This window comes from Corvus cornix, chromosome 13 (assembly GCF_000738735.6).
Source record: "Corvus cornix cornix isolate S_Up_H32 chromosome 13, ASM73873v5, whole genome shotgun sequence".
NCBI classification, from domain to species: Eukaryota; Metazoa; Chordata; class Aves; order Passeriformes; family Corvidae; genus Corvus; species Corvus cornix.
Genome location: NC_046343.1, coordinates 5,790,337 through 5,931,834, shown reverse-complemented (window position 1 = coordinate 5,931,834; position 141,498 = coordinate 5,790,337). Strand labels below are relative to the sequence as shown.

Here is a 141,498-nt window from a genome sequence, read left to right as displayed (position 1 = left end):
CGGGCAGGAAATATTGATCAGCAGTGGCACTGAGAGCTGGTCCTGCGCCAGAGCTGAGAGGGGTGATCTCTAGAAGTCCCTTCCTATGAAATCTGCCTGTGGAAAACAAAAATAGTGATACCCACCTGAGATTCATGGGCAACACATAACCTACACCAGCAAGGCGTTACCACCACATTACAAAGCCTCCCTCCCGGAACTGCGACCAGCCAGGCCAGCAAGACATTATTCCATTACATTTGGGAGCAAGATGAGAAATCTTGTATGGTTTCCCTGCAAGGGACAAAGCAAGTAGGGCTGGGTTTTTTCCTGACAGAGCCACAATGAATGCCAGAGGAGGAGGGAGCCAGCCTTTGCAGGCACTGGGCAATGTGAGGTGGGAGCAAGGGATGCTGATGGACCATGGCTGAGGCCATCTCCTCTCCATGCCAGGTGTCTGCAGGGCACAGCTGCTGCAGGACCAAAGCCAAGCCGGGCTGGTGCAGTGCAACTCAAAAATTATATAAGGAAAATGACACTTCCAGCTTTAGCAGAGACTTGAAGGGAAATCTCAAAGGGGTGCTTGCTATCAGCAATCAAAAAAAAGGGGGCAAGGATGTCGGATAGAAGCAGAGATGCAGGTGCTGGTAAAAGAAACTTCCACTTGGTATTCATCTTTCCCAAGCTGCTGGAGGACTCAGTCTGGGCTGGGCATCTCTGTCCTTCATCCCACAGGAGAGTCCTAGCAGCTCCAGGAGGAACAGTGCCTGTCCTCAGCAGCTTGTCATCAAAATAATAATTAAAAAAGGAGGCGGAAAGCAATCGAAGCTCAGGTGAGTGAGGTGAATTTCATATCAGGTAGGAATTTCCCATGGTTACAGTTTGCTGGCTCTAATGCCACTCTCATAAAAATGAACATTTTTTCCTTGGGAATATTTCAAGACTGACGAAAAAATATGAGTTTCCTATGGGAAAAAGGGTGTGAGAGCCAGAGACATTCGCCTAGTCCCATTTCTGCCTTCAGGGAGAAAACAAAATTAATGGGCGCTGGTTGAGCAGTCACATGTTGAGCTGAAAAACCCCGCTGAGCTCTCCTAAAGTTGTGCTGAATATCTCCTCACATGGAAAAAAAAAATCTGATACTGCATTTCACCCCAATTCAGGTACAAAAATGGCTTTGAAATCACATTCTCGAGCATGGGCTGGGGTTTCATTTCCCAGCTGGCAGCAGATGCCTTCTGTCAGCAAGACCTCTGCTCTCTGCAGCATGCCCTGCCCAGCCTGCCCCAGTGTCACCAGTTTAATTAGCTGCTGTTCCCAGTGCCTGTGGCTCAGCTTAACTTCATGTGAACAGACCCTGCTGTGCTCCACAAGCTGGACTCCTGCTGGCACCAGGGAGAAATCAGCGCCTTTGTCTCTGTTTTTTTCCCTAGACCTCATGTCTGGCAGAAATTAAAACTCGGAAACTGGGCCCAGTTGGATTCATATATGCCTTGGTCATTCAATCTTGTGTTTTATCTAAGGAGGAAAATAGAAAGAAAAGGGACCTGAGGGAAATGCATCCTCCACTGAGCCTTGATGTGCAGCTTTCCAGGCTGCTGGTGTCTGCCTGGGAGTGGGATTAATACCCACCACAGGGACTATTGGAGGGAAGAGCACCCTCACCAGATGCAGGAGGGGACAGAGAGGGACCAGGAGGGCCACATGGGGCAAAAACCATGAAGACTGGCTGGTAAAACTGGGCTTCAGGCTCAAAAAGAGCAGGTTGTAACAAGGAGATAATGGGAAAAGTGACATCAAGAAAGGGAGGTGCCCGTTCTTCATCCTCTGCTGGTTGGGACACAGCGGGATGGAATGAAGCAGCAGCAAGAACATTTGGGGCTGGACATCAGGGAAACCCTTCCAGGACAGCCATCAAACCTGAGGCAGGTTGGCTGGGGAGAAGGCAGACACTGTCACTGCGAGGAACAGCCCAGCTGCACTCTCTGTCTCTGGGCACAGCACAGGGAGCTGATCCTGGCTGGAGCACGGCTCTGGGCCAGACAAATTGTTGAGGTTTCAATGGCTCCATTCTCCACTGGGCCAGCCCAGGGCCAGCCCCTGCCTGACTCCCTGGGGGATACATTTACAGCCACCTTTTGTCATTTTGCCACTCGATTTCCCAAATAGCAGCAGCACCCACCCACGGCTTGGGCACCCAGCTGGGATCCCATGAAAGGAGCTGGATTTACTGAGCTGCAAGACAAACCTGTGCATCCCTGGGTGAGCCAAGGGAAGTGTGCACGGCAGGGGGACAAGGACAACTGCCTAAAATATTTTTTCATGGGCTCAGACAGCAGAGGGGATTGGGAAAATACTTTGGAAAGGTTTGCTGAAGTGGGATTTTTCTTGCTTGGCTCCACATGAACCGGATCAGGAATCCCAACTGGTGTCTCAGGGCACTAAAGTGATCTCTTTCCTTTTGGATAAATGATCAGAGACTTCTCCAAAAAGGTAGAAGAGAGGTAATATTCTTTTTCCCAAGAAGAAGTGTAGCACAAATGGGCGAGACTGCATCTACCAGACTGACCTGGATCTCCTTGCCTGCCACAGCCATGTCCTGCTCCTTTCCCAGGGCTCAGCCACCAGCCAAACCTGCCCCAGCCACAGCCAAGCCCCCTCCCCATGGCAGTGAGCAGCAATGACCCCAGGGACAGGGCTTCATCTCACTCTCAGGGTAGAGGAGGGGAAAGGGAGGCATGTGCAGGAGGGGGTAACCCTGCTGCTATGGAGTTCACCAGCTTTTTATGGTGTCTGATTTTTGTCATCTGCAAAGCTATCAGCCGAAAATGTCAAATTAGTGCTGTTAGTCCACTGTGCAGCTCTTATCTGCGTCTCTCAGGATGGAAGACACTTCAAGATGATTATTGTTCCCCACTGCTCCTGAAATGAAATTGGCCCTCCCAGAGTGCTAAAAGGGAACCGAGAAATTGTTTGCCTGAATTTGCATGAAAAGCCCTGGAGACGTAATGAAAGCGGGTGACAAGCCCAGTGTCACCTTCTGCCAGCTGAATGACAGAAGAGAAAATTTCCTTTGTGTTTCTGCTTCACTTTAGGGTCTTGATTCCCTCTCCTGCCCTTTCCCCTGGCCTGCCCCAAGCTGCTGAGCCCCGTGCCCCATGAGTGACCTGGGGCTGCCTGTTTGGAGCCTGGATGATATTTTGCCACCCAAGGAAGTGTGGTCTGTCCTGCACGGAGATATGGACCCTATTCCCAGCACAGCAACAGTATCTGTGTCCCCAGGGCACAGCTCTCCCACCTTCACCCCAGGCACAAAGTGGGGTCCCCCCCGTTCTGGAATATCCCATCCTGCTGTAGCTTTTCCCCAGTTCAGGAAGTCTTGCACACTGCAAACAGGTGCAGTGACACAACTTCAGCTCCCAGCCCTCACAACTTGATATTTTCCTTTTGATCCACCTGTTTGGCTGTGAGCAAGCAAAGTAACATGGTCCCTCGGGACAGACTGTGTGCTTCCAGGGCTCCTCCTGATTGCCATGGGACCATCAACCCAAACCTGCTGCACTCTGGATGGGGCAGGAGCATAATGATGGGGCTTTGCTGGTAAAAAACCCCACAGCATCAAGGAAGGCAGTGCTGGGGAGGGGTTTCTCACTGGGCTCAGGGCAGCATTTCGGCAGCCAGCTCCTGCAGTGCCCAGATGGGGCTCCAGAGCCAAGTCTGGCCCAAGCGAGCTCATACATTTGTGTGTGTGCTTGCCCAGGCTGGGCAGGGAGCTGGCTTGGGGAGAGCTGCAGCCAGCTTCCAGCAGGGAATTTGCTCACAAGTCCTAGTTTGTGAAATTGCTAATTCCCACCAGCCTCGTGGTGTCTGCTGCCTTGTTCCCCAGCGCTGGTTATTCCCTGCCTTGCGGCTTTCCTTTGTACCGGGAGCACCTTTGGAGATTTCATACTCCAGGAGGAGGCCTGGAAATAATGATGCGAACAGGCACAAAAGCTCAGAAACCCAAAGGAGAATACTGAGACCACAGAAAATGTGAATAAAATGTAGAAAGCCATGGTGTGTTCAGTTTGAGAGAGGAGAACAGATCTCTGCCTTGCTTTGTCAGGGCAGTGCTGAGCCATCTCCGCCCTGAGGATTGTGGAAGCTGCTTTCTGAGAGCCCAGCCTCATCAGCTCCTCTGTTCCCAAAACTTCATCCCACATGGTTTTTCCCTCTTCTGCCTCCAGCCAAAGGGCTGCTTGAGCACCAGTCCAAGCATCTGCATGGGTGGAAATGCCTGGAGGTTCAGGGAAGAACTGTGCTGCAGAGACCTTAATCCACTTTGTTTCTCTTTTAATCCATACACAAAGAAATGTCCTGGAGGCAGGACCAGCTTAGCTGGGACCTGTTCCTGAATTTTCTTCGCCTCCCATCAGCAGGGGAAGGCAGACACAAGCCCCTGCTTGGCAGATGGGTGGAAACAACTGTTTCAAAGATGTAGAGTCCAGCAGTGAACCCCGAAACTGGTCCCAGAGCAATGCCAGGAGCTGCTTCCAGCTGTCTGGGTGAGTCCCACAGAATCATGGCTGCCACCATGGGGACCAGGTGGGACATCAGCATATCCATTACTGTCCCACACCCTGACACGTCTGCCCCAGCCCCAGCAGAGCAGCACCATCCCCTTTCCCAGATGACACCTCCCAAGTGCAACTGGAGCAGACACAGAGTCCCACAGGGTGCTTCCTCCAGCTCTCTGCCTGCCTTTGACTCCCAGCAGCACTGGCAGCATCCCTCCCTGCCCTGGGTTATGGGCTGTGATGCACCTCACACAGGAGGGAACACAGCCAGAGTCACACGAGTGTCTTCATGCTGCTGCCTGGAGAAACCGTGCTGACACATTTTCCCTCTTCCCCATCTTCCCACCTCCAGCAGTGGGAGTTTTCTTGCGGCTTCGCCTCCCACAGCCAAGCGAAGGTGGGATATTGTGTAACAGGAGTCCTCGGGAAGGGAAACTGAGTCACAGCAGGGCGGGTTGGGGTCACTTGGAGGGGAACAAGGGAGGGCAGTGAGTGAGTCCAGCTCATCTGGGGCTCCGTGGCCAGAGGAGCCCACCTGGAATGGGGGCTCAGGCACAGCAGGAGCCTCCCTGCAGTAGAAGTCGTTGCCATGCCGGGGAATAAACCTGCCCAGGGCGAGACAGGAGGATCTGTAAACAGCCATCACAACCCTGGGAAGGCTTCTGTGCTCTGGCTGGCTGCGAGGGAAAAAAATCTGATGGAAAAATACACGGCTGGGAATTAGGAGGGATCTTTTAGAGCCAACAAAGGGACAAAAAGACTGGTTACAGAGTCAGAGAAGGAAGCTTGTGGGTCAGTGGTGAAATGAAAGCAGCGATCACAATGGGAAAATGTACATATGTATATATGGCCAAGGAGAACCTAAGAGTGGTTCTTATGTTGTGGAAGAAATGAGATGTTAAGAATTCAAAAAAACCAATGAAAGTACTGGGGGAAAAGCATACCCAGAAGGGCTAAGGGCAATAAGAATGGAGTTTTTTAAACTCTATTTGTACTATTACAGACAAATGCTTAATAGAGATGGCAAAATTGCTAATGATACAGAACAGGCAGAAACAGGCAGCAAATATTTCTGTTTGGTATTTGGAAATGAGCAGGCAGCTATATTTGTGTCACATCAAGCTGCTGAAGCGCTTTCTAGTTCATTAATTATGTGGCCTTATTAAATATCATCTGTCAGGAATAAACACTGGAGAAGTGGTAAGCCAGGGTGCCTCAGCTCCATGCCCTGCCTGAGCCAGATCCTGGAGTGAAGCCCAGAGCCAGGGATGCTGCAGGAGGTAAAGGGGAGTTGGCTCCTGGAGAGGAAACAGGGGATGACCCAAATCGGTGCTGCCTGCTCATCCTGGCTTTAATCCTACACAAAGTAAAAGACAAGCTGATGCAAGATTCAATTAATAAAGAATTAAAGGATAGAAATCTAATTAATGCCATTCCACATGGTTTATGGAAAACAATGTCTTGTCAAACAAAGCTGGCTCGTTCCGTGGGGGGGTGATGTTGGGTGAACGGAGGTGACTGCAACGCTGCACCAACCCACAACTCCTGGGGTCTGGCTCTCAACTGGAGGGTGCCTGGTCCCCAAAACTGAGCTTAGCAGACTGTCAGCAAAGGGTGTGCAGCTGGGGTGAAATGTGGGGTACGAGCAGCTCACAGCATTGCAGGTTCTCCTGCACAGGCTCACCCCAGCTCCTGGGGCTGTGGTGACACGCACAGGGACCCTGCTGCCCCCCGCTCAGCTCCTCATGGTTGGAGTTTCCCATGTTAACTGAGGCGGAAGAAGACCCTTGGTGGCTTCCTCTCCTGCAGGAGGTACTCTGGCTGTCCCACTTGATGTGTGAGGTGAAACGACCTCACCTCAACTCCTGCTCATTGGACAGTCAGCCACCAGATGGTTTCTCTCTTTTTATTTTTTTTCCCCCATTATTCCCCTGTTGCTTTCACCTTGATTACTTTTTCCCCCTTTGTTTTAATCAGGGATAAGATTTGGAGGCAAGCTACATATTGCAGTTGCCTGTCCCAAGGGAAGGGGAATGTGTTTATCAAGGCCAGGAGGATGCTTCCCTGCACTTGTGGGGTGCATAGGAGGATTTTGGGTGCTGGAGGGGTGCTCCCCTTCTCTGGATTTGGGACTGAAGTGAAAATGGATGCTGTCTGCAGGGATGAAGGCTCTGATAGAGGAGGCAGGGGAGGTCTGTCCATGAGGAGCAGTCAATCCCCCTGCTCTCCCTGCCTGCCAGCACACACACACCCAAATTAGACCCACAAACAAGGCAAAGGGAAGGGAACAGGCTTCTGTGTCCTGCCCAGTAGTGCCCTGCACATCTGGTAATTGGCCTTCACCCCCAGCACAGTGCGAGGGCACGTGGGGCTCTGACAGGCACTGGGCAAGCATCCCTCACGTGCCAGGGGCAGGGGGTTTCTCATTCATATTTCTCTCATTCTGCACATCACTCTGCTTTCACTCCTGAGGAGGAATTGTCCTTACAAGAAAAACAGAGATACTCTACTAAGGCTGGTCCCCAAGCACCTGCCACATCACCTTGAGGTGCAGCACCAGAGGGGGACTGCGAGAGCCGCGTGCAGGGCGGCGTAAGCTCGAGAAATCTCTTCATCAATGGGAAGGAAAGGGAGAGAACAGCTTCTGTGCCAGGCACGTGAGCAGAGGGAAGAAGGAAACACCGCGGACATCCCGGTATCCTGGTGCACTCTGGTGCCGTGAGCCGGGCTGGCCATGAGCCGCAGCGAGGCCGCTGTCCCCTCCCCGGGCACTGTGTCCCCGGTGGGGAGCACCGAGGTCCGTCTGCAGCAGCTCTATCTGCGCTCCGGGGCTCAGCCCGTTTCAGCCTCATTGCGATTCCGTGTCCTCGCGGCGTCTCCTGACACTGGATCATTTACAATGCCCAGGAGGCAAATACAATGACTCATTATTATAAGTTAATGAAGCATCCAAGCACTAAACCCACAGTCTGCCGGACGGATAAAGAGCTCAGGCTGAATCCGATTTACCACGCATCTCGCTGGCTCCTCTGGCAGCGATGGAGCTGCCGCCTGCTGCAGCCCCCGGCCCCTTCCCACTCTGGGTGCAGGCAGCAGGCAGGAGCCGGTAGGGAGCGGGGCCGGGAGCATCCATCCCGCTGCCAGAGCTGGTGAGTGGTGCTGGCTGCTCCCGCTGGGTCACGGCGCGGAGCAGAGACCACCAGTGAGGCACTGGAATCCCCCCTCCCGCAGCGGCAAATCCCTGACACAGCGCTGGCTTCAAAGCCACCAGCCTCGGGGGACAAGGGGCTGCGGGGGACAAGGGATCGTGCTCTGCGTTTCAAGCCTGCACCAAGGGGTCAAGGTGGGGTAAGGACAGGGGGAGGCATGAAGGACATGACACGTCGTTGGCTGGCAGCACGGATAACACAGAATTTCTCAGGCTGCATCTCCCTTCCCAGAAGAATAAATATTTGATAACAAATTACTTTGAAGATAATCCACTTAATCCTTTGCCATGTCTCCAGGTTTCAATATAATTAAAGTGTGATTAATGTTCTAAAGAAAAGCTAAAACCCCATGCCTCATCTTGCCCCCTCTCCCCAGGCTGAGCAGGGGATGGGCTCATCCCATGACAGGGACAATGGGGTCCTACCAAAATCTCTGCTGGTGGCCAAGTAAAGTCCTGAACTGGACCTAAACACATCCTGCATGGCTCAAACCACCAGGCTTGGAGCAAGGACAGGACAGCCAGATGTGCTTCTGGCATGGGGAAGGGCTGACACAGGCATGCAGTTCCCAGGAGCTGCTCACCCAGATGTGTCCCTGGACTGGGAAGGGGCTTTTGACCCCATATCAGCTTTCCTCAAACTCTCCACCAGCCTCTCACTTTCATTAGACCTTGTCCCCCACTCAGGGCAGCTGATGTCCCACTGGTGTCCTGGTTTAAGGCTGTGGTCCGCAGAGCTGGTAGGGTGCTCTCCTGCATCTCCCAAGGGCTGATGCAGCTCCAAACCAGGGCTTTCAGGTCCTCAGCCCCTTAAGCCCACCTCCATAGAGGCAAAAATGTATTAGAGTGGTATCTTGGCAGGGATACACACGTGACAGTGCAGAACTGTGTGGGCTGGGGAGCAGCACAGAGGGGAGATGTGTGGGCTGTGCCCTGCTGATGGAGTGGGATCACCTTTCCACTCCTCAAGCACTGAAACCAGGGTTGACTCAGTTGATTAAAAATAGAGAGTGAGGGGAGGTGTGAAAGCCATGGGAAAAAAAGGAAAACAGGAGAAAAATGAAGAAAAGCCAATCAACCCAAGACAATCTGCATTCCCCTCCCCGAAGGTCCAGGAGCTGGGAGGTGGGGGCCTGGCACTTGGGGTATTTCAGAGCTGAGATACCTCCAGGGAGCGACAGTGACATCTCCCTGGTGCTCCCAGGCGTGGCAGCACTGGTCCCCTTGGGGATGGTAGCAGCTCTGACTTGTCACACCTCACAGCACAGAGCGAGGGATCCGGGAGAGGGGTGTGGGGGTGCTGGCAGCAGGTGACACCACTGGTGTTGGAGGACAGAACCCCCTCTCTGCTCTTCACTTCCCAGCACAGCTGTCAGGGACTCAGACATTCAAAACCACCAGGAGGTGCATCCTTCATTCCCAGCAGTGTCCCTTGTCCCAGAGCTGTTCACAGTGAACCCAGGTTGGATTTTCTGGATTTTGCTGACTGGTGCTGAATGAAGCTCCCTACAGACCATCACCACAATGTCCCTGGGGCAGCACAAGCAGAGCTTGTCCCAGCCACATGTGTGTCCCCTACCATCAGAGCAGAGCAGAGGAGAGGAGAGAGGCAGCCCTGGCTGCTGACACTCATATATTCCACTTCCCTCGAGGCAAAGCAGCTTTCCCAGCCAGCACTGGGAGGATGGATGTTGCTGCATGCAGCTCTGCTCTTGGTCCTGCATGACTGGTGCCACCACCTTGTCATCCCCAGGGAATTCCCCAGTTCTGTGCCAGCTCCTTTCAAGGCTGGATGCCCTGAAGAGCTCCCAGCTCCAGCGCAGGCTGAGGGGAGACAGATGAACAGACACAGTGGTAGAGTTGAATTGGGGTTCTTGTAGGAGATGATCCTGCCTGGGGACATTGCAGCATATCATGGGCATGAAGCCTTGGTGCCAGGCCAGCTGAGCTGTCCATGCCACCCAGGGGAATGCCACACTTTGCCTGCATCTAACGAGGATATGGATCCTGGCTAAAATTAACACTGTGCTTTCACTGCACCAGTCCTGGCTGGGCTTTCCTTGTTATGTGCCCTAGGATAGTTCAGGTGTCTTCAGGTCAATCCTGTTAAGAGAAGCTCAGGACCATTCACCATGAAGTTAAACCCCCCTGAGCTCAGGGAGCGTGGGAGAGAGGCACAGAGCTGCACTTATCAGACAGTTCAGCCCAATCAATGCTGGCTCTAAGGATGCAGATAAAGCTGCAGTATTCAGAATGTGAGGTTTAGCTATTGATTGTCAATAGCTGGCCAGTGCTTTTAAGCATCAAACACAGCAAGCATCTCGCTGCAAGTCAGGATGCTGCCCTGGAGCTGCTTCTGCAGCCGGCACGCGGGCAGGGACACGAAAATCTGCTGAAGAGAAGGAGCCAGTTGTCGAAGCCTGCCAAACTGTCAATGGAAAAAGAGTTACACTGCTGAAGGATCAGTTATTCAACAGAGATGGCAGTTTCATTGCTGGGATGAATCAGAGCCGTGGCAGCCCTGGTGGGGGAACTCTGCCCAGCAGAAGCTGTGCAGCCGTTGGGGTCCGTGCTGCTGGAAGCTCTCAGCACGATGCTGAGCGCCAAGAGCAGGGTGGATTTCCAATAAAATACCACCAGTTTTTGCATCACGAGCTGCAGGGTTTACATTAAATGATCATGGTAATGATGAGGCATAAAACTCAGCACATTCCCAGTTTTTCTCTCGCAGGTGCTCAGCACAGTGCAGTCTGCAAGGCAAGAGACCTCTGCTCCATGTACTTTGCTTTTGCTGTACCCCGGGGTAGTCCTGAAGAAGGGAAGAAACAATTGCTTTCACAAGCCTTCCTCCCTGCCTCTGTCCTCCTTCTATTTTCCCCATTGAATTTGGACTCCCAAACAAAACTAGGCAAAGAAACTCCCCTGGTGGTCTCTGACTGAGCTCGCTGCAGCAAGGAGAGGTGTTTTAGGAGCATCCTGCTGGGCTTTGTCTCTCCCCTTACAGGACCCAGACAGCCATAGCACAAAAGACCAGTGGAAAAGGGGTTGAAATCAGCCTCAACCAGCATCTCCAAAAACCACTTGGCAGTGTCCCTGGCTGTCCCTCCCCAGGTCTCCCAAGCCCTGGGATGCCCCTGAGGGCTGTGCCCACACTGAGGCACGTGAGAGTTCACCTGGGGCAATGCCAGCAGGCAAGTTTTGTATTTATTTCCCTTGAAAATATGTCCTTAACGGGCAGTTAACATTATGCTTAAGTGACAACGAATTACACATTTCATTTAAGAGCAGGCACAAGGAACAGTGTAATTCCCTATAGACTAATGGTGCATTTCTCCTCACAGACAGTCAATTAAATATTTAATCAGCACAATAGCCAGTTAAGTATTGTATATGGCCATAAATACAACCCAATACATTTCCATGCCACATTAAGCTGAAGCTTGTAGACACTTGTCTCCCCAGCATCAGGCACGACAGCTCGGTCAATGCATCCTTCAAAAGCAGATTCTATTTATTTTCTGTCATATTAAGCAGGCATCATTTCTGTCCTGTCCCAGCCAAGTATATTAACTCCTCAGCAGCACCATGTGAATAATCTGCGTCACACTGTGGACTAGGGGAAGATTCCTGCCTTCCTGCTCAGCAGCCGTTTGTGAGGTGACTGCAAATTTATTTGAATAATTTCTCTTTGGGTCACATCCTGGAGCTACAGCAGTGGCTGGAGGGCCACTGCTCTCTGTGCTCCTCAGATGCTTTAGAGGAGATGAAAGATTCAGCAATTAAAAACACAAGCCAGGAAAAGAAAGGGAAAGAAGAGAATTCTGCTTCTCCTCATTTAATGGAGAGGGCTGAGGTTAGAAAAGCATTAAAAATTAGGTTTGCAGACAGAGCACTGCCAGAAGGAGGGAGGGAGGGAGGGAGGGATGGGGCTTATGGAACCCTCCAAGGACATAGCAGAGCACCAGGTGTGGGTTCTTGGTGGCAGCATAGCACAGGCTATGAGCACATGGGCAAGTGGAGCTGGCCCCAAAGAAGAGCAGTGCTGGATCTGGGCATGCAGGGCCATTCCAGCCCAGTGTCCAGAGAGAGAAACATTAATTCCACTTTCCATCATCTGGGAGATGTGCTCATTCCACCAGTGTCTTCTCTCAGGCTTGATTTCTGCTCTGCTTACTTTCAGTCCCCACTTCCCAAGCTCTCATCGGCTCAATTATAACTGCGAGAATCAATCTATTTAAGGTGCATTGTTGCAAAATGAATCGATAAACCTGAAGCAAGCACAAGGCCAAATCCTCGACAACCTGAATGGTTTTGTGTCAGCTGCAGCAGGGGCTGCCTCCCACATCCCCCCTGAGCCTCTCAGGTGAGTGCTGTTTGCAAGCACAGGGGTCATTCCTGGGACAGAAAGTTAAGCACATGGGCTATTGACAGATGATTTTTCTTTCTGGCTTCTGAGCAATTTCAGATACAAGCCAAAATCCTCTTTTTAGTTTTGGCAGCCACAGTGATTGGTGCTGGTAAAGGAATGAGATGAATATGAACCCTTGCTTGTGGAGATAAGCTGTGCTTGGAAAAGGGGTCTTTGCTTGATTTGGGGATTTCAAGCACATATCAAGGAGATGCTGTGATACAGCACCTCAATATGGCAGAGCTCCCAAAAATTGGGGACCATGTAACAGTAAATCCTGCAAAATGCCACTGTAAATGGCTTTTCAAGGGTTGTGAGCCACCCTTTGGAGAGCTGGAGACTGTGAAAAGGTGGTGTGCAAGGAAAGGTCAAACTACAGGAGGCACACCAGATTTTGGTTAATTTAACCTGTTTTAGATTAGTTTCTGGAGAAATCTGCTACATTACATAAAGATTTAGGGAAGTAAAGACTGTGTAACTCACTGGAGGCCAGCGTACCCCAGGCTGAGCGGGTTCACACCTTCCCAGCAAGCTGTGGTGGCCAGCCAGGACTGTGACAAGGGGCTCCATGACCTCACAGGGCTTCATTCTGACATGTTATTCCATCCTCAGCCAGGCTACCAGCGTGCTTTTGCTGACTGCATCATCTTGGCTGAAGCACAGTAAGGCTTTAAGCCACAGGAATGCCCTCAGTTCTGTGCCCCTTGCCTTAATTACAACCTGAATTTCAACAAAAGTCAGTTTGATCCTAGACACGGGGAGAAATGGAGCTGGGAACATGCCCACAGGTGCCCCCAGCCACCCCCACAGGCTTCCTACTAATAAATCCCCTTCCATTAGGAAACAACAGGCAAGCACCAAAGGTGGTTTACACTTTTCTCTCTCTGTTGCTCTTAGTTCAACCTCTGCAACAGCTGCCAGGAGCCATAAATCACCCAGCACAGTCCTGGAGCTGGGGATCACTGTCTTGTAAAACAAACATCTTCCAGATTTTGTAGCACCTGATGCTGGTTACAAACTGTTGGTTGTCAAATTCTTCCTCTTCCATTTATTTCCCAGCCCCTCATCTCTGCTGCTCCTTGTCTGCTATATATCTTCCGTTTATTGTTATTTCTTTCCCCCCTTTGTTTTAATAACTCTTTTACTGTGGATTCTTGTAAAAACAGCTGCTCCAGCCAGTAAAAGAAAAAAAAAGAAGAATATCTGGAAACAGATGCCCTGGCATTGCTTCAGCTGTAATCTGTTAGATTTATAATTCCTCTTCAGTTCAATATTGATTCAGAATAAAGCAACTCAAAACACACTGGCAGCTCACATCTTTTTGTAGTCTTCTCCAGTCTTTCTCTACCACAACATTTCTTTTGTCTTCATCCACACAACTAAAATATGTGGAGGAACAAACCAATTCAAGCTGATGAGATACACCCAAGTGCCTGTAGAGCAGAGGGTTTATGCCTGTGGCAGCTCAAAGGAATGATGTCAGCTGAATTTTTATTGTTTTAATTTCTTTCCTCTTGTCCAGCATTATCTACCTCCTCACAGCACCCCCCCTTAAGTCACTGCCCTGCATTTCAGGGACTTTGAGAGTCCCCAAAGCTCACAGGGAGGCAGTGGCAGCCTGGCAGCCCTGAGCCAGAGCACAGCACCTGCCAGAAGATGCAGCTGGGGCCATTCCCCTCGGGCTCTGGGTGCAGGAGCCCAGGGAATGGGCATTGAGGCTCCTTCTCAGCCTGTGTGCCACTGAACAGCTCCACAGGGATTAGTGAGTCCTCTGGCACCACATTGAAAAGGAAACACTGGAATTTCCCTTCCATAAAGTGCCTTGAGAGTCCCCACAGGACAGGAGAAAGCTGTTAGCACACATCTCAGGTCTGTGGGAAAACAAGCCCATTTAGGATGCATGTGTTAAACATAAAGCAGCAGATGTCCCTGCAGCCTGACTGTAAGTGGCTGGAGGGCCCCACCACCCATCCACCAGCACACAGATTTCTTTTGGCTGACCCCACAGCAATGAGACTCTACCTAAATGCTGAGTGGAAGGGTTGTCTGGAGCCTAAAAGAGGAATCTGCTCTTTTGAACATTTTTTCACAAACCATAGACAATGGCACCTGCCTCTTACATCTCAGGACTATTTGCTTTGAATGGTTGGGACTATTTATACCTGGCCAAGTCCAGGCCCCCTTGCTTGCTCCTGAGAAAGCTCTTGAGAGTCCCACAAGCTGTGTCTTCCCAGTGGAGCTCTGTAAATGTATTAATTTCTTCTCAGAGGTAGCCTGAGCTCTCTTTAGCTTGTAAAAACTCAGAGGGTCTCCAGTCTCACATCTCACCCAGATATGGTACCACCCACAATCTCCAAGCCCAGCAGAGCCCTTTGGGTTCCCCCTCAGGTTCTCCCCTGTGTTCTTTTCTCCTCTGGCTGCTTTTCCCTCTGAGGAAATGGGCCCAGCTCAGTCAAGTGTGTCTGTGCTTACTTAAAGCCAGGCACTAAGAGGCACAAATTTGGGAAGTAAGGTATCAGTCCTATGATAAGGTGGGAAATGCCACCTCTAGCAAAGCTAAACTGCTGCAGGGAATTTGATTTGGGGAAACAACTCCCCAGCCCTCCCAGCCCATAGCCAGGCTGTCTCAGCAGGGTACTAAGTTCACTGGTTGCCCCAGCTGTGGCACATGTCAGCCCGGAGCTGAGAAACCCTCCAGCGATCATTTGCATCCCTGTGCCTGGAATGACAGAAATGCTTCTAGAAATGTTCCCAGAGGCTCTGCATCAGCAGAAGAGCTGTGCTCCATGCTGCCTGTCTGCAGATTGGAGTGTTCTGTTCTCCCCAGCGTGGAACTTCGTGTCAGGGTGGGTGATTTCTCCAGCAAACAGGAGGGATGGGAAGGTGCCTGTTTTTAGCAAGCTCAAAATCCACCTTTACCATGTTGGCCCAGCCTGAAATACGTGCTGGCCAGGGAAAACACCACAGGCAGGAGCGGCTTTCTGTGCTGAGAGTACCTGTGGTCCCCAGCTAGATGTCAGGCACAGCCTGTTGTAACCAGACAGCCGATGTCCCCTGCACCCTGCCCAGTCTGCATCTCAGCAGAGCTCACAGATAGTTCTGGAAAGTCACCACGGAATGGCAACAGTGAAGTAACTGAGTGCTTCCAGCAAAACAGCTTGGAAGGCAGAGGTGGTTGTGGGTCTGGGGTGCACCAGGGTGTCAGTACATCTTGAGCAGGTCAGCAGAGTGACAGACACCAGGAATGCCTCCCTGCCTCTGTGCTCAGCTCTCAACAGCAGTGGGGGGGTTTGCAGCTTCAGTGTGTCACATTTTCTGTGCTGTCCCCTCCTTCCCATAGGAACAGCATCAGGACTGAGCCCTTATGTGAGGTCTTACATCTGTCAGCCGGAGAGCTGGGGACCAAGACCTGCCTGAGGTTTGTCACAGCGTCCTTGAAGTCTGCTTGTGCAAAACAACTGGGACTTAACAAATTGGCAATCTCCAAGGAGAAAAAAACCTGTTCTGTTGAAGCATTTCCAACCAGCTCTGTGGTCACTGTATTTTCCTTTCAAGAACTGATGTGCTGGCAGAGATGCACAACCCATGCGCAGTCCCTCAGGGTGGCCTCTCCCTGCCTTGCATCTCCAGCTCACTTCCAGCACAATTCCCCACTGCTGTCCATCACCACTGTTACTTACTCTGCCACTCAGCATTTCCAGGAACGTGCAAGTGCACAGCCTTTCCCATGCAGTCCCTGATGCCCATGGCAGGCACTGGTCCTGTCCAAGCCCAGGGAGGGGTGGGTTCCTGTGGGAAGCAGGATGGTGTGGGGAGGAGGGCTTGCTTGCCCTGACAGCCACTGTGCCAGGAGCTGGCAGAGCCATCGCCAACCAATCTGGGATTGTCCTAATTTGATTATTTGTTGGCTGCCTTCGGGGTGCCAGAGGAAAATGCACACAGCCAGGGCACGCCTGTGGGTTGGTGATGGAGATTCATTAGGCTTATTGCATACCCCATTACACAGTTATGAGACTCTCTGTGGCTCTGACACAGCTCTCTAGAAGATTTGCAGTCACAGTGCTCTTTCTTGGTCTGTCTGTATTTATTTTAGGGAGGAAACGGGGAGCTAGGCATGATGGTGGCTGGAGAAACAGTCCATGTGGAACTATTCCCAGAGGAGAGTCCACACTATTGCAGTCCCTGTGCAAGGAGCAGGGAAATGTGATTTTCCAGATGAGAGCATTTCTTCTCCAGCACTGGACACATTTACTGTGTTTTCCTTCCCTTCTCCCTTCTCAGACAGCCCAGCAGCAAAGCAAGATGTTGCTCTCTCAACTCTGGTTCACCCGGTTCCTCCCTTGCTTGCTCTCCTGGGCAAACCTATGTGTCAGCTTTAGGCGGAAATCCAAGAGTCCCAGAACTGACTTTCTTGCTCAGTTTCCAACAAATTAAGCAAGCAACACCAGAACTGCATAGGAGTGTTCTGGGGCACAGAAGAACTTAAACCCCTTCCCTTTGTCTCTGTCCTGGTAATAGGGGGACCTCTGATACCACCCCTCCGACCCTGACCATGACAGCGACCACACAGCTCAGGCCAAGGCACTTCTCTGCCTGCTATTTCCCCTCTGTAGCCTCCCTGTGATACGGACAGGGTTCAGCCTGAGGTCTTCCTGGGTGGATGAATTCTCCTGTCTCCTCTGAAACTTTTTGATGTTTCCCAGGAGGGCGAGTCTGGGGGAATCCCACGGGAAGTGCTTTGTCTTACAGTGCTGTGTACTGCAAGATGATGGTTATTAGCACACTCAAAGCAGCTGTCAGTTATCTTTCATCCTGCTGTATCCTCTGGGAACAAGGCAGAAAGCTCTGCACAGGGCTTTGCTCAGTAGGCTCAAGTCTTTAACACAGGGCTGCTGAATCAACAGTCCTCAGCAACAGTAACAGCAATGGGATGTGACAGCCACAGCCTGGGATGTCTCTGGTGCCTCATGTCAGCCCTGCAGACTCACCTTCTAAGCAACATGGATATGGGACATGCAGGATTTTGCTTCCCAGGCTTCCTCCAAAGGTAGCATCATCCCTCCTCTGTTCCTATTCCCACCCCAGCCCAACACTGGTCCTCTCATGTCATCATCCCTGCAGAAGGAGCCCAGGGAGCACTGAGAGCCTGTCACAGTGAGTTTTCCTGATGGTCCCAGGTTAATGACTGCCTCTCACGCACACAGCCACTTAAGGCTGCTGTTTGCTGCCCCAGGAGACTCATTACTGGCTGCCTCAGAGGGCAGGAGGAGAGGAAGGAGGAGGATGGGAGGGATGAACAGCAGACTACAGGGGGAGGAGAAGAAAGGACGTTTGGGATCTTCAGGATGAAGGCAGCACTGAACTTCACCTCTCCAAGTGCAAACATCTGGTCCAACCAAGTTACTGTAGCATCTTCTCTGTCAAAGAAGGGAAAAATTCCTCCAGAGGAGAGGCTGCCTGTTTGAAATGCCTGTTGGGCCTTCCAGGGAGACAACTGCCTCTTCATTGACCTCCAGATAGTCTCTGTGTACTTCTGTACAACAGAGTTAAAACATAATGGAATTTCGGTTGAATTACAAGATTCAGCTGATGGGAGCTGTACAATTCCTTCCACCATGTCTTTGTGTGTCTCAGAGGCCAGAAGCTTTATCAGGCTCTGAAGAAATAGAAAGAACAAGAGCAACCCTGGGGATGTGAAAAAGAAACCATGAGGTATCCAAACCTCTGATGTTAATACATGAATTCATCTCTAAAAGATAAAAAATTGGTAAAATACACTGAGCAGCTGAGCAGCTCCATCCCTGGCTGATGGCTACCTGCAGCCACAGGGCAGCCTGGAGGAGTGAGGCTCCTTGAAGATGTGGAGGGCAATGACTTTGAGACAGCTGAAGGTCTGACCTGACCCAGCAGACCTGATCCCATAGGCCTGAGCAGAGAGCTCCTGGTGCCACAGAGCTCTTGGCTCTCCCTGTTCATCGCCATGCATCAGCACCACAACTCCAGCAAGCACCAGCCCTCCCAGTCTCATCCTCTCATCCTATCCCACACCACGTCTGTCTTCCTTCTCTGCTTCTCAAACACAGCTTTTTCTGCCTCTCTTTTTAGAGACAGAATATAAAGGACAGAGGTCCTGATTTCCTTCTAGCTCTTGAACACAACAGCTCTTGGAGAGGGCCTATTTTAAGAGTGGAGAGCCTTCCCACTGCTGGAAAAGCAGCTCAGCAAGGGCAGGCTCAGTGCCGTGCCCTCCAGTCGGGCACTTGAGACACCTGCTAACAGCCACTCAGGCTGCCAAATGCTCCTCCAGCAGTGGCAGAAATCACTGCCTGCAAGCCAAGCTCTGGCAGCATCCATGGGGAAGAGCGGGGAAGGTGAAGCCCCCACTGCAGACCTTCTGCACTGACTCATGGCATGGGTGGCAGCAATGCCACCTTTTCCCTGGAGTGGGCAAAAGCACCTGCTGGGTGGTTCGGGCCCTCTCCAAGGCTGAACATGTCATGCTCTCAATCTAGAGGGCTGAAGAAGCAGAAGGCTCCCATGGGAAGAGCTGCCCAGGTTCCCCTCACTGATGGCAATCATATTTTGCCCAGTATGAAAAATCCTGAAGCTGAGTTCATGTCAGATGCAGAAGGCAGGGCAAGATCCCACAGAGGCCACTTGGCACATTTTGTTCTGTGCTTAGAATTGTAGAATCATTTAGGTTGGAGAAGACCTTTAGGATGATGGAGTCCAACTGTTAATCCACCACTAAAGCAGCCCCAGGCTTGGGCTCCAGGGTCACATCTCATCTTGGAAAGCCCCAGTGTGTCCACTCCAGCCTTGCCCAGCAGGTCATTCCCTGCTTTTTTGATTCTCCACTTGGGAAGGTGCTTCTTGACATCTGTTCTGAATTTGAATCTCCTCTATTTGGGTTTTATAGCCCTTGTTCCTCTCCCCTTGGAAATTCTGATGATATTATCCATATCGCTTAAGCTTTTAATCACTTCACCTAAATTTTCTTATAACCAGCTTTATTTTCCCCTTCCTATATTTTTTTTAGTGCTGGGTTAAGCATCTTTATCCTGATTTCCCCTTTCCACATGCTTATTTTTTAGGGATGTAAACAGAGTTTATCACACATAGCAAATAATCTGTTGAAAGAGAGTTTGAGCATATAAGTGTTCTGATCCACTGCAGATCCACCCTAAAGAAGACTTTGGACCCAAGTGATGTTCCTCTCATCCTAGAATGCATCCAGCAAGCTGGAAGAAGAGCAGATCTATCCTCCAGGTTCAGCTCAGTGATGCAGAAACGAATCCTGTTCACAAGAAAGCTGCAAACCTCCATTGAAATCTTTGTTGCTCTCACATATGCATTGGACAGTCTCTTTAAATTCCTCCTTGTCAAAACCATGCAAGCCCATGGCAAGCCCATTTTAAGAGCTGGTACCTGTTCCAAGCCACTACAGGGCTGCTATGGGGAACAGAAAAATGAGGCTCAAGGCTACAATGTTCAAAGCTGCCTTAATTATTAGAGCGTGAGCTTCCAAATCCCTTGAGAAGCACAGAGTGTGTTGGCCTCAAAATTCACAGCGTGCTCAGAGAAGCCAGGGAGCCAGGGAGTTTTGGGGACATCTTGACTGCAGTCTGTCTGCCTGGCTCCACCGGACTTGGAATGAGTCCGATTCATTGCAGCAGCTCTGAATTCAGAGCAGAGGGAGCAGACAAGGCTCACTGCTTATTCCAGCCAGAGAGACTGCAACAACATTTGTGGTTTTCATTTTTTCTTTAAAATAAGGTTACTTGGGTAGACAGCCAGGAATAGACCCTCTGTCTCCTCATCTCTAAACTGAGCCCCACTGATAGTTATGCACAAACTGTCAGGGCTGCTTTGGAAAAGCAGTTCTGGAACTAAAGCAGCCTGACGTGGCTTTGTACAATGCTTTGCCTGGAGAAGTGGTGTCCTCGATGACCACCAAAGTCCACAGGGGAGAGCTGGGACCATTCAGACCCTGCACAGTGCACCAAGAACTTTTTCTCTCAGCCACTAATGTTCCTGAACGTTGGGCAGCCTGGCCAAGAGGGGCATGGATTCATGTTACTCCTGAGGAAAAATATATTCCTGTGCAAAGGAAATCTCTGCATATGTTGGTGCATCTGTTTGCATCGTGGAATGCATGAGGTTCCCTCCTTGCTTCATGCTCTGCTCCAGTATTTATCCTCCCAGCAAGCCATCACTGCCTCATCTTCCAGGACTGTGCTTCAACTTAGACATCAGCAAATTCCCCTGCCAGTGGCAATCAGTGAAATTACCTGATTTAAGGCCAGAAGAGTCAAAAATGTTACACTTTGGAAAACTCTTTCCACAGCTTCATTGCTTTTGCACCTCTGCAAGCTGCAGATGGACCCAGTCACTTCTTCCATTTTGCACCAGGCTGGAGGAGCGACCACTGGCAATGGCACTGCTTTCTGAGCAGGACCCTGAGCATCCTCCACCAGCATCCAGCTTCAGCCACCCTCTCCTGCCCTGCACTGCTGGGCTCTGTTTGTCCAAAGTAAATGCAGGCAGATTTCCCTGTTGACCGTGGGGATTTTGCTTGCTCAGGTGGATCACCATTTTTATTTTATTTATTTTTCTGCTAAAAGTCTGTTCCATGCAGATAAAACCCCAGGTCAGTCATGCCACAGATAACTCCCAGCCAGGGCACAAGGATTCATGGGTGTTGGTGCTGTCTGTTCATTTCTTGGGAGGGATGGGAAGATGCTCCCCCGCAGCGACAAGGTTTGCAATTTCTTTTTAAAAGCCTGTAATCATCTCACTTCTATGAGCTATTCAGGCATTTACATTGTTTTGCAGCATCTTGAGTGCTGGCTGGAAGCAGCTCCAGGGTTTGGGGGAGTGCAGCAGGCTCGCTGTGGGGGGCTGTGCTGACAGGCACCCCCATACTGAGCAGAGGAGGGCTGTGCTTCTGCCCACAGGTGAGCAGGTTCCTGGGCATCGTCCTTTATCAGGAAAGAAAAAAGGGGAAAAAAACTCCAACAAATCAATTCTGTTCACATGAAATTTGAGCTGAACTTCAACTAATAAACACTGAAGGATAAAGAAATGCCACGGCAACAGAAGTCCTGTTGTGACAACAGCCACGGCTGAGGTTCATTCATTTTTTAGAGATTGTTTTTCCCTTTTTCCTCCTGGCTAAAAATGAGATTTTCAGAAAAGAGGAAGCATCATCAGCATACAAACACAAACCAAAAAAGGAGCTGACTTTCCCTGTGGGTGCAGCCATCTGACACAGGACAGTGTGGACACAGAGACCTGGATGGGAGCTCCCTAACTCCATCCCCCATAGTGGTAATGTGTATCTGCAGCATCTGGGAACCCAAGGAAAGAACCTAACAGGCTCTCGGGTGATATTTTTCCCAATTTCCCCCTTGCAGATATGCCATCTCTCTGGCAGTGTTTTCCCCCCCTAACCCATGCTGTGAGGCTGGCACAGCCACCAGGAGCATGGAAAGACAGCCCTTGTCTCACTTATGACCATTTAGCAGGAGAGGGGGATACCATAACCGTTCAGCTCACTTGCAGGGATCCAAAGGACTCCCTGCTTTCCATCAGCCACCCCTGCAGAAGTTCCAAGGTCGAAATGCAGCCCTTCACATGAGTCAGTCCCTGCCCTGAGGAGCTGCAGTTGGAGCTGACCAGAAGGCAGGAGAACACTGATTCCCTAAGTCTGTGCCATCTTGTCTCCGTGCTGTCATGCCATCTGTGGGCTTTATCCCAGGAACTCCTGTCACATCCACTCCCATTAGCATTTTTCAATGCTCTCCTGCCCTTTCCCAGCATCTGCTGACCAAGTCCCTCTGGTCAACCCTGCTCCTCATCCTTCATCAAGGCTTTTATTTTTCATGATGCCGTTACCCACTTTTGCTGTGCTCTGCCCTGCAGCAGCTCAGCACATGAACTGCAAACCAGGCAACCCAGCTCACCAGCAAAGAGAGTTTCCAGATGGGGATTGAGCTGCTATTAATTTATCCTATATTTATTTTGAAAAGATGCCGGGGGAAGGTACACCATTTCCCTTTCCAGTTAGAGGCTTAACAGCCACAGGCTTTCTCCTTTCTCAGAAATGTAAATCCATGTTTATTTTGCATGTACCCGATTAATCCCCAAGACACTGCATCCAAGAGGCCAAAATCAGAGCTCTGTCTCCACCAAAACACTTCAGGAGAAAGAGGAGAGGGAGACATGCTCTACCTTTACTAGAAGAAACATCTATTTATTTGGGATCGAGGCAGCTGCGTGGAGTATAAATTACTTTAATTGGTAAGCCCAACAGGACTCACTCCCTCTTGAAGCAGAAAGGAAAGACCTGGAACATCCAGAGTGATCGCTAAGGAGCAGCCAGACTTCAGCTCCTATGAGGCTCTTCAGAGGGTTTGATCATTCAGGATGCTCTCACATATACAAAATGCTAATCTACCTGCTGCACCAGCCATAATCTGGTCCCAGTTAAAACTTGTGCAACACTGCTGAAAACAATTTATGAAGCAAACATTTAATTTAGCGAGCAGGCTCACAATCCTAAATTTAAACATATGTCAAGCCAGCTAGTGGCTTTGTTTTAATTAACTCTCAAACTTTGTGGCTGTCATTTCTTTATATAAATGAGGATGTTCTGCCAAGGGCAGCCTGTAAGCCTGTGTGCATCCCTACGAAACCTCCTGCTATTTCACAGCCACTTTTCAAAGAGCTCTTGCAGAGGCAAGGGGTTGTGGATGTTATTATAAGGGTCCATATGGCAGTACACTGGCACTGCAGTATTAAATCAGAGGTATTGTAGCTTTCCAGCCTGGATTCTCACAGTACCAGGTAATGTATATGTAGCTTTATTGTTGTACAATTTTAGTGGCTATGCATTATTCAAGAGCAGCCTAAGTCTCAGCACTGCCGGAGGTGATTCAGTGATGATAAAGGGAATACGCTTTACTTTAAAGGCAGGAGTGAAGGGATTTCACGGGTCGGTATCTTCTCCACCCACGGAGAAACAATGGAAGCATTAACACTTCTGGTAAAGAAATCAGCTGGCGACAAATTCTCATCGATAATTAAAATGAAAGTACAAGCTGCCTTAACATGTAGTTAGACTTAGGAACTCTAACCTGCTCTCTAAATTAAATGCTTTCCTTGATAATTTGGCTCTCGCAGCAGGCACTGAAATCTGCTGGAAGATGCCATCTAGTGGGTTATGGAAGTTTATTTAAGTTTAAATCCACACTTGCTGGTGTGGGGCGAGGGTGGCAAGAGCTGCAAATGCTGGGGTGCATAATGGTTTCCGCAGACTTTTTGTTGTCGCTCTAGGAAATTAGATATTTCCCTGCGGGGGGGCTGCATTGGAAGAGAACTAATGTTTATTTTACCAGTGCCCAGCAGGGCACCGGATTGTCACAGCTTTGCTGTTGACACAGCCGAGCCTCACGGCTGTTGTGCTGGCAGAGCATCTTCCTGAGCGCCGGGGCTGCGCGCTCTTCACTGAGGAAACGGATCCGCTCCCCATTTTGGGGAAAGCTGCGCCGCCATTGTATTTTTTCCTAAAAAGACCCCTCAAACACTATCCTGTGCCTCTAAATTATGTAGTTTACAGTATAGTTGAAACCACTTAATTGGTATCGGACTAAACAGCATTGTTTTTTAATGCGAACCACGGACTGGGATGGATTTGGAGCGATCCTGAGCGTTGGCGCGGCCGCCGATGGCTCCTCCATCCACGGAGCGCTGCTGGCGACTGCCTCGTCCCCCGGTTGCCGTGTGTCCGTCAGGCGAGTTGCAGCCCTTTGGGGAACCACCTGGACCCTTTGAGGAGCACTCACAGCCCTCCAGGCTGCTCTGCTCCCCCCAACCCAAGGCCCAGGTCCCATCTGAGGGCCCCCTCCCTTTTAAGGCGTTTGAAGCCAATTAACCACTTTGACTCCCCCCCACCGACGGCCGGTTCGAATCCCGCTCCCGCGGCGCCCGCCCAGACACCCCGCCGTGCCGCGGCCTCCCCGGAGCGCTGTTCTCAGGGAGTCATTAGCGGAGGGTCATTAGCAGAGGGTCATTAGCCGGAGCGGGGGCGGGGCCGGGCTCGGGGCCTCCCCGGGCGGTGGGCGGGGCCGCCGAGGCCGCGCCCCCGAGGAGCGGAGCGGAAGTGCCGGAGTTGCCGCCCGGCGCCGCCGCCGCCGAGCGCGGGCGAAAGTTGCGCTCCGGGAGCGCGGCGGGGGCGGCCGGACCCTCACCCCCGGCTCCTCATCCCCATCCCACTCCTCATCCCGCTCCCGGCAGCCGCTCCGATGCGGCGGAAGCAGAAGCGGCTGCTGCAGGCGGTGGGGCTGGCGCTGGCCGCCCTCGTCTTCTTGCCCAACGTGGGGCTCTGGTCCCTGTACCGCGAGCGGCAGCTGGAGGGCGGCGGCGCGGCCGGCGGGGACGGGGCGGCCGCCGTGGGGGCAGCGGCCGGAGAGGCGCCGGTGAGTGGCGGGGCTGGGGGCGCTGAGCGGCCCCGGCTGTGCGGTGGGTTGGGGGCGGTGGGAGCCGCTGGGTGAGTGTCGGGGGCGCTCCCGTGGGAGCCGCTGTCGCACGGGGCGTGTGCGGGGCTGGGCGCGACCCCTCCCCATCACAGAGGGAGCTCGGCACGGGAGGGGGCGAGAAGCGGCGGTCGCCCCCATAAGAGGAGGGAGCAAGGGAGGGAAGCCTGGGAGGGCTCCTGTGGTCCCCAGGAAGGAGCTGTTTTATGTGTCCTGTGCCTGCGTTGGAGGGGGAGCGCGAGTACTTTCTTGGCAATTCACGGGTGCGGGGACGGGAGGGTCTGCTTGCCTTTTTTTGGCTGAGCTTGGTAAGGGTATAAAGCAAGGTCTTTGCTTCTTTCGCCAAGGAGTGAGGAAGGGGAGCTTGTCCCATCTGTGCACAGAAAAGAACGGCAATTCCGTTTCCCAAGGGCGTGCTTCCGTGCCATTTCCCTTTACCTGTCTTGGAAGGGTGTGGGAAGCAAGCATCACCTGTTACTCTGCGTCCCTGCAGAGCTGAGGGCGAGAGAGTACCAGGTGGAGCTGGAGGATTATGTCAGTGGAGTGATGCTCCTTTGGGAAAAGAGAAGCGGATAACTCTTACTGAGAGGCAGAGGATGCCCGCTGGATACGTGGCCTGAGGATGTTGCAACACATGACTGCGTTCCTTTCTTGTCCCACTGGTACAGTAGTAAATTTAACAGCCAAACCTGTCTGTATAGCGTGTGAGTCAGGAAGGCAGGATCACCCAAATCAGTCGTTTGGAAGCACAGTTTAGCTGCACTTACTTTTGGCTCTGTAATTGCTTTGTCCCCTTCTGGGTTTAGCTTTGTACCATTAAGAATGATGGGGACTTGAAAGCTTGAAATGTCATTGTGAAACTATCAGTTCAGCTGCCACTCTAAAAGGCTCTGCTTGTTCAAAACCACTTAAAACTCTTAATTGCCTAAATCTTTCCCTCCTTGGAGACTTCCTGCTGTAACTGCACCGTAAAGGTGGAGAAACCTGCTGTGACAATTTCTGCTCTGAGGGAGAGAAGGCTCTCAAAGAGCTATAGTCAAACTGGGACTGAGCTCTTCTTTCCCCCAAGAAATGCTTTTTCGAATTCAATCTTTTTAGTGTAAGTCTGGATATAACCATGCTCGTGTCCCATGCTTTTGGGGAAAGGGATCAGCTGTTGCCTGTCATAAAACATACATTTGTAGCACATCCTCAAATCTGCACAGAAGTCCTTTTGACGTGATCACACAGTGATCATTACATGCCTGGAGTTCCTGATGTTACTGCCTTATGGTTGTATTTCTGTGGGATGCAGGGAATCTGTTTTGCATGACTGGTAAAAATCAAGCCCTGCTCCATAGCTTCATGTGACGTGGCGTTAGGGCAAAATGAAGACCTTTGTAAAATCATGTATGCTCCAGAGGTAAAGAGGAGAAAGTTGGTAATTATTCTGAGGAAGCTTCAAAGTGACAAGTTGACTTTTATGGTTTTGGTCTTCAAAAACTGTCCTTGTACTGTGGGGTTTGGGTAGGTGTAAGCCAGGCAGTACCTCTCTGCTGGTTTCTGTGTCCTTGCAGTGTTCTCGGTGTCCAGATATCCCGAGCTGCCCGTGTTGTACACAATGCCTACTCCATTTTTCTTTATGTCTCTGTAAAGTACGGCAGCTGTCAGTGAATTGAGATCTGCTTTTGTTTTGATGGTGTGTGGAGCTGGGCAGGAAACGCCTGTGCAGCTCGCAGAAAAATTTGCAATAAAACCTCTCTGCACTTGTGTAAATCACAGTTGCTGGGTTTTAGGTTGAAGGCTTCATCTTCCAGTCTAATTAATGTGGAGTTATGGGCTGCAGGGGGTCTGTGAGGGAAGATATATTTGTGTCATGTGCTTATTTTTTGAAAGATTTGGCCCTGCAATGATAGCTCTAGTTACATTGAGCAAGGGAAAACATAGCCTAAAGGACAACAGGCTGTCTTGGTAAAAATAATTTCAGATGAAGTAGAATAAAAACAACTCAAATGTGATTTTGTTTTTCTGTTTAGTTGTGTGGGTTTGTTTTACTGTTGTCATAGAGGTATCTGCCAGCTGACTGCAGAGTTTTTTGGGCATCCTCACAATCAATGGTTCCAGCCTTCCTTCCTTGGTCCCAACAAGCATTCATGGGTTTTGTACTTAATAATCAACTTCCAGCTTGTAAATGAATATGCTGTTTGTCTGCTTGTTCCTGAAGCCATTTGAAAGAGCTGACTTCTTAATACAAAAACTCCAGATGATAAGAAAGAATATAATGAAAAAATACATTCAGAGCAGTCAGAAAAGATTTTCTTCTGTTTCTGGCTTTAATTTGCCTTTTTGTGCAGGCTAATCTTTGAATTGAGGACGTTTCCTATGTCCTACAGAATTGAGCTTTTCAATGAAATCTCTGTCCAGGCTCATTCTTTCTCTTTAAATGGTGTCTGCTGTTTCAGTCAGTAGTTTTATCCCTCAGAGAACAGCAAAAGGGGGAAAAAGGTTTTAAGACACAGCTGAATTAAAGCTATAAAGCAATTCCTAGAACACTGAGTTGTGATGCTAAAATTTTGACATTTGAAACCACCTAGGAGTTTTTGTTGTCTATCTGTGCTGCATATTACCTTCAGTAACATGGCAATATAGGTGATTTGGCTTTATTTAATCTTTCTAGTGCCTGAAACAAATGTGTCAGAAAATTAAGCAATCAGAAACCATGTAAATATATTCTAGGAAAGATTATTCTAAATGGTTTCTGCGGAAGTGCCTAGGCAGCTAATTGCTTCTGTATTTACATGTTCAGGGGAAACATTATGGTGGCTGAAAATAGTGTATTGCTTTAATAAGAAGGGTGAGGTCTCTGCTCTTTCCTTCTGCCTTTAGGTTTGTTCTTTTGCAGCTCTGTGGGTGCTTCTTGCTTCACAGAGGAGAGAGGGAGAGAAGTCATCAAGGTCTTGGCCTCAAGGTCGTGCAGCAGATCTCCTTAGAAAAGCTGAAGCTTTGAGTTAGTCCTCACTTAACTGCTCTGTGCTCAGAAGTGGCCTCTGTCACTGTGTACAGTGGCTCAGCAGACGAGATGGTCTGGGAAGTCCTTTTCTCGTGGGGTGTGTAACAGGTCTGGCTTTAAATGGGGATGGTGACATCGTGGTACTGAAGTGTTTCTGCTGACGGCTTAGAAGCTGCTTTGACTTCATGACTGTTCTGTTTGCTCACCACTACGTGAATCTCGGTGTGCTCACGGAATGCAGATTGACTTTTCTGTAGATTCATCTTTTTCTTTTTTTAACAACTATTCAGTAAGTAAAAACATACAATCTGTGGGTGTGGGGGTAGGAAGAAGCAAAAGGAATGCTATTCCTTTTGTCTCTTGGATCTCTGCTGTCTGCCTCAGAGGCTGCCGAGCATCCTCAGCCAAAATGTTTAATTGATGTGGATGTAGCTGTGCAGTGTGTAAACCGAGGATGGCTTAGGCTGGTGGTTTATGCTTGGGCTAAGTATTTATGCTTGGGCTAATGCAAGTATTTACGTGGCTTCCAGTGCTCTGCAGAGCTGCTGCTCTGCACCTCTGTGGTCAGGCTGGAGATCCGCACTCTGTGTGAAACCTGCTGTTCTGGGAATGTGTCATTTGAGCTCGGAGAGATACTAAGCTTGAAGGTTTTTCTTTGAATTGCTGGCTAAAAGCACTGTAGCAAATTAGCTGCCTTTTGTGGCAGTGCGTTTTTATCTGATATGATGAATGCTTTATGGAGTCGCCCTGTAGCTTGTTGTAGCAGTAATTTGTGCTCTATAAATTAACTCGGGAGCATGATGGAAGTGTATAAATCACATTGGTGATTGTGTGGTGCCCTCTGCTGCCGGCCGGCTGGAGTGATGTGGGGTACACCCTCCTGCTGCTTTCTTGGCAATGAGAGACCAACTGCAAACTTGGGATTAAAAAATGGCTTGGGAGGATGCTGCTGTTGGAAAGTTTGGGATGATAAACTTTAGCTTTGGTGCAATTGAGCCTAAGGCGTCCAGCCAGCATTGCTGAAAATGCAGCCCTGGTGATGATCTGAGTGGGGAGCGATGCTGCTCTGCCTTCCAGGCTGCTGCTGCTGGTGTCCTTCTCAGCTCAGGAAGGGGATGGGCTTTGCTGGTCTGACCTGGAGGAAGCTGGGACATTGTCAAGGTTTGTCAGTGTCATGATGTGGTTGGCAGAAGCTAGTAAGGAAGAGGGTGTTTGTTAGGTGACAGACTCGCTGCTGCCAGGGCTGGGGACGGAGGAGAAGGGCTTGGGAAAAGTTAGAGGAAAAGCTTTTCTGCTCTCTGCCAGCCGGAGGGAAGTAGGACAACCAGCTTGCTGTACTTCACAGGCAGATTCCTCTGGCAGGTAGACTGGCTGTGTCCTAGACCTTGCCGCTGCTGCTGTGTGGGGCCTGGCTCCTCACAGACCTCTTGGACACTGCTGTGTTGGCAGCTGTGTTTGCCAGGCACTCATCAGCTGATGTAAAGGGAAACTTTGAAAAGCTTATTTTTGTAAGTGTAGTGTAAAACAATTGGCATCTAAGTACTGACGTGCAAGTGCTACAGCTGAACAAGCCTGTTTTAATTTAAGAGTGACTGATTCCCAATGTGGGCTACTCTGAAGTTTATCACTTCAGTGCACTTGTGAAACAAGCAGGGTTTCCAGAGCTAGGTAAGCGTGTCCTGCACTCTTGATTGGCAAAGTGAGTTGAAGTGAAGGTGAAATGTCTAAACCATCTCACAGCTGTAAAGTGCAAAGTAAAATTTGAAAATATGTTCTTAAAGAAACTGGAGTTTTCAGTGGCCTTTACTCAAGGTCTCATTGTGGTTGTCTTCACTGTAATGGCAACACAGAGCTGAATGAACAAATAGGCTGTATTGTAGGTCTCCTGTGCTGTGTGAAAATAAAAGGTTTATTATATTTTCTGTTCTTCATCGTCGAGCAGGTCCTTCTGTTACTGGAAGAGTTGTTCTGTTTCACTGTTCAAATATGCTCCACATGCTGCAATGGTGACCTTTCTTCATGGAAGGAAGATTTCTATTGCAAAGCTTTTTGGCTCCTGGCATCTGGACTACACTTTAGGTTACTGGTGAAAACCATAATCATGTGGTGATCTCCAGAGCTGGTTTTTTCCTGTAAGAGTATGAATCAAACTGATTTAAGAGCAACCACAGTTACAAATTTCCTGGCAGATAACTGCCAGGTATTTGACTTTAAGAGGACTGAAAAGCTAACAGGAAGTTACTTATTACCAGTGAGGAGGGTTGGTAAAATTAGGCAGAAAAATGTTATCAACCAGACTTTGTTATATAGTGTCACTTTCCACTCCCTGTTTTAATACAGTACAGGCATCACTAGAGAAAGATAAAGAACTGCAGTTTACCTTGCTGTCACTCTGTATTTGCTTCCTTGTGGAGCCAGCTGTAACCTGGCGTACACTGTGTAGGAACAGACCCTGTCTAACTTTGAGGAAATTGTATCCAGGTGTTTTAAACAAATCTGCATGCTGCTCCTGTTTCTTTGCAGCCTTTTCCTGTGCCAGGTGACACAGGCAGGCAGCCTTCAGCTTCCTTCTGGGAAGTACAGAGCTGCTGGGGTGCATTCGGAGTTGGTAGGAGGGATTCTGCTGCGTGCTGCAAATATCAGTAGAAGAAAAATTGTGCTGCAGGAATTTGTTTTGATTCCCTATGAAAGCAGCCATTTCAACCTGTGAGCTTGTTTTCCTGTGGGTTTTAGTGGAGCTGTTGGTGGTAGGTTTTTATGGAGTGCACCTCAACCGGAGTGCAGTGTGCGGAGTGCCCTGGCACTTCAGCATGGAGTAAATGCTCGTGTAAACAAAGCTGCTGTGGTATTTGCCATCAGAGGACACTCTCTTTCTCTAGTGTCCATCATGCTTCATGCCTCCATCCTGTTAACTGTGGAGTAACCTGAGTTAACAGTGCTTTTATTCAACAGTAGCATGAATAATGCACAATTCTGTGTACACCCAGAGAGAGAGGTGGCTGCGGTGACTTTGTGCATATGAAATTTTTTAATAGTAATAGGTCCCCCAAGTCAAGTGACCTGAGTGTATTTGTAGATTTTTTTTTTTTTTCTGGATCACCTAATCTAGAAAGCTGGAAAGGCTGAATGGAGTAAGAACTGTCTGCTGTGATAGGATACACTGTGATGGCAAGCAGACATTAATGATTATTTTAATAGTCATTCATTTAAATATTATTTAAATGTTACTTCAATCAGACTGAGCTAGATTGGGAATAGTTACCTTCTGTTAATTTAGTTTGCTCTCTGTTCCTGTTCTGGAATCAAATCAGGAATAGCCTTTCTGCCTGACATTTGCATTTTGTCTTAACCTGATCTCCTGTCCCTGGACAGAAGGGTTTTGGTCAGTCCTAGTGCAGTTTGGCCACTTGCATATTCCTTCTAGATACAGTTTGGCCTGGGATTCTTCTGCTTCTTGAGAGTTGTATAAAAGACATTCTATCTTGCCTTCAGGGCCCAGATTGTTTGCAGAACCAAAAGCTGTCGGTGGGGATTTTTAGCAGTTCAGGGATAGTGTGAATCTGTTTATCATGTTTCACAGACTCCTGAACAAATTCTGGTGCCTGAGTCACTTTCAAGAGTGTAGCAGTGTGATGCTTAATTTCCAAATCCAGGGATAATAGCCCCCACTTTCTAATTTTAAAACTTCATGTTCTGCTTTCAGACTGCCTTTTGTCTTGGTGGTGGTGAAAAAACTTTCATATTCTCTGTTATCTCTTGAAGAGCCTGCTTGTGGTTTTCCCTTCAGATCATGACTTCTTACAGCTCAGGGATCCAGTAAGTGCTACTGGTCTTGCTTTATTCAACATGGAGCCTGGCCTCTCAGTGGCAATGGTATCTTTTCTATCAGTGTAACCAACACCCGTGGTGGTATTTCCTGCATTTCTGTTATCCTGGATGGGTGATGGATAGGCAACAAGGAATGGAGTGTTTATCTACACAGCTTTGTTAAGAATATAAGTAGTAGTGGATATCAAATTATGGCTGACTTGTCAGACTCTGCCTCTTTTGTTAGATTTACAGGGTCTGGCAAACGATTGGGGAAAGCTACAGATCAGTAAATCAATACAAGCACAAAGAGTTGCCAGGCAGCCCTCCTTTTCAAATGCCTGGGTAGAAGAGTAACTTCTACTGTGTCTGAGATCTGCTGGCAGCTCTGCACCCCCTAAAATACAAGAAATGGGTTGTTTGACATGTCTCCTTATTGTTCCTTGTGTAAACTTGATAAAGCTTTCACTTGCAGCTTCAAAGAAGGGAGGTCTACCAGTTTTTGGTCCTTAAACTTGCTTTTCTTTCTAAATAATGACCTCTCTTCTCTGCCCTTTTGCAGTTCCTCCATTTTCTCTAATCTTAGCTCTAGGTAATAAGGGAGCTCCCTAGAGCATAGATCTATAATTAAGGCTTTTTAACCACAGTTACAGTGGAGCGTCAGCAGTGCTCTGGTGTGGCCAATACCCAAGGGAGAAACTTGCTTCAGTAGGAAAGCTGTTGATGTTATTACAACCAAAGTCTCTCCTATCCCACTCACAGAGTTTCCTCTGATGTTGCTTCATGCCTTCCCGCTTTGCTAAGTTACCTTTCTAAGGCTGATGACCATTAATGGCACATCTTCTGTAGCTCACAAGAATAAAAAGGTTTTATTTAGTCCGCCTGTCATTTTGTGGAAACACAGGCTGCCAGCTACTGCAAATCATGTCCCTCACGAGTACATTCAGAGAACTTGAGGATTTAAAATGGAAACCCTGTTTTGAGCAAACTCGTGTAACTCATGTGGATATTTTGATTCTTGGCCAGAAATAGAAAGCAAAGGAAGGGAAGGAGGATGGAGTCTACGAAGGCTTGACTGTGTTGTGCTGCCCAGCTTGGTGGTGAAGTTCACTCTTAATGTCACCAAGTATGGTGACTGTGTCTTCCAGTCTCAACTTCATATTAATTTTTCAGCTTGAATACTTTTTTCCTTCACAATTAGCGCAAGTAGCAGAAAGCAACTTCTAAAAGCTGTCTTTCAAAACAGTGAATGCTGACATCCTTCCCTGTTAGGCTGAGAATTGCTTCTGCCCAGAGGTAACTAATTTCTGATCAAAGCATCTCCCCTCACCACTAATGTGTATTTCTCGTGTGTATGCCATGTGTAGCTGATCTAGCAGTGACCTGACACCTGTCCCTGATGTAGCTTTCAAAGAGAGAACTTGTCCTGTTCTTCGTGGTTGCAGATCACAAGGTGACTGCTGAAGTGAAACTTCCAAAAGTCATGTCAGACTATTTTTTAAAATACACAGAAAATGCAGCTGTTTACTGAAATAATGACCAGCAAAGGGGTTAAATTTCAAACAAAAAGAACTCACGTCTTTAACTTGGATGCCTGTAAATGAAGCCTGTCTTCTTGCTGTAGAGCTATTTGGTCATAAAAATAACGAATTCACGGAATAACAGTAGATCGGTCTGTCTCCTGCAAGAATTTTAATTTTTTGGATGCATGAAATGTTCTTGTTTGAATACTGTCCCTTTCAAAAAATCTGATTAGATTGCGTTTTGTCTTTGTTAGTCAAGGTCTTGTGATGTTTTGGGGCTTTACCAGATCTTATCTGGAAACACTTGTCAGCTGTCCCTCCTCCACGAAGAGCTGCCTTGCTTCAGCCCTCCTGAACAACTGTTTGTTTGGTTTTTTTTTTTTACAAGCTTAAGTTACTATGAAAAGTTCTGCTCTGCTTGATCCCTAAATCCTGAAATCCTTTGCTTGCAGCTATGTGTGCAAGCTAAGGTGACTTTTCAAAGGAAAGTCATTTTGTTCTCTGTCTGCTTATGATTATTCGGAAGATCTAGTATTTAAAACCCCTCGTAGCCAGTCCTGTTTTGTCAGTGGAAGATCACATAGGCTTGTTTTTCTGTAAGTTACCTTTATTGTGTTCAGATTCATTTGGGAGGTTACTTTTACCTAGTTGATCACACTAGCAAGGAAACAATTTTTCTCAATGATGGCAAAGAGGTAGTTTGTTTTTTTCTTTATTGAGCTTCCCTAACATTTCTCAGTCTTCACGTGAGGTCCAAAGAAGAAATGTTCACAGGGACTAGTAAGCATGAGCTGTTTCTTAATAAATAAATAAAACAGGTGAAGCAGAGTTTGAGTGTTCTTAACACTTAGACTAAAGTTTTCAAAGATGTCTTAGGGTATGATGTTCCTTTGAAAAACAGGAATCTTGGTGACTTTGATCTAGGGTATGATATAAAAATAACCACAACCAGGACTGGTATGCCATAAGATTTTTTTTTGTTTGTTTTCTGGGGCTTTTTATAACATTTTTAAAAGAGTAAGCAGCTCCTTCACTTCTGCTCAGAATGACTTTAATCTTAACTATGCTTGCTTGGAAGTGGCTCTCTTTAGAGACTGTACTTTCAACTCAGATAAAGAGACTGTACTTTCAACTCGTATAAATACAAGCAAAATATATTCCATCACTGAAGAAAATCAGAACCTAGATAAATACAGACATAATGATGTTGTAAAAGGCTTTCATTGGGCAAGTAAGTAATTTTCTGTAACATTACAGAAGGTCACTTAAATTTAGCCTGTCGGTCCACGTTAGCCACTATGTAATGGGCTTATTCAGGATCTCAAAAAGAAGTGAACCCTGTGATTATCTTCTGTCTTCTTATTTATCTCCCAGGTGGCCTGTTGCCAGTGTTTTGTGTGTGATAGCCAAGAAGGAATAACTCTTTGTTTTCCATTCCTGTGCGTGTTGATTTTGCTGATCCACCAAATACACTCTGGGCTGCCACTTCCCTTTGATTCTCAGGCTGTGCCTTACTGTGTCAGAAATATTTAAAACTCCTATGGATATCTTGCTGCTGCATGTTGCCTATTTTTTTTTTTTTTTTTTTTTTGTATGTGTGTGGCTGTTTTGGAAACTGATCCAAGGTACTAATTTAGCCTGGAAGAAAAAAAAATCTCCCTTTAGAAAACCAGCATCTGCTCACAGGTCTTATTTGCAGCAGTGAAGAAGTTATATTGGTACAGTTAATGTGTTTAGAGTGAGATTTCTCAAAATAACTTTGCTTGCTTGGTACTGAGGGCATGGATGTAAACTGCAAAAATTTCTGCAAAGTACTGGAAGACCTGGGATTTTGATGTAGAAACTGGCAGATGTATATCTGGCTATGTGAATGGAGATCAGAGAACTATCTAGGTTATCATTGTTGCTGTTGCAGCTGATTTTTGGAAATGTGATTCTTGACCAATTGTGCCCCAGGTTGTTTCTGATCTTCAGATGTGAATTGTGTGCTCTGCTAATGGGGATGTGGAAGATTGGAAAAGCCTTATCTGTGACGCGTGAAGGTCCTACTTGTGTTGTCCTTGATTTTGATTGCTTCAGAGAATCTGTGTATAAAAGATAACAAGTGTTCATTCATTGTACTGTCATATTTTCTGCAAATAGGAACTTGGGCCTCCTGATTACAGGAAGAGAGTCCTTGGCAAGGCAATTACAAACTAACAAGAAAGTGTCTTGAACCTCAGTCTGTGCCAACAGCCCTTTCTGTGCATCTTGGCCAAAGCTGTTACCAGCATAAACTAATACTGGTCACCATGGGTGAAAAGCCTAAGCTGTGGAAACAACTGATGGTTTGTGGCTTTTCAAGTGCTGATATTTTTATAATAAGAGGCTGCTCCTGATAGAAATGCATCTGAGAAGCTGTGAATTGACATATGTGAGCAGAGAGCACTGGCATTGCTGATAAATTAGCTGGGAATTGTCAGTTGTGTAAAAGAACTCAAATATTGACTTAACCTGAAAATGTGAAATTAAATAGAAAAGAACAGATTTTCTCTCTGGATACTTGAAAACAATAACAAGTCATGTGAAAACTCGTGTTAGAAATTATTTCTAGAGGGTATGAGTTTTCAAGCCTAATGCAGTGAAGTCTATTTTTACAGTCCTTGAAAACAAAACCTGACAGACCATATTTGCCAGCACTTATATTGCTTTGGTGACAGTGCTTCTTTTTAGAGCATGCCAGAGGAAATACTCTGTGCTGCAGCATATGTCAGTGATTAGTGGACCAGTGCTGCAGGATGAAGTGGAAGAAATATGGTTGTGTGAAGAAAAAGCTGAATGGACAGAACGTGAGAAATGTAGCGGTTTTTGGGTTGGGTTTAGGGTAGGAATGGAAAATAGTTATTTTTAGGGATATCTGTATGTAGCTGACATGCTGTCTTCCAAATCATTGGGGTTTAACTGCGAGGATGACTGGTGCCTTTCTCTGTGTGTTCCCCTTAATTTCTTCTTCATGTAGAAAACTGTTTTCCCTTTGAACCGATCGCTGTTTGTATTATGCAGGTGTTACCTAATGCAGGTGTTACCTAATGCAGGTATTTGTATGCTCAGGGTCAACTGAAGACCTCAGGAAGTGAGAGACTTTGGTACCCAACTCTTTTTATGAATTTGTGAATTTAAGGGCTGAGGCAGAGAATCTTCCTCAGAAACCAGCTAAGTCTCTCCAGACCTGACTTCCTGGGTCCAGAATTCTTACCAGTCAAGCCCAGGAGGTGTGTGCTCACATTTTTGTTCCGGGTAGCATTTGCCATTTCCTTCTCCCCCCAGAGCCATCCTTGGCATCAGCCACCTTGTGAAGGATGCTGAGGTCAGAGCACAGCTCTTGGCCCCAAGTTCTGCACAGGCCATGTGGGACTTGGGGTACTTGTGTTCAAAGTCCTGGAGTGGAGGGAAGAGGAGGAGGAGGATGGAGCCCTGCTACCCTCCTCAAGGATCACTGACAGCTTTTACTCGAGAGCTGCAGTGCAGCAGCTACAGCCCTCAGTTGACTTTGCCTCCCTGCTTTGACCATCCAAAATAACAGATACCTGTGCTGTCTGCAGGCACCAAAGCTGCAAACAGGTATGAGTGATTCATGTGCAGTACGGAGCACCATTGTACTTAAGCCATGTACAAGGACCTGGAGAAATCAGGTCAAAAACCTGTCATACCTGGTTGTTCTAAATGCGATCCTGAAAGTGCCCACAGACCTCAGTCAAGGACACAGACTCCTCTGTGGGAAGCACAAAGCTGGAAGTTGAGCTGCAAGATGCACAGCCTTGTGGTTTTTAAATTTCTTGTATATTTAGCCCTTGACATCACAGGTTAGTCATCAGTCAAGTGCTGTAAAAATGTTCTGCTGCCTCACCCCGTTTTTTGTATCTTGTCACTTACGTTGGAGTGCTCCAAAATTTTTGCTATTCAACATAAATGGGAGAGAAATTAAAATGCCCTGTTCCCTTTATCACAATTGATGCCTGTACTTGAACTTTGCCAGTATTGTTTATGAAAACTGCTTGTTTTCCCCTCTGAAATGTTTTTGTCAGAGCAGCTCAATACAACTTGGATTAGGGGAAGTCAGAAGAGAATCTCTGAAAACTAGAAAATGGATAGATTAGACTCCTACATAGAATTACCCAGCTGGTATCAAAATTAGACTGCTACTGCAAAGTAGACATTTGGCTATTAATAATTAAAGAAATAATGCAAGAAGCCAAGCAATATTCAGTTAAATGCAGGTTATAAAATAACTGTTCTGAGCTCACTACACCTGTGACTTACCTGACTTAGACTTTTTTTTTTGCAGAGTTTTCCCTCATATTAAAGAGTATTTAAAGCTATTTTAGGTCTGGTTTTTGCTACCCTGTAAAGTTCTTGCTTTTGAGTAACTTTTGAGATAATTGGAAAAACAGAATTAAATTATTTGGGCCCTTTAGGAAAAAGTGAAAGCTTCATGAGGTTTGATTTGTATTTCTATAGCACACAGGAGGCCTAGTCAGAAGTCTTCAAGGAGAAAGTAAAACACCCAAAGGCAGACTGCTTCCCATAAAGTAACCCAAACTGGAACTATATATTTATTTTTCTTTCCTAAAGTTGCTCTGTAGAAAATGTCTTAAAAAATAGATTGTTGGTGGTACTTGTACCAAAAAAGGGAGCTTCTCAGCAGTGCAATAATTAGATTTTGTACTGTGTCACCAGTACTGCACGGATTTCTGAAAGGGACATCTGGGTTTTCACTGGTGACTGAACCCAGTGTTTAAAGGTCTTGGTGTTTTCAGTCTGATGTGTGGTGTCTCTCAGTTCTTTAATTGCTTCATACTTGAATCTGCTGGCTCAGGCATGAGATTTATGGATCCAGTTTCCTCTTTGTTAGTTTGTCAGAGCTGTGAAAGGAACTGACTTTGAAACCTTGATCGTAGTTAATCTTTTTGTTTCCTTACAACTGTTAAAGATCTAAGCATTTTAGAGGAGCACCAGCTTACCTCATTTGTGTGTCAGAGCTTCACAGTGACAGGATGTCTCCTGCAAAATGTTTTCAAGCTCCTGGAAGTTGGATCCATTTGTAATGGATTCACGTGGTCTCTGTCTGCAGATGCACTCTGGGGTTTTTTCTCTTCTGCTGGAGGGCTGTTGAAAGCTGTGGCTCTTGGTGAAGTGTTGTGATGTTACTGTGAACTTCTTCATCAACTGCAGTGATCTCTGCTCAGGAGGTGGAAGAGAATACCAAAGGAAGTTTCCTTCCATCCTACTCAGGAACTTTGTCAGCTTAACATGAATGAGTTTGGTGCTCAGTGCTGCTGGATTCTGCAGTTAGGATTCTGCTCTGGCTTCCTAAACAAGAGCAGCGTGTAACACATCACCATTCAGTGCGTGTGCAACCTGCCCTGGTTCTGTGCTGTCTGCAGTCAGCAAGAAGGGTCAGGATTTAAATAACGAGATCAGTTTGTGCACCTGGATCTTGTTTGAAATCACAGGGTGAAAAGCTCCTAAAGCCTCTAAAACCTCTCGGTGGCTCCTCAAAAGAGGAAACTGGTTGGCAGACGAGAGCCTGAAATCGGATTGGTTATAGAGTACTCTTAAAATTTAATGAAATGTAATCCGAGGTTTTAATTGCATGTCTGGGCTTATGCATTTAATGTTGACCTTAGCAATTCTGCTTAGTATCTAATGGGGCTGAACTCTTTGTGTAACAGTGAACCTCCTCCAAAAGATCTTAAGATTAAGAAACACTTGAGAAAGCAGGGAGGGAGAGGCAGCCGTTGCAAAGATACCACCTGGTTTCTTGAAGCTCCTTAAGTTTTGAGCGTCCTTTGTGGTTCAAAGTAATCTTGGCTTTAGTTTGTTATGAAAACTTCCTCCTTCCTGGTCTGCAGAATGGCTTAGGCAATCTATGGCGAGTGTGTAAGAGATTTCTGTGATCTGCAGCCAGAACAGTGGAAGCATCAAACAGGCTCTTTAGCAAACATACTGCAGAACAGCTTTCCAGAGGAGTTTAGACGTGTCCATTCCTCCATCTTCTCCTCAGGCAGCATCCTAATCCCAAATGCAGCGGGCAGAGTGGGCTGCAATGGGCAAACACTTGGCACTAACCCTAGGAAAGCTTATGGGCACTAGTACTAGAAGCTGGCATCCTGGATCTGACACAGTGCTTGACATAACTCTTAATGTGTGTTAATGGAATTGCCTGAGCGGCCTTAGTTGTTTCATTGTGGAGTCAGCAAGATGGATGTTTCAAGTCTGTGGCCTTGAATATTTGTTCCCAAGGCTCCCACCCAGCTCCAGGGTGGGACAGTGTTCTAGCTCAGCAGCTTAATGTGCAGCTGATGCAGGAGGTGGTTGCACTAAAGCAGCACTCTGAGGTGATGATTGTGTGTCCTCTCTCTTGCTTTCATGCATCAGAATAGCTCTGGTTTCTCTCCTGGTCTACAGCTTGAAAGGAAATGTCTGTCATGTAAACATTTTTGCGTGTATGTAACAAACTGTAAACATTGAGGTGTTTCGGTGTCGTACAGTGTAAGGCACCATCTATAAACAGTGGCACTGGTTGGATGGGCAGCTTTCAGAAAGAGAAAGGTGTCTCTGCTGTAGCTTTTGCTGCTCCATCCATTTCTGTGATCATTTCTATTGCTAGAAGGGGACTGGCTGTACTTTGGAAAGGTTATAGTTGAAAGAAGTTACAAAACAGCACCCCAGCAGGGTATAATCTCCTCCAAGTAATCTCTTGGGAACGTACGTACTTGATAAGGCATTTCAAGACATAAGCCTTCTCTAAAGAGTAAAGGAAAGTTCATTGGTACCCAGACAAAGACCCTTTGGCCATCTGGACTTGACTTCTGTCATCTGCTCTTGCTCATGGGTGAGGAAGTGCTGTCTGAGCTGGGCATATAAGGTGCTATGCACCTTAAGCTCCCTTGACCTAATTCACTTGCTTTTTTGCTGGAGCGTGGATTAGCAGTGGCTTGCTGGTGCAAAAGTAAGCAGCAGTTAATTCTTGTAAGTCAAGTCCTGTATGACTGATTTGGGTGATGCCATCTTTGTGGGAAAAACAGGGCAAACGCCCCAGATGAAATGGTAAAAGAATGGCAGGGGTGATCCTGGAGGCGAATACTGACACAGCAGGCAAGTTGTGTGTTCAGGTTTGGATGATGCTGGCTACTTTTGACTGCTGCTTTCCCTTTCTAAGTCATGACTGATCTCAGCTCAGCCAGAACAGGCTTCCTTGGAGGCCTTAACACATTCCACAGGATTCCAGATTGTTCTGAAAATGCTTTCTAAATGCTCTCTTAATTAAACTTTCTCTAAGTCAGAATTAAGGTATTAAAATGTTCCAGGCATTTTCTAGAAGTCTTTTGAAAGCTGGCTGTACATTCCTTTCAAAGTTGATATACTGCCTGTTTTGAGTCACAAAGTAATATTGTGCTGCTTGTGGGTTACAGATAAGGTCAAATAAACAGATGATTAGGGTTTTTTGCAGCAGTTTGCCTTTTTGTGAACTGACACTGCTATTGAGTCACTCTTCAGGATTTTGCAATTGTGTAGTTGTGGTTCTTTAGCTTCGTGTTTCTGGGAGGGCACTTCCAAAATCCCTGGGTATGTCAGAGCAGGTAGTGCTGGATAAGACAATAAACTAATATCCATCTAAAATGCTTTCGTTTTGTTTTGCAGAACCCCGTTCTAAAAGACTCGATGATCATAGATGATCGATTTTGTATTATATAGAAAAATTGCACTGTGTGGCAAGTTTGCTCACCCAGCTGTGGTGCTGCAAGTATTCAGTGTGCTGCTGAGGTGATCTGAAGGTGACAAGTGCCAAAGAAAGAGAAGTTGTGCTGTCCTGGCTCTGTCCCTGCCAAGCTCTGTGAGAAGGGGTGGTTCTCTGCCATCAAAATAGTGGTTAGAGCCTCAAAGCCAAACCCTGTCCTGACTTCAGATGCATGTACTGACATGGATTGAGTGCTGCTGTTCTGGGTTTTAATTAGGCTTTTAGTGTTTTAAAGGCGCACTGTGACTAGAAGTATTCTGTGTATCAAATTGAAAAGGCTGTTTGTTGGAGGGAAGTGGATTTCTGTAGCAGTAAAGTGGAGTTCTTAGCTTAAAATACCTGTTTGTAAGAGAGCTCTTGTTCTGCTTCCTTTGCATATCCAAGTTCTGCTTAGATTATGCTCTTCCTTGCATTTTGCTGGTAATTTAGAGGAGCTTCAGTGGAGTTGTCACCTTTTCCTGTTGAGTGCAGTTAACTTCTGCAAGATGATGATAATCACTGTCCCCTTCACTCAGCCAGTGTTAGGAAAGCTTGACTGCTGGTTCCAAGATAAAGTCAGTGCACAGGTGTCTTTCTGAGCTTGCAGTTGGCTTTGGCATTTTGCTGCTCAGCTCTATGAAGTTGCAAAAGGTTTTTTAAAAAAAATTGAATCAGTACCTTGTCAGTTTATGTTGCTTCTGCTGTGGCCCATGAGCAGCTGTGAAAGAGCTGATAAAGTTGATGTTCCAATTCTGATTGGAATTTGGAAGAGCATGTCACGTTAGAACTTGGCCTGAAAACAAATGTGTGGGTATAGAGAGCCCTGTTGTCATGTACATCATCCCAAAATCTTTTACAGTGAGCGAAATGTTAATTGTTTTCCGTTTGCTCTGCAATCTTCTGGTGTATCAAAAGCTGTGTAATTATCTTTCCTTATTAAAGGTTCAGCAGTGGGAATGGATGACTGTGTCCATATTTGCTGTGCAATTACTGCTAAGTAATGGGAAAGCCTGCTGAGGGGTCAGTCAGCAAAAGCATTACTGGGAAACTATGCAGCTATGGAGCACTTGGAAGCAGAAGAGAAATATTTAAGTGTCCTTTGTGTTCTGAAAGAAGGATGGGAGGCAGCTCTTACAAACTTTGCATTGAGATCATAGTCTAAGCAGTGAAGGCAGTGAGTGCATTAATCCATGAGGCTGAGAAAAATGTTTCTTTTCCTAAGATAACAAACTTTGACAGGGCTGTTTATCTCCCTTAAGTTTCCCAGGAGGAATGAACGCAAAATATGTTGTGCTCAGCCTCTTCTATCACTGTGCTAGATAATTTCTTTGTAAAACATCTTACCCAGAGAGGTCAGGTTTTTAGCACAAGCCTTGCTCCTCTGTTCCTGCTCTGTTTTTGAGAGTGTTTTGCAGATGTGCCTGGTTTGTGAGAGCTGCTCTCTCCAGGGCAGCAGAGGTAAAATGGAGTTTAGAGCTGCTTGCATTTAAAAGACAAAGCAGCATCACGGCTGTGTGAACAGTTGTTGCTCTCTGACCCACAAAGCAACAGTTACTGGGAAGATGCAGTTTTTGGGGAAGGTTTACACAGTTTTTGGACCACTTCACTGCAGTCTGAAGCACAAGTTGTGTGTTTGTTTAGAGGATTTCCATTTGCAGTTCATCACTCTCCCAGTGCTCTTGCTCTGGATCTGGCTGGTGGAGTGTCCTTAGGGATGAGAAACTCTGGTCACAAAGTTGTGCTGAACATTTGCTATTTAAATTGAACATTTTTGCCTGCCTGTAGCACAAGTTGTTTGAGCTGGCTTCAGCCTTTCCATTCAGGAATGCCTGTTTGGGCCATAGGAACAGCAGCTCAAGAACCTTTGCAGCAGGAAAATCCTCTCACCTTGTTTGAATGGCTTTCATTCAGAGGGAATGGAAGACCTGGATCAAAATGGAGTTCCTGACTGATTTAAAATCCCGGCTCTCATGTACTTCATTTGAAGCAGTAAGCCACTATTTATTTGAGATGAAGTTTAAATTTAAAACCTGCAAGGTAAATTACTTGGGAAGGGATGTCTTTTCATGCACCCATAATGGTGATAAGCTTAATAAACAATTGCAGGAAACTTTTATTTCTGGGGAAGAAGCCAAGGGAGGTATTTTAGCCATGGCACTTTTATGATAACTTCTGGAGCTTACTCCTCTTACAAGAAAGATTATGGATGTTTGACTGGTACAATCAAAACCAGCTGGATTTGGGGAATTTTAAGGGGTTGTTTTTTAAAGCATTTTTATAAAAACCCAAGAAGTCCAATTAGTAGAATTCAATTCATAGGAGTTTAAAAATTAATGGTAACTTACCTTATGAAATATAGATCACTTGAGACTAAACTAAGAGCAGACATATGGTTTTGATTTCTTTTTTTTTTTTCCTTTAAACGCTGGCACAGTACTAAGGCCAGACAACTTTATTTTCCTGATGCATTATAACCAGCTGCAGATGTTTTAGATGTTATCGCTTCTAAATGGGCTCTGACAAATGTCTCCTGGAAGCCAGCAGCTCTAAATATTACATGCACTGTATTCTGAGGAAATGTTGAAAATAAAGTTTTAGGAATTAAATGTTCAGTGTCTGAATGAAGAAAATTTACTTTCTGCCTTTCTCAGGGGGATTTGCTAGCTGAAAACATTCTTTTGTGAGACAGGCACAGATGTTAGTCAAGACACATGTGGAGACTGAAATATTGCCACAGATGGTCTTGCATGGTGTTATTTACTGGCCCTCTATTGCTAATACTGGAAGGTGGACACTCGAAAAGGTACTTTGACATACAACTAAATGCTGACCTGGAATTTGTAACAGGTGCACAACAATTCAGCATTAAGGCAAAAAAAATTTTGAAGTATTTATTAAAACATATGGAAACGTTGTGTTTTGTGCATCAGTGAGCAGGGCACGGCCCTCTGCTACAGAAACTTGTGATATTTCAGTTACTCTGTTCAAGATTAAAGTAAATAGTTTTAAGGTTGGTTTTTTGTTTTGTTGGGGTTTTTTTTTTGTGCTTCTTGTCTTTTCTGCATACCTTTGAATCCTTTGAATTACCCAGAAGGACATTTTCACATATATATAGGCTGTAAAATGTTGCTTGCATATCAGATGTGTGGCTTTGTGGGGGGAGAGGGACCATATGAATATTGACATGGGAATTGCATCTGATGTCCTTGATTTGCAAAATTCAGACAGATTGATTCATCACTGCATAAACCATTCACATTCATTTTTCCATACCCTGAGAGTGGGAAAAGATCTGTGCTTTGCTGTAGACACCTCATTAACATGTGATTCCATATGCAGCTCTGTGGGTTCTCAGGTCAACACAGGAGAGGAAGGAGGTGTCCTGAGGGGACAGGCTGAGTGACTAAAGGCTGCAGGCTCAAAACTGGCTAGTAGAAATATCTCTTCAGGCAGGGATGTGCCAAACAGGCACTATTATATGATAGGGCTTGTTCATATGTTAGCAGTTCACCAAGTAACGGTGGTCCTGATCGCTTGAAATTTTGTTGGGAGTCTTTCCAAAAATCTTTATAGAGTTTTAAAGGGAAATGGGGATTGCTGAAGTGTTATCAATAACTTTTTGTGTGTGTGAGAGAGCTGTTTTGGTAAAGAGATACTTCAGAATGTGGTATGCACTTATTATGTATATAAAAGGTTAATGATGCATCCAGTTTGCACCACACAGGGTGACCAAAAGGAGTCTCCTTGCCTGTCTGTGTTACCCCTAAAGAACCTTGCTCCAGCTTTGGTCTGGTTTAAATATAAGCCATCTTGTGCTCATTGGAATCCCTGGAGTCTGCCTGGCACTGGGGAGCAATTCCAAGAGCAGATTAGGGCTGGAAGCATCAATGGGTAAGTGCTTGAGCAGGGTCCTGCATGCTTTGCTGGGAGGGACGTGGCACAGTGCCCTGGGCGGGAGCCGAGCCCAGCAAATGCAGGTCTAATGATTTGGATTTTGCTATTTCACATTAGTGTTTAAAACTGCTTAGATATAATCCCCCCAGCAAATCTCTCCATGCTCAGGGATGGTGAACATTCACTGCTGCACACTCATTTTTAAGTATGAACTGGTTACACTGAATTCTTGTGCAGCTGAACAAAGGCTCTCACTGGTGCCTGGCAAAGAGGAGAAGTTTTCATGTCTGATTCTGTTTGTACAGGAGCATAAAATGGGTCTTTGTATCGACATGCTGTAACAAATGAAACATTCAGGCAGAGGTTTGGTTTGATGCTTGCCAGTTGTGTGGTGGCTCTGGAAAATCATAGAATGTATGTATAAAATCCTTGGCAAGGAGAAGAACTTCTGCTGAGTTCAGAGTCCAGAGCTACTGGTTGAATGTGTTGAGTTGGACATGTTTTCTTGGCTTACAGTTATTACTAGGAAAGTTTATACATTGAAGGTTGATGTTCTTAATGTGAATCTTTTCTTAGTGGTTGCTCTCCTGAGCCACAAAGTTTTTTTTCCCCAGTCACCCAGGATATTTCCACTATCTCTAGAGCTTGCTCTGGTTTCTTGCCGTAACTTCATCAGAAAAAAATCTGAAAGATAGTATGTGCCCCTCAGCTGCAGCTGTCTGAATGTACTTATGCTCAGAGGTCCTTTTTCTCTACTGTGTATGGAGCCCTCATATTTCTGAATAAAAGACAAGCCACAGTTCATTTTCTGAAACATCAATCAAAAACACACAGTATTTTTATGCAGCTCTCAGAAGATTGATCTGAATACTCTGAAATCTATAGAAGCTCTGAACTTTGGCTTGCATCTTCTTAAGGAAAAGAAAATGATCCTACCTTTGATGGAAGCTAGCAGAAAGTTGGCTTCTATTTAACTCGGAGTTTGGGATGGTTTCTCATCTCTGTGGTCTAAGTGGAATATCTTGGCTTGTTCAAAACAAATGCTTCTTTATTAAAATGCATTTAAAGGAATTTCAGAGGTTAAAGTATTTGATTTTCCTGTGTCACCCATCATGTACTGTAGTTTCTTCATACTTTCCCCTTCTTGGTGGAAATGTTGAGCTTGCTGCAGAAAGTGTTCCAGAGGGTCAGGAGAGTTCTTACAGAGGACAGAGGATTAAGTGATGAGGGCTTTTATAACTACATGAGCATTGGGTTATTTTTGTTTTTTGGGGTTTTGGGTTTTTTTCCATGCAATGATCTTTCTGAAGCTTGCAAAGAAGATTAAATAGAACGGTGCTACTGTGGAGTTGTTTAATCGGGCTCTTCTTTGGCTGTCACTGAGATTAAAATGCTAGCACAGGCTTGATGCAGTTCTGGAGACTAAAGCAAGAGCCTGTTTAAAGTTTTATATAGGGAAGATGCCTTAAATTGCAGCAACTAATTAGATTCAACTGTTTGGAGATGTTAAAATAGGTGTACTAAGCGGACAAAAATGTGTGGAATTTCTCACCTACTAATAATTATTTATTGATTCCTTTAATGCTGGCACTGAGGTTTCTCTTCTGTTTTTACAGAAGCAACTTCCTGCTTTAAAATGTTTTTAAACCTCTTTGGTTTGATAAGCCTGAAAGTTAGGGGGAGGTGGAGATAGATACATGCTCTTGTATGAGGAAGTATGAAAGTGTGAATTTGACTTTCAGAATGGTAGAGATGCAGGAAGAATAGTAAATTAATTGCCTGAGTGTGCTCTGCTGCCTGAAAAGTAACGATCCAGTAACCAGGGCGTGTTAAGGAGGGCTTTGACAGGGGTTGTCTCAGTAATAGAGGCAATTTGATGATCTTGCCCCCATTTTCCAGCTTACTTTCCTCTCCATTGCGCTTGTACAGCCCCGGATGGGGGACTTAACTGCAACCAGATCGATGAGAGAAGCTGGATTTGAGACAAGAAAAAAGCCTTTAAACTGAGCTCTGCTTCCGAAGATGATGAGTGTGGAACAGCACTGTAATTTGGCCAACTGTTTTTGCTCAGCTGTGTAGAGCAAAAAGACTGTCGGTCTCACCTCTTCAAAGAATTTGCAAGGATTTACTTCAGACCATGGACAAAAGTGTCAGGATTTATCAATCTTAAGATTAGCTTTACTTGAAAGTACAGAGCAGCCTTGGTTTTTGTTTTGTTATGTGAATTGGAAACTAATTCCACTAAATTGCATGCATTAAGAATCTTACTTTTTACTTTTTGGTAAGATTGACTTCTCGTCATTACAGTAAGTGTCATGGTCCTTCCTCCTCTTAATGTAATTTGTGAAAATCCAGTCCTATGTAGGCTCTTCTGAGCAGCTGTCTTAAATAGGATTACTGAAACATTGACATTTATCTGAGCTTTTTCTTTTATAATTCATAATAGCCAAGTGCTCTGGCTTATGCTTTTTGGGACGGTGAACTTGTCTTGCCTCTTTGCACAGTGGTAAATTTATGGAAATACATAAATATTTCCTAATCTGGTAGCATCATGTGGACACTTAAATCTTGAAGTCTCTTTGCTTACTTCAAGTTTCAAGAGATGTTCGTAGAAGTAAAAAAGACTAATTCACTTTGTGTGGCCTCTAGAGTGTTTTGTAACATGAGGCATGGGAAAATAGATATGGTTGAAGTCATCTGTGAAGAGGTACTGAGAGAGAAGTGGCACTTCTCTCTGAGGTAGATACTGAGGAAGGGTGAAAGTGTTTCCTTGCTCTGTCTGCATGCTGAAGTGAATTTAGATGCATCTGAAAGACCACTCTGGTTGGCAACTTGCTGTGAAATACCAAGGCTGACTTTTAGTATGTGTTAGATATGAATTATGAAGTGATCTGGGTCCATATTCAGTGTGCATCTCTTAATAGCATAAAATTATTCAAAGTTGACTTGTTTCCATGCATTAAATGTCTGGCATATTTATGATTCTCTTGCCTTTCTAGCAAAGGTGGTAACTTCCACATCTAACATTTTGATTGCATTTTGGGAAGGCAGTTGCTTTTTTTTTTTTTATTTTTTTTTCATATTACCTTAAGATATGTAGCTTATCTCCTCGTGGTCTTTCATGTGCTGACACCCAAAACTAGCACTGTATGTAAAGGCTTTGGGATTCAGGCTAATGTTCTTGGGCAAGAAACACTTGCCATGTAGCATCGTGTTTCATGATCTCATGGGGAGAGACTGCTCACAGGATGAGGTGTGGCTGACTGTGGTTTGGGCTAAATAATCTGCCTACTTATTACTGTGTGGTGCTTTTTTTCCCTGAAGCTTCACAATCATCATTCCTGTTTCAGTTCCACCTCTCCTTAAAAAGCCATCTTTCTTACCACAACCTGTCTCATCCATGAATCCTTACCCTGAGAGCAGCACTGCAGAGGGGATGTTTTCCACAAGAGGTTAGTTGATTAAATGCTATGACAAATTATTATAGCTACTTGAAAGCAGTTGCTGCTGTCTTTAATTTTACAGTGTCAAGTTACTCTGTCTTACTTAAGTGCCAACACTCTCCAGCTGCCTTTTGTCGAGGTCGTTGTACATGGCTCACCTGTAAACATGTTCCCTTCTCTGGGAGAGGAGAACAGATGTATCTGCCTCCAAAAGATGCTCCAGGCACTTGCTGCAGGAGATGGTCAGCAGGCTGTCAGAAGCAATCTTTATGGGCAGGCTGGTCTTTCACAAGATGTGTTTACAGAGCATGAAATGAACATTTTTGCACAGAGGCAAATAATTGCTTACAATGGAGACTTTAGTAGCAGATTTGAAGCTTGAATGATCATTAGTAAGGTCAGCTGGAGCATACATGATGTCCATCTCCCGAGCAAAGTCATTCAGGACTTTTTAGCTGTTCTTTTGTGCTGAAAGGTTTTAAGATGTTGTAATGTTCACGCCTTGAGCTTGTCACTTTTGATAAAAGCTTGTGATAGGCTGTGTTGCTACATCTGTATATGTGGTATAGTTCTTTCAAAATCGTTCTTAAATGGCGAATTATTTTTTGACTTGAAGGAAGAGAGGAAGGAGCCCCCATGCCCATTATCTGAGTCTTGAATTATTATCTAGTAGTACTCCAGCGTTGGCAGGGCTTTTAAGATGCAGAGAGCATGTAGTGTGTGGGGAACAGGCTGTTGTCATGAGCAAAAGGGATCTCTGTGAAAGCTTTCTGTGGTCAGGAGATGGGTCTGAAGGGCAACAGCTCTCAGGGAATGTTGGCTGCCCCAAAATGCTCTGGTTAATGCTCTCACTCCTCAGGTCAGAGCTCTTTCTTGGGCAGTAATGAAAAATGGTTTCTGAAGAATTGCTATTGGCAAAATTAATCAGATTGATTCTTCACTTATGACACAGATCAAGACTTGAACTTCAGTCTTCCATGGTAATAAGACCAGTTCATCATCACTAATTGCATCTCTTTGTTCCCGGCAGTTTCTTCAGCCTCCTTACTCTCCTCCAAGGTCACTTCCTCACTCAACAGATGTGCAAGTCTGACAGAGCGTTTAAAAGCACAGGGCTTGAAGTAGATGAAGGTTTTGTTAAAGCAGTTTTGTTTGGTTGCAATTAACCACGTTACAGAACTCAGGAAGTCTGACTGATGTTAATTGTGAGTGCAGACAAACGTCAGAGCAGAGGGAGCCTCTCCTCTCTGCACACCACAGTTGGAAATGCTGCTTGAGGCTCGGAGTGCTCCATCTTCGAAACATCTGTGCTGCTTCAGGGAGGGAAAAAATTGCCAATGTCACAAAGGCTGTTCTGAAAAGCTCTTTAAAATGCTGTGTGTTACAGTCATGATCTTCCCATTGCTTTTCTGTAGGACATCACTCTCTCCAGAGGCTGTGGCCCTTCTTCCTTCATTCACATTGTGCAGAACAGCCTTAACCATAACCCCTTTCAGCAGAGTTATCCTTGTCTGTGCTGAAAGCCAGTGAACATAGCTCTTAACTGGAACGTTAGAGCACTGCCTGAATACTCCCAGAACAACTGTCCTTGAGTTCAGGGAACACACAAACTCTAGGATACAAGTTGTGTCTCACTCCCTGTTCCCATGAAAAGGCAGCTTTAAAATAGTTTATGCTACTCTGTACAAGGCTGAGCAGAGTTTCACCTTCAGAGTTCCTCCAAAGAGGTGAAATGGAGCTCCCTGTGCGAGCTGAGCAGCACTGTTTTGCCAGCAGTGTTTTTGCCATGAGGTGTTACACCATAAATTTTCAGAGGACTCAAGAGAGATGAACACACAATGAATTAGTCAGGCGCTCTCTAACATGACCTGCTAATAGCCTGCCCTCTCCGAAACAGTCCCAGCAGTGGGAGCTTAATTCTTTTTTCCTGTTTAATGAGACTTGGTAGAGCAAACACCTAAGCAAATCGGAGGAGTTTGAAGCTGTCGTTCTCTGCCGCATCTCATGTATAACCATGCGTTTTATTTCTTTATTGATTTTTTTTTTTCTTTCTTTGTCGATGCTTAAGCAGTATTCTTTCAATATGAAGCAAGACTCATAAAAATACCAGATATAACATATTCGAGTCAAATTGGGTACTTCTGTATTCTGGTATGAGACACTACAAAAACTGTATTTCAGAGAATGTCCTGCTGTACAGCAATTTTTCTCAGTCCCATGGAGCTTCATTATAGCGAGGTCAGACTATGCCGTAGAGAAGAGAATTTATATTTTATCATAGGGCTAACTTCTATGCTCTTGTAATGACCCTGAAGGACAGTAAATGCTCTAAATAATTCAGCTTCTTTGGAATTTAGTTCCACTGTGCTATAGGAGCTAGAATAGATCTAGGAAAATAGAAAATATTGTGGTATATTTTAATGTGATGCCTGAGGGATGCTCATGAGGATGTTTGGCTGCCATAACTCTATCCAGGGAGTGGACACTGAAAATTTCAGGAATTCAGTGTTTTCAGTGTATTCTCGAGGGAAAGACCTCCCTTAAGATCCTTGTGGTGAAATGGGACTCCTCAAAGTCTAATTGCCTCTTGGCCCAAGATGGAATATATTAATGTCTCACATAGTTACAAAGCCTCTTCCATAATTTCATGTGTGGTACTTTTAATTTCGTGTCTTGGCCTTTTCTTCTTTGCAGCAGTGTGGAAAAGTGTGAGGGCTATTTGTAATGCATGTCCTTTATTTTCTGCACAGTCATCTCTGCCCTCATCAGCATCCATTATATTGCATTTTTCTGTGTGTGATGTTTTTGTAAATATCTCAGGATGAAATTAGCTTTTTCAAACAGCAGGACAGAGTTCCATGCAGTCATGATGATAGAACAGCTGCTGAACAGCTGCATAAAAAATCATTGAAGTCTCACATTTCTACAGTTAATGCCTTCTTTACCCTTTGCATTGTATCCTAAATTTTTGATGCTTTTTTCTGTGGTTGGGACTGCTTTTGAATTTTAATCCCATTCTCCCGTTAGCAACATCAGCAGATTTAACAAGCCTGTTTTCCATTCCAGTATTGAAATCAATAGATAATTTTACAGAGTCTAGAAAGATTCTGGCAAAGATTGTTTTGACACATGACCTGAATTTTTGCATCAGAGTGTGTAAGTTTTGATTAGATTTGAGTGAATCCAATTTGGATATTAACAATAACAAGATTCAGTATGCTTAGTTTTATATCACTGAGTGACACTTCTCTTTTCTCTCCTGTCTGCTTGGTTGTTACCTGTCCCACAAAGAAACTTCTTGTGTCTTCCTTTTTAATCCTGACACTGCTGTAGTTAGCAGCTGTTTGTCACTTTTAAGATGACATCCAAAAGTGATTTGTCACCTTTTAGACATATACAATGTTTTGGTATCTGCATCCCCAGCCCTGCTCTTCCTCAATTCCCCAGAAGTGTTCAGCATCTTTCAGTTATTGGAAATATTATCTGCCTTCCACAGGCAGCCCAACACTGTCAACCAGCTTGTTCTCAGACCCAACCAATTCATTTTTCCAGCCTCTATCTTCCCCTATTGCACCCAAACCAGGCTCAATGGTCACTAGTAGAGGGCATCTCTAGAAGGGACCAGTGTACCCACACAGGGTCTAACCTCTAGATTCAGCATTCCAGTGTGGATTACTTGATCCTTTCCTGGCCTTGAGTCAGCCCCACCTCACCGCAGAGTGGAGGCGTGGACAGTTAAGTCTTGGTGGCATCAAGATGTGTGATATTCCCAATTTCATGCTGCGTTTGAAAGGAGTAGAGTGAAGCCTCATGAGCAGCTTGCTTGGGAGAGGAGTATTAAACTTGGGAAGTGTGATGAGATGATGCACATACGGTGCCCAGGAACGGGAGTGCTGCAGGGAGCTCTGCCAGTGCTTTCCCTGTGGAGGGAGGAGTGGGGAAAGGGTGGCAGACGCTCTCCCTTGCGCTGGGTACATGTACTTGGCACCTCAGCTTTTAACTGCTGGGAAGCCTCTAAACATCACTGTAAATGAAAGTTATTTTTAAGGTGCCCAGAACTTGTCCATGGGGTCACCTTCCCTTCGTGGTTCCTGGTGGGTTTTTAATCCATAATTGTGGGATGTGTGTGTTCTCCGAGTCGCTTTTGCCACCCATCAGTGGTAACATGGTGTCCTAGAAGAGGTTGGTGACTGAATTTGGGATTTTTGTGCAGTAACTGATTTTTGAGATTTTGGGATTTTTGTGCAACATACTTAGTCTGAGCAACAGTTAACTAACTCCTTGGGAAGAAGAGCCCTGTTAAATGTTGCTTTTTAATCCTGATGTTTTCAGTTTAACATAACACCATCAAGAAGCATCAAGCTTATCAGGAAGTTGGTAGGAAATTCACTTTAAAATCTTTAAACAGCTAAAAGGGAAATAGGGATAGTCTGTTGGTGAAAACCAGAAAATTGTTTTGCTGCATTGCTGTTAAGAAAAAGTTGTGCTGAGATTGATGCTGTTGGTGGGAATCAGGCAGCAAACCTGTTTTGGAGCACCACCTGAAGTAATAGTAAAAGTTTATTGAAAACAATTATTTTCTTTTTTTTTTTCCCTAAAGTAAAGCTGCCAGCGTGGTTGTTGATTTTCCAGTGTCTGCAAGGTAAGTGAGCAGTGTCAGCACTGAAGGTACTGCCTGAAGAGTGTGGAAAATAAAGTAGAAAAATGCTTGTGATTCTTTTTGCTTTATTGGAGTTAGCGGGAACTATTTGGTTCAAGATGTGTGTAAGTATTATGTAGGCAGGATAATTGCTCCTGGTAGCAGAGATACACTCTGAAAACATCTGTAGGCCTCTTGATGGCTTAGGTTCTCCCTAAAATCCTTTTGGCCAGGTATTTATTGTCACCTGTCTGCATTTCCACGGACAGTTTAGGGTTAAGCTGCAGTCAGGGTCTGCTGAGCAAGGTGAGCTGGCACAGCCTGTCTGGGGATCGTTCCCTGCACAGGTGGGTGCTGCTCATAGGTGCTGTGACATCCTCTGGTTTTGGGTCTGACTTTTCCACAGATGACAGTCAGATTGTGCCTCCTCTCAAATAATCTGGTTGGAGATACTTCATTAATTTTATGTGTAGCTCCTGATGATGGGTGAAGGCTCAAGGAAAAAAAACCCCTAAAGTGCAGATTTTTTTTTTTTCCTAGTAGCTTTCAAAATTCATCAGGGAGGAAACAGTTTCTAAGCATGATATGCAACTTGCTGCGGGTAGCACTGTGCTGACATAAAACACATTCTCAGTACCTGGCACACAACAAAGTGGCAGCTACAGTTCTTATTCCAGTTTTTGAGTCATATCTGTCACGTAGGTTTTGTATGGATTGAATATATTTTTCCATAGCATTAAATGTTGGGTCTTTTTTTACCTTTTTGGAGATTTCAGAAGAGCAGTATTAACCTTTCTGAAGCCAGGGTACTCTGCATGCTGACAAATCTTTGCCCCTCACCAGGCATCAAACCTTCCATAATGTGCCCTTGAATTTTGTTTGTGTAAGTTTGGCAGCAGCCCAATTTCCATGAGGAAAGGTAAATATCTGATCTACACTGTCAGCTGTTGCAGACTGCAGCAGCTCTGTCAGGCTTATGGATGCCTTATGGTGCTCTGCCTGCTTTTTTGGGCAAAATCCTGAGCATTTCTGTTTACTATTATGAACTATAACTGTTGGCAAGCTTTCAAACTGCCTCGCTCATCTTACCTCAGAAAACTTGTTCTAGTTCAGTCGTGCTTGTGCCTTTATCACAAAGTGCAGGGCATCCTGGTAGTATACTTTGCACATTGGTAAGTCCCAAAATTAAGTGTTTTTCTCTTGAAATGTCTGTCTCTAAGGAAAGTACTTAGAATTCTTCCTTTGCATGTCTAGCAGGTAGATTTTGTCCTGTCCTTGCTTCAAAGATTATTGGAACATTAGCAGCCTTATGTTTTTGTTTATTTGATTTTCCAGTTATGCCAGTTTATACCAGGATTTATGCCAGGGTTTCCCAAGGACCTGGTACCCAGTCAGGTGGATTCCATTGTATGAAAGGCACAAATTGCCATCATTTCATCATTCAAATAGTTGTAAATGTTGTGTATTTTTCCTGTAAACTGAACAAAATCATATTTGCAGTCACACGTTTGCCAGGTCCACCTACATGCAGCACCACCTGAGTTGTCATCTTGTATTAGTTGGGTGCTGGGAATTTCACCTCTGTAGTATTTCTGTGTTGAGGATATTCAGGATGCTCATTGTGATGTATTTAATGAGATTTCTGCTAATATGATACAGGCTTTGCTTCTCTGCTTGTGTATAAAATATTTGGAAGTTGTGTTCATCTGAGCAGTCCTTGATTGGCTTAACATTCCTATAATCTGATCTGGAGTTTATGGCTCGAGTACAGGGAATTCACCAAAGTGATGGAATTAATAGGCTTTGTATCCTGCATTTTTATTAAATCTTAATGCAGATTATTCAACTACTTCTGCATATGCAACATAATCTGTAAATCTTACTGGAAAGTCAGATTTCAGAAACAGTGCTCCAGAGTGTGTCCTTAGAGGAAGCCACTACATCTTGTGGGCTGTTCAGTTGTGTTAAACGGAGTGCGGGTATCTGCAGACATGTGCCAGGTTCTGCCTCAAATGGTCACTTCTCAAACTGATCTCCAAACCAGCTTGCTCCCTCCTTCTGTGACTGTAAGGCCGTATTTAAGACAGCTTCAGCTAGCACTAGATTCTGTGGAAAACAAAGTGCATCTCTCTGGATTTCATGCTCGTAGCTTCTGCCAGGAGTTGCAGTCCAAAACCAGCTCAAGGATGTGATAAAACACTAAATGTACCCCGGTTCCTTGGGAGAGCTCATCTAGTTTTAAGTTTCCAGCAAGCTGTAAAGCAGAAAGGGAAGTGGGAGGGATGGGAAGTCTGTAATCTTATTTGGAGTGGCGGTTCAGAGATTCCTTTTGTCTACATCTTCATTCTGTGTGTTTGTTGTCTGAGCCCTCCTGGCTGTTGTCCCTCAGGCAAGGTGAGTAGCAGGTTGTCTCCATCTCAACCAGAGGCTAGCCCACAGTGTGATGTGTTCCTTGGAAATTTTATAGTGTTGCTGTGTCTTAGAGCAAGGTCAAAGAAATGTTCTTGTTGCTTGAGGGGAAAGCAAGGTGGTTCACCCCAGCTAAATGACTGCAGAGCTGATTCCAGGGTGTTCAGCAGATGCCTGCGACAGGCTCAGTGTGGGAGGAGGAGCAGTTCTGTAGATGGAAAGGGCTGTAAACGTTTTAGTGAACAGAAAAGATGAGAAAGCTGTTGTGGGCAAATGCATTCTAAAACTAGGCCAGCTGGGGTTTTAACAGCTGAAAGGAAAGTCTGAGACTGAAACTGCTGTGCTGTCACAAGATGTGCTTGAATTCAGGGAGGAACTTGCTGCTTGGTGCTCTGTGCTGATGACCTTGGAAGGTGCTGTGCCTCTGCAGGCCTGGGCTGAATTAGTCAAACAGTGAGTTCAGAGCAGCAGACATCACAAAACCGTAATATTATATCTAAAGGTAAGGCAAGAACAAAGTGTGAGGTATTTGGTAGAGATAGATGACTAAGCTGGATGTCGTATCACTGATGATGTCTGCAGCTGATGTCTGCAGACTTTAATCCACCGATGATCCAGGACTTCTTGCAAGATGAAATTTTTCTTTGTGCTAAGGGGTTTTCAGCAATTGATGTTGAATAAAACTTGTTAACTGAAAGAATTTAAAGGGATGGGGGGAGTTTCAGTTCAAGCAGGTACTGTTCTAGCACTTGATATGAAAAGCTTTCTGCATTAAAAAAAGCAGTCAGCTAAAAGCAGCAGGCTGCCCCATCCACCAAGGAGCTTGCATTCTGCAAGGAACATATTTCTATAATAGCTCTACAGCTCCCAAATTTCCCTGAGCACCCTGCACAAAAGGCTCTGCTTTGTGCCTGTCTGCACTGATCCATTCAGCTGGTTCTGGTCCAGCTGTGGTTTCATTCACTGACACAGGGTAAGGACTGATCCAGGAGTGCCCACAGTTATCTGGGGCTCTGTTTCTGAAGGAATCAGGCAGGATATTTCCATACTCCGAAGCCTGGCCTCCTCAAAAACAAAGAAGAAATCTGAATTCAGTATTACTGGTGTTACAGGTGGGAAAGAAAATGATGGCCAGGGGGATAGCAATCTGCAGGAAAAGTTCAGGTCTGGTTCAAACCTGTTGCTTGGGTGTGAGTCTCAACAAGCTGTGAAGATGAACTTGGCTTTTTTGTCTTTGAAAGCACTTAAAAATTCTGCATGATGTGGTGCCATTTAGTCCTGCGTTGCCTTTTAATAGTTCCTGAAATGTTGAAGGTATGGATTATGTTAATGTACCTTTTAAATTTTTTATGGACTGAAATAGCTTCAAAAATTAACCTTTTGAAAACACTTGGGTAGATCACACAACAGGCTTTTAGCAGCTTTTTCTTCCAGTAGTATGCTGCCTCCTGTTCCAGTAAACGAGGAGCTTTGATTAACTGAGGTTATGCTCAGCTTCCTGACCCAGGAGCAGCCTCCAGCTGATATTGGTGATATTTTTATTTTTCATTAGCTCATCTGAAAGTCTCAGCTGTTTTCCTGCCAGTGAAAAGGATGGAGGCTGTTTGTGCTGTGTGAGTGCTGTACCAGTTTGTTGCTCAACGCATGCTAATAGAGCTCTGACAAACCAAAAAAAGAACTGCATTTCTTCATGGTGCAATAACACTTTCTATCTGTTTATTTATGAAAGGGTTACTTACATTTAGCATGGATGGTCTCACAATCCTTAAAACCTGAGCTTGCTGCAGTGAGAGGGAGGATTGTTCCTGGTTTCTGCTAGACCTGGCTTCCCTCACATTTTGCTTCCTGAAACACCTCAGGTACTGTAGGTTTTGGAAGACTGGAAAGAATCCGCCTATAGATGTTTTCTATTTCTGCTTTATCATGTCACAGAATGTGACAACTGGGTTGTACCCAAGTGTGTACTCTCGAGTATTCCACTGAGTTCACCTCAGGTTGCAAGCTCCTTTAATAAATAGGGGAATGGTTCCTATTTGCTGCTTTCCCTTTGCCTGTTGGTTTTTTTTTAATTGTTTTGGCATCTTCAACATCTTGTTGTAGGACATGAGTGCAGGATAGACTTGCTGAGGTGCTGGGATAAATGAAGAGGTCTGGGGTGGAACAGATGCCCCGTTTGACACTGTCTGCAAAGATCATGGGTCTGATCATAGCTCCTTGGTTTGAAAGAAAATAATAAATCAGTAAAACAAATGTTTGAAGAGGGTTTGAGATCTGTACAGCATTATGGTTAACATACATGCTTCAGCAAATCTTTTTTCCTCATGTGCAGAAAACTCTTGGCTTATGTCTCTATCCACACTTTTTTTTTTTTTGGCTGCAGCCAGGCACACTAAATAGTGATTAAACAAAAAATTAAAATTCCATTTTTGTGCATTTGGTGTTTGAACGCTGATCAATTGCTTTGGCGGCGCATTAAGTAACAGCGTGGTAGACAACAGAAGGGGCTTATTTACAGCAATCTGTCTAAATCCATTCTCAATGTATTGCTTAATATGCCTTTCTACTTTAGTTCATTTTCAGTTTTTAAAAAATGAAGGCTGGAAACAGGCAGGAGAACAGTTTAAGATATTGCTGGAGAAGTAATCACTCCTTAGTGGTAAACAACTTCCAGTTCTTAAGGAAAAGAAAATGTGCTTGAGCTGAAATAGAACTTATGGGCTTGTTGTAGGAGTTAATGGATGGAATTCAATGGCTGGTGCACTTACATAGCCTGACTAGAAAGTCTGTGATCATAGATGATCATAACGAAGCCTTCACGCTTTAAAATGTGCTTTTTGCATGTTGTTTACAATTGACCATTTAAAAAACCAGCGATATTTTTACGAAATGGGAAGCTAACACAGAACAAAAGTGAAAATTACTGACCTAATTTTTTATAGGGATAGAAATCCAGATCCATAATGTCAATTTACCCTAACCATGCAGAATTGACAGCTGCAGTGTTCAAACAATGGTCACTGCATTTCACAGATAAAATGCACATAAGGGGGGGATGGTTTGGACAAAAATATTCTACCTCCTGCTGTGCAGTTATAATTAATGAGAAATTAGGATAAGAGTGAAAATTGAGGTGAAATACAGCATTACACATATGACATAGCTCCCCATAAATGAGATGCTTCTTTAAGAGTTAAAGTCCTAGGAAGCTTGCTGTGTTTTGCAGATTGCTCTGATAGCACAGTCTAGAGCATTTGTTGAAGGAGTATCATCAAGTTATGTAATTTGCATAATTGAGTCAAATCCCATGCAGCATCCCTGAAGGAAACCACTAAAAAAAGCAACATTCTGGTCCCTGTATGCTGTGTCTGGATTTCTAGAGCTCAGACATCTTCTACAAAGAGGGAGGGGAGCAAAAAAAAAGCAAGAAAGAAGGAGAAGAGCTTCCAGAATCACATCGATGTCAGCAACCTGCCCATTTTCCCAGTGAGAGGGACTTGAGGACATATGTGCACATCCTCCCTCTGCCCGTGGTGGCATCATGCCCACAACCTTACACACAGCTCTGCTGGTAGTGATGGCATGAGATAAAAGCTGCAGTCGAGGATGGGGAAGGCAAATGTTTTATGGTTCACACTGCCTTTTTTTGGTAGTCTGCTGAAATGAGGTTGGTCTCGAAAGTGTGGTTCTTAACCAGAAATACGACGCTGATCAGGCTGCTGCAGCTACACCTTCCCTGCAGGGCTGTGTGGATGGTGAGGGCTGGCAAGGTCTCCGAGGCAAAGACACTGATATTCCTTTTCTAGCACTGAAAGTCACTTCAAAATTAATGTTTAGACACTGTTGACAGAACTTGTCAGTGACTCACAGCAGACTTTTCAGTTATGGTGTTTTAATAGCGACCTGCAAAACCAGAGCCCTGTATGTTTGCTTGCAAGGGTACATACAGTAAGAAATATTCTAACCTCTTAACATTTACCCAAGCTGAATTAAATGTGATGGAGGACTCCAGTGTTGAATGAACTACGGTAACTTCTCTGCCCAAGACCAAGAAAAGCTCAAGAATGCAGCATGTCTGCCATGATCTGGAACTGAGTCTACCCTTCAGGATTCTAAAAGCCACTTGGAGGTTTATGTTGATCCAACAGAGGTTCATGTTTTGCTTGTCCTGTGTGAATCTCTTTTGGTGTTAGTTGTACAGGGAAGAAACACCATGAGCACTGCAGGCAGAGGAGCTGATAATGACTCACCCTGCACAGTCCTCATTTCATTTTGTTGATGCCAACATGAAGAAGTGTTGATCCTTGTGAGTCTCCAAGACTGAGCGCTGTACAGAGTCTGTTCCCCAGGACTTCAGGATCAATAACTTATTCTCTGCACCTCTGAACTCCCACACTGCAGAGAGGCCTGAATAACTGATGCATGTGCTTGATAGTTTTCCCTCTTGCTTAAATTTAAAGTTTATAAATTACTGACATGTGTGGCCTTGACAGGGTTAGCTTAACCCAGCTCACAGATGCTTTTGTGTGTAAATTTATCTGAGACTGAGAGAACTAATAGATCTATGTGCTTGACTTTCTACTGTCCATCTGCCTGATTGGTACTGTGTGTAACACAGAGGCAGTCTGTGATTTTTTTTTTTCTTTTTTGTTTTTCTTTATTTTAATAGCCCTGGAGGATGGTGTGCTGCTGCCTGCTTCTGCTCTATCTCAGGGTTTAAATTGCTTGCATTAGGTTGTTGCTTGCTCTGAGGATGTTTACATGCACATTGCTGACCCCTCTGAAGAATGGCTTGAAGCTGTGCACAAAATTTACCTCCCTGTACACATTATCCTACACTGAGTGCACAAACACAAGGATCCCTTCAGCCCAGAGCCTGGGGGTGCTCATGCTGAGCAGGGATGGCTGCACCTGCTTTTTAATGGCTTTTAGGCTGCTGCTTGGGTGGGACAGCTGTGTAATGGTGAGAGATGCACCTCCCGAGCCAGCCCAGTGTGGCTTCCATCAGCGGGTTCTGGAGATGTTGGTGTGAATCCTTTGAGGTGTATTTCAAACTTCTCTCCCGTCTCCTGGGAGCTGTTGTGGAGGACAGCTTGAGATCCATCCCATTAGTGTATTTCAGAAGGAGTGAGTCGTGGTTGTATCCCAGCTGCTAGCTCAGCCCCACGCAGCCGCTCGCTCGCCCCCACCGTGGGGTGGGGGTGAGAACTGGAAGAGTAGAAGTGAGAAAACTCACGGGTTGAGATAAAGAGTTTAAAAAGTAAAGCAAAAACCACGCAAAGCAAAACATACCAGGGAATCCACTCCCCGCTTACCACGGGCAGACAGGTGTTCAGCCTTCTCCAGGAATGCAGGGAAGATAAATGCCATCACTCCAGGCAACCCCTGCTTTCCTCCTCCTTCCCCCAGCTTCATGTACTGAGCGTGACACCACATGGTCTGGGATGTCCTTGGGGTCAGCTGTCCTGGCTGTGTCCCCTCCCAACTTCCCAAGCACTGCCAGCTTCCTCTCTAGGGCAAAGCAAAAAGGCCTTGGCTCTGGGTAAGCCCTGTTCAGCAGTAATGAAAACATCCCTGTTTTACCACCACTTTCCAGTACAAAACCAAATAACAGTCTGTGCCAGTTTGGGCAAATTTGGAAATACATCCTCTGAGAGAAGGCAGGTTACAACCCTTCCCTCCCCCACCAGGTTCGGGAAAACTTGAATTTTCCTCAAAGTGAAAGAGATAAAAACTATTTATTTATTTAACAAATACACAGGGAAAGGATAATAATGCTAAATAATAATAAAACCTCTTGCTCTGCTGAGAGAAACCTGGGAAAATTTCAGAGTCCTGCCATAGATCTCTCTCTCCCCTTCCTTGGAGCTGGGATGGGGTGGTGGGCTCCCCTCCAGGGCCAAGGCCTTGGTGGAAAGTCCTCCCAATGTATTCTGATGTTGAAATCGTCCAGCAGAGAAGAAGGGAAAAATCGGAGTCCCAGGAAAACAAAGTTCAACTCTCTGGAGGAAAAGGAGCTGAAAAACCTGGCCGAAAGCTGGCTGGAAAGAAAGCAAGCCGGGTGATTCCTCCTGCTCCTGCCTCTGCTGAACACAGAGAGCATCTCTATCTTTGTGTCCTTGAAAACAAAATGTTTTAAAAAGAGTTTTGTTGGGTTTTTTCTCTCCCCCCTCTCATTTTAAAGGCATAGAACAGCGATATGGGATACACATCATAAAGTCACCCCAAGACACAGCCCCACACCACCTCCTGTGAAGAGAATTAACTCTACCCCAGCCAAAACCTGCACAGAGGGCAATCCCCATGGGTACCTGCAGCAGTGGAAAATTTCCAAGGCATGTTTTCAGAGTTCAGAGGGAAGGGAGGTGCCTCTGCAATTCTAGTTTAGGTTGCCCGAGTCCCAAAAAGGGGTGGGATTTAAAGCACTCTTAACAATGCCCTGTTACACAGACTTGGATGTCTTTTTGCTGGTGGGTGTCAGTTTTCCTCTTTTTCTTCAGGGTGCCTGAATTCCCTGCTCACTTTGCCCAGGTTTGACACGGGGTGCTGGTTCCCACGTGCGCAGTTGGTGTTGTGAGGTTCAGAGTTGTGCTGTGTATTCCCCCTTTTGGATCTAGTCCCTGGACACTCTGGCCATGCTCTCCTCTGCAGTGGTGGGTGGGGTTTCCAGAGCAGCTGCTTTTAAGGGATTTTCACGCGCTGACTCACAGCAAGTGGCAGGAGGGACAGTGGCATTGCCAGCGATTCTCCTGGTGTGTGCATTCCGTCCAGAGTGCTATAAACAAAGAGACAAAAGAGACCTAAAATATTGAGATTTCAGACTTGCCAGTTGTTCCTGTGCCCAGTATGATACTTGTGCACAAGCCTAGTGCTCAGAAAGTTGGCAAAACTCTCCTGGCAAGGATGTGCTCTGGTCTGCGAGAGCTTTCCAGGACTTTTCCTGGCAGAGGAGTACCCTGCAGAGGAGACTGGTCAGTGAGCTGGCCTGGCAAAGAATTGTTCTTGCAAAACAGAGGCAAAAATTTCACAGGACGGTAGTGTGCTCTAGCGTGGGTTATTTAGTGGGAATGATTAGAAGGATGACATTATCAGCAGCTAGGAATTCACAGGAGAAGAGTGGTGTTTAATGGGACAGCTGGAAAACCACAGGGCAGGTTAAGCAAATTAATTTGATATCTATGTTTGGTGAGTTCAGGTGAGCCCTTCCATGACAGGAGTGTGTGGTTTTTCACCAGCTCTGCTGCTCTGGGGCTGCACTTGCCTTCTCCTGCATGATGTGAATCAATAAGGCTTTTGCAGTGCCTCTCATTAATCCTCTTCCCTTCAGCAAGTCTGAGTCTCCATCCTGTGCAGTCAGAGGTGAGCTGGAGAAGTTGGATTACTGGGGATCTTCATTTGCTGACTTGTTTTCAAAGCACCCCTGGCTTTTGAATTTCAGGAACAACATAATGAAATAGAAGCTCTAATTGGGTTCAGCAGCAAGAGTCTTAATAAATGACCTTTTAAATCTTGTTTTGATTTTATTCAGGTGTGGTAGCATCTCATTAATAATGATCCTGCAATAGGTCTCCCATTACATCCTATTTAATTAACAAAAAGGCTCTAAGATGTATTGGATGTTTTCAAGATGAAAATGGGAGTTTTTAATAGATTCCCTGATCAAGAAATACTGTTCTGCATACATGATGGTGCCCTGGAAAAATATCACTTAACAGCCATAGATAAAGTACTGTTCTGAGACAAGCAAAACTCACTTCCTCCCTCACCGCTTTCAGGCTAAAAGCCACTTGCTTGTGATGATTTTGCCTTAAGGGAGATGTTTAATTTCCTCTTACAGGAAGGGGAGGCTGCTTAGGAAAGGTTTCATTTGTTGTGTATTTATTATCTATCCAATTTTTTGTTTAAAAGGCATCATACGTGAGGCAAAAGAAAGACCATTACTTTGCTGATGGACAAAGGAAAAAGGACTGGCATAACAAAGAAGCCATAAGGAGGGACTCTGAGCGTGTGGGTATGTGAGATTGCTATAAAAATGTTTTAATACAGATTGTAACTTAGTTTGATTTTATTTGGTAGGCTGAGTGTAGAACAGCGTGTTTAACTTCAGAGTCAAGGTGATGTTCTTGGCATGATGCAGCATTAATGCCAATTTATCTGTTAATCTTTTACCTGTGTTAATCCCAATTTAATTCCTTTTTCCCCAACTGCACAATAACCATTTTGAGGTGAAAATGTATCAGTTAAATCTCGGTGCTTTCATGACAGGTGGAAAATTGATTTTTTTAAAAAAATCCCCCCAAAAAGTGCGTGTGTACCTCTCCCAAAAATGGGAGATCCAGAAAGGAAGAATAAGAAAACCATTCTGGACTATAACATTCATGAAAGTCCATTCTGTAGTTCTGGGGTTTGTCTTGCATTGCAAATAAGGGCCCATTTTGAATATCACAGCTTTACACTGGCATGTTTGCAGGGGCTCTGCCCTTCAGTGCAAGAGCTGAGGTTGTAAATGCACAAATCCATCTGTGCTGAGAATTCCAACAGTGCTCAGATATTCAAACCGTATGGATTCTTCCCACTGTGAAACAAAAGGCATTCTGTAGATCCTCCATAGCATTGCCAAAACCCCTTCATCTGTTTCTGATGTTAGAAGGAAGACTTTTACCTTTGATTTGCACAGCTGAGTGGTTTGTAGCAAAACTGCTTATCAGATAAAATTGTTAAATTGGCGTGGTTGACTCGGTGCTAAATATGACACAGAGCACAAAACTAATAAAGTAATGTTCAAAGGACTATAAGATGCTCTTTTTTTGCTATATGGATTAGTTTCTGGCCGTTAAGCACTAATTAGCAGTAATGATCTGTATTTACTTTCTGTCTATGCACAGGAAATGGAGAACAGGGAAAACCTTACCCAATGACTGATGCAGAGCGAGTGGACCAGGCATACAGGGAAAATGGCTTTAATATCTTTGTGAGTGATAAAATTTCTCTGAATCGTTCCCTTCCAGACATCAGGCATCCAAAGTGAGTATACAGTTGCATTTCTACGAGTGAAGGTTTGCAAGCCCTAAATTACCACATCAACAGGAATGTGTTCTTTTTTATTCTGGACTCTTGTACCTTTGCTCATCAAATACAATCCTTGCACTGCTGGGTCCTGGTATTTCCTTAATAAAGGATGGTGTCTAGTAAATTCAGTGGGAAATAGAAGAGATCGAATCTGGGGAAAAAAATCATTTTTTGATTTCAAAAGACTTAAAATTACCACAGACTTGCAACCCTGCTTAGAAAAGACCTTGAAAGTAACCCAGAGGTTCCAGTTCTTATGTTGGCCACTAGCTGGAAATGACAATGGATGCTCAGGAGCAGAAGATGCGAGTAGTTTCACTCAGCTATGTATGAAGAGCTTTATCAGGTTTATGGATTATTTTTGTGGACATCTTCCTCATAAAAACAGCCTCATCAGGGCTTACAAGTAGAAATGAGTTCCAACTGAATGCTGATTTTAGAGTTCATCTGGTTTTGGACATTGTGATGTAGGATGGCATTGAACTGGATTTTGGTAAAGCCAGAAGTTTTTCACTAGCAAAAGTGCTTCAGTTAGGACTTAACCCTTGTTTATACAAAACTGGGAGGTTTTTAAATACTGTTTGTGTGGTTCTTAATCTGAAAGCATTGTTAGACATTTGAATCCAAGCTTCTTTTGTGTAAAGCTGTGTTTATTACAATTTAGTAAATCTGAATTCAACATCTGCTTTATTCATGAGATACAAGTTCCAGAAGTCAGGTTTTATAATTTGTTAACTGCACAATTGAGATATTACCTCTTCAGCTGTCACAGCAAACTAATCAAATACACTGGCTTGACACCCTTTCTCAATATATACACATAAAACAAAGTAGTGAGTGTAGCTCCATAAATATTTTAGGCATGCAGCTGAAATGTTTAAACATAGAGATAAATCAGGTAACCGAAGATGTTTGTGGATCAGCCCATGCTCAAGTTCTAGGAAATACAGTTTGAGTTTACTAATCTAAATTCCACCTGTCCTCCATTTACAGGGGCTGTCTTGGGCTCTGAGAACTTAAACATCAGACAATGTCAGTATTTCGTTATCTGAGGATTTAATGTGTTACCTCACATGCCTCAGTATTTCCTGAAATTGCCAACTCAGTGTTAATTCTGCTATTTAAACTTCTTTAAAAAGTGAAACTTCTAACTCCAGCCCCAGTTAAAACTAGTAAGTGAAGTGTCTGGGACACCAACAACTTAAGCTGTGATTAATGGTGCTGCTGCAGTGGTTTGCTTGTTGCTTGACACATCCTTTCCCCCAGCATAGCAAGCTGTAATTGTGGGGGCCTCGAGGAGAGGATAAACACCGTGTGCCTCATGGGTGCTGGGATTAGCTGGGCAGGGAGCAGGGTTACCCATAGTGGGGGTGTGCACTAAAGGAATTCACCACTGGAAAGGTCTGCTGTGCATTCACTGGGCCCATTAAAAAAGCTATACATGAAATGGTATGGTTTGTGTTACTTGAGAGGTTGATGAGGGCAGTTTATAACAACGTTAGGCTGAGACCTAGTCATAAAGTCACAAGTCCATAAAGAGTATTCCAGAAGGAAGGGAGCTGTGGTTTAGAGCCTCTTACATCCAGTGAGGTAATAGAGGCTTTGGAGAAGTGCCCGCAGACAGCAGGGAGTGTGAGGAGAAGGTGTACTGGGCAAAAATGCATCATCTGCCTTGCCCTAAGCTTTGGAGCCACAGCTGGGCTTCTCCCCAACAGCTGCCCTGGGTGGAGAAGGACAAAGAAGCAGCTGATGTGTGGACTTTAATATACAAATAGTGTGTCACCTCTGCTTTCTGTTAATTGTGGGGCTCGAGGAGCTGGGGCACAGCATGTACTGGATCTGCCTGGTGCACACATACAATTGTTTGTTTCAACAGTCATGTCTTCCCCTGGTACCATTTTTCTTTAAGTGCCTCTAGGGCTTTTAATATTAAACACTAATTTTGCAGGTCTTGTAAAGCAATTGTAGATACAGTAGCTGGAGGGAAGCAATTTCTCTCCACACTTAATGGTTAAACTTAATAGCTAAAGTTTCCCACTTGTTAAAGTTAGTCAGAAAATGAGAATTCCAGTTTAAGAAGAGTTAGAAAAGATTCAAGAGCTCTTGGTTCATACTGGAACAGGACTGTAGCTAGTAGCTGTTGGAAGAAGGTTAGGATGGCAATGCCAAGGGCCGGATGAAAGCAGTCCCTGCAGCTTCAGTTTGCATCTTGCATCTGTGCATTGCAGCCACAGCCTGCAGGCTCTTGGCAGCACCCCAGGACAATTCATTACACCCAGAATAAGTTACTGTCCTCTCACACAGGCACCAGAGTAACTTCCTGTAGGCACAGATGTATTGAGCTTGTGTAACATAGGTGTGTCCTTCTCCATGCCCTGGGAAAGGTCCAGAACAAAGCTGCCGCTGCCGGAGCCGCTTTCATTCCCGTCTGCCCTTTCGGGAGCCAGGGGAAGGAATTACTGCCTGTGTGCATGGAACTGTGCACAGAGTGACTGCCTCCTGGGGGCCTGGCAGAGCACAGCCTGCACAGCAGCCTGGGGGCTGTGCAAGGGGCAGGGAGCAGCGTGGGACCTCCCTCCCCTGCTCCTGGGCACAGGGCAGCTTGTCCTGCTGGCACTGTCATTGTACCCTCCACACACCTCCATTCACACAGCCACCACTGGTTTGCTCTGGACACAGGGGCCTCCAGGAATGGAAGAGATTTTTGATCCCTTCTGAAGAGCTACTGGGTGTTTTTTAACTGCATTGGGTCACTGTGTGGTCTTAGAGGTTACCTGTTTAACAAGCTTTGAAATCCACTTATGGCCACACCTGCAGGAAAGTAAACACTGCACTTCATACTACAGAATTTTCTTTTTTAAACTACTTTGAAACCAACCCTACAAGGCAAGAAGTCGTTACCCCTATTTCAAAATTAAGAAAATTAATGCACTTTGCATCATTTTGAGGAGTAAAGAATGAACTAAGTTGCTTGCTGGTAATTAATATTGAAGCGCTGGTGTGTTCTGGCAGCACCTTTTGACTTGCTCTGTCTGTGTCCAGCTGCAAGAACAAGCTGTACCTGGAGAAGCTCCCAAACACCAGTGTGATAATTCCCTTCCACAACGAAGGATGGTCCTCCCTGCTCCGGACAGTGCACAGCGTCCTGAACCGCTCCCCTCCCGAGCTGGTGGCAGAGATCGTGCTGGTGGATGACTTCAGTGACAGAGGTAGGATGGTTTGTGTGTGACATCCCCACCGTATCTCCCTACCTAAGGGATCAATACACTTGCAAATACATGTATTTGCATGAGGTTTTTTGCTTGCCAGCAGCAGAGCTCAGGGGAATCTTGTTTTAGTACATCGGAAAGCAAAAAACCTCGTGTTCCATATTCAGGGTGTGCTGGTTTAGCTGCTGCTGACATGGACTGTCCTGCCTTCTGGGCAATGTGAAAAGCCAGGGAAGCTGGTTTTAATATTCAGATAAGGGGCTGAGTAGCCCTTAACATAAAATGTTAAATGTTGACTCTTGAAATAACCAAAAAAAGCCAAGAGAGAGGAATAGCTCACTCCTTACATTCTGCTTGCTTTTTTTTTTTTCCCCCCTGGACACAGAACATATAAAAGAATCCTTGATAAAAGGTTTCCACATGGGTCTGTCTATGATTTGGCTTGCCTTTCTCATGAATTTTTTTGCTTCTGGAAAGTAAATGTGCAGCATACAAACCCTTGCTCTCTCTTGCTGGGAACTTCCCTCCTTGTTTTGTTCTGCACTGCCCAGAGTAGTCCCTTTGGGCTGGGCTGAAGTGCTCTATGCAGAGGTGTGGAGTCACTGGCACCTCCCGTCACCACTAATGGAACAACCACTTGTCATTGCAGCAGCAATGTGTGCATGTAGTTGCTGAGATCTTTTTCTCTGAACCATTTAAATGGTGCCTGATGCAAATTTAGCTGTGCTTTGTCTTGTGTTTTGCACCCTTGCTGTGGTAGAAAAGGCAAGTGAAGGAGGAATGAATGCCCCATCATGTGGACGTTGCATAGCTGGAGAGATCCCATGGAAAATCCTCTGACTGGGGTTGAAGAGGGCACAGTGACTTTGAGGGGTTATGGTCAGATGTAGCAGCTGTATTTTCTCCTTTAAAGTTATTAAGACTATTTAGCTTTATGAGCTGTGGAGTTCAAGCCACTGATACTACTCAAGTGAGGCAAAAGAGTTTCTATACAGATACTAAAGGATACATCTCCAGAAACCTGACATATAGGAAGCCCCTAAATGAGCTTGGAAACAAGCTTGTGAATATTTAGTGTTCTGACCTATACTGGCTTCCAAATAGGCACTACCAACAGCTGTTAGTACTTGCTCTAACGTTCTTCTCTCATTAGTTTGCAAGCAAGGCATGCTACTTTGGAGAAATCAATGTTACATGAAATAAGTATTTCTTTAGAGGATTTTCAGGCTAAGGCGAGGAGAAGGAAAACCCACCCTCCTGACAAGGTCTTTTTATTGCTACTCTAGAAGTCTAGAAGCAAATTAGACAAGCTCATGCTGCAAGCACAAGTGAATTGTGCAAATGGGTTCCTTTTCAGAGAAGTAAAGTCATGAATTCTGGTTTCCTGTGGATCTGTTTTCCTTGTTCTTTAGATGTGCCCTGACCAAGTGAAAGAGAGCCCTCCTGGCTCCTCCCCTGCTCCTCAGTCTGTACCTGTGCTGTTTGTCCAGCTTGCTCTTCTCTGTTCCACCTGCCTCTGATAAGACACAAACTCTTCTCCCTTGGTCATCCATCTTCCATAAAAAGGTTGCAAGATGTAGCTGAGATTCATTTGTGTGCAGCATCTATTTATAAATAGATATAAAAGACTCCAGATGCTGGACAGTGAGCTGAATTGTCAAGGGAAGAGAATAGCACTCATGCAAAGAGAGTGTGTTAATAAAAACTGGTGTGGGGGTTCTCTTTGTTTGGGGGGGGATTTTTCTTGGTTGGGTTTTTTTTAAACCAGAATTTTCCTGCCAGCACAGCTGATTTCTGCACACTGGGACAATTACTGGTTAGGATGAAACATCTTTCCTTCAGTGCTGTCAGTTCTGTATCTGCACTTTTCTTCCTTAACCACACGGGGGTTGGCTTCCACATCCCTCAATGGGCTTAAATAGATCCTTACTCTTAGGGGGCTCTTAAGTGCTGATCACATGATCTTGATTTGAAAGGCTGATGGTTACAAATTTCTGGTTGTAACTTATCCATTGCTTAAAAAACCAAAAAACAAATAAACAAACCAAAAAGCCTAAAACCTAAACAACAAACACTTCAACCCAGTAACTGAGAATTGATAGTTTAATGCATCAAATTGAAATGCAGGAAGGAGTGGAAGTTCCAGGAAAACTTCTACTTGACGTGTTGTATGTTTGAAAAGGGCACATTCTTGGGTTTGGACTGTTAGGGCAACTGCTGCATTATTTTCTGTTTCTTATGATTAAATTGGGCAGGTAATAAGAACTCTGTGTCCAAGCTGATGATCATCACAGCTGTGCCACAGAACTGGAGAGCAGTAAAAAGAATGAGAAGAAATGTCTTGATTTTTTTCTGCAAATCATAAATGATTGGTCCTCTGCATTGTCTGCAAAGTATTCTGTATTGTCTGCAAGAATTCTGTGCTTCTGTTTGAAATAATAGTTCCCCAAATTTGTAGCAGCATCTTTCTTTTAAAGTTATAGAATCACTATTGGATATAGTGACAGTAGAGGCCACGTTTGAGATCAGAGGGGCATTGTATGAACAGTAAATGTCATCTCCTTCCCTGAAGAGATCAGTAAATAGTTGCCATAAACCTTTTCCAGTGAAAAGCCAAAGATGGAAAGGATAATCACTCAATAAAAAATCTATTATTCATTTTTTTTATCGAGAGGTTACTCTGACAGGATAAAACATAGGATATCTCTGCTGTACCTCATGCTGGCTTTTCACTCGAGGGTTGTCTAAACAGACCTGTAGAATTTTAATAACTCTTTAAAGCATAATCTTCAGTACCTTGACCTTCCCTGGCAAGGAGACTGTCTCTCTTGCCAGTATTTCTTGTGTGCTGACCTGTGCTGGGGTTAAATGTGCTGGGGTTTGCCAGCTGCCCTTGAGGTGCTGCTAGGGTTTCTTTCTTGTTCTGCTGTTTCACTGGTTTCTGACAATGGTGATATTGGTGCTGATCCATCAGCCTCTTTCATCCCTGTGTCTCACACATGGAGAATCTTTGCTGCTCATGAAGTAAAGAGGACTTTGGTAATAATAGAAATAGGAAACCTGGCTACTGCAAACAGTGTTTTTCCTGACAGATGTTATTTTCATATGTTTTTCATCTGGTTTTAAGCTTGAGAGTAAGGAATTTTTGGTGTGTCTACGAAGAGGGCTGAGAAGTTGGCTAACAGAGTGACAGGAGAGTGAAGACAGATTTCTGGGTTAGCTGGTGGCTGCTGTGGTCTGCAGCAAACCTGAGGGGCAGCTGTGGCTGTGTGTTACTGGAGCTCCTGGACAGATGAATCATCATCTGGAAGTGTCAGCAGCCATTTATTGCTTAATTTGTTTGAAAGAGACAAACTCTGTGACCTTTAGCAATAAACATTTTTCATCCAAAAAATGCTGTCCTGATGACAGCAAATCTTAACAGGGAGCAGCAAAAGCTTTACGAGTCATGTTTTTTAAATGTTTCCTTTGCTTTGTACTTGGAAAGTCAAAATGTGCTGGAACAACTTGCTGTCTGGATTTGGGGGGGTTTTTTTGTATGCCTGCAGTATAATGCAAATGGTCCAAATCTAAAAAAAGGCTAGAGCCTTACCTCACCCAGATTGTGTGCTGGATGCCATGTCAGCCAGATTGCTGTGGGAAAGGCTGCCTGTCAGAGGGGTCAGTCGGTGTGGTGGTTCCATCCCCTTTACCTTAAGGTGCAGACCATGTTGTCACCTTCCTGAATCTTCCTCTGTGGGGATTCCCTTGGTAGGTTGGGTTGGCTTAAAAGGAGCTCCTTTCCATCACGTGCCATTAGTCACAGGAGTAAATACTGCAGGGCTGTTTTTTACTTTCTCTATCAATAGTCTCTGTTATCAGTGTAGCATTGCATTAAGACTGCTGTAATGCTTTTTTCCCCACAAACTTGGTTGAGATATCTGATGTAAGAACTTTCTTCCCAGTTCAAAACACTTGCAGAGATTTTCTGTACAGAAGAATATAGGTTATATTGGAGAGGGAGACACCAATTCAGCAAACTGTTGTTGGAGAATAAAAATTAACCTGCCTAGCACTGGCTGCTTCTTCCTGCATGGTACAGAGAACTGCTAGAGAGCCACAGACTGACCTCCGCGGGTTTGATGAACCTCAGCTATTGCAGGGTGCTCCAAAATAATGCCTGCGCTTCTGGATAAGCAGAAATTGGAATGCAACCCATGTGAATTACCACTCTAGAATTCCTGACCATAAAAACTCCTAGCTGTGGCAGTCCTGTGTGGATTAGTGGCTTCACTTTTAATTTCTATAGCTATTCTTTAGGTCTGATCTCAGTTAAATTAAGCCTTTTCATATGCTGGCTTGCAGGGTACTAATTACATCCCTCTGAGCTTGTGTTACCAGAATGGCCCCAAGTAAACTAAAATGTTTTTTCATGTTTATCAGTTTTCTCCTGGGTACTGTCATGTGAAATTTGTTTGCTTTTTGAATATCTAATTACCATGCTGCTGAGTGGGAGTTTGGTTCTACTCTATCACAGAAATGGGAGGAGGAGAAGACAAGTGGAATTGCAGGCCAGTTTGTAACACTGCAGGTTTTTCTGTCAGCTCTGATGGCATTTTATTATTGATAGCAGGCAACGAGTAACAGGCAGGCAGTTCATGGTTCTTCAGGGTCTGCTTCAGTCCCTGGGCCTGCAGCCTGAATTGCTGTGATGAGAAATGGAGCTGTTCAGCTCTAGTGTCTGTCTTGTACGAAATGAATTGTTGGTCTCCACCTAATTCTTGTAGCTTGTGGGCACCTCTGCTGTAAAAGCTGTCTCTGTGTCCACATGAACAGATGTAAAGCTGTCCTCTGTCTCTCACTAATAAATGATCAGCCTTAAGCTGGAGGAACAAAGGATGGCGCATCCCTTTGCAGGATGCTTGTCAGAATGTTCTTTGCTTTTCACCTGGCACATACTTGGTAGCCCAGCAGTGTAACATCAAATACTCCTGGTGAAAGGCAGAAAGCTAACTCTTCGTTTTGGAGGAGAGGTCTCTTACAGGTGCAGAATTACAAATAGTTGAGTTTGGAAAGTACATCTGGAGATCATCTAACTCAGCCCCTCTGCTCAGCTACAGCAGCTTTCTCCAGATCTTATTTATTCACTGAAAATTGGAAAATCTCCAAGGATGGAGACTCCATAATGTCTCTGGGGAACCTGTTCTGCTGTTCAGTCACACTGTCAGTGACCTAGTTTAAAAAAAAAGTAATTAAAAAATTACCTTACGCTTAAACAGCATTTCCCGTGCTTCAGTTTATGCTCAAGGACTCCCAGGTCCTTTTCTGCAGAGCTCCTTATAACTTATCTAGGAAACACCTGTAAAAGAATACCTCTAAAACAAACTAATTGTTTGCATTTATGTGCTTCTGGAACAAACTGATATCATGGATTTTTCAGCCTTTCCCTTAATGTCAGACATGGTAGGATTTTTACCTTTTCACCCTTTGCAGCAATGGAAATTTAAAAATTCTTCAAGACATTTGAAACTGCTGAATGTCATTTAAAAGAAACATCTTGTGGTGTACTTGGGGCTGGCTGTGTGCACACAGGAAAGGGTACACACCACAAGGGGTTTATCTTATTTTATGTCTGAGCTTGACAGAAATCAGTGATTGTGGCTAAGTGCTTAGATTTCACATAAAACTCATGTTTCAGCATTCAATTATTTGCATATTGAGTGACAGCCTGTTCTTACTTGTTTTTAAGATTACTTTGGTATAAATGACAGTGTTTTAGAACAAATGTTGTCCCTTGTTGAAGAAGAGAACTGCAGCATCAGTCATCTCCAAAGCATGAGTTACATGCAAAGCACTGTGTTGGTACAATAATAAAGCTGGATGTGGCAGCACTGAAAATGCTGCAGTCTCCAAACATCAGGGTTGTTCTGGAAGTCTTAACCCACCTGGGCCCTCTGCCTTACAGTGTTGCATGTTTGTATGGTGGCAAGATGCAAAAACTGAGCATCCTTGTCAGAGTAACCAGTCAAAATCTGCACCTGTCACTGGGAGGCAACAACAGCTTTCAGCCCAGGTATTTGAATATATTTAACCCAATATGACAATAACATTTGCAAAGTGAACCTTCTGGCTTTTACATTCAGCACGGTCTGGTTTAGGGAGTGGTTATCCAGAAGGCTGTGTAAATGCATCCTTGGCTGCAGTGCATTTCAAGGAGACAATTTTGTTCTGAGGAATGTGTATGGGAACTCATTTTCCCATGGGTGGTTGTTATGGAGGTTATGGATTTCAGTTTCATCTTCCAAGACTACCCAGTTGCCTTGAACCTCATCTTAATTTGTGAAAACTTTTTTTAGGATTCTGTTCTATTTATTTGTTCAACCATTTAAAATTTTTTCTTACTCCTTCCCCATTTTCACTCCCTTTTTCTGTAGCTGTGTGTGCTCAGCAGGATTTGTGCACTCAGACTTGGAGCTGCTCTTTGGTGTTTGGGAGGCAGCGAAGCACCGTGAGCCTGGAGTGTGGTGTGTGGCCACTGCTCATCTTTGAAAGGCAGCAAGGGGCTTTCAGGCCTTGCAATAGAGGAGTCCAAGGAGTGTTTTCCCCAGGCAGTGTCATCTCAGCCCTGGGTTTTGACCAGCATCGTTTGCCCTCTCCCCTCACGCGCCGTTGTGCCATCGCACTGCCCTGGAGTTGCCCTGGATATTTACACATTCTTGGAGCCCATCCTTTCCCAAATCCGAGAGGAGACAATCAAATTCTGTTTTTTCCCTTGACAGATAAATCCCTGTGACATTTTAAACCTCTCTTTATATTGCAGTACAAGTACAAGTAATTCTGGAGGTACAGGATAATCTGAATGGAAAACCAAATGTGAGTGAGGCAACTTGGCTGAACCCTGAGCAGCATAATTTGGTCTGGAGGGCAGAAGTCACTAAGTAGTGTAGTGAGGGAGAAGGCAAGGGGTGATTCATGGTCATTTGGTGCAGCAGCAGGTATACAACAAAATCAGCTCTGTTCCATTAACCACATCTGCCAGGCCTTAATTGAAAGAAATCATGTTCTTAGTATCTGAAATAGAAAAAGGTTTACTACTGGAATTCTTTTTGATCTTTAAATGGAACAGTAACGGATTTATGCAGCTAAAGAGATTATCTTTTCATCTTTAGGCACATGCACTGTAAAAGTAATTTTTTTTTCCTCTTAAATGCACTAAAGTGCATCTGGTTAGTACATCTCAGAATATGGAGTGACTGTGCTTAGGACAAAGTGATGACAGCCTTTCTTGCTGAATTATCAATACATTTATCTTAAACCTTTTTACAGTAAAGTATGGAGAAAAGAAGAAAAAGCTTCTTTTGGGCCAACTCCTTTTCCACAACCTTTTTGTAAGTGTTGCTTTCAAGCTCTCTTGTAGAAGTTGTGGTAACTGTTGTCCCAAACAACTAATAAAAAGATTATTTTTGTAAATTAAGTCAGAATAAAGAGGGTATTTCCTTGTCTTCAGAATTCATTGGAGGCCATCTCAGGTCTGTTGAGACTCATAAATAATTTCTTTGAAGTAATAGTCAGTGAGACAGATCTCCCTTTGGGTAAGTGGGAGAAGGTTGGTTCTTCTAGGTGGAGAGAAGTGAAGTTTCTTCTCCAGACTGCAGCGTGACTCCCAGGTAGCCCAGCAGAGCAGGGATGTGGGTGTAGGAGTGAATTTGTGAACTCACCAACAGTCTTTTCCATAGTGGGCACCAAGGGGAGCAATAAAATAAAAGCTGGTGCAGATGTCCCATTTTAGTTTATGAGAAGAGAATAATTTGTTATTCTCCCTTTCTGGCAGTGTCTTGTGGGTGTGGGATACTTTAGATAACAGTGACAGAGTCTGCTTTGGATCAGAGTGAGATGTGGATGAGATTCAGTTTTATGTTTTCCCTTTTTTGAGTATTCATTTTTAATGTGTCTTTAATGTCTGTACTCATGTATTGCCTTCCTAAAAGGATGTCTAAAACCTGCACTGTTCATTAGGCAATGGCTGGGGAGCATTAAAAGCTTATTCTCTGGTGCTTTAAGAGGCATGAGCGCCTGTTGTAGTTGTTTACTACAGGTTTGTTTGTGACAGCCTAAATTAACTAACCAGTTTACTTTTCATCATCTTGTATTTATTTGTCTAAGATTGGTTGCTGCGGGTGAAAGATTATTCTAGAAGGGAGAGGAGGTGGCTTTAAAAGGTCGAGTTTACTGTGACCTCTTTCTCAGCTAATTATTGTGTAGTGAAGGATGTCTGGCAGTCTAAAGTTTAAAAATAAATAAATAATTCAGAAGCAGAGTTTCCATTACAGCTCATTAAGTAAATCTCAGTGCATTGCATGCTACTAAGAAACCCTACACATGCAGCTTCTGTTAGAGGAACTTTGCGGGAAAACAGCTTTAATTTTATTCTACTCACCTTGAAGTACATGTCCTCATCTGCTAGGAGTCAAAAATCTAGATATCTGCCAGCTGCAGTGCAAATCAACATTTTAATGCTTTCAGCTGCTTCTCTGTAGAAGTTAATTTGAAATGTGATTCAAGCACCCTCTGCCCATATATGATACCTTTTACTGGTAATCATAGTTTCTGCTATTTAAACCTGCATTTGGGGTGGTGTTAACAAAGGAGCTGTTCCACACAGGGACTTTGATAAAGGTGGAAACTTCTTCATTTTGAGAAAATTGGAAGCTAAATGCTGCTTCAACTGAAAAATAAAAGTGGATAAACCAAACCACATTCCTTTTCTAGTTTTAATTGTAGTGATATTTTCTTAGTAGAGAGATGCACACCATTCTCTCAGTGTAGCATCAGTTCCTGAGGACCTCTGTTGCTTGTTACCCACAACAGGGATGCACTCGTGAACACAGTAGATTAACTGTGCTGAGCATGGGGAAGCCAAAGCTCCAGATTTAAATGCAGGTACCTTCAGCTGTCAGTCCTGCCCTGTCATCCAGATAAATTGAATGTGTTACTTGAGAATGGTATTGCCCACAAGATGGCTTAGTTTTGGTATCAGTACAGCTGTGAACAGGCCTGGATTTGTGCTTCAGGATTTAATAGATTTTTTGACCTTTCTAGCAGATGTCACTGACTTACTGTGATAGCTGCATTTCTCATGAGAGAAGTAAACCAGTGTTGGGAACTGATGGTGAAGAGGTCTAGAAGAAGAGTAAAGTGTGAGCTTAAAAAATGTACTTGTGGCGTAGCAGATTTTGTTACTGCAAGTCAATCGTGTGTGTTCTCCCTGCAGCTGTATTGGTAACTTTTTCATTTGCCCGATACATTGTTTTCTGTTCTCTGACACAGACTACAAGACAAAACTCCTTCTGCTTTGTCATTCATGGATATTAATGTTTGAGCATCATTGTAGGATTGAAGGATTATCAGTTAATTTTCCAATATTCCAATTTGGCTGCAATGCCAAAGCAAAAACTTTGTAGTTCCCTGTTATTAATTTTAGCCTTCATAGTTGTTCTTCCACACTTAGACACTTGAGATCAGAGCCTGTGGGATCTGAAGGGGTGCATTCCTACCAAATCAAAGCCATTTTCGAGTGGGTTACATCTTGGGCCTAACAGACTGTTCTCTAACAAGACAAAAGTCTGGAGCAGATTTCTCTGTCAATCCTTGTGCTCTTTCTGGAGTATTTCGTTTTTTGATGGTTTGCACAGAGCAAATACTTTTAGGCCAAGAAGTTCTTTGCCTCTATCAGCACTATTCATGTACAAAGATAGCTCTCTGAGGACTGGTTTGTTTTGGCATCTTCTTTTCTTTTTTTCCCCAGCAAAACTCAGTGACTTTTAAGGCTTTAATCTTGCAGCTTTGATATGATCCAAAATGTTTCAGTAAGAACTGCCTTAACACTTCATTTGCCCACATCTCTTCAAATGATGGCAAGTTCTGCCTTGCTGTTGGTCGTAGGCTTTAGGTTCATGTCATGATACACCGTGCAGAGCGTCGCTGGCAGCAGTGGCTGTATCCTGACACAGAGATCCCCGGGCACCGAGTAGGCTTTGGAACAAACTTCTGAGATGCTTTTGCACCCCTTCTTGTCTCTCCAGTGCCCAGAAAGCAGTTGATGGTGTAGGTTCAAGGCAATTAAAGATTTTTGGAGTGTGGGCATTCCCTTGGTTAAATAGCTGGATAGTCAAAGCTACTGGTGTGGTCTTAAGATGAGCGCAGAGATTCCTTGGGCTGAAGGCAGTATTTGGGACAGTAATGCCCTTCCTTGCCAGTCACCATGGCTACATCAAACTTGAGCTGAATATTAAGTGTACTGCAAGGAATTCACCCCTGTTTTGCAGCTACAAAGGCTGCGTAGGCCAAAACCTGCAGCTCTCCAGTGTGTGCGTGCCAGCACAGCAGCTCTGAGGTTAAAAGCAATCAACAGGAAATGACTGAGAGTCACAAAATACCCTCTTTAGATGAGATGTAGTCAACAGAAGAGGGAAAAACCTAAGTGGGTGCTTTAATCTTGATACATATTTAATGAAATGGAAAGGGAGAAGAGTAAGCTAATGAGAATGACTTGACTGTTTCCCCTGGGAGAGATGGGTTCTGGCAGAGGGGGAAAAACTGATCTTGTGGGTTGTCCAGGAGATCAGTGTGCGGGATGATCTGTACTCCACAGGTTGGCTGCACTGCTCCTGAGGAACAAAAAGTGTTTAAACCTTTACAGCATGAAGGAAAGATAAGTAAATGGATTTTTCTGGATTCCCTCAGAAAGAAGCAGTTGGAATAGACTCCTTTACAAATCAAACCTTCCTGAGAGATTGAGAGGTTGTGCTGTAACTAAGATGATTACTCCCAGTGTATTTCCCTGCTTGGAAATGCAACCTACTAAACTTTCCTTGGGGTCTGGGTGTATTTAGATGCTAATGCCAATAAGTGTGAATTTTTCCATTTTAAAATCAGACCTTTGTCTCTGCATTCAGTACTAGTGTCTCCTGAAGGATACCTGAGCAGGGTTGGGATGAGAAAGTTCCCTTTGCAAGCTGAAGAAGTAGGATGGTACAAGCAGGACAGCAGTTCATACACCTGTGTTTATCACAGCACAGGCTCACACCAGTGGTCTTTGCCCCACTGACTCACAATCTGGCTTATTTCTTGGGCTCCACACTTCCACTTCTGTGCACTTTATTGTACCTAAAACAGAAGCTTGGGTTTAAACCATTTAGAAAGAGGACAAAACCAGTAAGGTTTTCAGCAAACCCTTTTAATCTTTGTTGAAGTCCAAACAATGCTGTATTATCAAGTTGGGTACACATTCAGCTATTGTCCCATGCACAGAAACCCTTTCGCCCCTGAGATTTTGTTTGTAAAGTTGTGCTGAGACCCAGCACTGATGCAGAATGGGCAGTGGCAACAGGGTCCCCTTCCCTTTTGGAGTCCACCCCAGAACTGTAATCAGTGAAGCAACAAATATTAATTCTCTCCCTTCCCAGACCTTTTCCTCTTTGTAAGATAGATTCAGCTTGGAAAGCTATGATCAGCCTAATCAATTTTCTATTACTGAGACTGGTGCTCATAGTACCATTTGTTAAATCAATTTATTATCCTCCCAACCAACTTCAGTGATCAGAGCGTGAAAACATTGAAAGAAAATTAAAACTAGTGGAAGTGCTGCCTGTTTGGATAACAGCACATTTTGCTGTTTCAAAGGATTACTCATCTGCACCAAAGTTAATTTCAATGATTTAGAATCTTCTATTTCAGGGAGGCCTGGCTTGCACATTGTGATGGATTCAGGAAGAAGTATAATTCGTTCTTAAATTGTTAAACAGCACGTTAGGGCCAAGTATCCAAGTAAAAATGAATGGATTCATTTGTAATCCTAAACAAGCGTGTCTTAAACAAGCGTGTCTGCGTGTGGGAGGGTAGGGATGGCAGGCTGGGGTAACCTGTAAACAAATGCCAGATGCACAGTAGAACTTCAGGCTTTGGTGTTGGAAAGTAGCCAAAATAACCTGCAGAGAAGGGAAACGGTCCTTTTCTGCCTAAAATGGAATTCTGCAGATCCTCCAGTCCTGTCCTCCCATGCCCTTCAGTGGGAGGGGGAAGTTCCCTGGATTTTCAGAGTGCAGTGGCTCTCCCATCTTCATATCTCTAAGCTTCTGAGTGTAAACTAAAGCAAAGCACCTCAGCAAGTGCCACAATCCTGTAGGGCAGAGGGACCTTTGGAAGGTGTCTGGGAATGTTTCTGATTTCTGCTGCGCTGTTCCTTCTGGATTGGGTTGATGATACACATATGGCAGGGGCACTGGAGCTGCAGATGTGCTGTACAGGGTAAAATTCGGAAACCAAAGCTGATGGTATCATATGAACCATGAAATGTTGCACTGGCGGGACAGGGGAAGTATTTCACTCATAGTTCTTTCTCAGGGCATAAATCTCTATAATAATAGTTTCAAGTCATGGCTGGTACTTAAAATTAGTTGGGTTTTTTTTTTTATATGGCAAATATTGGTACTTTCTTCCCTGCCAAATACTGCAGAGCTGTTACAGGGATTATAAGCCATTAAAAGAAAAAAAAAAAAAGAGGTCCTTGGACTCTTCTGTCTTCCTCTGGGTTCTGTATATGCTTGGTTTTGAATTTCTTATATGCCTGTTCAGGTGGCAGAGTGCAATGTTGGAATGAAAAGTCAGCTGGATATGAGGAATTGCAGTCTTGGAAAGTCTTTGCCACGCTGCCACCAGACTAGTGGCATCTGAGGGCAGCTCTGCTTGGATGAGGCCAGTAGGAAGAAATACAGTAAGACCACCACGGAAATTTAACCTAGGGGAAAAAAATGCCTTATTTTGGAAAGTTTTGGGCTGTTTCTGTAAAGCAGGCTGCCTGTTGAAGCTTTTCTGCTCTTCACACAGCTTTATTTACAGCTCAAAGTAAAGGAAGTGGCAGTTCTTGACTGGGACTGTTAATGTATACACTGTACATCACGTTTATTGCAAAGTGTGTTAGCAAACTACCAGCCTAGTTTTTAATCTGCAGATAATCTTACTCTCATTTATATTTTTGGGCTGTGTTACTTTCTTTGCGCAGCATAGGCACAGCCATTGGAATCCATCCAGTTCACCTAACAACTTTCATTAAAGAAAATAGCCCTTGTAATAAAAATTACTCAGTGTGACAAGATTCTATAATGTATTTTTTTAAAGCTTCATAAAATTTTGTAGCGGTTAATGCCACTTGTTTGGGGTTTTTTTAGTTTTCTTTTAAAAGAAAAAAATTTGGCTTAATTGGGACAATATTTGAAATAGAATTAAATAACTATTTTCTGTCCAGGTGCATAGAAGCCAGGCTGTGTGGCAGGAATAGCACAAGGATAAGGAAATAAGAAATCTCCTTGAAAAGCACATTTTACTGACTTTTGTGTCTTGTGAGGTTGCTAAGAAATCTGAGATTCTTCAGTTAGGGAAAGCAGATGCAATAAACTCTGCCCACTTACAGTTCACAATAGGGAAGTCTTAATCTTACAAAATGCAGAGATCAAACATGGATTTTTCTGCAGCAGTTGGGAGGAGCAGCTTACCTGAGCATCATCCCTCTGGCTGCAGGACAGCCCTCAGCAGGTGTGTCCCCTGCAGCAGTGCTGAGGGAGCACTTGCAGCTTTTCCTTGTTCTCCCAGCCATCAGGGACATGATTCCTGATGTGTGAGGCACTTCTTACCAGTGCAGTGAGCAGCAGGCTCCTCACTGCAAGCATGGAATGCTTTGGTATTTTCCTACTATGGAAGTGTAGTAAAGAAGTGCTGAAGAACCAAACCCAGCTTTAGGGAATGCAGTGAGAAGTCAGTGGATTGGGGTCTCTGCTGTCTCTTTGCAGAGTACTTGCCTGAGAAAACTTCATGGCTCCAATACCATCCTTTCTCCTGTTGCACAATAAAAATGGGGAAATCTCAGGTTTTAGCTGCTTGTTCATCCATACATCCAAATCACCCTGTCCTCAGTCAGTGTAGCAGAGCGGCCATCATTATCACAACCGATATGGTCAAGTTCAGTGGCTCTGTCTTCACCTTCTGGGGTGTGTGTGAGAGCAGATCCCAGGACAATCTCGTGTTTGGTAGCAGGCTGAGTGTGCCGTGCTCTTACCCCTGGAGGAGTCACTTCAGCTGCCTTCAGGTCTCACAACAAATGAAATGGCACCACAAACCAGAACGGTTCAGAAAGGCAGATGATGCTAAAATGGAAATAATGAGCGCACACGTGGAAGACAAACCTCTGGGATCTTTCAGAGTCTCATCTTCTCATTTTAATCAAAGAGCTGAAGAAAGTCTCACTATATTTTCCATCGGTTTGGAGCTTTGGATTTTTTAAGACTTCCCACTGCTTTTTAGGTTTGGCTTGGATAATGTAAGTATTGTGGGGTCTGATCTTCAAAGTGTCTTCTGCTATTACCAATCTCTGGCTATTGTTAGGAAAATCAGACTGAGAGTGTCTGTGTGATGGTTCCCTCCTTTATTATAACGAGCACCAGCAACCACTCCCGTGTTTATCTTGTCTTGGGCACACTAAGTGAGGTCTGCATCCTGGTTTGGGTTTAGCTGATTTATGCTTGAAGTGAGGATTGTTTGTTCTCTGCAATGAAACAATCTTTTGTGACAGACTAACAATGGCAAGGGATGAGCTCTGATGTTAAACAGTGGTAGCTTTTCTTTCCTTTTTTTTTTTTCCTTCTCTTCTCGTTTTAAGTCTACCCACTGCCTCAGGAGGAAGGCAGCTGCACTAATAATATGCCTAGTCTCTGTGGAAGGCCCTTATTTGAAAAATCTGTAATTGAGTGGACAAAATTTCTGGTTGCTTGAGAGAATCTATTCAGAGGAGACCTGAAAAGGATGAGGGAAAAGCACACTAGACATCAAGAAGTCCTAAGGGCTCTATTGAGCAGGGAAACCTATGTAGATATTGTGGGACAATTACACTTGTCAGGCAAAACACGAAAAAGGATCTGTGAAAAAAAATTCCTGGGGAATGTTAAACAAAGCTTTGAACAGGGCAAAGAGCTTGCTGGGAATACCTCAAAAGCAAGGAGGTGTATTTGGCTGATATCTGAAGGAAAGCACATGATGGCTGCTTCAAAGAGCAGGCACAGAATGTGTTATGACAGGGCTTCTGACCATTTTCACAGTTGCCAGGTCAGCACAAGGGGGAGAGCTCATAACTAGCTTAAGTTTATTTGCTCCTTTGCTCTTTGCAGTGAGCTGTTCCAATGCCCAGCCTCCCTGGTGCCCTGTTCAGGGACACTTTCCTGCTGTTGGCCTTTCCAGCCCCTGCCTTTCATGCCTCCTTTGGAAGCTGAGGAAGATGTGCTGTACAGAGTGGAGAGGATGTGTTCGCTACAGAAGGCAAATAACCCTGTGAGGTTATTTGTATTTCAGTGATTGCCTCTAGTCAAGTTTTGTTGTGTGAGATTTTAAGAAGTTACTTGCTTGGATGTAACATACTAAGTTTTGGCTAGTGAGGCTTCTTTCCTGCATCGGTTGCTGATGGCAGTGGGTGGTGTGGGGCATTAATGAACAATTCCTGGCACCCTCTGAATGGGGTTTGCTGTCAAAACTTCAGATGCCTAAAAGATCAACCCATTAGTGATGAGGCCAGCATCAGCTCAGCCTATTTTTAGGGTTTTTTTGCTGCTTCACTCTTTGATGTAAAGACAGCTGTGTTCCCCTCTCTCTTGATGCAGACCAAACTTTTTATCTCCACTTTGGAACAAGCTGTCCATTGTTTTGATCACTCAGTGATCTTTCTCTGCAGCTCTCTTGTTTGAATTCTTGTTAATCATGGTGACTGCCAGTGTCTGTGTTAATTCAGATGTGGCTCCAGTCCATGTTCAGTAGTGTAAATATTTCCGTATTTAAATGCTAATCTCCTCTGATAAGCATTTAACGAAGCCATCCCCCTACACATTGTGGCTGTGCCTGTCTTGCAGCTTGGAGGGGTGTCTGACTAGGCTTTTTCCTGGTTTTTATTTATGCATGAGTGGATGGTTATGTTGTGTGTTTTGAAGAAACCAAACATAACTTAAATGCCCTGAGTGTGGTTTACTTCTGAAAATAAATTCCCCTGTGTCTCTTCTAAGTTACAGTGGTTTTCCACAAATGTCCAAGAATCCTGGCTCAGGGTCTGCTAGCTGTCTTGTTATTTCTTTTCCTCTTCCTCTGCTGCTTTCTTTCTCATCCTATACTCTTTGTTCCTTTTTTTTTTCTCCTCTGTTTAATTGCTTCTGAGATTTTGGAACATCTTCAAAAAGTCTTGCTTAGGCAGTTATTTTTAGACCTTTAAAAGAAGTCATTTTTACTTCTTTTTTCCTGTTACTGCATCTGTTACCTGTTGAGGCCATACTTCTAAAGACATCTCCTTCTCGTAAAGACAGAACTGCATTTTTAAGAAATGGGTTGTTACAGTGTCCCAATGTCTCCTTTTCATACAGAACACCTGAAGAAACGCCTGGAAGATTACATGGCCCAGTTCCCGAACGTGCGGATCCTGCGGACCAAGAAGAGGGAAGGGCTGATCAGGACTCGCATGCTGGGGGCCTCTGTGGCCATCGGGGACGTCATCACCTTCCTGGATTCCCACTGCGAGGCCAACGTCAACTGGCTGCCACCTCTCTTAGGTGAGTGGGGAGTTGTTGAAATTATTCCCACCTGTTGTTTTCCCCTCATGCTGTAAGTGGATAAAAGAGACATGGGATGTCATAAAAGGGAGAACAAACCAACCACAAGACTCAAGTGAATTGTAGGCAACTTGTAGTGTTTAACAGAAGATTTTTTCTGTTCTGGAGTCCTGCACTGTGCAGTAACCCTGCCATATGCTTTTGTTAATTAAAGAGCAGAAATCATATTCTTCTGTTTCCTCGTTAAATGAAATCTTAAATAATTTACAGCTTGGTAGAAGAGTAAACTATCACATGGTCATTCAACAGCTTGCAGAGAGGAATGGCTTTATGAGACAGAAAAGATCTTTGCATACAGTTTTTGAGTAGCTTTATAACTATATTTAACTTCATAGCCTGTGAGCCTGTGAAAAATACTTCTTGTGAATGAGAGCTGCTGGTGTGTATTTGCAGAACATGAGCACTCTTTTCCAAGGCAGCACTTCATCTTTGAGGAGGTGTCAGTTCTTTTTAAGGATGCCTAATAGAAGGGACAGTGCCGTCTGTTTCTGGTACCTTGTCTGCCTCTGGCCGGTACCAAACTCCTTCACAGCCCTACTGTGAGTGACCTGTCAGAGCTCTCTGAGGTGTGACTTCCTCAAATAGGCTGTGGCAACAATCATCAAGTGGACATTTAAGAAAGAGTCAGATTTTCCCTCAGGATTGATGGATTGTTATCCTGTTGCTTTCACTACAGTTTATATCTGGCAATAGTTTGAAACATTTGCAGCTTTATGAGCCCCAGGGAGGGAGGACAGAACTAGCTCCAACACCATTTAAATGAGAACACAAAGAGGATGCTTTGATTTTTAAAGCACAGAAAGGATTTCTGTGAGATGTGTTTTGGAAGCTGAAACATCATTTTATCGCCTTTGCTCTGAGAGCTAACTTCCAACAAGAGACCGTCTCAGTAATAAAATATTTTTTAAATTCCAGATGTTTATGCAGGAATTAATCCTGTGTTGTATTATTTGGAAGAAAAGGTTGGAGGGGAGGAGGTAGCACTTGCATTTCTTCAGCCTGCTGAGAGTACTTATGCCATTAGTCTGAAACGTTTCCTGCCAGATTCTGGCATGACAGTTAGGGCTGGGTGGTGCCGTGGGTTATTCCCTGGATTTGGATCTGCACAGAAGGGTTCACATCCTGGTCAGTTGTGGAAATGGGGATTGCTGACTGAGTACAAGAAGTCTGGTTTCAGCCTGGCAGTCAGCTCTCTGTGGTAGTGTGGCTGTGTCTTCCCATTCTGCTTCTGGGTGATGGGTGCCTGATGTTTTTCTCTCAATGATTGCAGAAGTAGCAGATAAATTGATATAAATTGGAGCATCTGCTCAGGAGAGAAGCAACGAGGAAGAAAGCTGTGTCGTTCTTGGACAACTTCACATTTTGATGCTCTTTTTTTGTAATTTCATGGTCAAGAGAACCAACTGGTGCAGATTTTCTAACGTGTTTCTCCAATCTTCAGATCGCATTGCCCGAAACCGCAAGACTATCGTTTGTCCTATGATTGATGTTATTGATCATGACCACTTTGGATATGAGACTCAGGCTGGAGACGCAATGCGAGGGGCATTTGACTGGGAGATGTATTACAAGAGGATCCCTATTCCTCCTGAGTTGCAGAAACCTGATCCCAGTGATCCCTTTGAGTAAGTTACTGAAACACAGCGTGCTAAGAGCCAGCTAATGAAATAACACCCGCTGCAGACTTGGTTTACACCTCAGCATAGCAAAAGCCAGAAGCTGGTGTTAAGCTACTTGCTTTTTTTGGCAGCTGTTTGCTTTGTTGGTTTAAAAGAAATGCATTGTATAGTAGCTGTGAACACTCTCCTTTTCATTGCTGTTTTTTGCCACGTTAATCCTGCAGAAGTTAACATTTCATTTCATTGAAAACTCTAATGTGTAACAATTAACGTGGTCATTTATTACTGAGATCTTTCAAACAGAACTTAGTATCCCTAATGCTCTGCCAAAAACAACAAACCAAAGGTGGGTTATGTGTCATTTCCAGGTGGGGGAAGAAGAAAACCTAGCAGAATAATTACAGCAATTTTGATGATTACAGTGCACTGCAGAAGTAAATCTGTGATCAAGTTGTCCTCTGCTGTTGCTGTGCTTGTCAACACTGAGACAGTTCTGGTTTTATACTTCTACAGTGTTTTAAAAAAACCAACAAAACAAAAATAACCCAAACAAACCCCTTTTTGAGGTCAAACTCAAAGACTTAATCCTACAACTGAGGCAGAGCATCATGTGTGCAGCATACAGGTCCCGTGGGGAGAAGTGGTGTCCTGTGTCCTGTCACTTAATGGTCAACTCCTGCCTGTTTGGAGGAGAGGCATTGGCTGGTTCTGAAGGGAGCCAGGTCTGGTCCTCCTCGTTTGCAAGTGGGAAATCAGTAGATAACACCAAAACAACCAAAACGAACTTTGACAGGGCTGTAAAGGCACCAGGAACACTGGGTGGTGAAAAGAATATTTGTCAAATCTTGCTTTGTTTTTTAAATGTTTAGCTAGAGATCTGTGTCTTTGAATGTTTTGTAATATGGAGTCTGGTTTTTCCTTAAGGTCTCCTGTAATGGCTGGAGGACTGTTTGCAGTCGATAGAAAGTGGTTCTGGGAGCTGGGAGGGTATGATGCAGGTCTGGAGATATGGGGAGGAGAGCAGTATGAAATATCCTTTAAGGTGAGCCATGTTCTCTGGAAATTACTTTTGTTTTGAAAAGTAAGAATTTGTTCTGAGGCACAGAATGTGAATGATCTGTCTTGTCCTTGCTTTTGCATGTGACTAAAGGTGAAAGAGCTGGGAGTAGTAAGGTAGTGCACAGAAGAAACAGTGCTGCTGTGAGCAGTCAGCTCTGAGGGTCAGTTTTGGAGCAGGGTTAGCTGGGGTGTCCCTGTTCTGTGGCCACAGCTCCTGATGCATGCGCCCCTGGCAGCAAGGGTAAGTCAGCTTGTGTGGAGCTCTTTGACTCTTAGGCTCACCCTGGAAAGATGGTGAAATACTCTCCTCCTTGAGGGAAGGATTCCAGTTCCAGGAGTTCAGTTTGAGTGCCCAGAGAGGAGAACAACTTTGTCTGTAATCAATCCAGCTGACTCCTGGCTGTGAGGAACCCAGGCTAATACTTACCTGGGAAGAAATCTTCAACAACTGGAGTCATAACTGTTGCTGGCAATGACTTTGGATCATTATCTGCCTGGCTTGGGAACAGTTCTGCTACTGACTGATTGGCTGAGCTGGTCAGTGAGGGCTTTAAGAGTTAGCCAGCTGACCAAAAATGCATACTAAGAGTAACACGCTACTGTAACCCATCAAGACTGCTGGTACCTGTGTTCTGTTGGAATATGGCACTCTGAAATCCAACTTGGGAAACCCAGCAGAATGTCCCAAACCCCTGAAGGCAAGTGGCCTTCTTTTCAGTAGGGGGAATCCTTCCCATAGCCTGGACCAAACTGAGTGAAGATTTCTATGTTAAACTCTGTTTGAGGTTTCTTTCAGAGGTTGAATATTTAATTTTACAGGTGTCTGGATGCCACTGACCTCAGCACGGGGCTAAAAGATGGCAGGGGTGCTACTGTAGTGCACAGTTTGGTTTCAGCAGCTAAAACTCTGCACATCTCCCCTGACAAGTCATGGCTGATCTCTTACAAAACAGATTCCTGAATCTCCACGCCTCTGTGCAATTCAAAGGATATCAATCCTCAGCAAGCCCTGTTGCCATACACACACCCCGTGTGCTACTGGGCAGCAAACAGAGGGAGAAAAGACTTTGATTTTGAGACATTTTTTTCTTCCATCATTTTCTCACAAGAACCTCTAAGTCACCTTGGATGTCCCTTGTCCTCTGTAATGGTGGCAGGAAGGGAGGGGTGAGGGCACCCTCTTTGGGGGTGTCACTGTGGTTAGAGCCATTTCATCTTGGTGTTGCATGTAATGAAATTGTGTAAGGCGCTCATTCTCTGTGGGAAGGGCAGGGGCAGCATTCAGCCTCTTCCTCTCTGAAAATGCTGATTTCCAAGAGTGATGACAGTGGCTGGGCAAGCCCTTTGTCTCCAGTGCCACAGCAGACAGTCACACTGCTTGATCTGCAGGAAATAAGACTGCTTCATTCATCTGTTTGCTTATCCCCTCTGAAACACGCTGTGTTTTATTTCAGTCCAGAGATGGTAATTTATGGAGGGATAAATTTGCTTTAATTAATCTCTGCAAAGACCACCTTTTTCCTTTCATTGTGCAACAGAAAAATGAAGTTTTCACTGAAAGAGACTCAGTGTATTTTCAGAAATTAAGATAAATTGATACATTCATCTGTGGCTGATAGATTTAATAATTCTGCTGGAATTGCAAGAATAGAAGGTTTGTTCATAGAATTTATGAAGCTATGACATTTCCTGGTGAGCTTAGAGCTACGTTTTTACCTTTAGAAGCAGACTGAGATTTTGTAGTTAAAGGTGCACTGTCAAATAATTTAAAGCTCTGGCTTTAGGCATGGGGTACCCGCTTTCATATTATTTATTATCTCATGGGAATTCAGATTCTAAGCATGCCAGATTTACAGCCCAGCTTTAACAAAGAATCCGTTCCTGTCCCTGGGTGTTGTGGGTGCAGGTGCTCTTCTGTACTGCTGGTCTGTGATCCATTGCATTGGATCTTGCCTTCTTGAGACTTACCAGGAGTACAGGGATTTTTGGAGGGTTATTTTGTGTTCGGGGTTTTTTTTTTTCCTTAAGCATATTCTTTTTTTGGCCATTCATGGACTGTACTTTGCTGGTTTTGCCTTTATTTTAAAATCCAGGGCTCTGTTGCTGAGAGACTGGAAATAAACAAGTTTATTTAGGAGCCTCTTCCCTTTCTTTTTGGAAATCATACATATTTCTGTTATCAGCTGTCTCTCCTTCCTTCTGAGCACAAATTTTCAAGCAAGCCAACAGAGAAAGCATCAGTGTTTAACACCTCAGAAAAACATTTAACTAGAGGGTGGATCAAACTCTAGAAGCCTTGCACCTTGTATGAAACGTGTACATCAAACATCACTAGGAAACATTGCATGTAGGAGGAACAAAAAAATTTAGGTGAACTTTCTAACCTTAACTGCTGGTTTGTAGTTTTTTGGGTCTTACCAATCCCTTAAAACAGAAATTTCTAGTTCAGAAATGAAGGAGTTGATCTATCCATTCCGTATTCAAGCAGAAAACAGGCGCTGCTTCCTTCTCTTGACCTGTGTATATCCAGAGCAGCTCAGTGCCTCTAAGGCAGCACTGCTGCAGGTCAGGGTGTGCCTGTTTCAGGTCACTCCAGACACAGCAGGCCGATCACAATCTCCACTGGTAGTTGCAGTTGAATTCCCAGCTGCTGACCTTGGAGTGTGTTCTTGTATTTTGGGAAAAGAGTGAACAAGCATTCGCAGCTGTCTCTGTGGGGCGTTTGTCACCTTTCCTTTCTGGTGCCTCGTGGTTCCTCTGCTCAGCAGACTTCATTGAGGTGGGGTTTTTTGCTCTTTTGGAGTTACTTCCTTATCTCTCCTCTCTAACAGTTTTTCCTGGTCTTCCTTATCTTTCTGATTGTGTGAACAAAACTAAATGCTTTACCCAAAGTTACAGTGGGCCTTTCCTCTTCTAAACACAATTTAATAGCTGCCTACGTAACCACTTCTTTTTTTTTTACATAAATGCATTTAATTTCGAGCAGTATGTGTGAAGCATTTAAACTGTTCCTTCCTGCAAGTGCTACTTTGTACAGCACTTATCTACGCTCAGTTTTATTTGAGATGCTGTTGCCTCTTTTCCAGTATTTTTGTGGTTTCTATTCTGTTTGGCTTACGTAATCGTCACTAAACTGCTTCACACCTCTCTTCCATAAATACATAGTCTCTGATTTTTTTGGTTATGGGGAAACAGAAGAGTAAAAAGGGATGTCTCTTGACTTGTATAGGCATAATTATAGATGTACTTTGTATCTCAGATCTGAGTGGTGTGGTTCCCAGTCCACACTGTACTTGAAGAGCAAAGAATGAGAATCCAGAATGTCCCTCGCTAGGTGATAAATCATTTCAGTTTTAGAAACATTTGTCTTGTAATTTGAAGATTGGAAAGCCTTCATAAAATACGAAGGACTCGGTGCAAACAAGCCAGATTGGCAGTTGCCCTGGAAAGAGCACTTAAAGGGGAGACAAAAGAGCTGGTCAGTACTTGTGATCTTCACTTCTTGCTTCAGCAATAGGAAAAGAGCCATTGCACTTACTCTGGTGATTGTAGGTCATTGCATTTTTCCGGATCCTTTTCCCAAACCATCAGCATGGATTGCTTCTGATTTCCACAGCACAAAACATGTTACATGTTTTCCAACAAATCCAAGTGCTGCATAGCTCCTCTTCACATGTCTAATGGCTGCATCTCCTTTGCCCCACGCCAGCAGCACGTTTCTGATTCCCATTTTGCCGCTGGGCTCTGGCAGGTGCATCGTTCGGGTGCAGCTGCCAAGGGATCCCCTCTGACAGCATTTCTACTTGTGTTGCTGAAGTTAGTGCTGATTGTGAGCCTGCACTGCTTATTCCGGGCACATACTCACGCCACTTTCCAGCAGCTCACGTTTGCCCACACTGGAACAGGCCGGGCATTCTGCTGCTTTTTTTGTGGGCTTTTTTTTTTCAGCCAGCACATGCTGCTTAATTCTAAGGCTCTCAGCTGCAGTACAGGGTGGCTTCTCTCTCCCTATCTGGTGATGCACAGATCAGTTTCAGGCCATTGACTTGAATTTTTTGCCTTTGTTCACCCTCTGCTTGGTTCAGGTTCCTGAGCAGCCTCCCACCAAGCAGCAGCAGGGAAGTGCTCCCCTCCAGTCCCTGAAATGTGATTATTAGAAAGTGCTGTCATTACTCTCAAATGCTCCAGACGGCGAGGAGGGGCTGTACTGGTGTGTGGTGTGTGAGAGGTGCTGTGCAAACACACGGATCCCAGTGCCTCACGAGCTACCTTAATCTCTCAGAGAGCACCAAGTCCCAGCAGTAGGAGCAGCTGATACTTCCAGTATAGAGGATTACAATTTTCCTGAATTATTGCCCTTGCTTTCATCCTCTCAGCTACTTTGTTATGCAGAGAACCCTCTTGATTTATCCTCTGCGTCCTTTTCTTCCCACCTTTCAGTGTGTGCTCACACAACCAGCCAGCTGCTCTCTGTTGGTCCATCCCATGGTCTTCAATTCTGTTGTGTCTTGCAGAAGCAGCTTTATTTTCAAGGCTTAACTATCCTTTGTGGTTTTTCCCTCTCTTGGGAAGCATTGGCTCACTATGGTGCAGTCATTGGAAACCATAAACCTTGTATACTCAGGTAATTTGTGTTCACACACCAACTGCAGCATTGTATTGTGTGTTTGAGAGGAGAGGTTCAGCTGTCTTACCTGACATTGTTTTCTGAAATTGCAGAAAGGGAATTGGATCAGCATAACATTCCCATGTAGAGAATAGGTGGCATATTATCTGCTGCTTTCATAGCATACTGACTGAATCGAAGGCTCTGGAGTTGCTTTATGAATATGGAGTTACAGCTCTCCAGGCCTCTGGGAAGAGGGAAGCAATATCACCAGTGTTATTTTATTTCCCTTGTGTAGTTTTTATTATTAGGGTGAGATTGTGGCCTTAGCTAAATCTGCTCAGTGTGCCCGTTGACCTCAGCATAGCCAGGTTTTCTCTTAATTCTAGCAGATCTGTCAGCTGCTGGATTCCAAGCCCAAAATGAAGATTGGCGAAATTGTGCCTGAGGAGGAAGAGAAATTTCCTGTTCTCTCTTGATGAGATCTGATTAGATTATTGTAAGAAGCACTGTCTTCCTGACCAGCTTTAATTCTTGTTCTTACGGCATAAATGGCTGTTTGAAATCAGGTGCAAGTTCAGGCTCTGACGTTTTCTGTCATGTCAGCCAGGGAGTGAGGCATGATCTGTAAAACACCCAGAAGAAACTGGCTCCTGTGGCCTAAGGAGAAGGCAGTAAGTAAGTGGCAGTCATTGTTGTGGGGAAGGCACAAGGTTGTGGCCGTTTCAGCTGTCTGACAGCGCGGTATTTTTAGCAGTGTACGTTCTGGTGTGTCATGCCTGGGAACTGTACTCTGCTTTAAAAACAACCAAATATCAGTAACTGAGTGGAAGTGTTCCCTCAGCTAGCACACAGCTATTTTGGGTTTGCTTCCCTTGCAGTTACTCCTTGACAGACCCTTGGATGCAATTCCCTGACCTTTAGCTCTGGCTTTCGAATGCTTTTGTTAGCTGTGTTTTACCAATGCATATCACGCTCTTTCCCTCTCCCCCTTCTTCCAGTTGTATAGATAAGGACTGGTAATTGTCTTTATGGAGGTGGTAATGAGTTCTGTCACCACACAAAGCAGCTCACTAATAAAATAAATCAAAGCAGCAACGAATGAATGGAAAGCATGCCTTTAAAATTAGATTTGTACTGTGGGTGCCACACTGTCACTTGCAGCGTGAGGCAACATTAAAAAGGCACAGAGGTGGCAAAGTACCTTGAAAGGGTCACTGAGTTCTGCTAGTAGGGATTAGGAAGCTTTCCATTGCCTCCATTGCAGCATCGTTTGGAAATAAATATTTTAAAGCACGATCAGGAAAAGAGCAAGTCAAACTGATGTTAGGTTTTACTCATTAAGCAACTGAGTTAAGTAGCTTTTCTGATCACATCATTGCATGTGTTCATGTAATGTTGTCTTTTATGCCTGGAGTCTTGTACCAGGCTGGAGCTCCTGGCCCATCAGTTGGGTCCAGCCTCCCCCTCCTGCTGCCTCTCCAGCGTAGGGCTCTGTGGATCATTGCTGTCTGGTACCACTTCACCAGCTCTGCAGCACAAGGACAGCTCTCTCCTCTCCAGCTGTACTGACTGCAGGGCTCTGCTGCGCAGCTTAAACAGGGACATCCTGTTCCAGAGAAGTGTATTCATGGTGGTCTGCCTGAAAGCCTTTCCTTAGAGATGGGGCAGGTGAGGCATCCTCGGGGCAGGCAGCAAAGAAAACAGGCTGGTGTTTGCAGCCAGGCTTGTGTTACACTAAAATGCAGCTGGTGTGAACCCCTCAGGCTTCTTGCTGCAGGGTGCAGTGCAGGGTTGTGCAGGTTGTTGAGGAGTGTGTGTCTGTGCAACGGGGCTCTGGGCTTCTGCTGCTGCTCCTGCAGGTTTTTATGGTTCCCAGAACTGTTGCGGCTCTTGGAGCCTTACACAAACCTTTTCTGTCGTAGAAACACAAGCCATGGCCAGATCCTTGTTTTCTCAGCTTATCTGTTAATTTCCTAGCAGTGAAATCATGCTCTGGCCCTCTGCAGCCAAAAGCACAATCGCTGCAGAACAAGAAGCATTTCTAATTCCATAAGAAACTTCATAGAAGCTGAGTGCTAGTTTCTTTTTCATCTCTTCTGCACCAGCCTCTCAGGACACAGCAGGGACAAAAGGATTGAAATTCTGTAGAAGGAGAGTTTGTCAGCTTTCTTCTTGTCTCTCTCATCATAACGACATGTAATTAAGTACCTTGAACTTTAGAAGTTGCCTGCGAAAAATATTTCTCTAACTGAGAGCAACCAACCTCCATTAAGTTATACGCAGTCAGCAAATGACTGTAATTATTAGGGCCAGCAGACAGCTGAAACTCCAGAGGACTTTAGTGTCAGGGCTAATAATTATGCAGCAGCCTTGGCCAAATATTTCTCTTCCAAGCTAAGTATTTAATATTGTCGCTGTAGAATATTAATGGAATTGCCTGCTATGTGTGAAGCTGTTGACTAAGCTCATTGTACAGTGAACTGTGGTGGCTCAAATTAGCCCCAGTGAACGGGGAGATCAAGAGCTCTGCACCAGCCTGCCCGAAATCCATGGCCTTCAGGGCACTCCCGTGGGATCTGGGGACAAATGGAAAGGCAAAGGCAGTGCCTCGCTTCAGGAATTCAGAAAGTCATTTGTTTGGCATTCTAAAGGGTGCTTTTTCTTTTAAGTATTGATTGAATATTTCTGTGAAGCACACAAATATTTCTTAAACTTAATGAAGTAGATTGGCTGGTTTAGAAAATGTCTCCTTTTGTTTCACTTCGACAAAATTCCATGCTATAAATAAAGAATAAAAGAAAGTTGTTGCAGAGCGCTGGCACAAAGTGAAATCTTCCCAGATGGGGAAGGAAGCTTTTGGGCCCAATCTAGACATTAACCAAGCATCAAGGTAGTCCTCTCCAACTAGGAGTGTGTTCTAGTGACTTCCTGAGGGCTTTTTAAAGCTATTTATGTGTTCACCAGGCAGAGATTTCCACTTAATTGTAAGGCTGCAAAAGCAATGAATGAATGTCAGCAATGAAACCATAAAAGAGCAGTGATAACCACAGGGAAAAGTAGCAGTTTCTTCTGATTTCTGGCACTTGAACAGGCTCATGAATTCCCTGGAGCCTTGTGCATAACACATGACCACCTGTACTAGGGAGATGGCCTCCCTTTTACAGCCTCGTTACACAACCTACACCCCGGGTTTTTTATGGCAGCCCAGTTTAACTATTGTGGTTACTACTGCTGTAATAACATGTATCAGTTTAAAGCAAGGTGTGTGCTGTTTTCTCAGTGCTCAGATTTTTTTCCCTGTTCTTTTCTGTATAGAAGGCTTCAGAGCACTTGTGCTAAATCAAGGCTTGCTGCATGGCTCTAAGCAGGTAGTTATAGGATTTGGGGCTAAGGCAAGGAGGGGAGGGGATTTGGGAAGAGTGTACTTTAATGTCAAAATCTGGGTTAAGTTTTTTTATTACTTGAAAGTCTTTTCCTTTTCATTTTCCTTCATAAAGCCAAGACTGAATGTGTTTCTCTGCTGTTCCACAGGTATGGATGTGTGGAGGTCGCATGGAGGACATCCCTTGCTCTAGAGTTGGTCATATCTACAGGAAATACGTTCCATACAAGGTTCCCACAGGAGTCAGCCTGGCAAGAGTAAGTGGCAGTGGCATTCCCCACAACAGTAGTCTGACTGCAACGTGACCATGCTGTTGTCTACTCTCACCCCACAATGAGAGGCAGACGTAGGGGGTTTTGTCTGTAATTTGCACTTGAACAGTTTTACAGTGGTGGATGTGTAGCACAAAGGGAAGAGAGCCCGGGGAGCTGCAGATGAGTGTGTGAACAGCTGCCATGCTCCCGATATCAGCCACTGCTGGGTGCTGGACACGGACTTTGTGATCAGGCGCTGGCTATAAAAACAAGATATGGCTTTATTTGTATAATACTTCAGTCATTTTATAGCTGTGCTCTCCAAGAGCAGCAGGCTTCAGCGTGGTGATTGGTTTTGGTGATTGAAAGACCTCTCAACTTCGAGCATTACAGACCACTGAATGGGCAAGCTGTAATTTTCCACAATGGAATGTTCGGTGCCATCTTATTTCTTAATCTAGTGTAGCCCAAAAAAGAAAGAGCTTTCACCTATCCTGCGCTGGGTTTCTCCAGCTAATTTTCAAATTGAGGAGGGATTGCATTGCCCTCTGGTGGGAGAAAAAAATCATAGTAGCAGGAAGGCTGCAAAAGTAAAAACCTCAGAGAGATGCCCTGCTTTTCTGAAGTCTTACAGCTTGCTCAGTGTTACAGTGCTTCCCAGTTTAATAGCATCGCCCCAGTTATAGATTTGGATTTATTCCTCAGCCCAGCAATGACCTGTCAGAGCGACAGAGCACTCTCCTGTCTGTGCCATCTCCTCAGGAGGGAGCTGTATTTCTTTTGATTCAGTATTTGGCTCTTGTGTACTCCCCAGTGCTGGAAGGAAACAGCAGAGAGGTAGGAAAGGCTGTTTCTTGGCATCTAACAGACACTTTGAGGTAAGCACCTGCTCCTGTTGTGTGGAGGCTGCATTTGGGGCAGGATCAGCCAACTGCTTACTCTTAGCTTCCTCATTTTTTTGGTAGTAAATGATCACTGCTGGACTGAGCAGCTTCATGCAAGGAGTCACAGCTGCACATGGCACATTACTGACGGTCACCAAGAATGTGCCTGATGTTGCCAGAGAATAACCCAAGGTTCAGCACTCTCAAGGGTGCTGTGACAAGCAGGTCGTCTTGGGAGGGTGGTGTTTGTTGCTGTCTTGGAGTTGCACAGGGGATTAAGTTCTACAGTAATACATGAAATGTGCTGCTGCCACGAGGTAAAACCCTTTGCTTCTGTTCCAAAGGGTCATCATCTGAAAGCTCCCTATTCCTGAGGTATCTCAGAGTTTTACCCAAGAAAATGGAAAAAAAGTGCTAAGAAAGAGTATTGTGAACTGAAGCTTTTCAGAAGGGAGCACTGCAAATCCCATTTCTAGATGGATATAAAAGATGCAATAAGAAGGATTTAAGAAAGCAGCTTTTTGTCAGAGACCTTTGAATGTCCAGTGGTATTTACCAGCATCATGTTCTGACTAGTTTCCTTACAGAAAAAAAGGGAAGAAAAACAACTTTTGATTAATATTGTTTTTCTTAGCCACAAGGAACTAGATATAATGGCCAAGTGCCAGGATTCTGTTTTGACCTCAACTGAAAATATCTTTCTAAAAGTCCCTTGGAACTAGAGAGTAATAAAAATAATCTGTGTCCTGAAGCTGGAGAGAAAGAGTGGATGTGAATGAAAATCCTTTCTGAGCAAAAACATGCGAGCTGCTCTGAATGCTAATGGTGGTTTGTGCAGCACTCTCAGGTGGTTTCCCCTCTCGTTCTCCCCCCAGAACCTGAAGCGGGTGGCTGAGGTGTGGATGGATGAATATGCAGAGTACATTTACCAGCGCAGACCCGAGTACCGGCACCTCTCCGCGGGCGACGTCGCCGCTCAGAAGGAGCTTCGCAACAACCTCAACTGCAAAAGCTTCAAGTGGTTCATGAATGAGGTTGCCTGGGACTTGCCAAAGTTCTACCCACCAGTGGAGCCTCCAGCAGCTGCCTGGGGAGAGGCAAGTTTGTGCTCTGACATCTGCAGTGGGCAGGCAGGCTGCAGTTTGGTTTTTTAAGGTTGCCCACGTGCCTCAGTTGCTGTGGGTAAGGTGCGAGCAAGTGTTTAAAGATCTGTTGATGTTTCAAAACCCAGAACTCCTCTACCATTGCACTGGCCTGATCAAAGCAGGCAGTTGGGCAGGCAGCTGCTTCTATTAGTGCACAGCTCCAACGAGAATAGAGACTTGGCTTGTTCTGCATGTTGTGTATTTAGCAGAAAGCAGAATGTGCCAGAGGGAGGACTAGGGAGAGGCAGCAGCTGAGCAATAGTGAAATCTTGTATTTCCAAAGGGCTTCACAACTGTGTTGAGCTACTCTTGTCCTTATCTTTCCCATGTGAAAGGCAGGAAAACCATCCGTATTTTTGAAAGTCAGCTGTGTTCTGGGAATAGAATCACCCCAGGAGTGAGGCTGTGAATTGTTACACACGTCTCTCGTGGCTGAGTGTTTTGGGTCACTTAAAGAATCACTGGCAAAGGCGTCAGCAAAAGCAGGTGTAATATAAAAGTGAAAGCATGACAAAGTTTATTGGTAAGGTTCACTCTACTACTTTCTAGAGGGTTAAAGCACACGGAGAAAAAGCAAGCTAAAATCTAAAATCAATCAATCTAAAATTGAAACCAACCAAAAATTACCTGTGTGAAGACGGGATGGAAAAGGGTAAGGACAAAAGAGAATAAGGGAGAACCTCTCATGGAGTTACAAGGTTCAGAGTGGACCTCCTTACTAAACTTAGCTCTGAACTCAAATAGTTTAAGCCTAATGGTTTAACAGCGCTTAAACTTAACAGCACCTAATGGATAACTTAACAATTTAGCAAAAGATTCATGTAGGATTTACTATAGCACAACAGTAACTCAGAAATCTAAAGTACTTAAGAATCGAGGAGACTAACATTCATTGTACATTTGCTGTAGCATATTCACACTGGCACAGACCTAAGGGAGGATGTACAAGGTATAGACCTGTGAAAAATGGCACCACCAGACAACCCAGCCCACAGTGGGCTCTGCAATCCTGTCACTGGTGGGTTTTGCTATGTGCTGGAGGTACAGCTGGCAGTGGGCCCCATTTTGAGTTCTGTACTTTCTCCCAGCTCTAACCAGCCAGCTCAGACTCACAGTTAAGTGAGGAATCTTAAAACTAACTTCATACAAACACTGCTGCAATTTGAGACAATTTGAGCCTTCTTTCTGCTAGGAGCAGGAGATTCAGTGACTAATTTACTATTTCAGATACGCAATGTGGGAACTGGCCTGTGTGTGGATACTAAGCATGGAGCCCTGGGATCCCCACTGAGGCTGGAAAACTGCGTGAAGGACAGAGGAGAGGCAGCATGGAACAACGTGCAGGTAACAGTCTGATAAATCATCGGCCCCTAAATCTGGGGAGGGAGAGGTTCCAAGGACCAATGTTTAAGGAAGGCCATTTAGAGCTGTCATGTCCACCCCAAGGCTCACGTGCTCACTGTACTTAGGTACAGGATGTGGCTTGTGCTTGTGCCACAGGGGGGTCTGGAGCTTGGCAGACTGTGCGGAGCTTTTACCTCTGCTTTGAAGTTCTCAGAGAGAACAAAAGAAATGACAAGAAAACAGTGTGCCAAAACAATAAACCAGTAACAAGGCAGCTGTAATATGTAACAAAGTGAATATTAACTTCAAAGGTTGTGCTGAAAGAAGTGATAGAAGAGCATCATGCATATTAATGAACCTGCAGGAGCATTCAATAACTGTTCACTATCATCCTCCTGACAGCAGGCAAATGCATTATAAACACCCAACCATTGCTGGAGTGATGAAACCAGCCAGGTTATAGATTCACCCTCTCAACATATGAGGTGCCAGAAACGACAGCTTTATTGTAACAGAAGGGAGGAAAATATTAGTTTGTCTAAACTGTAGCAGCTGAGCTGAGAAAGGATCAAGAAAACAATGCCTCTATTACAGAGCCATGCATAACTCTTCAGGGAATGGCTTCAGTAGTAGGAGACAGAGGGTTGTTGCATATCAATTTGATGCGTGAAAAATAGAAACAAAACCAATTTACTCAGGCACAGTCCAAAACTAAGCCTCTGTTGTGTCAGGAGGATCTTGAAAATTAGTTTTGGCTTATGTTTAGGAAGAGAATGCGGTTTGAACTTCTGAGTAGCATTGAGCCTAAATTATTGCGGTAATTTCTCTCTCAAGAGGGATTTAAAAGACAGCCAAGAACAAAGTAGTTTCTTTGTGCAAAAGTTTTTGGCCACACTGCTTCAAAGAGCAGCACCCTGATCATTACTTGCCTTTCTCACTGCCCCATGAGAGATCTCTGAGGAGAACCATTCCTCCAGCTGACTCCAAAGGAGCCTCCAGAACAGCCTTTTCCTCAGGGACTGAAAGGGAGGTGTGCTGGCTGGCAGTCCTGCAGAACCACATGGGCTAGTGCTGGCCACGGAGGACACTTTCGTTGAGGCACTGCGTTGCCAGGCATGGGCTGTGCCCAGTTACTGAAGTTAAAACTCTTCCTCTGCTCTGTAGAGTCCCTCCTTCATTTCACCTGAGAGTGCTGAGTTCATTGCAGGATCAGTAGAAGGGAGCATCACGAAGCAATGCCCAAGTGTTTGCACTCCCAGCACTCCTGTGGCCAGGGTAGGAAGCTGTGGCTCCTGGTCTCTTGTCCCAGAAGTGTGGGACAATTTCTCAAGGTGACTGCAGGCTGCCTGTGCAGACTTGGGTGTCCACTGCCAGCGTTAACTCAGAGCTCCTGGAGCTCTCTGGCTTTTTTGCTGGCTGGGAAGGGCTGTAATTGGTCAGCTGTTCACTTAATCCTTGATGTATGTCTGCATTGCAGAGACATCCAGGGCTGTTCTAGTACCCAGGCTGACCAGCATGGCTGGCTGCAGCAGCACAGTCTCATTTCACATGCTGTGTGACAGCTGGTACAGAGTCCCCTGGTCAGCAGTCCCTGTCCTTAGGGGTGGGAGGAGTTTTTCCTCTAGAAGATACTGTCCTTTCCCTGAAGCTATCCCCACCCTGTGGGCACAGGGAACAGCATTCTGTTGGTGAAAGTATCATGCCTGGGTACCAGCCATCCTGAGGGTGCTGTTTGTCCTGACAGGTATTCACCTTCAGCTGGAGAGAGGATATCCGTCCCGGTGATCCTCAGCATACCAAGAAGTTTTGTTTTGATGCCATTTCCCACAGCAGCCCTGTGACCCTCTATGACTGTCATGGAATGAAGGGGAACCAGCTTTGGAGATACCGAAAAGTGAGTCTGTGTGTGTGGGCGTATTCTCATCTAAGGTGTCAAATTGCCTGAGGCACTTACGTTTCCTGAAAGTGTCACCACTCGTGTTTTATTCCTTCTTTTCATGTAGCTGCAATAAGAGAATCTGCAGACAGCTGCTTGTTACTGTATCATTGATTAAAAAGAGGTGACTCCCCTGTTCCACTGGTTAGAATAAGGTGATGACCCCAGGGCTCCTGAGCAGGACGCTCTCTGTGCAGTGTCCCCACAGCTGGCAGAGAGGTGATGTGCAAAGAGGTATTGTGAGAGTTGGTTTCTTCTGAGCACTGCAATGTCCTGCCAAAGGTAGATAAGGATTTATTCATCCTCCTACTAAGCAATGCTGTTCTGAGCCACAGGTAAGTACATTCTTGTCTAAGTGCCCTGTCCTAGTCCTTCCAATCTGCTGGCACAGTGCCCCGGAGGGATGCAGCAGAATTCCAGCCTGGAGAGCCCATGGCTTCTGGGTGCCTTCAGAGCTTCCTGGTGCAGGTGTGAGGATTGGGCTGGATTCTGTCGAAAGGGGTGGGAATAGACCCAGACACCTGTCAATCAGTTAAGTGTGGAACAGATACACCCAAGTGACACAATAGCTTGCCTTGGTTTTTAAGGCTTCTTTCTGATGGTTTTAAAACAACTTTTCTTCTCCACTTAAGCAACCTCACACCAAATTTCTCTCCTCCAGGACAAGACCCTCTACCACCCAGTCAGCAGCAGCTGTATGGACTGCAGTGAGAGTGATCGAAAGATCTTTATGAATAGCTGCAATCCTTCATCTTCAACACAGCAGTGGATATTTGAACACACAAACTCAACCATCTTGGAAAAATTTAACAGAAATCTTGATCTTTAAAAGACTGAGAAAATATATATATATATTTTACAATTATAGTTTTTACTGGGGAGGGTTACAAAAAAAATTTTTTTAATACTTTTTTTTAAACACTTAACGAAGGTAAAAGGGAGAATCTCAGGAGAAGGTTAACTAGCAGGCCAATCTTTATTGTGAAGATGCTGCATCCTTCTCTTCTGGGGATGGTGGAATTTTAAAGACTTTGCCAGAGCCACTTCTGTGCTGAGACTGAACAGAAACTCTGTTTTTAGAGGAGTCTGAATGTGTTTCAAATGGCTTTTTTTTCTGCCTTTTTTGTTTTATTTCCCACTGGGGTCTGGTGTTAAATGATTTTGTTATCCAGGACCCTTCAGGACTTTTTGTAGCTGCTATACCATGCATAGAAGCATTCCCCCATAGGTGCTTTATCTTCCAAACTCCATATAAGTAAAATCTTGAAGACAAGATTTAAGCTTCCAATCAAAAAAAAAAAAAACCCCATTATTGTAAAATGAAATGCGTATTTTTTTTGCCCTGAACCAAATATATTTCAAACAGGTTGAATATTATTACTTTCCAAATCATAGCTCTGATGAAGGAATGAGCTCTAGTGGAAGTGCAGCCAAGTGTTGGGAATATGGCTGTTGTTATTAGCCATGAGGAATCTGAGTTTCTGGTCCGTTCACTTTGCAGTCAGTTTGTCACTCACTGTTGAATCTTCAAGGTGAAAGATTAGCAGAGGGTTTTTAAATTATCACAGTTCTTACTGGTGAAGACTTTATGCTAAGAGCCTTTGGATATCAGTTTCCAAATTTGCCTCTTATAACCTTTTTAGCACAGACACCTCCAGGATTTCTCCTGTTAAATCTACTGCGTGAAGACAATTTCCATTCTTCCTTTAGAGGTTTGATGGCTAAGTTAATTTACAGTTGGTGTGAGCAGATTAATTCAGGATAATTAAGTCAGGGCTGAGATTAACGATTGGTCTTTATCCATTTGTTCATCAGTCTGTAGTTTCTTGAGTCCTGTGGTCAGTAGTGTTCTAGCCTTGTGGAAATGTGCTGTTAATCTCTCCTCATTTCCCAGCACCCACAGCACTGTACAGTTTACTGTGACTGGAAATCTGTTTGCTTTAGCAGAGATGTGGGACTGATGGACCCATTTTACTGGTACCCTCTCCCTTGTGCAGTCAGTAAGCAGTGCAAGGTGTTACCCTTCTGGTTTGGCAGTCAGATCTGCCAGACAGTGAACCGGGATTGTCTCATCCCAGGAGCTGGAATGTACTAACACTAAAGAATGAATGGAGGACCGTTGGTTCAAGTCCATCTGAAGCAAGTATTTTTTTAAAATCTGGTTTAAAACGAAGTTATTGCAAAAACAGATTTACTAGTTCCCCTGACTTAGTCTTGTACTGGAGGGAGCAGTGGCATTTTCTGGTAAAAGCTGTGAATGATGATGCAGTGAATCTCGTGCACAGATGCTGTGTGCATTAGTAAACAGGATTCCTTTGCCAGGAATTGCCCAGCTCCTTGGTTTGTCTGTCTGCCTGTGGAGGGGTGTTGCAAGAGTAGCATGCAGCCAGCTCTAAGGGGATAGGACCCCTCTGGGATGCTTGATGAGCATGGTTAGTAGACTGCCCCACCTCAGAGGGGCAGGGAAGCTCTGCTCTGGGATGTCTTTCATGTGAAGGCAAGGAGATGCTTCCCTGGTGTCCCAAAACAAGCAGGATGGCTCCCTCTGCAGATCTCCAGAAGCAAGAACCCCTTTTGTTGCCAGTTGTAGGGTCGTGTCCCATGTTTCTGATGTGTTCAAGGCCATGCAGAGCTGTACCTGGTAGCTGGGAGCAAACAAGAACACAGCTGTCTGCCCCTCAAACTCTCCAGTCTGATGTATTGAGTAGGAGGCTCAGAATTCACCTCTCTCGTCCACACAGCTGAGTCCATGTCTTACCTTTTCTGCCAACTTAGCTGGTCCATGCAGTCATGGAGAACAGGAAACATGGACACTGCATTGCAGCTGGGACCAGGTTTCCAAAATATGTTGGTGTCTAATATTTTGGGAGTGAAGAAAGAAAAAAAAGCCCTAAACTTCCCTTGTGACAGTTCTGCAGCAGTATTGAATGGAATGAGACCAGCATCAAACAGAGTTGACATCTTATGTTCTCAGTTACTACAATAAGTCTGTCATTAGGATCCCTCCTCATTTCTGTGGGAGACAGAGTCACCTTCCAGTGCTTTGTGTGTGACTGCTGCTTTCCTTAAGTTATTAATGCTCTCATTAGCCGAGTAGTGCTGACTGTGGAGCCACTAGATGGCCTGACTAGATGTCTTTATGAATGTTTTAATGCCTGTGGAACAAGAAGCTGTTTGTTCATGAACAATGCTAGATTTTTATAACTGGGACACAATCAGCATATTCTATAAATGGACTGTAGGTTGTTCTGCTTGCAGGTTGCAGCTTTGTGTGTCTTAGTTTTCTAATGAGAGGATTAGCTTCTGTTTCTAAAATGCATGGCTTGCTTTGTACTTGGGCTCACCTTGTGAAGGGAGCCCTTGCTTGGCTGGCTGGATTCTTGCTTCAGAGAGAGCTGCAGTAATGAACAGGTCTTTTACCCCTTGGTGATCTTAATTTGGAGAGAAAGGTCAGCTCTTACCAGCTTGCACCAAAAGATTAGGCAATAGTTGAGGCAATTCCTGTTTGACAACCCACCACCAGTACACAGAAACTGGAGCTTTAGTGTAAGTGGTTGTAGCGGGTCCATCTCAGTGTGGTTGATCTGTTTTCTGAAAGTTGGGCATCTGAGTGTGGTTAAGAGCCTCACAAATTGTGCACACTTCCAAGTAGCTCACTGGGCTTTGAGCTATTAATTATTTGCATCAGTTATACTTTTCAGTATAGAGGCTTTGTTGACTAAGGCAAAGACTTAATATAGCAAACCATCCACTGATTGAGAAATATAAGCTGTATTTCATCATCTGCATCTTTAACTGAGCCTTTGCTGGGCAATCTGGTTAATTATTCCAATTACTTTTGGTTATTTGTAAGCAAAATTGCTAAAGCATAAATACATAATCAAATCTTCACATCTGCATGCAAGTCAAGACTGCAGATTAAATACCGGTGATTATCTAATGCCAAATACATGTTTTCATATTTTTCCCCTAGAAGTATTGAAACACCCCTCTCTTCATGGCTGCGTAAGTTTTGCTGCTTTTAAGTATCAGAATCCCAGACAGCAGGGTGTGTTTTATGTTGCCTGACAATACTTTGATTTGCTCTTGAAGCTGTTGTTGATCTATACTGGTGCTAATCTCTAAGGCCTACAGACAGCAAATAGGTTTGGGGCTCTCGTGTGCAAGGTGTCTTTTCTCGTACCTAGGAAATTAACTTCCTTTTTCAAACCACAGCAGAACGTATGAGCCTTCCTGAAAGGGGAATACAGCATCATTAAAATAAAGATGTGCCTTTTTAAATGTAAATGTACAGCAAATGCTTAAACTTGAACCATTTCCTAGTGCCTTGCTGGGCAAGAGAAGAGAGGGGAAGGGGTTGGGGTTGGGGGATAAGGATATAAGAGAAAGCTTGGCTCCTGCAATGTTTGTGTGTGGGGTTTTTTTTAAATGTCTGATTTAAAAATATGTGTGAACGACAGTCATTCAGAAGCTCTTGGGTTCCACCTCTGTTAAATCGATATCGTTAATGACTCTGCGGAGGTTTGTCACTCCTAATAGGAAGACTTGGAAAGGTTGGCAGCTTCCTCCTGGTGCACTGTAACAGCTGAAGCTGTGCTGGAGGATGTCTTGGTTAGCTGCTGGATGTTTCACCTCATGGGAAGGCTCATGATTTCACTGGCATGCGGGATCCTGCATTTTATTTTCTAAGTATGCAAATCACAGTTAGTCCCAAAAGCATATAAACTCTAGCAGAAGTGTCTTTCAGAAGAAGTTGATGCCTTCCATCACTGGGACTTTTCAAGAGTGTGTTAATATCTCTAATACAGAAGTAGCAAGAAAGCAATTTCTCAGCCTAACTTTCCTCGTGGTTGGTTTTACAGCAGGCTGTGCACAAGGCTTTGCTTTCCTTTACTGGAGTGTTCCACTCAGCAAACTTTCCTTTTCCCTGCTGCACTGAGATCAGTGACCTGAGAGTCAAACAGGCACCACCAGCATTTCAGGAGCACAGTGCTCTGGGGCTGCTGCAGGGCTGTGACAGCAGCTCTGCTGCCTCGCGTCACCCACGGGAGAGATCTCCTAATAGTCATATTGGGCAGTCATGGAACTGCCAGGTGAAAAGGGAGAAGATTTTTATTTTAAATTGTCTTTCAAGATATAGACAGGGAGTTGAATTGATTGGAGAGAACAGCCAGCCTCTGGCAGTCAGCCTGTCACACTTGCAGTCGAAAGAGCCCTGGTAAAGCCATGTGTGAAACAGCCCAAGTGATGCACGAGTACCTTGCATCCCACATCCACTTCCCAGCAGCTGGGGCTCATGGATACACTGGGTGGTTTCACGGGATACACAGCAAAGGGCAGCTGGCTTGTGAGTCAGGAGCTCTGGGTCCTGCTCCCAGGCTACCATGGCCTGTTACTTGACCTTAAGCAAGGAAAGTCTGTGTGCTGCAATTTCCCAGCTTGTGTAGGATTTACCTTTAAGTGCTTTATTTTCTGACCTGGTGAGTGTTGAGTCCAGATTTTAAAACAAGCTGCAAATCCTCACCTGGTTCGAGTGGAGAGAGATGCAGTGGGTGGAGAATGGGAAATGAGATCTGAAATTGCCATCAGCATTCAACACAGACTTGTCAATTCATTTCATATTCCTCATTAACCAGTCAGATTGATTTATTCACATTATAAATTTGAAGTGTAACCAAAATAAGCTCACCTCCTGCTCTGATTGCTACTTTGGAGTGCCATGCTTTACCTTGGAGAATCTGTATGGAACTAGGCAATGATAGGTCATGGAAACCCTAATAAAAAGCCTGTGTCCATTTTTGACTCTGCCTCTGCTAGCTGAGTATACTGCTTAATTGAGTGCATTTGAGCTTTCTTGATGCTTCTGTATGACCCAAAAGGCTTCAGTGGTTCCAGCAGTTGTGAGTGATTTGGGAGCTTTATATAAAGCCACTGGATCTATGTGGTCTTAAATATACTAGTTCAACTCGAGGAAAAAAGTCTTAATCCCAGGTAGTGAGCAAACAAATGTGAACTTCAACCACAAAACAAGATAAAAACTGATCGAGCTAACAGCGTGAAACCGTAGCCCTTATGATAACAGCAACAAATAGCTTTAGCCTCTAGGGTGGAGAAGGGAATTGGTTTCAAAATGCATTCTCTAGGATCTCGGTGATTAGGTCTAAGTTTGTCTGTACCTTGTACTGCATGCATTTTCTTTGTAAAACTGGATGGTGCCTCTTGAATCAGTGTGTATTTATTTTGTGCGTATTAGGACCAACAGCCTAATATCTGGGGGTGGTAAAGGACTTGTAGCACTTTAATGTAGTAGCTTTCATAAATTGGGAATCATTGATAGAATGCCTAGTGTTTTTAAAGTTGAATGGACTTCCTTTTATAATATATTTAAAATAAATTTTTAATGTGTTTTCTGAAAACTGTGTACACAGACATGACTGTCCCTACCTGTTTTGCTCCCGTGATTGATTTCTCTTCTACTTATGAGAATAAGCTCAGCTGCCCTGGTGTAGTGTTTCCCCAGCACAGGTTTCCTGTCACTCCATGCCCAGTGGTGCAATCCTGAAAGAACCACAGCTGTAGTGGACGATTTGTGCCCAGGTAGGACATCCCTGGGGGACAGCAGCCATGGACTGTCCTTGGTAGGCCACACTGGGAAGCACAGAGGAACAGAGAAAACCCAGCTGTGACTCTTCTTTCTCTACTTGCCTTGGAAGCAGCTGCTGGGAGATGCATCCCACACCTTGGTTTGCAGGGGAGGGCTTCAACAGCTCATGGCCTTGTTTGTGTTCTGATCTCCATGTGGGGAGAGCAGGCTCAGCCCAAGACAACAGAAGTGTATCAGCATTGCTCATGTTCCCACTAGGACCCTCAGTGCTTCCTGCTGTCACCATTTCATTTCTTCAGTGGCCTTCTCAATACTCCTTTTTACTTAGCTCCATTGGGTGAAAAGCAGTGGGGAAAAAAAATGGATGGGAGACAAACAATGAAATGTGTGAAAACCTGTGTGTGGGAAAACAAGCCTTTCTGGGGGACAAGCAAGGCATGATCCCCAGGGAAGACTGTGCTGTGATTCCTGGCCACAGGAACATTGCCCAGGGTAAGTATGTGCCAAAAGTTGTGACAGTTTAAGCATTTTAGCAGGTTCAATGTGTGCCACCCTAGAAAAGTGCTGATGAGAGTGGGAGTCTGGGGGAAGGTGCCAGAGCTGTGTTTTCATTGGCCCCCCCAAAGGTACTGAGAAAAGAAATGGTCTGATTTCTGATTATGAAAAGTGTAAAAAAGCCTTCTTCCCAGGACATCTCCAGCAGCACAGACCATTGGGAGAGAAGTATTTCTGGCCCAAGCCCCCCGAATGGCTCCATTAAAACAGTAAGTTCCAGATGACAGCTACACCACAGACTTACCTTTAGAGGGTAGTTGTTGTGGGTGAGATTTACAGGCCTGCACAGGTTCCCCTAATTTGATTAGAGGCTGACTGGGATGGCCAGGCTATTACTGCTTCAGAGGTACTAAAGCTGCCTGGCTACTGATGGGTTTATGAAACATTGTTTCTCACTTCATTGCAGCTCCCACAAAGAATTATTGGATCACGTTAGTGATAGATACCTAATAAAGAATGTCTCTATGAGGCAGTTTATTTTGCAGCAAGCTTGTTCCCGGCTAGCAGACTGTGAAATCTGGAGGTTCCCATGAGGATAAATATGCTGAAATAAACTGCAATTATAAAAACACCTCCATGCACTTTTTTTTTATTTAGAAAGACTGAAAAAAAGGTGTCATCATGTTAGCCTGAGCAGGAGGTAATTAACATTGAATTAGCAAATAGACAGTGACAAAAGCTGGGTTTTTCCTTCTAGTGAGCTTTGCAGAAGGACTTAAAACGTTTTTATCTGCAGGGATGAGAGGTCGCAGCCCAAGATGAAATACAATCTGATGGTCAGTACCAACCTGTTCTGGCACTTATGGTGCCTGTTTCTTCCCAAAATATAGCCAGGGAGCACCTGCACAATCACCTCCTCAAGGGGACAGGAAGAAGTTCTGCTTGTTAGGGTCATGTTCCCTTTTATCTCCTTGCTTGCTGTTATTATCGTTTGTCCGTACAGTCTGTGGTTTTGGCTTCCTGAGTGTCAAGATAATCCTTCTGCAAGATTTCCTCAGCCAGCCATTTGATTTTTATTGGTAATGTTAAGATAAAGCCAGAAAGCTTGCTATCAGCAGCTTTGAGATCTCTGTCAGCCTCTTGGTGTTTTCCCTTTCCCCAAAACAAGGGAATATCTGTATGGCTTTGCCAGGAGGGTATTACTTCAGGCAGGCAGATCCCAATCAGTTTGGCCTGGGGCTTTTAGAACTCGTAGTGTTTTGCTTTTTTAAAATCTCTTTGCTCTTTGCTCACTGCTTGTTTGGTCTGTGGGTAAAGTCGTTTGTTTCCACCAGCTTCCCGTGAGAACGGCCGGCTCCAGGGAGCGTGTCCCCAGGAGGGTGCACTGTGGTTCTCCGCCGGTCACATGCACAAACAGAAATTACTAATTGCCTGAGGGCACCCGCAGTAAAAGCCAAGGCAAGAGGCAGAACTGTTGAGGAGTATTAAGTCTCTGCCCTGCAGATTTATTCTGAGGCTTGTTTGGTATTGTAAGGAATGCTTGGAAAATACAGATTTTTGCTTTTCTCAGTCGTCTTGTGCAGACCAGGCAGAATTGGTTGTCAGTGTTACTGTGGAGCAGCCTGAGCTGATGACCAAGGGCTTTAAGGAGTCTCTTTCTTGCGAAGGTATTTCGTGTGATTCAGCACAGTTCACCCATTGCTCACGCACATTGTTCCATGTGCAGGATTTCAGGCTTTGAAGTCATTTTAGTCTATAGAACCTTTCTTCTCTGTGCAGAAAGTCTTTTCTTCAGGAAGATGAAATCCTTTTCCTTTTAGAGCTGCTCAGGGACCTCTCACAACAGCATTTGCTATCTGGTAGTACAGAAGTCACAGCATTTCCAGAAGTTACATCTTTTCTTCACAGATCAGTAGGAATTTCATTCTTACCCCACCCCCTACTTTGCCTCCTCCTTTTTTCTCCCCTTTTTTTATTTTTTGGGGAGGTTTGGGGGTGGGGGTTGGGGGTTTTTTTGTTGTTTTGGGGGGTTCCTTTGGAGTTTTATCTTTTCCCTGAGATGAAAGAAATGCGAAGCTTAAACTCATTGCTTTGAGAAACAGTTCTCCAGGTCCTATCTTTTCACTATCCGTGCCTTGTGATTAGAGGGGGAGGAAAAAAATAATCAAAAGGAAATCTTGTTATTTCTTATACCATAAAAACAATTACATTTCAGCCAGAACTCCTGCCTAGGTGACGACCCAAGAACAGGCATTTGTGGCTGTGCCGAGCCGAGTTTTGTACGAGGGCCGGGTGGGAGCCGCAGCTTCAGGTCTGTTACGGGTTCAGGTCTGTCACAGGAGCGGTGCCGGTGCGGCTGCGGGCGGCTGGAGGAACCCGCGGTCCCGCGGCTGCATGCGGGTGTCCCGTGCGCGTCTCGGGAGCACAGGTAGCCCGAAGGCCGGCGGGGCAGGGACGCGTCCCGCTTCCTCCGGGAGATACCAGCCCAGCACCAGCAGAGCAGCGCAGGGAGAGGCCGGGCGCCCTCAGGGTCCGGGCGGACGGGGGGGCCGAGCCGCCGCTCCCTCCGCGCGCCCCTCACGGCGACCTTCCGGCTGCGGGGGCCGGGCGGCGGCGGCGGACGGGCAGCTCCTCCGGCCAATCGGGCGCTCGGAGCGGCGCGGGGCGCCCCGCCCCTTCAGCCGAGCGGCCCAATCAGAGCCGCGTCTTCGGGCCGGGGGGCGGGACTTCCGCGGCCGGGGAGGCGGTTTTGTGTGTGCGAGCGCTGCGCGGTCCCGGCTCCCCGCGGGCGGCGGCGCTTGGGGGGCCCGGCCCGGCCCGACCCCGCGGGCAGCGCTGAGCGGCGGCAGCGGAGGGGGGTCCCTCTCCTGCCGTAGTGGGGGGCCCCCGCGGGGGCGGCGGGGTCCCCCCGAGGGCGCGGTAGTGACGGCGGCTCGTCCCCCGGTTGGTCCCCCGGTTGTCGGCTCCCCGCGCGGGGTGAGGGGCGGGCAGGTGGGCGATGAATGGGTTCAGCACCGAGGAGGACAGCCGGGATGGGCCGCCCGCCGCCCCTTTTACGGCCAGAGCTGCTGCCTCATCGACGACGGGGACCGCTGCGTGCGCCCCGCCGGCAACGCGTCCTTCAGCAAGAGGATCCAGAAGAGCATCTCGCAGAAGAAGCTGAAGCTGGACATCGACAAAAGTGTGAGTGCGGCCTCGGCCTGGGCTGCCGGGCGCTGCCGAGCCCTCCGGAGGGGCGGCCGGGCCGGCCCCAGCCGCCACCCGCACTGCGGTGCCTCCGGGGAGACGCGGATCCGCCCGGCGAGTTGAGCTCCCGGGCGGCCGGGGGGGTTGGCGTTGGCCGTGCGGGCTGCGGGGCTGTGTGCGGCACACACGGTGCCTCCGGACCGCCTTTCCCCATCCCCAGCGTTACAGCTCTCGGCAAGGGAAGGACGTGCCTGGGTGGACGCGGCTGTTCCCCGGGTGCGTAGCCGGCTTTTCCCTATGGCACTGACCGTGTGCTGGGGCATAACGAAGCTAAAGCACTAAACCCCGTGTTTGGGAGGCAGGTGGTGTGCAGGGAAGCAAAGGAGCGAGCTGTCAGTGCTTCCGAGGCAGGAGTGCTGTTCCCATTGCGGTTTCGGGTTGGAAAGGCTGGTGCTGTCAGGTGAAAACAGCGCTGTGGTTGCTGCTTCAGTCAGGCGGCTCTGACGTTACTTCTTTAATTGGTAGGAATTGGTGTTGTAGTGAAGCAGGTTAAAAGCCGAGCTGGTAGTGAGATGTGCTGCATCTTTAGCGGGGCTTATTCGCACACAGAACAGCCCGGTTTGCTGCTTAATGACACTTAAGTGACAGCTGTCAGCTCGAGATAGAGACGGGTTATTTGCCCAGCAGAGAAATAGGCAGAGCAGAGTAGACCGTCAAGATCACAGAAGGAATTTCTCAGAAGTGATTCAGTTAACGGAATTCAGCTCTGCACGCTTTTCTTACCTGATCTTTAAAGATCAGAATCACTAAAAACAAAGCAAAAAAAAAAAAAAAAGGTGAAGTTTTGAGTCAGTCTGTTTGGCAGCTCCCCCAGTTGGTTGGGTCCCTTTTGCACAGCCGAAATGCATCGTGTCACGGGAAGAGAGTGACTCAATTTGAAACATATTCTTAAAAAATAGAGTATTTCTCCCGGTTGTAGTCCTCAGCAGATTTGTCTAGTGGCGTAGTAATTTCTTGCATTTTCGAAATGAGTCTTTGTTGACAGATGCCAGGCTTTAGAAACAAAAAGGGGAGATCAGACTAATGAAGTCAGAACAAAGGGAAAGTGTAAAGCCGGCTGCGTGGAGTGATTTTGGATGTAGGGTGCCTGTGTTCTCTGAAGATATTTTTGCCTTACAGATACCAAATAATTTTGATCTTTTGAGGTCCTTTGTTTTGCTAATTCTAGTGAGATAATATTTGTTAAAAGGGAGGTTCCGTGGCTGAACAAGCAAATAGGAAAGAGGCTATTCTGCGTTTGGTTTATTTGTTTTAATTGAGGTGAGCAGCCCAACTTTTATTTGGTCAACGTTTTGAAACACTTGCATTAGTAATCCTCCGTGCTATTCAAGCCAGAAAATTCACAATAGTGGAATAGAATAATTTTTTTTTTTTTGGTAGTTACCTGCTAGTAAGTCCTGAAATAAATGCATTTCCTCCAGACAAGCACCCATTTTTTTCCTGACATATGATTGCAGCCATAAAAAAGAAATACATTATCTGCAGAGGTTCAAGTTCAGCTGGAGCTTGAGTTCTTTGTTTTCTTTGCCTTTAGTCTTTGTAAGATAAGTTATTTCTAAATAAAGAGAGTGATATCAGACCTGGGGTTTAAGATTAGAAATTCCTCAATGTCAGTCAGTCACACCAGTCTTGAGGGATGCACTTGACACTGGTGTCTAAGTGGTTGCTGTTTCACAGTATCTTTTTTTGATTGCTTTTTTCACCACTTCTGGTTCTTAGGTGAGACATCTGTATATTTGTGATTTTCACAAGAACTTCATTCAAAGTGTTCGGAACAAAAGGAAGAGGAAGACGAGCGATGATGGAGGTGACTCTCCCGAGCACGACACGGATGTTCCGGAGGTTTGTGGGCTGCTTTGCCAGTTCTTAGCATGTTGAAGTTTTACTTGGATGCTCTCATATATCAGAAAATATTTATATCTTAAATTGCAAGGCCACCGAAGCTGCTGTGGAGTTACTTTCACTTTCCAGGAAGAGTTTTTTTAACGTGTGGTGTCCTGATTCTCTTCCTCATTCCTGTATGAGTTGTTTGCCCCTGTAAAGTTTTCTATAAAAAGAGGTGTGATAAGGTAACTGCACAGCTTTGTGTATGTACAGTTAAAACTGTATTTGATACTAATTTTTTTAAGGACAAAAATAAGTTGGTTTTGGTTCTGTCTGATGCCCCATCATAATTCTTTGTTACCTAACATGCATCATTTTGCAAATACACTACAGAATTCAATAGGTCACTCTCTTTGATTGGGTGTTTGATATCCAGGGATAGTGAGCTGCTCCAGATATTTGCATATATGGTATTTTTTTAGCACTATTTAAAACTACCTTTAAATAGTTTGTAACACATTTTTATTTTCAGGAGATAGGCCTGGGGGAAGTTTTCTGTGATAGAGAACTCTAGAATAATCCTTTCTCTGTGCCGTTGCGGGCTGCACTTGCTTCAGTGATGTTTCTGGTAGTGTTGACATGGCAAAAGTTGTGCAGAGGTGGTGTTGGGAGAAGCAGAGCATGGCCACGTCAGCAGAGCCCTCTGCTGGAAATGCCAGCCCTATTGGCAAAAAGCCTTTAATTTCTGAAAGGAAAAAAAAAAGCCACCAAGAGTCATTTGCCAGCAAAGCTGTGCCTTGGTGCAAAGCTTGTGCACACACCTCCTGTGTGGAGGTGTTGAAAGAGTAGCAAGTTTTTGGTATTGAGTTTTTTTTAAGATAACCTGACCTTTTGTTATCACTGTTCATGTTTCCGTTCTGCAAGGTTCTTCCTCAAAACTTTCCTGTTCAAGCTTTGCAGTAGTTGCCAGGGTGATTGCTGAAGACCCAGTTGGCATCTAAAAATGTTGGTGCTGTAGAGCACACAGAATATTTGGTGGCTGAAATCTGAGGGATGCACGTCACCCAGCTGAACAGGGAACTCTGCACTGTGTCAGTTTTAATGTCACTTCCCGCTCTCTTTTCAGCAGAGATTCCTTTTGTCTTTGAAATTTGGCATTTCCCACGTGATCTTCATCTTCCCTGCTGTAACCTTGCCACCACCCCCTTTGCTTTTAAACTGTGCACTTCCTATTTAAGTATTTGAATTTCATTTCATCTTTCTACTCTGTTTTATGTCACAAGCCATTTGTTCAGTGCCTGCTAAATTGTTATTTCATGTGTGAGCTTTTTAAACCTTGTGGGAACAAAAGGTTCCCCTTTGCTTGGCGGTTGCAGAGGTGTAATTGAGAGCAGAAATTGGCCAGCAATTCTGTTGACAGCATGTGAACCAGAACAAAATTTTCTATTTCCCTGAGGCTATTTTGGTCCTTTAGCATTAACAAATACAAAATATACTTAGGTTTGTCAGTAAGACAAGCCGGTGTGGTTCTGAATGCAAGCAAGGAGAAGTCCTGTTGAGGAAGAAGTAGTTATTTTTAGATAAAATAACTACTCATAGAAGCTAAAGGTAGTGCTCATGCCCTCTTCCTCACTTCCAGGTTGACTTGTTCCAGCTCCAGGTGAACACCCTGCGACGTTACAAGAGACATTATAAGTTGCAGACTAGGCCTGGACTCAACAAGGCTCAGCTTGCAGAAGTAAGTGACGACAGCGGTGGGTGTTACCTCTGTTACGAGAAAACTTCTTATCTCCCCTGTTCAAGTGCACGTTTTGTGGACACTCACACCAGTGTGACTCACTGGTACAGACCAAGTACTCTCTGAAAGGTTTCAGGGAATGATGGCAGCAGAAAGCTTCCTGCTTGCTTTCACCTGGGACAGGCTTGGAAGGCATGGACACTGGCTCTTGAAAGCCTGTTTTAGTAACTTGTTTGTCTCTCCTTCCTTTCCTACCCTTTTCGTAGTCAAAATCGGTGCCCTTTAGGGAGCAGAAACAGGACCCAGTTTTCTGTGGCCTGGAGGTTATCTGGGGGTGGCTGCTCAGCTGAAACTCAGACTTAACCCACAAATAGTGTCTTTAAGTGCTCCTGTTAGTTCTTCTTTCTAACACGCACTTGAACTCATTGGAATTGCTTATTATTAAAGGCGGCATCACTGTCCATCGATTCAGATTCTTTATTTCCCTCCCTTGTCCTGATGATTCTGTATTTTAAAAGGATTTTTTCGTAAGGGCCTCTGCTGCTTTCTGACCATATGGGCTCCTTGTTCAGAAAGAACTCTCCGTATCTCTCTGTTATTTGGGCGAGTTGTGCTTGCTATGCTTCTGCTCTGCTCTCTTTCCTGACTTGATCTGAAAAGCATACTGTGGGAAAAATCTTCTCTAAACTTGAAAAAACTGTAGTAGTTACTGATTAGTAGTGAGGTTGATTTTTTTAAGTTGTGGCTTTTACAACTGTCTGCCTAAAACTGCCTGGTTTGCTTTTACTTTTGCTTTAAAGAACAAAAACCTGACAGACCAAAAAAGTCAGCAAGACACTGTCTGTCTTTCTTTCAAAGTCAACCAAGGAATGAATGTACAGAATATAGAGAATGTGCAGTGTAGGGCATGTAGGAGTAAGTTAAACAAAGCAGGATGGGGTTGTTCCTCATTAGCAGTCGTGATTTGTCATATTCTAACTAATCAGTTCGTAGTCTGTCAGCTGCCTCCTGCCATGAAGGACTGCCTGCTTAAGGAATTTACCATGAAGGTACCCAAGAGGAAAGAAAAGATCAATTACTGTGCAGGTGGAAAATAAAGGGAGCCTAATTTAAAGTTGTCACACACTTCCCAGATTTCCTGTGAAGCCTTAGCAGCTTTGACTCTATGCTGGATCCTCATCCAGCTCCCATGCTTGGATCACTGCTGGCTGAGGCTCTTACACTCCTCATACTATCCCACTATAAGGAAAACTCAAGCATCCATAAATCTCCTTGGAGTTACTTATTGCTCAACCTGCATCAAAATCCCATTCTGGATCTGTGTTGGGTATCAAAAAAGAGCTTCTTCCATGTGAGAAGCAGATCTTGTCCAGCTCCAACATGTTTTCTGTATTCACTTTCTGAGGAAAAAGTAGCTAACGTTTCAGGCCTTATGCTATTGTCAGAGAGGGATAGCCCTATCCAAACCCTAACCCTCCCATTTCAAATTACCTGACGTTCCTCTCAGTGAAAACTTAAGAGTCTAAAGGAAATCATTCTGGATAAAACTTGGCTACACCTGGTTCACACAGCAAAGTGCTGCAGTGTTTCTGACACTGTCCTTTAAAACACAGAGGTGCAGGGAAAACTTGCTTGCCAAATAATCTCAGCACAAAATGTCGCTGAGGAGAAGCTGTGCTGCTTTGGCAGGAGGACACTCTGGCTTCCAAATTCCTCTTGTAGGTTGGCTGCAAATCCTGCTGACATAGCAAGGCTCTGCTATGTTCATACACACATTCCAGCTGTAAAGAGAGAGGGAGGTAAATGAGGACTGACAGTTGGAATTGGTGCATGTTTCACTCAAAGGATAATGCACTCAGTGGCCATAAAATTGCTTTTGGAAAGTGAAGAGAAACCCTGTTCTGATCATTTATAGTTTTTAATTCCAGCATTTCTGTCTCTTTACTTTTTGTTCTTCTAGACTGTCAGTCGTCATTTCAGGAATATTCCAGTGAATGAGAAGGAGACACTTGCATATTTCATCTACATGGTGAAGAACAACAAGAGCAGGCTGGACCAGAAATCAGAAGGCAGCAAGCAACTAGATTGAAGATTAACAAGGCTTGGAATAAGAGGGATCTTGAAAGAACATGTGGTATTGTGCATTTTAGGTATATAAAAACTGTTAAAGTATATTGTAAATTTTTTTTTTAAATGCAGTGTCTGGATGACATAAAAAAATATAGACATTCTTATGAGGAGTATTTGAAAACATGTGCCCAGCATGTTTCCGAAGACTTCTTCCCCTCATTTCAAAGTCATATTGGAATAAAGAAATGAGGATAATGGGGAAACCAAATAAACCTGTAGAACTGTGGAGTTTGTCAACTTGGTGTTTTAAACCATTTCTGGAAATCTACATCTCAGTGCAATTCAGATCCCAGATGGAATTTTTTTCACTGAGTTCAGGCTGCATCACAAACCACCATGCAGTTTGTCTTGGTACAGGACCGGAAGAGCAGCAGAGATAAAATTCATTATCGAGGTGCATGGGTCAGAAGTTTGTCTGAAGCTTGCTGCTCACCTACACATGCTCTGTCTTGCCTTGAGTCAGTGCTTCAAGTCCCAAACTTCTACAAATGCTCCAGCTCACCAGATCTACTCCAGTGAACGCTACTTGACCAATATGAAATTGATGTATTTTTTTTGCCATTTTTACCTCCTGACCCCATCCAACACAGATGCCAACCAACTCTCTGCAGTCTCTTTTTCTAATCTCTTTTATTTAAGAACTCACTAATTAAATTTTATGTAAGCATTTAAAAACTTCTGCATTTCTCTGAATGTGGTATTAAGGCCAACACAACCTATTTGCTGGGTCTGATCATGTTGGTAGAAGTGCTTATTTAATAGATTTATGTATATTTCAGTGATGGCAGGTGAAACAATGGCTTGAGACATCAGTCTCTTAATTTCTGTGTCAGGTCAGTATCGGTCACAAGTGATGTGAATTTTACGCTGAAGCTTTAGCAGATGTCATGAAACTGCTGTGTGCATTCAGGGGCTCTGTTTAGTATAGAGCAGATTTATGGGTGAGACACCATAACCAGGGCAGTGATCTGACTGGAGCATTTCATGATACATTTCATCTCCCTTTGCAATGGGCAAGAAGCATCAAAGCATTTGCCTTTCATGAACATTACATGTACTTTCATGAGAGCTGTGTGAGTGAGGGTGGCACACTGGTTGCTCCCTACTTGGGCACTGTAGGAGGAGATCACCCTGATTTTATTTAAAGCCAAGGTGTCCTTACAGATAATACAGTGGGTTTTTTGGCAAAAGGAGCTTATAAAAGTGTTGGTTGTGACTGACTGTTCTCCAGTGACCTCAAATTCTCTTCAGGGGATCTCATGATGTAAAGCACTGCTCTGTTTCTTCGCTGTCCTGACCAGTGTCTCCATTCTGCTACAAGATGCCAAGACTCCACATAGAGAGGATATTCTCAACAAGCCTTAAGCAACGAAATGAACAGTAGAAAACTTTGGCTAGCATTTTGTAAATGGCAGGTTTTATTATTTCAAAACTGGATGAAGATTTGTTGAAGAGCTAAACACACTGGTCATGGTCCCAGCTTAGTACTGCATCGTGTTTTGTAAGGCATGAAGGGTTCACTTAGTGAAGCTCTTGTTGAAGCTCTCCCAGGGTCTCTTTAAAATTCAAGTCACAATTTAAAGCAAGTTGTTCACATCACTCTGAATTGTTTGCTAATACTCCAAAAACATGTTCAACAAACTTCAACATGTCTTAAGTCCTGTGTCATAGGCAGAAATACTCCATTATGGTACACGTCCCATTTGTGACGTCTGGGGAGTGTGATTGTTTCAGCGTTCCTTGTTCTGTTCCTTGTTTGATGGATTTTCAGAACATCAGACCAGAGAGAGGCTCAAGGAATGAGGAGAGGATGTCTTGTGTCGGTATTTCACGAATGTTTAAAAATTTCCTAATTGTGCTGGTCCTTTCCTTATTGAAAGGGTGGAGTAACTCCCACATCAGTCAACATGATCTGGCTTCTCTCATTCAGGACAGATGGTTAGAAGGGTATGTTCTCTGACTGCATGTTAATCTCCAAAGTGCTCATGTAGTCAGAGGATGTTACCAAGGGAAAATGAGTTTCTGAGTTGAGAAGGTTATGCCTCATAGTGATTCTTCCCCTGTACTGGGCAGTGGTGAGGCCACACCTCGAGTGCTGTGTTCAGTTCTGGTCCCCTCAATTCAGGAAGGACCAGCAGCTCCAGAGAAGGGAAACAAAGCTGGTGAAGGATCTGGAGCACAGGTCCTGGGAGGAATGGCTGAGGGAGCTGGGGTTGTTCAGGCTAGAGAAGAGGAGGTTCAGGGGCACCTTCTCACTCTCTGTAGCTCCCTTGAGAGGAGGGTGGAGCCAGGTGGGGGTTGGCCTCTTCTCCCAGGCAACCAGCAACAGGACAAGGGGAAATGGCCTCAAGCTGCACCAGGAAGGTTTAGGTTGGACATTTGGAGGAATTTCTTCACAGAAGGGGTGATTGAAGATGGGAATGGGCTTCCCAGGGAGGTGGTGGAGTCACTGTCCCTGGAGGTGTTCAAGAAAAGACTGGATGTGGCACTTGGTGCCATGGTCTAATTGACACGGTGGTGTTTGGTCATAGGTTGGACTCGATGATCTCAGAGGTCTTTTCCAACCTAATTGATTCTGTGATTCTGTGATTCTAGACCAAAACTGTAAAAACGTAGTTTGTTTGGGATTTACTTTCTTTGTGGTTGTATTTTATTTTGCTTTATTTTTAAGAGTAAATAAATCTGTTGGGGTGTTTTAGTAGCCAGCAGCAAACTTATTCTTTTCAAGGAAATACGGTGGCAGGTTCCATCTGTTCAGGTGTATTCACTGGAATGCTTTTGTGCCGAGGTGGTATCCAGGAAACTTTTCTTTTTTTCCTGAAATAGTCAATTGATGTTAAATGTGATCCTTGTTGGTTTCACTTCTAAAGCAATTACACTTTTTTGAAAAAAATTCTTAGTGAAATGTGATGATGAAGAGATGTTTACCAGCCATTAGCAGTTGTTTATAAGGTGGAAAGCTTGGAGGCAAGACACCAAAGAAACGGAAGAATCTTTGGCTGTCAGACCCCATGGCCTTATAAACCCCTTGCAAATGCCTTATTACCTTGTTCTCAACTTAGCTAAAGCAAAACACCTTGAGCAACAGAAAGCTGATGGTCTTGTTGGGAGGGTCAGCCACTTGCTGGCTCCCGTGCTATGAACTGAAACCACACGTCAATTCAGTAGCAATATCCATGTTCAGGGTGCCTGTGATTCTTGAAAAGCATTTAGTGTCTAATAACCAGAAAACGCAACAATGCAATTGTCGTTGTGTACGATACCGTGCTGTGTGTTCGATTCCTTATGCTGCATGCCAAGTGAAAAAACAAAAGGAAGACTTTCCAACTTTTTATTTTAAATGTCAAAGTAAATGTGTTTGAACCTCACACTTGTGAAGCCATGAGGTGGGACATTTTCTCAGCACTTTTAGATGGGACTTGTTGGAAAGGTGTAAGACCCAAATTGCTTTGGCTGGTATGATAAGAGATTTTTTTTTTTGCATTTTGCTTTTCACAGATGGGCCTTAAATTCTGTCTAGCTTTGAACCATGGAGCACAAGCCTTGGGGGCATGGAGGATGACCAGATGTCATATTCTATTTATAATAGTGAAAGCTTATTTCTTACAAGCCTGCATAGGTGACATTCACCCTGGGGCAGAGGAATTGTCTCTGAACGTCTCCGGCCATTATATAGCCTAATGCAATTCCATAGCCTAGCTCAATTCTCATTGCAGACTTCCATTAACTTAATTAGAGTTTTGAATAGATCCAAAGCCATTAGTATGCAATCCAAATAATGCAGAAACATCTCTTCTGGGGTTAATTTCATCCTGTATGCTGACCCTCTGCTCACTTCAAGGGAAGAAGAAGAAATCATTGCTGGTAGTTACTGGCTTGAGCTCAACTCAGGGGAGTTGGAAGCATGCAAAGACTCGAGTCGGTAGCAACCTGATGGCTGAAAAGTGCAAATACATCCAAGGAGGCTCTGTTAGAATGCAGTTTTCAAAATTTCTGAATCTGAAAGATTATTTTATCTCAACCTGAAGTAAACAGTTGCATTTAAAAGTAATGTTTCTTTTGCCAGGCACTTTAGATGCTCAGCCTGAGAAAAGCAGAGGTTTGTACCACTTTCCTCCAGTATTCTGGTGTCCCAGTTTTCCTTAGAAATGTGGCTGTAAACCACTATATACCCCTGTGTGCAAGGCTTAACCAGAACATGTCAAGCCTGGCATTTCAAGTTAGTCTAAAGTGCAAGCTAGGTTCAGAGAGGCTTTGAACACAAGAGCCTAAATAATCTGCAGTAAATGGGAGTTTTCATGTGGGTCATGATGGCACAGGGAGGATGAAGCAGGACATGGCCCACAGAGAGACTGAACAAAACTCGCTTCCACAGCAGCAGCAGCAGCAGCATGGAGGGAGATTTGTTCTGCATCAGCTCTTGTGATGGATGTTTTATGAGAGGGGGAGGAGGGCAAGCTGTGCACTTTACATCTTTTGGTTGAGCCAAATGTAAATACCAATGGGAGATCTTCAGCAGGAACTGCAGTTGGAGTGGTGAGGAGGGGTCTGCTGAGGGACTGTTTGTTTAAGTTCGCAGATCTCTGAACTTCCCTGGAGCACTAGAGTCACTTTGTCTCTACAGTTTAGAAACGTGGGTAATACAAGGTGGCCTCCCTTCCAAAAGGAGTCCTTGTGCTGCCCAGAGTAAGGACTGAAGAGTCCTAAAGGTGAAGGAATGTTATTTGATGCCTCACTCCTCGTGTCACTGATGCCCTTTAACCACCTCTAGCTTACCAAGTTAGGGAGTTCTCATTTTCCACTTTTGAAGTGCAAATGAACTGTTAGGATGTAAGATACTCCTTGCACTTTTCACAGCTATCCCTGGTCTTGCGTTTTGGACTTGCTTGTGAACACATCTGTTTGGGATGAACTAAATGCTTGAAGAAAGTGTGGGGAGAGGGGGAGGCTCCTGCCTTAAACCTGAACTTCCCTTGCAAGCAGCTCTGCAGGCCATCCTCTACATCAGCAGGCTCCAGGAGCCTCTGGCTTACCTGAGCCTTACCAGGGCTGGGTTTACTCCTGTCCTACCCACACCTCTGCTCCACAGCTACTGCAGGGGAGGTGGGTAGCAGGTAACTTGCAGAATGGTTTGGAGTCTTTTGGCAGGCTTACTGGGAGAGAAAACTGTGTTCCCTCTTCTGTTTCTGGCCTCCATGTGTTGTGCTGATCTTATGCCAAATGTTTTGGACACCTTGTATTTTTAACTGTGTAATATAGCTGTGTATTGTTAAAGCAACTTAGTAACTTATAGCAAAAACTGTAGAACTCATTTCTCTGAGGTGTAGGAAATGTCCTGCTTCCACTGTGTATGAGACTTTAACTCTGTACTGTCTGACAAAGATAAATTCTGAATTTCACTTTAATAAATGATCTATCTAGCAACTAGGCCCACATTCCCTTGTTTGCCTTCCTGCCCTCGGCACGGATGGTTCCAGAGCCAATGGAGTTCTGCTTTGTGTGAATGTTTCGTGCCAGGCTTCTGAGATTCGCTGTCTTTTCCTGGCCACCTCCCCAGGGCTGAAAACACTGCAGACCTGGAGCAGAGAATGGCACTGCTGAGTGGGAATGCCAAGCCTGGAGTAAAATCTCAGGTGATGGGATGTTTTGTGACAAACCCATGTGGGTTGCACAGGTGCAATTCATGGAGTCTTTTGAATGCAACAAAAAGACAATTCACAAGAACGATGGAAGTTGTTGAAGAGCTACGTGCCCTTGCATTTTGGGGAGTATTGGGCTTGTCTGTGATGGGAATTCCTCCCCTCCTGTATCATGAACAGTCTATCAAGTGCAGCTTCTCATTTGATTTATGTTTCCTAATGAATCTTCTTTATGTCTAGTTCAACCCTGTGCTTCTGTTCCCTTCTCAAGAACATCCTTGGCTTCATTTCATGCATGATTTATAGCTCCTGTTGTCCAGAGTCAAACCTGCATGCCCAGCTGACAAGGTGGGCGCTGCTCCAGAGCAATGCTGACATGGAGCATCCCAACATTCAAGATTCTTTCCCATTAAGTGAAATTTAATTCAGTTCAATTTTTTTTTCCTGATACTCCTCTTCCTCCTGACCATCAGTCTTACAGGCAAAGGTGTCTCACTTTTTTGCAGCACTGAGGAAGCAAGTGAAAAAAGCTGGGACTTGAGTACTTGTTCATCTGAATTCTGTCATGGTGTTTCCAAAGGCTCTGCTGGCACTGGCTGAGTCATGCTTTTAGCCTTGATTTTTTGCCTGGAAAGAGGTTGTAGTGTAGGTTTTCACACATTTGGATTCTCACAGGGGAGGATGATCAGATGTTGAAAGCTTTACACCCAAAACAGAGCCCAGTGTCCCTAGTGCCTGCCTTTGTGGATGTGTCTGGAGGCCTTAATGAACCAGGATAATTTTGGAATCTGCTGCCATGCCACATGAGGTCCCTGCCTCAGGGAGCTTTCAGCTGAGAAAGGCAAGACCAGAGTGACACAGGTGGGCACTGTGGAACAAGGAGCAAGGGTGGATCATGTCTCAAAAGTCTTCAGGTGAGGACAAGGGCAGCATACCCCAGTGGAAGGGGAAAACTCTTGTCATTTGCATTCCCAAATTGATGAGTGGGGGCCTCTTCTGCCAGCACAGTGAGAAGGAGAGGAGGGCTCAAGGAGGACAGCTGTAAGCAGCAACCTGTTGTGCAGGTGTTAACTTTAGTATGAGAGGGTATAATGAAAACTTCTGATAGGAATACACCCTGCCAGTTAATCTGTTATTCATTACTCTATAGTAATGAATAACGCTACTTAATCTCATGTTTGCTCCCTGCCAAGAAACCCACAGAAGATTTCAAACTCGAAACCGAGGTGGAATCTGCTCAGTCTTTTTAACTTACACTGAGAAACAGCAGATTGATCTGAGGGCTGAGAACTGCACGTCCCTCTCTGCACTCCCGGCTGCCGTGCGAGGGCAGTGTTAGCTCGGGAGCCCGGAGGGGGGGATCGCTGCCCCTCCGAGCCCAGGGCAGCTGCCGGGGGCACCGGGGCCGTGTCCCCATCCCGAAGATGCTTCCTTGGCAGGAGCTGGCTGTGCTTGTCAGAGACCGGAAGCAGGATTATGCTGTGCTGGGATGTGGAGATCATAAAAACGGTTTGTTTGGGTTTTGAGGGGTTTTTTTCGTGGTTGGACATTGAAATTGAACACGTCCAATCCTCTGCGTGAGCCGTCCTTGCGGCCTTGATGGAAACCAGGCGTTGCTTCCCCGCTCCCCAGCAGAAAGGGCAGCACAGAGGACCAGGGAAAAATGTGAATGTGGATTTAATGGTTTTGTGTCTTAGAGAGGTGGCTGTGCAGGAGGAGTGTGGGAGTGAGACTCAGGGTTTGCTTTCTTTCCTTTCCTTTTTTTTTTTAATTTCTCCTCTATCCAACAAGGGATAACTACACAGTTCCACCAGCACTCAGTCTCACTTTGCCAGGAGCTGGAGTCTATTTCACATCTTTTATCCTTGCAGGTAGTGCTGGGTTCTTCCCTAAGAACCTGAAAACCCCCCAGTGTGCTTTTAGTTAATGGCTTTTGGAGCTCTCTCCAGGATCTCTTCCCTTTCTATGTTGCAGGAAGTACTCCATGATCAGCCCAGCACCTTCAGCAGGAACACTATGGTGCTGTGGGGAAGAGGGAACTGTCAGGTAGCTGAGGTGGCTCTGCTGCTTCTCCTACCGCAGATATGGACTGCCAGGGACCAGAGCACAGTGATGGGCACTCCATAACCCTGTGTCCCTCCCTGGCCTTGACACCTGCAGGGGCAAAGCCTGTTGTATCCAGCTCATTTGCACCTCACTTTGGTGTCTGGGTTCTCAGCAGCTCCTGCACCCAGCCCAGCAGCCATGGCCTGAGAGGAAGCCCAGGTGAGCAGAGGAGGGTGTTCCAGGGTTCCTGCAAGCTTTGTGCACTAACTCAAACTCATAACTCCTTCCCACGCCAGGAGCTCCTGGCCAAGGCGATTAAACCAGCCTGCTCTGGCCCCTGCTTTCCCCTCTGCTGCTCCTGCAGGTCACTCACAGGCCATGAGAATTTTGTCAAGGTAGCTGCAGTTTGAGGAAAAAAAAAAACCCTTTTCCTCTCAATTCCTCAGCTTTCAGCTGCTGGTGATGCCATAAATTCCCCTACTTCTCTGGTTACTGTAAAGTCAGTCAGGGTGGTCAGGACCTGAATTCCTCACACAAGCTGGGGGAAAGGAAACAGCAAAAAGGGCCTTCCCTGCCTTGGGGATCTGTCACGGTGAGGCTCCAAGTGTGTGCTCCTGCTCTGCAATCCCTCTGGTCTTAGGTAACTGCCTCTCACTCCCCTCTCACCAGTGCACACCCTCCTCCTAGCCTGCACTTCCCACATCTGGCTCCTTGGCCCCTCTGATCTGCAGGCTCCTGGAGCTGCAACATCTCCAGGTTTGGAGTAACCAGGAGAGACAGAGCTCATCCAGCATCACAGAGCTGTGGGGATGGCACTTAGTGCTGCTGAGCAAAGTGCCCAGCTGGCTTCACCCCCTGCCCTGAGCTGTACAGCACTGGTCCTCCACCAGTCCTTCCATGTTGGGCCTTAAATCCAGCTGCTGTATGAGACACCAGTGGGCTGAGAAGCCACCCCACACCACCCACCCTCAGCTGAGGGCTGTGCTGAGATGTTGTGGGAGATCAGTGGGAAATTGGCAGCAAAGTGTTAGCACTGCCAGAGAAGGTGTTTGCTATGGGCATTGCTCCACCACTGAGCAGGACAAGAACAGGTCATTCTGCAGAAAGCTGTGGTTCTCCCAATCCTCTGCACTGCAGAAAGCCTTCATGGAATAAAGGAACAATGCAGGTTGGCTTTGGAGAGGTAAGGATGTGGGATGGATGATGAGTTTGTCCATTTTTTGAAGGATGGTCTTGGGAAGGCTGGCCCAAGGTGCGGGGTTCTTGGTCTATTCCCAACACAGGCAGCTGCATGGAAGAATATACCCTGGGTAGAGCTCAGTGCCAGCAGACCTAAGCAGGGACTGCCATAAGGGTGAAAACCCAGAGACTTCGGGTTTGGTTTAGAAAGTAAAATAGAAGCAAGAAAGTAAAAAAAGTCAGTCTGCATCTACCTTGTAGCTGCAGAGTCTTCCCGTGCTTGGACATCATTTCTACAGCTATGGATTAGAAATGCATCTTCTCTTTAAATGGGTCTCAGAACCACGTGACGCCAGGAGCATGGAGATTTGATATCTCATGTCATGAACTTTGCGCCTGGGCGGGGCCTCGGTTGGGCAGAAAACCTTCCCACCTGAGCAGTGCTCCCAGGAGACGGTCTGACTCAGGAGCCAGCAACTGGGCAGAGAGGCTCCAAGTGTTGGGAGAGGATCAAAAAGCTCCCCTGGCAGTAAATCTTTTACCTGCCATGTGACTCACTGGGGCTTGTGGCCATTCCTCCGAGGTCGGCCCCGGGTCAGGATTTCTCCTGTCTCTTTAGCCCCCAAACCTGGAGATTTTTGTCTTATCTTTGACGCCATCTTGACACTGAAAACAAATTATGGCCCAATTACCCTTACTCAGAGGGGCTGGGGCTACCTTAAATGGCCACAACTACCAGGCGCTTCCTTAAGAGCGGTAATTAGTGGGGCGTGGGATGGGGAGGGGGCAAGGACTGGGGGTACCCCTGGCATGAGGCTGCCCTTGCTCCCCTGTTTGCCATGGCAGGAGGGGACATCCCATCCAGCCCTTCCCATCCCATCCTATCCCATTCCATCCCGTCCTACTCACTGGCCCAGCCCTGCTGCCCCCGTGGGCTCCGCAGAGGCCAAGCTGAGGTGGGGCTCGCTGCCACCGCGGTGTCCGGGCTGGGGGCTGCCCTGCCCCCTGCCTCCCCCAGCCCTGTGTCACCGGCTGGGGCCAACCCAAAGGGGCCCCGTGACGGGAGGCAGCAGCCCTGGCCCTGGCCGTGACCTTCGGGACGACCTCGAGTGAGTCCCTGCCAGGGCTGGGGACTGGCTGTGCCTCTCATTCCAAACTGGGACATTTCCATGTTCACCCCGAGAAACACGGAACAGCAGCATCACGGCTGAACTGCCGTAACAACCGACCTGAAACTTCTAAAATTTCTTTTTCTTCCCATCTTTCCGTGTCATTACACCGCCCTCTTCTCTGCTCTGTCCCTGGGCATTCCTTGCCCAGGGTTGTGCTCTCTGCCTGAACCCAGCAGCTGTTTTGGGAGCTGGCAAATCCAGCCTGCAGCCTGGACAGTGCTCATGGGTGATCGGGTCTGGGTGTTTCTTTGCGCCCCCCCGCCCCCCCTTTTTTTTTTGTCAGATTGGTATTTTATTTGGCTCCATCCTGTCTACCGAGCTGTCCAGTGTAACCCTTCCCTTGCTGCTTCTGAGATAAGAATAGGCTCCCCCGAGATCAGATAAACAGGCCCATAAATACCTACAACAACAAGAAACAGAGTCTCGGCTTGGCAGGAAAGGAGGGGGGGAAAAAAGGCAAAAAAAGAGCCATTCCTTTGCACGCCAAAGCGGGGGTGCAGAGCGAGGGGTGGGAAGCGCCCGACAGCCTCCTTGCCCACAGCACTCGCCCCCTTGGCCAGACAGGCAGCCAGGGGCCAAGCAGGGCTGGCAGCAGGGTCCCCGGCAGTGTCCCTCGTGGCTGGATTCCAGCGGCAGGGAGCCTGGCACGTAAGGTGCTGCCCCGGGGCCAAGCGATCCCTGCGTGCGTGTTCCTCTGCCCGGGCAACTGCCGGCCGCAGCCTGCGTGCCCCGAGCCAGCTGCTTCCCAACGGCAACAAGTTCACGGCAGGGTCGAGCCGAAGGTATGTGCAGGGCCCTCTCCCCTGACCGATGAGCTAGGCCCTTCGGTAGCCAAAAACTGAAAGCTGGTGGCCAAACCGTTCTTGCAGACAGTTCTGGTGCCGGCAGCACCGGGAGCTCTGCCGCTGCCTGCCGGAGGCTGCCGGGACGCCGCTCCCAGCCGTGGTTCGCTGCCGGAGGAAGGGACACTGTCCCTGTGCAGGGCTCCCATTCCCCTGAAGCTCCTCTTCCTTTGGGGGTGAAAGGGGCGACCCCATCCTAGGCTGGCACAGGCGCTGAGCTGGACCCTCGACTCCCCGGCCCCGGAGTGGCGGAGCCGCCTGAGCGGTGCCGAGCTGGGGACAGAGCTCGCTGCTTGCAAATGCAGCCCTTCCAAAGCGTTGTGGGGAGCGGGGAAGCCCGAGACTACAGGAAATGTTTAGTGCCTTTTTTTACCCACTCTCCCCCCAAATGCTGAGCCACTATCTCAAAGGGAAACCCCCTTGCTGGGCAGGGAAATCCTCTGCAGCCGTGGAAACGGAGAGCGCTTTCACTTGCAAAATCCCGAAGGAACAGCGGAGGCTGGCACAGAGGACACCTTCCCCAGAAGTTTGCAGCCAGCAGGTACCACAACCAGAAACTTGTGGTAAGAAAAGCAAAAATCCTGCGGATGCAGGCAGAACATCGCCCTGGCTGTGCAGGGTGCCCCTTCCCAGAAGCAAAATTGGAAACACGTAAGGTAAAAACCAGCGGAGGTTTTAGGTGCGGTGAAAGGTCCGCAGGCTGCGAGCGATGTACCAGATAGAGCCTGGTGTGACGGCAGCGAGGACACGGTTCCCGTGCAGAGTCACCTTTGCCTCACAGCAGAGCAAGTCCCAAGTCCCCGTTTAACCCTTTCCCTCATCTGCTGCCGAAGGGCAGCACCGATTTGTCCTGTATGGATACAGGGATACCGGCTGGCACATATAAACAGGACGGGGGCTGGACACATTTATGGGGCGCTGGATTATAGTTTCAGTGACAGCTTGGGAGCTTTCCCATAAGAACCCAGCCCTTTAGGAGACTGAAACTTGCACATAAAATTGGATCCTTGGAACTGACTTTCTGTACGGGTTTTTTGTTGTTGTTGTTGGTTTTTTGGTTTGTTTTTTTCTCCCTTGAATGTGTTTGGGTTTGGGAGTGCCCTACTCCACTCATGGAAGTGGTAGCATGCTAAACTTGTTATAGCTCAAACAAAAAAAGTACCACTGCGGGCGGGCACTGCTCTTCTCAGGCAGTCCATTTTCATCTCAGCCTCCCTCAAAGAGATCAGAAAATGGATCGGGGCAGAGAAGGCAGCCGTGCAGTGGCTCCGGGGTGAGGGAAGGCTGATTCAAGCAGCCGGATCCTTCTCCATGGGAGTTAATTACTCTGGCTGTACCCCCCAGTGTTTGTGTGTCCCTCCGTCTGTATTTGCACACATGCACAAAGTGATTATAAAACCCAAGCTGCTTCCCCACGGCTGGGCTGGGATATTCTTGGTGTGTGCGGCCGCACAAGCACAGATTGATCGATGTGTCAGTATTTTACAGATGTAGCATCATTATTTCTATTCCTTTAGTCGCAATCAAAAGCTTGGTTTCAAACACAAAATGTAAACGTCCCTGCTGTGCGCCCTCAGATTAGCCCTAGAATAATGTCCAGATTTACCTGTGCTGTTTTTCTTTGCCCCAAGCAGCCGCCCGAGTGTCCGGGTTTATCCCGGTGTCGCTGGGAACGACAGCGTGGCCAGGCTGGGAAGGCTCTGAGCCCATGCACGCACATCTTGGAACTCTTTGGTAAGAGCACCGTGTCTGCACAGTGTGAAGGAATGAGGATTTGGCTTTAATTATTAAGGATTATTAAGGATTTATGCCTGAGTGGTGACAGAGGTGAATTTGGGCTGCATGAGCGTTGCTGTGTCTGAGGCTGGTGACATCCATCGTGTTCAGATGACGAGGAGGGGACGCTGCTCCTTCAAAATGTGGCCAAGGCAGCGCCTAACAGAGGATCCCTGTGAGAAAGTGCTGCCGGTGCCAGAGCCGGGCGAGCTGCCCCGGCAGGACACGGGAGCCGAGCCTTGGCTCTCTGCGTGGCAGCAATAAAACCCGGGGCTCCACAGCTCTACGGTACCATCCAGACGCTGTAAAGGCCTGATCCTGCCATCCTTCCTCAAGCCAAATACGAGTCCAGTCCCTCTAGAAGGTCTCCTGGGTAGGGAGGGAAGGGGTTACATGTAGGGCAGGGGCAGAGTTCGTGCCCTGGGGGAGGCTGCGGGTACACGTTTGCAGAGCTCCACCAGCTCCTGAGGTGAGCAAGCATGGCATAAACAAGTCTCAAAGGATCCCGAGCTCCCCAAGGAGGAATTCCCTCACATGGATCGGCCCCACAGCAGGGTACTGACTTCAGGGATGTCCTTAATCCCGCAGCATCTCTGTGGGCAGCGCAGGGGACCTGGCCAGAGCAGCGCGATTGCCGGAGCAGGGGAAAGCAGAGGGCTTGGACCCGAGGCCGTTTGCATAAAGTTTAAATTTTATTTTATTAAAAGTTTTTTTTTAGCTATTCAGTTTTAAATACGTGGTGTGGCGCGCTCGGTCCCTCGGGAAGTGGTCATGCAGATCTGAGGTAGAAAACCCGGCACAGGAGTGTTCCCAAATGCACCTCTAGGTAGTTTCACCGCAGCCACACGTCGGTCAGGCAGCGGACGGGGAGAGGGGATCGGGGGCTCGTATTTACAATAGCAAACGAATCGAACCGTTCCAGTCCGGCCCGGCACGGCAGGAGCCGCCGATTGCTGCTGGCAGCGGGAAGGAGCAACGATTACTGCAAATGCGGGAAGGGGACACGGGGAAAGGGCCCGGCTGGTCCCCGCTGCCGACGGAGCGGGCAGGACCCGAGCCCGCAAAGCGCTCTCGCCTCTCTCCCGCGGAGCATCCGTCCGGGCGGGGGGCAGCCGGGCCGGCTCCCCGTGTCCTGAGCCTGGATGGGCTCCGGGGCCGGGCTGGGCTCTCTCCGTCATTGCACATGGAGGGGCGGGCGGGGAGCGCCGTCAGGGCGGCGGGGCAGCTCTCAGGGATTCAGTTCCAGAGCCCAGACCTGCTGGGGCCAACCAGTCCGGCCCTTCAGCTTCTTCTCGCCGTGACCCAGAGGCTGCGAATAGACCTCGGGCTGCTGCGGGAGAGGAGACGGGGAAAGGAGGGAGAAAGGAGCGGTCAGGAACGGAGCGGGGTCCCGGGCCGCCCGCCCGCCCCTTGCGCCTGCCGCAGGGCTGCAAGCGAGCGGCTTTGCCAGCCCGAGGACAAAGAGGGGCTTTAGGGGTCCCCACCCCGCCACCCGCCCGCTGCAGCACGGGGAGAAGCGGCCGCCCTTGCTCCGAATCGCTCCTGCGCCCGCTCGTCCTGGGAGAGCTCCCGGGAGAGGTGAAGGACAGACCGGGGGAGGCTCCGCCGCGGCCAGTCCCGGCCCCGGGGGCTGATCCCTCGCGGAAAGTGCTCGGAAGCCCACCCGGCCCGTCGGGCGGGCTATTCTCCGACGAGTTACCCTCCAACGATTTATTATCATTATTATTATTATTATTATTATTATTATTATTATTACGCTGGGGGAAAAGGCTCCCGCGAGGCCGGGAGAGTTTAGAGGTTTTTTTCCCCCAAGCCCTGCGGTTTTTCCCTCCCGCTCCTGGCCCACGGAGAGCAGGGACGCGGGTCCCGATCCGCCTCTTACCGTCTCCCTTTTCCTCTTGTTCTCCCTGCCGTCCGTCTTCTTGAGTTCTGCTTTGAAGCCCTCGGTGTCCCCGGGCTGGCTGTCCTTGGCCAGCACCTCCATCAGGTAGGCGATGTAGCTGGTGGCCAGGCGCAGGGTCTTGATCTTGGAGAGCTTGGTGTCGGCGGGCACGTTGGGGATGCACTCGCGGAGCTCGGCGAAGGCGCTGTTGATGCTCTCCGTCCTCCGCCGCTCCTTCTTGGGTCCCCCGACACCTTTTCGCCGTCCCAGGCGGCCGCTGAGAGCCTCCAGCCGCCCCGGGCCGGCCGGGCCGTACTCGGCGGGGCCGTAGTTAGGGCTCTGCCCGGCGAGCTCGGGGGTCCCCTCGGCCGGGTTGAGCACCCAGCCGGGGAAGTAGGCGCGCTCCTGGTGGCACCGAGCCGCCGGCCCGAAGAGGAAAGGGTCGTGCAGCATGTGGTGGTGATGGTGGTGGTGGTGGTGATGCTGGTAGCCCCCCACCAGGTTCATGATCCGCTCCGCTGGCCCCGGGGGCCGCTCAGCAGCGCTCCATGGCCGGGCGGGAGGCGCTCCCCGCCGGGCGGGCGCGGCGGGCTGCGGGGAGCGCGGCTCCGGCGCGGGGCTGCGGTGGCGGAGGCGGCTGTGGGGTTTGGGGTGGGGCAGTCGGGGTTTGGGGTTTTGGATTTGTTGTTTGGGGTTTTTTTAACCCCTTCTGGAGCCTCCCGACCCGGCCTTTATATAGGGCCGCGGCCCCCCCGCCGTGGAGCCAATGGGCAGGGGAGGATGCGCGGGGGCCCCGGGGGGAGCGGGGCGGCGGAGGGGGCGTGCGCCGCGCTCCGGGCTCGGGGGTTTGGGCTCACACCTCCGCCGCTTGCCCTCGGTCCCGCCTGCTCCTTGCTTTCAGGGAGAAGGGGGTGAGGAAGACCAGAGGGCCACCCCAGCCCCTGTCCCGGAGCGCTTCGATCCCCGCTGCCGGTGCGGGGGTGTCCGAGCGCCCCGAGAGCCGCCGCGCCCGGCCCGGGGACGAGAGGCGGCAGCGGCGCGGGGGAGCCCCGGCCGGGCCGGGCCGGGCCGGAGCGGACCGTGTGCGTGCTCCGGGGCCGCAGCGGCCCGGGGACAGTCTGCTTCCTACGCACCGAGTCCCCACGCGGGACAGGCCCGACCTCGCGGGAGCGGAGCGCGGGGAGGTGGCGGGGCCGGGTGGGCAGCGCGGGGTGCTCGGGGCCGCACCCGCAGCCGGGGGATGGGGAGACAAGGGGGCGAAGTGAGGCCGGGCTGGGCCCCCCTGGGGTTGGGGGGCTCCCTCCCTGTGCATGACGTTCCTGGCCCATGCCTGCTCCGTGCGTTGCACAACTGCACAGGGATGTGCACTGCATGCCCGTACAGCACACGCCCACGCTGTGCAATGCACGCTGCACAAATCCACGCTGCACTTGTGTTGGTTACACCACGCACTGCTGCTCACACCAATACACTGGACACGTTGCCCACATGCACCACAAAGATGCTGCACACACCACACGCTCCACAAACGCATCACACGCGTGCACCCATAGGTGTTACATACACCAGCAGCACGGATGTGCTACACACACGTAAGTATGTTACACACACACGTATGGCACACGCACACCTATCACACACGTGGCTTATAAACACACGTCTGTGTGCTGCTCACCCGTGCACAGACACTGCATAGATGCATAGATATATAAAAATGATATTGTCCATGCACACTGACCGATTTACAACAGGGAGGTGGGGACCTGCCCTGTGTTTCCCTGTCCCAGCCTGGCCACAGAAGGGCTGGGGGGACCCGCTGAGGTCGGGATCTTGTACTTCACTGCAGCCCCAAACTCAAGCCCAGGGTGGGGCCCTAAAGGGGACAGCACGTCCTGCTCTTCTCTGCACCCATGGGAGACAGATCCCCAGGAGGATGCGTCCCAGAGCTCGGGCTTCACCCCCAGCCCTGCCTGGTGGCATTGGGGCCGACCCCTGCTCTTGCTGCAGTGACTCCCAGTGAGGACAGGCTGGGCACGGCAGTGGTGATCACAGCGCGGCGGGGCAGGAAGGGGCTTTGGGCCCAAGGTATGTTAGCGATTAACGGCGCTTTCCAGCGATTCATCTTGCAGCGGAGGGTGGAAACGTTGGAGGGTTGTTTGCAGGCGCTTGTATTAATCATCCGGGCTAACACACCATTAACGTCCTCCTGCATTTTAAAGATGACAAATTTTATTTGACTTCTCTCAATCACGGTTCCCGGGCGGATTCGGGAGCCACTTAAATGCCTCGGATTTTCCATCGTTAGTTGTTACAAGGCGAGTTGCAAAGGCAGGAGGCTGGGGGGGCCGGGGCAGGGTGCAAGCAGGTCTCCGGTTCTGCCGGGCCCTGGCGGCTGGGGGGGAGCGGCCGTGCCGGATCTGCCCAGCTTTGTTCCCCCCTGCTTTGTTCTCAGCTGCTGCAAAGACCCCCCTTCCCCACCCCCTTTAAAACAAGCGCCCTGCAAACATTTGCTAGTGATTATTCTCCTGTTAGAGCCAGGCCTTGGGTAGGGCGTCGTGTCCCCGATTTCCTTCAAAACAGCCGTGGTTGGGTGGGATCCCCGAGCCCGGCTGACCGCCGGTGGGAGCCAGTGCCCATCTGGGAGAAGTTCAGGGGTCCCACTTCATGCCTCACCCCCTCCATGCTGGCAGAACATCACCTGTGGAGCCCTGCTCTTCTTAGAAACCCCAGGCTCCTCACTGAGCTTCTCTCCAACCCTGCAAACTTCCAGATTAGAGTCTGTGCCACCAAACCCCATCTCTAGAAACACTCCTCAAAAATACCCTTTTCATCCCTGTATCCCTGTATGCATTGCACAGGCCACTTACAGCCACATCCTGCTGGGAGCTGTCACCTTGAGCCGTGCAACAGAGTCACCTCCAGCCTCCAGCTGCCGAGCCAGGTAAGTCCAGCCCAAGCCTGGGCATTCTCTTGCTTAATCCACCCCCTGATGGAGGTCCCTGGACTCTGCAGAGTTTGGAAGTGCTCAGCTGAGCAAATAGTGGGACCAGAGGGTTGATTTTCCTTTGGAAAATCATTCTAATCTTTCATGTTTTAATAAAATAATAAAACCAGAGCCCTTTTCATGCCGACACCTTCTAAATCAAACCAGACTGCCTTTGTCATGGCGTCCAAATTTAGCACTTCTCAAACTTTTGGTGAGTTTCTTTAATTTCACATCTCCCCACTCACATGGGGGAGAAAACGCCGGGCAGTTTGGATTAGGCGATTTATGGCTGGCATGGCAGGCGGAACCACGTTTCTCTCCACCTGTTTTCCTTCAAATCCTTCCCAGAGAAAGATTTTCTGCCCTCATGGCCAGGCAATGATGAGGGGGCCAATGCTGCATGTTGGGAGTGAGGTTATCCCAGGTCTCTGTAAACCCCAGCACCCCAAACCCAGGTGGAGCCACCATGCTCTGCATCCATCCCCATTTCTGGGACGGGAGCTGAGGTTTTGGCCCTGGCCCCTCAGCCACCTCCTTATCAGCGCCCAGCGAGCGGCAGCCCCGGGTGTCCTGTGACTTTGACGCCAGCTCTGCTCCCCCCCTCTGGCTCCCTTATCTAAATAGGAGCGTAAATCAGGGCCTTGGCAGATGCCCTGGCAGGACAGGGACTCCATAAAAAGGGGCTCTGCTCCAGCTCTGTTTACATTGCAGCCCCGTAAAATATTCCCCTTGTCTTCCTTGTTAGCATCTCCCTGCAGCATCCCGGCACCCTCCTGCACCCACATCCCCCCACCCCAAGCTCCACTGCAGCCCCAGGGTGTGGCCAGGAGGGTCCCAGCCCTGTCACCCCACAGCCCCACACCACGTCCCCCATCAGGTTATGCCCAGGGTACCTCCTCACTCGGCCACGGCCTTCGATCCCCTCCTCAGCCACTGCAGGCACAGAGCAGGGCTGAGCCAGCTCCCCTGGGCAGCTGGGTTGTGTCTAAAGGTGCCCCTGGGTATTTATAGCACTTGCCTGAAATAATGCAATAATAATCACTCAGCACCTTCCTAACAGTTCTGCTCTCAGAGGCCTCAGGGGATGGTGGCAAAAACCCTTGGGAAACTGAGGCATGAGCAGAGTCTGCTTCAAGTAGAGCTGCAGAGAGCTGCTCTGGGGGATTATTTTCCTCCTGGCAATGTGATGAGCGAGAGAACCTGCAGAAGTGAATGAAATCAAGTCAGTTTGATCAGCAATGAACTCAGCCCTGGGGTCACAGCTAAGGCTGGGCTGCAAAAGCCCACTCAGGGCATCCCTCTACCCCAGCAGGGTTTGCCACGTGTCCTGCTGTGCCAGGATGGGTTTCATAGGGGTGGGAGGTGCTGGAGTGCAGCAGAGCTCATGCTTGCTGGTGCCCATGCTCTCTTGCACCCACACACTGCCTGAGAGCCCCAGACGACCTCACTGGGCTGCTTGATCCTACATCAGCATCACAGGAGCGACTCCAAGTGGGGTTCAGTCTGTTAAAGCCCCACAGAAGGAGCAGGAGGAACTGGGGGTGAGCACGGTGCTGTGCCTGGATGTTCCTGTTCTCAGCAGCAGCCCACAGCATCTCCTCTGTCCACACCCCTCCCGTGCCGCCCCTATGGCGACACAAAGGGTGACTGCAACCATTGCCCCTCAAGAAATACCATCTATTTATGGCCAAACAGCCACTGTCTTGCGTGGATAAATCAAGAGGAAAACAAAGCTTTACGGAAAAAAGTATTAAATTTTCCATGTGCTCCTGCAGGGATGGGCCAGGCACTCGCTGTTTATTTTTTGGGCTCTCTCTTTGCTAGTACTGTAAGTGACACTGTGTTTACAAAAGTTTTTATGTCATCAGAGCAAAGTCACAGCTCAGCTTCCTCTCCTGTGTATTTTATGTAGATGGATGTGTCTGTGAGGAACATTCAAACTAAACAGAGAGCTGGTTTATAGGAAAATGTATTTATTTGAAAAATCGTAACTCACAATTTCGGCAAAACCGGGCTCCACATTTATTGCTGCTAATGGGGTGTGGCGGCCATAAATTAACCTGGAAAATTGCTGCGGCCATTTCAACAATGGCTCATTGTGCTGATAGAACAGCAGCTCCCCAAAGACGGCTCATGTCAATTTGCAATTAAGTTTGGATGCAAACAATAGGTAAAGGGAAGGTAACAGCAGCCTAACTGCTGGAACCAGCCCCAGAATCATTCCTCTAGGCTGGCATGGGTGCTCTGAATCTCACTTAAAACAGAGCTGTTCCCTCATCTGATTGCCCTGGAAATCAGTGGAAGGAGGCTCCACCTGCCATAAGGGGAATTTCTTTTTATATTACATTATCTGTCATAGGCACGTAATTGGAGATGACAGAAAAACCCAGCCCATGAGCTCTGACTGGCAGCCCAGGTGAGCCATGTGCTTGGAGAGCCCATCCAGTTGCTCCCTGGTTGACCTCTCTTCTTAGAGGAAATTTTGCACAGAATCAGGAGTGATGCTCCTACCTTAAAACCTCTTATTTCCCCACTCAGATTCCCTGCTGAGACAAACACTGTTCCCCAAAGCCTTGAGGCTGGCTGCTGACCCTGGAGTAGAAGCTGCCACTGTCATTCTCCCATCCTTGATCACCTGGCTCAGGGCAGGGTTTGGCTGCTGACACGTGGTGGCAGCTCTCCACTCGTGGGAAGTTGTGGAGAAGAGCTCCCAGATGATTCAGGTCCCTGACAAAAACCAGTGCCTTTCCCTCCTCAAACCACTTTCCACTCCTGAAGCAAATTTACAAGGGCTCTAAAATGTCCTGCTCCAGGGCATCAGCCAACTGCTAATGGCTGGGGATTGGGAAAGACATTTCCTCTGCTGAGAAGGATTGCATAAGCGCTTATTAAGGCAGCTCCTGGCGTCTTCGTCAAAAGCATCTGGTTTGGGGCATAGCTGGAGACGAACTGCTGGGTCTGGATGGGCAGAGCTGGACTCGCTGCTTCCAACTTTTCCCTTGGTCAGACATGAGTGCAGGTTTGGGTCATCTCCTGTGTGCTGGTGGGGAAAGGGAGGTGGGTCATGACATGAGATGTGTCTTTCTCCCTGTCCCCCTGCTCTCCATCTCATCCTGGTGCTGCCACTGTGGGGACTTCTCTTCACACTCCTTCCAACTCCAGGTACCACAATGCCCCATGTGCATGAGGGATTTCCCTGGTCCCTGCTTACACCAGCATCCCACATTCCTTGAAAGAGGGGCTTCCCTCCTGTCCCATTGCTACAGAGACACGTTGGCACAGAGACTGACATGGCTCGGTGGGTGAGCTCCTGTTCTGCACCGCATCTGTGTGACATTGCAGGTAAATGGCTTTGTGGTGGGAAAAGGCTGCTGACAGTGGTTCAGACCACTGAAATAGGTTGGGATGCTTTTAACAGGGCTCTGCTATGTCACAGGCTCAGTGTGATGTGCTGGCACTGCGGAGCAACCAGAGCCAGGGAACAGCATCCTGTCCATGCTTCCCTGTGGTGGGACCATGTCCTGGTATCCCAACCTCCCACCTTCCCCTCTGTGTGGATCCACACGGGATTTTTAATTCATTTTGTTTCTAAGATTTTCAGGGCAACTCCAGGTCTCATCACACAGTGCCTCGTGCCAGGTCCGGCTATGCCTTCCCAGCTGTTGCAGGGTAGGAGGATGAGGACAATTAGTGGTGCCTTATTATCCTGGTTATCATTGGCTCTCTCAAAATTCCAGGTTTTCTCTCCCCTCAGGTGCAGGAGTTACTGCTCACTTCCATGGGAGCAGAGGGATTGATTTTCCCTTGGTTCCCCCCACTGCATCCTGAGATGTCTGTGCAGCTTCCGGGCCAGCCATTACAGCAAGACTCTCAAGACGGGTTTTCCAAGGTTGGGTTTTTTGCAGATTGAGATGGTTTTAAGAATTAACAAGCATCTGTTAATACTTTCTTTGCAACTGAAAATTATTTGGGAGTTGGGGGTTTTAAATAATTTTAGTGCTTTTTCCCACCCTTTTTCCCCTGTTTTATAAATGGGAGGTGGCAGAAGCCTCCCCAGGGCTCATTATTCCCCATTCCAAGCTGGGATCCAGCACCCAGCATGGCTGTGCTGCTGCCTTCACAGGCATAGGGGGAGGTGGGGGTATTTTGGGGCAAAAAGGCACAGAGACACTGAGTGTCCTTTTGTCACTATGGTCCATGGTGTCACCATGGGTATCACTACCTCCTTGCTTTTAGGGAGTCACAGGATGAGGACATGCTGTAAAAAGTGAATCCAGACCTCCAAAGAATAACGCTTTTATTGTATATCAATATATACAGTAAATATTTGACTCCTCCTAACATGCTCTGGAGAAAAAAACTGTCTGAAATGGAGCTTATTGGAAGGAAATAAATTGCTCCCATAAAAATGCTGATCCCTCCCTACTTCTCAAAACTGAAACAAAATCATTTGCTGTGAGCTGAAGACATTTCTTCCCTTGGCTCCTGGTTTTCCAAGAAGAGCAGGGAACATGAAGGAAAAACAAGCCTTCCCCATTAAAACACGCTTAAGCGAAACTCCAGTTTTCTCTTAAACTTTGCTTGGAAACATTTGGAGCAGCTTCGTGCGAATCAGTTCTGCTCTTTGAAAGGCCATTAAAATAAAAAACACCCAACCCAAAATAGCCATCTCTGCAAGGAGCATCTTGTTTGGACAAAAGTGGTTTGTTTTACACCGTAAATCCAAACACTCCTGGGGAAATGTTGTGAAATCCGCCGTGCTGGCGGTGCAGTGGCTCCAGGGATGTTTTGTGGGACATGCACAAAGCTGGTGGGTGCTGGCAAGGTGATGGCCACCACCAGCACTTCACTGCTGATTATCCCAGCTGCTGGAGTATCCCTGACTTCAGCACAGTGCATTTTCCATCAGGGTGAAGGCTTGTGGGGTGAGTTCTGGCAGGGAGGGATTTGTACCAGCATTCAGCCCCGCTGTGATCTTGCCCCAGAGCTCCTGTGGCCTCTCTAAAGGGCCCATCATATGCAGGAGCTGAGAACACTCACCCTGGGACAAACAAAAACCACTCTCCAACAAGGTGTTTAAACCCTTCTTAAAGTTTTTTTTTTAACATGCTCCATGTCATACCTAGAGCACAAAAAAAAAAGGCAGTAATTCCTAAGCCAGCAATATACACACCAGCAATCCTGATACTGTATTTACAGATAGATAAGAATATACTTGCTTATATAAATCAATATTTTAATATATAAAAATAAAATAAATGTAACTATGAATATAATTACAATTGCAGTTGTAAATATAAATAAATATATATATAGTGTGTGTATATATATATATGTATTTATGGTGCTGCTTTTTCTGCTAGCGGCATCAATCTGTGATTTAGGCACAAATATTTCTATCCCAGGGTCTTTGGCAGTGAAGTTTTGCCATGCAGCTGCCCCTCCTGTGCAGCAAGCCCATCCTGGTGAAGCCCTGCTGGGAGCCCAACACTCATGGAATTAGGGAGAAGTTGTTCCTCACGGATTTGAGTGAACCCCGCCAGCTTATGAGGGAAACTGGGATTCTCTGGATGGGCACTCCTCCTCGCTGTGGCTCTCCAGGAGGTAGCTGGCCCAGCATCATCCTCTCGGTGTGATGCTGAAATTGTGGGGTGGAGGGTGGTGAGCCCCCAGCACCGCGTCCTCCCACCCCTAGAGCTGCCGCCACTGCCTTTGCTCTGGAAGGGACGGGGGGAGAAGAGGCTACACTGCTGTGAAACTGCAGTTTTAGAGGGTGGTAGTTGTTTTCTTGGGCCGAAAGGACAAGAAACATCATGTCTGAAGATGACAGGCTCGATTTGCTGTGTCATTAACCAGAGCCGAAACTCTAGATGGGCTGGGTCTCCTGCGGGCCACGCGCTGCTTCCCGTGCCGCTGCTGAGCTCTGATTCTGCCAGATAAAGGCCTTTGCGGATGCATTTCTCTTGCTCAGACCTTGTTTTAATTCCATGGATGCTATTATGCAGTCTATGGGATGGGAAATTGTTTCTCCCCCTCTCCCACATGCATCCGTAACAGATGAATGCGCCCCCTAAAATGCACTGGCTCCCCAGCACACGTGTGCTCCCCTGGGTGTTTGCAGGGACTTCAAATGAGCAGAAAGCATAACCCTCCTTCTCACCAGGAAAAAACCCTCTCATTCCCAACCTTCCACAGCCTTGAGATCTCATGGAAATAAGCCCCAGGATCCAACCCAGGAGTGGTGTGGTGACAATGGTGTGAGGTGCAAGCGGGCAGCAGGATCAGGAAGGCCCACAAAAGCCCCATAACCACCCATCTCTCAGTCCTGGTTGTGGTTACAAACCCCATTCCAGGTTAAAAGCAGCTGCTGAGACCCAAATAGGGTGGATGAGGGAAGCAGCCACCAGCCAGGTGAGCTGGGCTGCAGCATTCAGCCACGCCAGGGGCTCTCCTATGCTCATGGACACCAGCACCTAAACACAAAGCACTTTTTAAATGAACACGGGTGCTCTGGGCTCTGAGCAGCCCCTGCCTTGGCAAACAGAAAGCTGGAGGTGACAGGGCTCACACGGAGCTTGCTGGAAAGGGAGCAGTGGAGCCGGGTGTGCCGCCTGCCTGCGCCGCGTGAGCCGGCTTAGAGCACAGTAGGAAAAAATACCGCAATAGGCAAAGCATCTCCCATTTGCCCCTAAGCTCTGGCTCTTCCTGTGCTGATAACAAGCCCAGTAAATCTCCTTACAGCAGTGAGACATTTTTTCCCCTCTCCTTCCCTCCTCGCAGCCTTGTCAGACCACGCTGGCTACGGGAACTGTAGTGGGGCCGCCCTCCTCACCCCTCTGTGGGGAAGTATCCCAAAGCATGCAGCCCCCCGAGCATCCCAGCAGGTTCCAGAGGCTCTGAGCCCTGCCCTGAGGTGTGGGAAGGAGCTGGGTGCAGGCAGGGGCTGTCTCCTCTCTAATTGCCCCCAGAGCCCTATGGCTGAGCCACTTGCTGCTATCTCAGGCCATCAGAGCTGGTGCTGGGTTGAGTCAGGAGAGATACAGACTGATACAGACCCTCTGTCCGACTGACAGGGGTGCAGGGCAAGAGTGGAGGAAGAAAACCTGGGATACACATGTCTAAAATCTCCCTGGCCCTAGTGCTTTGGCCAAAATAGGGAACTTAGGCAGTGAGCAGGTTCCCATCAGCAGTGTGGTGTTCAGCCCTGGGTTGGATGAGTCCCAGTGACCTGTTAGATGTGGCTCCTGACCTGGGAGAGTTTGAGCCTGCCCAAAGCCAGGCAGAAAGAGCACTGATGCTCTGAAAAAGCAGCTCTGGATGTGCTTGGCAGCAGGATGGGGTTTACTCAATCTAGGAGTTGTGGTGGGACTCGGGGCTCATCATTTCCCTTGCAGGAGATGGCCATAGAGCTGCCTCCCAATTGCTCTTTTTATGGCTGAGGGCCAGGGCCCCTTTTTGGTCCAACCATGCTGCTGTACCCTCCCCACAGCCAGGACCCAAACTGCCCCCAGTAAATGCCACCACCCCATGGCTCAGTTGCTGCCCTGTTGGGATCTTTCTCCCTTTTGCATCAGCAAATGCTGTTCATTTTCCTCTTCCTCTCATGAAT

The 141,498-nt window shown here is 46.3% G+C and overlaps 3 protein-coding genes and 1 long non-coding RNA gene across 8 annotated transcripts; 3 read left to right on the top strand and 1 right to left on the bottom strand.

Moving 5' to 3' along the window:
• Positions 1-24,323: 24,323 nt before the first annotated feature.
• GALNT10 (polypeptide N-acetylgalactosaminyltransferase 10) lies at positions 24,324-106,746 on the top strand. Its single transcript, XM_039559951.1, has 12 exons — positions 24,324-24,630; positions 63,056-63,158; positions 64,033-64,171; positions 67,259-67,425; positions 83,853-84,038; positions 85,540-85,723; positions 86,642-86,759; positions 94,917-95,024; positions 96,781-97,002; positions 98,278-98,394; positions 100,139-100,288; positions 100,992-106,746. Exons 1-12 carry the CDS (start codon positions 24,457-24,459, stop codon positions 101,157-101,159), a joined length of 1,836 nt encoding a protein of 611 aa, XP_039415885.1. The 5' UTR covers positions 24,324-24,456; the 3' UTR covers positions 101,160-106,746.
• A 3,581-nt stretch (positions 106,747-110,327) lies between these two features.
• SAP30L (SAP30 like) lies at positions 110,328-121,794 on the top strand. Its single transcript, XM_039559952.1, is given in 5 exon segments — positions 110,328-110,473; positions 110,476-110,612; positions 112,395-112,517; positions 114,139-114,237; positions 116,198-121,794. Coding segments are annotated over 5 exon segments (534 nt in total). The 5' UTR covers positions 110,328-110,427; the 3' UTR covers positions 116,327-121,794.
• Positions 121,795-129,700: 7,906 nt separating this feature from the next.
• HAND1 (heart and neural crest derivatives expressed 1) lies at positions 129,701-131,485 on the bottom strand. 2 transcript variants are annotated; one of them, XM_039559938.1, is made up of 2 exons: positions 130,904-131,485; positions 129,701-130,351 (listed from the first exon to the last, which is right to left on the bottom strand). In XM_039559938.1, exons 1-2 carry the CDS (start codon positions 131,408-131,410, stop codon positions 130,250-130,252), a joined length of 609 nt encoding a protein of 202 aa, XP_039415872.1. In that variant the 5' UTR covers positions 131,411-131,485; the 3' UTR covers positions 129,701-130,249. The 2 variants fall into 2 exon arrangements, with proteins under 2 accessions (XP_039415872.1, XP_039415873.1); XM_039559939.1 differs by having other exon boundaries at positions 129,701-130,348.
• LOC109144598 lies at positions 130,943-139,154 on the top strand. Of its 4 annotated transcripts, XR_005603094.1 has the most exons (5): positions 130,943-131,008; positions 133,762-133,844; positions 137,052-137,231; positions 137,483-137,558; positions 137,644-139,154. It is a non-coding gene; the product is annotated as an uncharacterized LOC109144598 (long non-coding RNA). The 4 variants fall into 4 exon arrangements; XR_005603093.1 differs by having other exon boundaries at positions 133,762-137,231; XR_002045462.3 differs by lacking the exon at positions 130,943-131,008 and having other exon boundaries at positions 132,177-137,231; positions 137,644-137,778; positions 138,126-139,154.
• The last annotated feature ends 2,344 nt before the right edge of the window (positions 139,155-141,498 follow it).

Coding starts and splice junctions, on each gene's coding strand:
- GALNT10 (XM_039559951.1), top strand. CDS start 24,457: ATGCGGCGGAAGCAGAAGCGGCTGCTGCAGGCGGTGGGGCTGGCGCTG. Junction 64,172..67,258: donor CCAGACATCAGGCATCCAAA/GTGAGTATACAG, acceptor GTCTGTGTCCAG/CTGCAAGAACAAGCTGTACC. Junction 98,395..100,138: donor CAGCATGGAACAACGTGCAG/GTAACAGTCTGA, acceptor TTGTCCTGACAG/GTATTCACCTTCAGCTGGAG.
- HAND1 (XM_039559938.1), bottom strand. CDS start 131,410: ATGAACCTGGTGGGGGGCTACCAGCATCACCACCACCACCACCATCAC. Junction 130,352..130,903: donor ACAAGAGGAAAAGGGAGACG/GTAAGAGGCGGA, acceptor CCTCTCCCGCAG/CAGCCCGAGGTCTATTCGCA.